At 36.5% G+C, this 139,495-nt stretch overlaps 19 protein-coding genes and 1 long non-coding RNA gene across 48 annotated transcripts in view; 10 read left to right on the top strand and 10 right to left on the bottom strand.

Moving 5' to 3' along the window:
• Positions 1 to 187, top strand: part of LOC109706614 (protein ALTERED XYLOGLUCAN 4-like) — a 2,211-nt gene extending 2,024 nt beyond the window's left edge. Inside the window, exon 3 of the mRNA XM_020227558.1 lies at positions 1 to 187. This exon is cut by the window's left edge and continues 749 nt beyond it. Within this exon, the coding sequence (XP_020083147.1) occupies positions 1 to 22 (22 nt within the window). The 3' untranslated portion in view covers positions 23 to 187.
• LOC109706952 lies at positions 2,171 to 4,458 on the bottom strand. The gene is made up of 2 exons (XM_020227979.1): positions 3,479 to 4,458; positions 2,171 to 2,636 (listed from the first exon to the last, which is right to left on the bottom strand). The coding sequence occupies exons 1-2, from the start codon at positions 4,105 to 4,107 to the stop codon at positions 2,366 to 2,368; spliced, it is 900 nt and encodes a 299-aa protein (XP_020083568.1). The 5' UTR covers positions 4,108 to 4,458; the 3' UTR covers positions 2,171 to 2,365.
• LOC109706951 (probable serine/threonine-protein kinase PBL28) lies at positions 5,273 to 8,085 on the bottom strand. Of its 3 annotated transcripts, none has more exons than XM_020227977.1 (9): positions 7,939 to 8,085; positions 7,719 to 7,793; positions 7,498 to 7,601; positions 7,230 to 7,414; positions 6,663 to 6,861; positions 6,368 to 6,531; positions 6,169 to 6,273; positions 5,747 to 5,869; positions 5,273 to 5,670 (listed from the first exon to the last, which is right to left on the bottom strand). In XM_020227977.1, the coding sequence occupies exons 3-9, from the start codon at positions 7,565 to 7,567 to the stop codon at positions 5,467 to 5,469; spliced, it is 1,050 nt and encodes a 349-aa protein (XP_020083566.1). In that variant the 5' UTR covers positions 7,568 to 7,601; positions 7,719 to 7,793; positions 7,939 to 8,085; the 3' UTR covers positions 5,273 to 5,466. The 3 variants fall into 3 exon arrangements, with proteins under 3 accessions (XP_020083566.1, XP_020083565.1, XP_020083567.1); XM_020227976.1 differs by having other exon boundaries at positions 7,874 to 8,085; XM_020227978.1 differs by lacking the exons at positions 7,498 to 7,601; positions 7,719 to 7,793; positions 7,939 to 8,085 and having other exon boundaries at positions 7,235 to 7,356.
• On the top strand, positions 10,043 to 10,808 carry LOC109706600 (MLP-like protein 423). Its single transcript, XM_020227541.1, has 2 exons — positions 10,043 to 10,260; positions 10,404 to 10,808. The coding sequence occupies exons 1-2, from the start codon at positions 10,080 to 10,082 to the stop codon at positions 10,673 to 10,675; spliced, it is 453 nt and encodes a 150-aa protein (XP_020083130.1). The 5' UTR covers positions 10,043 to 10,079; the 3' UTR covers positions 10,676 to 10,808.
• LOC109706522 (CST complex subunit CTC1) lies at positions 11,645 to 25,994 on the top strand. 13 transcript variants are annotated; one of them, XM_020227417.1, is made up of 21 exons: positions 11,645 to 12,839; positions 12,925 to 13,043; positions 13,148 to 13,222; positions 13,332 to 13,410; positions 13,568 to 13,630; positions 13,928 to 14,005; positions 14,097 to 14,297; positions 15,057 to 15,161; positions 16,117 to 16,383; positions 16,496 to 16,876; positions 17,012 to 17,593; positions 17,678 to 17,769; positions 20,208 to 20,424; positions 20,577 to 20,694; positions 21,781 to 22,109; positions 22,700 to 23,045; positions 23,177 to 23,359; positions 23,507 to 23,583; positions 24,667 to 24,734; positions 25,239 to 25,370; positions 25,471 to 25,994. In XM_020227417.1, exons 1-16 carry the CDS (start codon positions 11,727 to 11,729, stop codon positions 22,868 to 22,870), a joined length of 3,990 nt encoding a protein of 1,329 aa, XP_020083006.1. In that variant the 5' UTR covers positions 11,645 to 11,726; the 3' UTR covers positions 22,871 to 23,045; positions 23,177 to 23,359; positions 23,507 to 23,583; positions 24,667 to 24,734; positions 25,239 to 25,370; positions 25,471 to 25,994. The 13 variants fall into 13 exon arrangements, with proteins under 13 accessions (XP_020083006.1, XP_020083004.1, XP_020083005.1 ...); XM_020227415.1 differs by lacking the exon at positions 25,471 to 25,994 and having other exon boundaries at positions 25,239 to 25,424; XM_020227416.1 differs by lacking the exons at positions 24,667 to 24,734; positions 25,471 to 25,994 and having other exon boundaries at positions 25,239 to 25,424.
• Positions 28,403 to 32,657, bottom strand: LOC109706523 (the record flags this gene model as incomplete). The annotated part of the gene is given in 4 exon segments (XM_020227428.1): positions 28,403 to 29,080; positions 31,730 to 31,909; positions 32,023 to 32,076; positions 32,258 to 32,657. Coding segments are annotated over 4 exon segments (877 nt in total), but the record flags the coding sequence as incomplete, so codon positions are not given.
• Positions 38,862 to 43,637, bottom strand: LOC109706649. The gene is made up of 3 exons (XR_002215280.1): positions 43,069 to 43,637; positions 41,714 to 42,974; positions 38,862 to 39,310 (listed from the first exon to the last, which is right to left on the bottom strand). It is a non-coding gene; the product is annotated as an uncharacterized LOC109706649 (long non-coding RNA).
• On the bottom strand, positions 44,394 to 47,853 carry LOC109706735 (RING-H2 finger protein ATL48-like). Its single transcript, XM_020227708.1, has 2 exons — positions 47,693 to 47,853; positions 44,394 to 44,972 (listed from the first exon to the last, which is right to left on the bottom strand). The coding sequence occupies exons 1-2, from the start codon at positions 47,775 to 47,777 to the stop codon at positions 44,797 to 44,799; spliced, it is 261 nt and encodes an 86-aa protein (XP_020083297.1). The 5' UTR covers positions 47,778 to 47,853; the 3' UTR covers positions 44,394 to 44,796.
• Positions 50,002 to 53,565, top strand: LOC109706771. Its single transcript, XM_020227748.1, has 3 exons — positions 50,002 to 50,219; positions 50,715 to 51,182; positions 53,166 to 53,565. The coding sequence occupies exons 2-3, from the start codon at positions 50,741 to 50,743 to the stop codon at positions 53,213 to 53,215; spliced, it is 492 nt and encodes a 163-aa protein (XP_020083337.1). The 5' UTR covers positions 50,002 to 50,219; positions 50,715 to 50,740; the 3' UTR covers positions 53,216 to 53,565.
• Positions 61,044 to 61,838, bottom strand: LOC109725878. The gene has a single exon (XM_020255278.1). The coding sequence runs from the start codon at positions 61,762 to 61,764 to the stop codon at positions 61,450 to 61,452; it is 315 nt and encodes a 104-aa protein (XP_020110867.1). The 5' UTR covers positions 61,765 to 61,838; the 3' UTR covers positions 61,044 to 61,449.
• On the top strand, positions 69,899 to 72,273 carry LOC109728138 (probable inactive receptor kinase At2g26730). The gene is made up of 2 exons (XM_020258479.1): positions 69,899 to 71,270; positions 71,672 to 72,273. The coding sequence occupies exons 1-2, from the start codon at positions 69,899 to 69,901 to the stop codon at positions 72,271 to 72,273; spliced, it is 1,974 nt and encodes a 657-aa protein (XP_020114068.1).
• On the top strand, positions 75,125 to 76,873 carry LOC109705229 (RING-H2 finger protein ATL47-like). The gene is made up of 2 exons (XM_020225968.1): positions 75,125 to 75,262; positions 75,358 to 76,873. Exon 2 carries the CDS (start codon positions 75,638 to 75,640, stop codon positions 76,772 to 76,774), a length of 1,137 nt encoding a protein of 378 aa, XP_020081557.1. The 5' UTR covers positions 75,125 to 75,262; positions 75,358 to 75,637; the 3' UTR covers positions 76,775 to 76,873.
• On the bottom strand, positions 78,314 to 83,377 carry LOC109705243 (putative F-box/LRR-repeat protein At4g13960). Of its 4 annotated transcripts, XM_020225986.1 has the most exons (5): positions 82,933 to 83,375; positions 81,608 to 81,795; positions 80,739 to 80,759; positions 80,616 to 80,633; positions 79,045 to 79,531 (listed from the first exon to the last, which is right to left on the bottom strand). In XM_020225986.1, exons 1-5 carry the CDS (start codon positions 82,963 to 82,965, stop codon positions 79,462 to 79,464), a joined length of 330 nt encoding a protein of 109 aa, XP_020081575.1. In that variant the 5' UTR covers positions 82,966 to 83,375; the 3' UTR covers positions 79,045 to 79,461. The 4 variants fall into 4 exon arrangements, with proteins under 4 accessions (XP_020081582.1, XP_020081575.1, XP_020081571.1 ...); XM_020225993.1 differs by lacking the exons at positions 80,616 to 80,633; positions 80,739 to 80,759; positions 81,608 to 81,795 and adding an exon at positions 78,314 to 78,699 and having other exon boundaries at positions 79,253 to 79,531; positions 82,933 to 83,369; XM_020225982.1 differs by lacking the exons at positions 80,616 to 80,633; positions 80,739 to 80,759; positions 81,608 to 81,795 and having other exon boundaries at positions 82,933 to 83,362.
• LOC109725567 (AP-1 complex subunit gamma-2) lies at positions 91,871 to 107,256 on the top strand. Its single transcript, XM_020254811.1, has 19 exons — positions 91,871 to 92,098; positions 93,794 to 94,096; positions 94,241 to 94,382; positions 95,585 to 95,758; positions 97,243 to 97,422; positions 97,946 to 98,100; positions 98,658 to 98,748; positions 99,435 to 99,598; positions 101,104 to 101,158; positions 101,747 to 101,869; positions 101,957 to 102,052; positions 102,545 to 102,672; positions 103,171 to 103,275; positions 103,381 to 103,658; positions 104,650 to 104,754; positions 104,840 to 104,926; positions 105,017 to 105,192; positions 105,901 to 106,005; positions 106,758 to 107,256. The coding sequence occupies exons 1-19, from the start codon at positions 92,067 to 92,069 to the stop codon at positions 106,851 to 106,853; spliced, it is 2,595 nt and encodes an 864-aa protein (XP_020110400.1). The 5' UTR covers positions 91,871 to 92,066; the 3' UTR covers positions 106,854 to 107,256.
• LOC109725574 lies at positions 108,606 to 112,639 on the bottom strand. 2 transcript variants are annotated; one of them, XM_020254824.1, is made up of 7 exons: positions 112,345 to 112,639; positions 112,098 to 112,169; positions 111,846 to 112,022; positions 111,532 to 111,702; positions 110,841 to 111,050; positions 110,108 to 110,202; positions 108,606 to 109,585 (listed from the first exon to the last, which is right to left on the bottom strand). In XM_020254824.1, the coding sequence occupies exons 1-7, from the start codon at positions 112,430 to 112,432 to the stop codon at positions 108,905 to 108,907; spliced, it is 1,494 nt and encodes a 497-aa protein (XP_020110413.1). In that variant the 5' UTR covers positions 112,433 to 112,639; the 3' UTR covers positions 108,606 to 108,904. The 2 variants fall into 2 exon arrangements, with proteins under 2 accessions (XP_020110413.1, XP_020110406.1); XM_020254817.1 differs by having other exon boundaries at positions 112,098 to 112,178.
• LOC109706955 (probable alpha,alpha-trehalose-phosphate synthase [UDP-forming] 9) lies at positions 114,722 to 119,699 on the bottom strand. Of its 2 annotated transcripts, none has more exons than XM_020227982.1 (5): positions 119,544 to 119,699; positions 117,912 to 117,979; positions 115,838 to 117,827; positions 115,479 to 115,752; positions 114,722 to 115,401 (listed from the first exon to the last, which is right to left on the bottom strand). In XM_020227982.1, exons 3-5 carry the CDS (start codon positions 117,823 to 117,825, stop codon positions 115,069 to 115,071), a joined length of 2,595 nt encoding a protein of 864 aa, XP_020083571.1. In that variant the 5' UTR covers positions 117,826 to 117,827; positions 117,912 to 117,979; positions 119,544 to 119,699; the 3' UTR covers positions 114,722 to 115,068. The 2 variants fall into 2 exon arrangements, with proteins under 2 accessions (XP_020083571.1, XP_020083572.1); XM_020227983.1 differs by lacking the exon at positions 119,544 to 119,699 and adding an exon at positions 119,392 to 119,508.
• On the top strand, positions 125,316 to 130,390 carry LOC109705648 (serine/arginine-rich splicing factor RSZ21A-like). Of its 9 annotated transcripts, none has more exons than XM_020226417.1 (8): positions 125,316 to 125,484; positions 126,344 to 126,449; positions 127,600 to 127,685; positions 128,584 to 128,824; positions 129,343 to 129,459; positions 129,536 to 129,776; positions 129,989 to 130,081; positions 130,182 to 130,390. In XM_020226417.1, the coding sequence occupies exons 2-6, from the start codon at positions 126,361 to 126,363 to the stop codon at positions 129,567 to 129,569; spliced, it is 567 nt and encodes a 188-aa protein (XP_020082006.1). In that variant the 5' UTR covers positions 125,316 to 125,484; positions 126,344 to 126,360; the 3' UTR covers positions 129,570 to 129,776; positions 129,989 to 130,081; positions 130,182 to 130,390. The 9 variants fall into 9 exon arrangements, with proteins under 9 accessions (XP_020082006.1, XP_020082018.1, XP_020081997.1 ...); XM_020226429.1 differs by having other exon boundaries at positions 129,536 to 129,757; XM_020226408.1 differs by having other exon boundaries at positions 126,166 to 126,449; positions 129,989 to 130,390.
• LOC109705633 lies at positions 130,413 to 133,092 on the top strand. Of its 2 annotated transcripts, XM_020226384.1 has the most exons (4): positions 130,413 to 131,017; positions 131,114 to 131,194; positions 131,372 to 131,511; positions 132,537 to 133,092. In XM_020226384.1, the coding sequence occupies exons 1-4, from the start codon at positions 130,700 to 130,702 to the stop codon at positions 132,790 to 132,792; spliced, it is 795 nt and encodes a 264-aa protein (XP_020081973.1). In that variant the 5' UTR covers positions 130,413 to 130,699; the 3' UTR covers positions 132,793 to 133,092. The 2 variants fall into 2 exon arrangements, with proteins under 2 accessions (XP_020081973.1, XP_020081981.1); XM_020226392.1 differs by lacking the exon at positions 131,114 to 131,194.
• Positions 134,348 to 139,495, top strand: part of LOC109704916 (U-box domain-containing protein 18-like) — an 8,173-nt gene continuing 3,025 nt past the window's right edge. Inside the window, exon 1 of the mRNA XM_020225692.1 lies at positions 134,348 to 135,213. Coding sequence (XP_020081281.1) covers positions 134,500 to 135,213 — 714 coding nt within the window. The 5' untranslated portion in view covers positions 134,348 to 134,499. The remainder of the gene's footprint in view (positions 135,214 to 139,495) is intronic.
• On the bottom strand, positions 136,927 to 139,238 carry LOC109704936 (caffeoyl-CoA O-methyltransferase 5-like). Its single transcript, XM_020225704.1, has 5 exons — positions 138,840 to 139,238; positions 138,172 to 138,251; positions 137,721 to 137,865; positions 137,500 to 137,631; positions 136,927 to 137,407 (listed from the first exon to the last, which is right to left on the bottom strand). The coding sequence occupies exons 1-5, from the start codon at positions 138,948 to 138,950 to the stop codon at positions 137,111 to 137,113; spliced, it is 765 nt and encodes a 254-aa protein (XP_020081293.1). The 5' UTR covers positions 138,951 to 139,238; the 3' UTR covers positions 136,927 to 137,110.

The following is a 139,495-nucleotide window of genomic DNA, read 5'->3' on the forward strand; positions in this document are numbered from 1 at the left end:
AAAAAAGCATTCGCCACTCTAGTGGTACAATTTTAGTTATTTGTTTGGATTAAACATATAAGGTGCATTTGGTTCAGATTATCCCGACAGGTAATTCTGTTAGAATTATTGTATTTGGTTCATCCGGTATGTAATCTGCTCGGTATTACAGGATTACAAAAGGTATAAGATTATACTTAAAATATTACTGAGAGGATGGGTGTGTATCTTGGATTACTAAAGATGGCTAATCTTGCATGTTATATAAAATTATAAATTTACCCTTCCAATTTCTGAAAGCCATTTAATACGTCATTTTAAAAATTTTACTTTAAAATTTTGAATTGTCAAATCTTAAATTTTAAATTTTGAATTTGAATTTTAAGTTTTAAATTTTAAATTTTAAAATTTGAATTTAAATTTAAATTTTTAATTTTTAAATTTTGAATTTTAAAACTAAAATTAAAATTTTCATTTTTAAAATTTTAAATTTAAATATAAAATTTTTAATTTTACATTTTACATTTTAAATTTTAAAATTCAAATTTGTATTTTAAATTCTAAATTTTATATTTAGATTTTAAATTTAAATTTAAATTTAAATTTAGATTTTAGATTTTAAATTTATAAATTTAATATTTATATTTTAAATTAAAATATTAAAAGATATATTTTTGTTCCAATTTAAAGTTTAAAATTTAGAATTTAAAATTTAAAATAGTTATAATAAAATTTAGCCAAAAAATATTATTTGTAAATAATAAAAAAAATTGTCAAATATGGCTAATAAGGGCAGTTTTGAAATAGGCTATATTTTATTGTTAAAATTATTGAATTTTATAGACTAAACCAAATAGAGTAATGCTATAAACACTGTAATACAGCATTATATTACTGCATTAAACCAAACGCGCTAATACACCATTAGTAGTAATCTCATTTAGAAATTCAAGAAATCTAGATATATCGAACTACTCTGTAATATTACGCAACTTGAACCAAACACGCCCTAGAAATATTTGCACAAATGAATAGCTTTTGTACGTGATTTTCCTTTTCTTTTTTCCTTTTAAACTACCATAACATGGTAACATCCAAAAGCTCAATCATAAACTAAGAATAATTAAAAGAAAAAGCCTTTACAAAATATGTATATCCAGGACTTCGCCTGATCACTATTCACTAATGCACACAATCATTAGCAACCTGAAAAACAAACCTGAAACTGGTCTTTAAAATTAATTCCCAGTCCTAACCAGCAACCTGGAAAAACAACCTGAAAAAGAGCACCAAAACCCCGAATCCGAGAAGAAAGAGACACCCAATTCCCAAGACTGACAGGTAGTCTTCTATGTCGGCCAATCGGCGGCGACGGCGGGATTCGTTGGTACGGTTACTGCGAGGGACGTAAGGGACGAAAGGATCCTTCACGATGACGATCTCCAGGAGCTGCGGCTGTCGCTGTGGCTGCAGCTGTGGTGGCCGCGGCGGCTTCTCTGTCCTCCTCAGAGGCCTCACAGTCGACGGCACGCGGTCGGAGGAGACTAAAACCACCCTGTCCATCTTGCAGAGAGCTTCTTGATTGCAACGAGACAAAGTTTGAACGTTGATGGAAGAACCATGGGGCATGCATGCATATATATATATATACACACACACATAGAGAGAGCAATCTTTAGCTATTCAAGTTACTTAGCGACACGGATTAGGAAATAGGAAAAGCTTGTTTCCACTAGGAGTAGGAATAAGAAGAGAGGGAGAAAATCAAAAAAAAAAAAAAAAAAGTCGTTTATGCAAATCATATTTAAATGCCTAACTATAAATTAATATACCTTTATCTTTTTTAAATAAAAAAAAGAAAAAACAAAGATTTAAAATATTTAAGAGATATAGGATAAACAAAGCCGTTACCTACTTGGAGTATTATTCTATACAGACACGTAACTATTAATTCGAATAGTAGGGAAAAAAAATAAAAGAAAAATCGAGATTGAACAAATTAACAAGCGAGATCAGACCCATCAAACTAGTAAAATGATAAAATTAAATGCATGCAACACACTAGCATAAGGGATGAACACGTAAACTTCAATTTGAAGAGAGAAATAAAACCCTCTACTTTGTGTTGTTAATGAAACCAAGCACAATAGCATTCCTGAGTTAACTTGGACTGTAGCAAATAAACACCAAATTAGCTCAAACTATGGCAATTAAAATAGCACGAACATAGATTTGCACTGACCGGAATGTATTATTTTGATGTCAAATAAATCTATCTATTTTACAGTTACGACAGGATAATCTTGTCACCCTTTTGAATATCAGGAGATGAACATGACCCCCAGCAAACTAAGATGCGAGTATGATACAACGTGAAATATGAAAGTTATGCGACGGATTGATCGCTAAAATATGTTGCATTACATTGACTATCACAAGGTGATTCTGGTAGTTGTTTGCGCATTAAGTACTTGCGCCGCTGAACACTCAGCCAAACTAAGATACTGTCAGTTCGGACAACCTCGTAACCAGCTTTTTTATACATCTTAAATGGAACTTTGTCGACCATTCTGCAGTGGAGATATACAGTTCTTTTAGCTCCCATTCGGATTATCAGCTCCTCACACGCTTTCAGGAGTTGCTTTCCAATTCCCCTCCTAGAATACAAAAAGAATATCAGCATATAAACCATAATGCGGGAAATCCCTAGTTGAATGTCGGATGAGCTAATATGCAGCACGTGTGGCCTTTGGATCTGCGTCGAGTAATACATCTCTAATTTTACAACAATGATGAAGAGAACAGTTGTCTGTACAATGAACACAATACGAGTTTATAATCATCAGGGACATGTTTCAGAACTAAAGAGGGGAAGGGGGAGCAGGGGAAAGGAAAGGTCTTCCTCTGTGAACGAGTCGATACAAAAAATTTACGGCGAATTGCAAATGCCACAGTTCGGTTCAACACAAAGGATAATGTGGGTGTTAATACTGGGGGTCCTGTTTCTAATTTTCTATGCCTCTTTTGATTTGACTAATTTTGGCTAAAAGCTGCTACATTACCTGAATGGGTCTAATGGTTGCAACTATCTACCTATTAATCATCAGGGCAAATTTCAAATCTTATTTGATGCGCAAATTTTTTGGCCAAGCCCCCTTATTCATGTCATATTCAAGTTATCTTGCAACACAAAACAAATCTTAAGATACGACTTCACGGCCTCCGCCATTCCTGTAGAATATTATCATTTCAAGCTATTCCTTTCTTAGCTCGGCGTTGTCATGTTTCTATTTTCTGCAAGAATACAATCCCGGCAATAGTTTTCTAGTAGCTTGTGAATTGTGACCGGGAGATTCCAAGTGATGGAGAACAAATTCAAAATTCAATTAGCAACAATAATATCAGCGAATTCAAATGATCACTAAATTAACATCTTCCTCCTAAAGACACAATTTAAATAGCACGACAAGCATACATTGGGCGATTCCGATAAGGATACCTTCTAAGCGACTTTTTCACAGTCATGTTGCAGATGTAGGGGCAATCGGGCGGGGGCGGCGGCGTCGGGGGAGCCGCGATGGCGCCGACGGCGTCGAAGGAGACCTCGGCGGTGCACGCGAGCTCCGCCTCCTCCGCGCCCTTCTTGCTCGTGTACAGGCCCACGAGCACCACCGCGTGGGGGACGAGGCGGCGCCGCTCCACCACGTACTGCTTCACCAGGAAGGCGAGGAGCTGCGTGTAGCGCGGCGGCGCCCACATGGACTCGCTGAACGACTCGGCGAGGAGTTCGACGGCGGCGTCGAGCTCGGACTCGTTCATGGCCCGGATCAGCAGCGACCCGTGCTCGAACTCGTGCTCGTAGCGGAACTCTTCGAGCACGCGGAGCCGCTCCGGGGCGTCGAGGTCGAGGAAGCATCCCCCGCCGCCGCCGCCGCCGAGGGAGGAGTCGGCGGCGACGGGAGGGGCGGGGAGAGAGGAGCGGCGGCGGCGGAGGAGAGAGCGAGCGAAAGCGTAGGGTTTGGAGAGGGAGAAGGGGCGATGAGAATGGCGAGGGTTGTGATGGCGAGAGAGGATGGGGTGGAGGGTGGAGTCCAACGAGAGGGAGAGGGAGGTGGGGGAGGACGCCATGGAAGGGTTATAGAGGGAGGAGTGGGACGGGAGGAAGAGGAGGAGGAGTGGGGGTCCATTTTGAATGGGAGGAGGATAATGAAGGGTTGGGTTATTTACTATTTAGTTTTCTTTTTTAAAAAGAAAATTAGGTGAATTCAAATGTTCACTACGGCTGCTTTAAGTTATTCTCTTTCTGATGAGTTCTTCTTATGGTTCAAGGAAAGAGAGGAATCAGTTATTAGAGTAACCAAAGGGAGATGCTATTTTTCACTGGGTATCGATTCTCCGCAAACGTTGGTGCGTAAGAATTTTCTGTATATTTGGAGTTTCGAGTTTCTACCATCTATCACAAGAGGGCCGTGGTTGATCTCTATCATGCAAACCCCGCTTTTTGGCTACTATTATAGAGTGTAGTTTTTCATGGAGACCAAGTTTGTTTTTCAGATAGATCATTAGACTTCTAACTTGCAGAAAATTTTATTCATCAAAGTTGCTGAGAATTTATGGCCTTACTGTATCCATCTTATCTTTAATTTCGATTCCCAGCGGACGCATCGGCAGTTAGCCATTAATATCAATTTGTAGTGATGTATAATGTTCAGCCTCCATAGTAGTTATTATTCATTTGGACATTTGTTGATTACTGCAACCTCTTGCGGTAGAGATTTCATTTTGCTGGAACGAGAGAATCTTAATGAAAATACAAGAAAAACCAATGTTTACTTACGTATTTGTCATTTTGTATATGTAATTACATTCATCTTCCTACATAAACCATCTGGTTTATTAAATGCTTTACATAATTAATACCAACAGTAGTGACCAAATATCTATTATCTATTCAACTGGAATTAGCCATCTTCACAGTGCCGAGGCTTGATCTACATTGAGGCCCATGTCTATATAAGCATTTACATTACAGAACATATATGACCAGCTCTTTCTTTCTTTTATTGTGCTCCTTCCATACATTTCTTTTCTATTCTAATTTTGAACTGTAAGTCTGTAACTAATATTCACTTAACATGGACAAGCATTGGAGACATTACCACGTGCGGGTCATTGAATCTTGTTCAGTACAGCATGAGGAATCCTGATCTAAATAAAGTAATTATAATATTGTCTACTTCAATCTTCCTCTACATTGAAGTTTCAGTTTCCATGATCCTCTTCAATTGCAGAATTTTGATTTCAAAAAAATTGAACCACTCTTGAAATGCTGCAGTTTGAGACAGCGCGCATTGAGGTGTATAAATTGACTTTATAGTTTATTTACAGTACAGCTCAAGCAGCAAAATACAAAAGTTTGAAGCAAAAAATTATAATTGAACAACAGTTTCCAAAAACCAAAGATCGCATAACCTGAGCACTCTGCTTTTAAACTTTCATATTGGCATAGATAATGAGTTGAAGTTCCTTCACACATTCCGTCATCGATGGTCTCCCGCTACTCTCAAAACAGACACAGCGAGACGCGAGATTTGCAAACATTGTAATAGACTCCATGGTGTACGAGTTTTTAGACATCTCAGCGTCAACCACCTTACGCAGCTTTTTTCGGTCATTGAGTATTTGATGAACCTGAGATCGATGAAACAGTTTCCTTATTACTGTACAGAAACTGGCATCTACTCTCTAGAAAATTTCATTACCGTACCTTTAATATGAGATTTTGATCTGTAGGACCCTGGCTTAACTCTATCGCTCTACGGCCAGTTAACAATTCCAGCAAAACCACGCCAAATGCATAGACGTCACTTTGTAGTGTTAGTTTCCCTGTCTGTAACACAACAGTAAAGAATGTAAAGAAACCGATATTAGATAATTACAAGTAACAATGAGCTGTCGGAAACTTTAGAAATAAAGAAACTAAGAAAAGCTAGACATTAATTGTAGCTCCAGTTTGAAGGATTTTACGCAGGTAAAATCATGGCATTAAAATGCTTCGTCTATTGGCAGAATTTATAGAAAAATCAAGATTAGGTGGCTAATCAAAGAATATAACTGCTTTGATGGTGGTATGGAATTGTTTGGCACTAGCCAGGATAGTTTAGTATCGGAAAGGAATGAGAAGCGTACCAATGCATACTCAGGATCAAAGTAGCCGAAAGTACCTAAAACTCTCGTTGTTGAGTATAAGTCGGCACCCTCCGGCATTAACTTGGCGAGGCCAAAATCAGATATCTGAGGGGTTTTGATTCCATTACTAGTACACCAAGCAATTTATAGAATATATTTGATAATATTCGTTACCGGTAGAAACTCTACTCTACATTACCTTGGCCTCAAAGAACTCACTGAGGAGAATATTGCTGGATTTGAAATCCCTATGGACAATGGGGACACCAACAGCCGGACTCAAATGGAGATAAGCAAGACCCCTTGCGGCTCCAAGTGCTATTTTTAATCTCAATGGCCAATCCATCCTCACTTCACTGATTCCTGAAATGCCAATCAAGGTTGGGGGGGAAGAAGTTAAAAAAAAAAAGATAAAGAAAAAAGGGTATGAGACGAAGAAATGATGTTCATACACCTTGAATTAAATAGACAATAGGTTACCATGCGAAACTAACCATTTAGAAGATCTTGCAGGTTTCCCTTCGGCATAAACTCATATACTAAAAACCTATGCTTCCCATCGGCACAGTATCCAATTAGTGTGACCAGATTTGGATGGTCTAATCTGCTCAGAATGTCCACTTCAACTCGGAACTCGCGTTCGCCGTCAGCTTGTTTAGAAGGTGATAGATCCATTTTCTTGATTGCAACAACCTTAAAATCGCCAAAGAAAAATAATAATAAGTTTCTGAAAAAAAATGGAATAAAACTAGTTCAGAAGTCAACATATCTTTATGGTAGGCATATCTGAGATTACACCTAATTGCTGGCCACTTGATTAGTAATGTATTTGCTGAAAATATGACAGTAGAACCGAATTTCTTCGAAATTTAAAGCCAGGTTAGAGAATTTATGCACAGTTTATTGCCGTATTCATATTCCATCTAATTAACAATTCATTTTCAGATTGTTGTGCCATTTACTTACTGTCGATCAGATTCCAAATTCGGTAAATAACACAGTGCATCAAACACGACATAGTTACGGTTCGATACGACATCCATTATAATTTACTTACAGACCTCACCATTCCTTAAAACTCCCTTGTACACCCGACCGAACCCTCCTTTCCCGATCAGGTTCGCGTCGCTAAAAGCACTAGTCGCCTCCTCCATTTCCTTGAGAGTGAACACCGACGAGCAATTACGCTTCTTCGGAGCGGGGCACTGATCTTTCAGCTGCCAAAGCTCCGCCGGCTTATAGATCCCTGCCGCAATGGTTAACTAAAAGCCTCAAATTTGACCACTCCAACCAATAAATTCCCCACAAATTCAGTGTTATACCACTTACATGGATTGATATGATCGAGTGACTTGCTTCTCCTCCTCTTGTTCCATGATGTAACAATATTGAAAGGCATGTTGGGCCTTCAATTACGCCAGTGTGAAATGCAACTGCACATTTACAAACACATAATATAACCATAGAACACAACAGGGCATCAATAAACATGGGCAATTGAAGAACTAAAACATGGCCCAAGAATCATCTAAAAAAATTAAGAAACCGACCTGATATTAGAACGAAACAAACGGAGGAGTAATTGATTTTCAGCAGGTCATGGAACACACGGTTTCTTTTAAGAGCTGCAGCAGAGGAAGAGAACCCATTAGAACGAAAAGCAAATAATAGAAGTAGAGGGAGCATGAAAGAGACGGGGTAATACTAGGAAAGGGGGTCTCTTCGGAGCTACGAATGAAGCTATGGTGCAATTTTTTAGAGATTACCCACCAAACTCGTGTCCCAACCACCTACTATTTTGCAAAAGAGTAAAGGAGGGAGAAGGAGAGGAGGAAGGAAAGCATAATGTAAAAGGAAAGCAGAGTACTTGAAGACCAAGAAAAGCAGAGAGATTGAGAGAGAGGGAGAGGAGAAGGGGTTTGGGGTTGTAGAGAGAGAGAGAGAGAGAGAGAGAAGTTGAAGGCGATGGGCGCGAGAGAACCGTTGTGAGGAAGCTTTCGTTCCCTTCTTTTTCGCAAATCGCAACCTCCGCATTTGTATTTTCTTTTTCTTTATTTTAATTAATAAAAAAATTATAACGTGTTTGATGTTGTTACTTTAAAAATCCCTCTAAAGCACAACCTTTTGTTTGTTGGCCTCTCTGATTTTTTCAAATTAAATAAGGTCTTTAGAATCTTTGGCTGAATAAAGCAGTACATTGAATCAAGTTTGCTAAAGATCGGTAGATCATATGGCGGGACATTTATAACGGTTTGCTTGAAAGTCTCTTTTGGGCCATCTTGTGATCCTGTTTTTAAGTTCTTGTTAACAGTGATCAGGGAGCAGATATTAGCAGATCTGTGGATGACTGAGATAAAGCAAAGCACACCGATTCTCTTATGTCATGGCACTTTTGTCACCCATAAACCAATATAAATTTCAGTTTCAGGAAGAGAAATAATTTTGAATCTTATGCCATATGGCATCAGTTAGGAATCTAAGCTAGCCAATTTAAAAATATTTTAGACATCTTTAGTAGATGTCTAATACTATATTGGAATTCTGGGTAGTTCTCCCACTGCTGAATTTCGTATTCCACATATTAGTTGAGACGTTAAACAATATTGTTACATTAACTCTTTACCGAACACCGAAGAAAAAAATATATCAAATGAGAAGCTTTCAAAGAGAAGTTAACTAGTCTATTTTCGATGTGTGTTCTGTTTCAAACCACCTAGTTTTTTAAGCCTGAGGTTCAATTCTCAGCTTATCCACTTACAGCTAGGACCTAGCTCACTTGTTTGTAATTGCACAAAACTTAGGCACTAACCGTGATTAATATATTTGAAAACACGCTCTCCTCTATTTCCTATTTATTTCAAGCGTCGATTAGTTCATGCATAGAATCCAAAATATTGTAAATTTGTCACCACATCAATAACATGTAAGGAACCCGGCCTACGCTCCAATTTATTTTATTTTATTATCGAAAATATAGGAGACTTTTCAATCGGGGAACCAGAGCATTTAAACTTGAGTTAGGAAATATAAAAGTTAAAATTCCCTTTAATAGAAAATCAGCAACCTCCATTCATTTTTCCTGATCTCTGTTCGAATGTGCATATCTTCTCTAATCTCAAATGTCGGTGTTCTATAGGTACTCGTTGCAAATAATGTTAATCTAAGTCAATTACAATGTTAATACTTATGATCCAAATCACATTCAACTCAGTCTGCATGTAACATACATAAGCAATCATACTAGTACATCAGTAACTTTTTCATAAAATTTTTAGTAATCTCTATAGACGTACAAAAAGATAGAAGTTTAAATGTGCATCCATGAAGAGGACATGTTCATTCAACGATCTGGGAAATTTAACATATTCTACTGGAGCTATTTCAAAAACTTTCAGTTCATTTTTCAAAGTTCCCTTCTCCCATACACTTTAAAGAGAAAAAAAGTCTCTCTCTCAAAAACAAATCGAGTCCCCTACTCTGGTGCAGTAGTACCAACTACCAATTCGACTCCATAAATATCCATCTTAATTTTCCTGCAATGGATGTTGATTAAAAGAATGAGACGAAAAAGATAGATGAGCAGTGCACTGTAACTACGCCAATAATTAGCTTAATCAAGGTCGACATCTCATGTGCGTTTAGAAGCATATTATAGCAATTCATTTGCTACCATATACATTTCTCAAAAGCATCTACTCAAATGTTCATGCTGTGGACCCAGTGGTGTACTCTTACATGCAAATATTTTAGATTACCGTTGCACCGACGTGATAATAATGGTGAGAGGTCGCAGTAGGTGGTAGTAGATGAAACTTTTAATGAGAAATGCAGAGGATTGAAGCCCACATCTCTGAACAAGCACTATATATTCTGAGCTCTCCTTTGCTGATTCATATCACATTGTATAAAAGATGGCTTCTAAGGTTGATGTGCAAGTTGAGGTGAAATCCCCTGCAGATAAGTTCTGGGGAGCCATAAGGGACTCCACTGATCTCTTCCCCAAGGTATTCCCCAGTCAATACAAGAGCATCGAGATTGCCGAGGGCGACGGAAAGAGTCCCGGCACGATCCGGATCGTCAAGTATGCCGAAGGTAAAATGCTTCGATAACATTAATCTTTTTTATTCGAAGTATATAACTTCTTCTGTAGTAAGTACTGTCCGAATAGAACTGCTTGAAATTAGACTTTCTACTTTTCGAGTAGTAATGTAAATAAACTGTGCTTCATAATGCAGGAGTTCCGTTAGTTACATTCTCGAAGGAAAAGGTCGAGGTGGCCGACGACGCGAATAAGCTGGTTTCGTACAGTGTGATAGACGGAGAGATGGTGAACCTGTACAAGACCTTCAAGCCCACTCTCCAGGTTATTCCGAACGGGGACGGCAGCTTGGTGAATTGGTCCCTCGAGTTCGAGAAGGTGAATGCGGAGGTCCCCGAGCCCGATCTCATCCTTGAGACTGCGGCGGAGACCTTCAAGGATCTGGACGAGTACCTTCTTAAGAATTAGGGCTATCAGAAGAAGAACCACCAGTACGGGAGAATAACGCCGGTTGTCGCAATGATTGCTTTATGAATGTTATTGTACTTCATGCATGGATCATGTCCTTATGTTATTAATGATCATCCTTCTTTACTAGCTATGTGCATGGCTAAGGTATAAATAAATCACTGATAAAGTAACTGATGATATTAGTAAAAGGACTTAGATTCAATAGATAAAACCATATTGACTAATTAAAATTTACAACATTATATATAACTTTTTTTTTAAAAAAATAGCATACTGTCCACTTCATTTATTGAAAAGAATCAACTTAGACACAAAACTGAGACGGCTGAGACCTCTATAAGAGCAACCAAAAGATGTTTATAAAAAAACATAAAGAAAATTAAAGAAAAAAAAAATCAAACACAAAAACAATCCACAACAGAAGAGTCCTTAATGACGGCAAAATTACTTCTGTATCGGACTAAACTAGAGACTTCTCAAAGAATAGTCTCTAGCTCAGAATAGCGATTTTTAAATATCACATTATTTCTTTCCAATCAAAACTCCAACCAAGCAAATGCAGTTTTGTTTTAGCCAAAAAGATAAAAAGTTGATAATAAAATAAAAACACCGAGAGCTTTGAAAACTCTTAATTATATTATCCAAATAATTGATCCATTAGAAAACAGTTTTGAAAATATAGTTAATAATCTCCATTCATTTTTTTTTGGGTGGACAACTCCATCCATTTATTACAAATTTTAAGTCAAACCAGCCAACTGTTTTCCTTCAACGGGCAATAAATTTGGCTTTATAAAAAGCTTCAAAATGTAAGAAGTAAATTGACTGGTCAACGGATGACGTGACGAACCATGATGACGTGGCGGACCAGGTTTAGGCAGTAACTTCCACGCTGGGTCCAAAATTCGGATTCTTGAAACCGACCACCTCCGTAATACCCTGCACTCTTCTCCCGCCTTTTGGTTTCTCAGCATAATCCCATTCCAAACTCTCTCTCTCTCTCTCTCTCTCTCTCTCTGTTTCTCTCTCTTCCCGAATACCTCCATTAATGGAGGGCGCTCATGTCCTCTCGCTCTCCGACCTCCTCCGCGCCTCTCGTCCTCTCACCGGCGCCTCCTCCCTCGTCTCTGTTCCCACCTCGCCACGCCCACCCCCTACGAAAAGATCCAGAGTCGAAACCCTAAACCTCGATCACACTACAAACCCTCTCCTGTTCTCCGATCTAAGCCCTAATCCTAACCCTAACCCTAACGCCTTCTTACCGATCAAGCGCCCCGTGCTACTCATCGGCACCGTGGATTTGCTTCCTCCCGACTCCGATAGGTGCAGAGGGTGCGAGAACCATTGTCTCTCGTTCTCCGGTGGGTCCTCTAGGGTTTGCTGCTACGTTCTTGACTTTGATCCCGAGATCCTCCGCAGGGAGATCGCCGTACTCGCTTGGAATTTTCTCCCTTTCGATCGAGAAACGGGCGTAGGCGGTGGCGGCGGAGTATTGGAAGTGATTAGGTGGCGCTTTACGGGGCCGGCAACGGCCTTTGATGGAGGCTTCTTGCTCTCGGCTCTGTCGATCGGTTCGCATCAAGAAACCAACTCGGTTGTTCGGTCTCGTAAGATTGGTGTTGTAAGATCGATCAGCCTTGTCTTTAAGGTCCCTTATGCGACACAACATGACGGAGGGGACTCTGTTGGATTTCTTGCTGAGATTTTATCATGTGAATGTGATTCTTGTAGCAGTGCTTTAATGAGACAAGGTACTGATAACTGTTTTGTAGGAGGAAACGATGTACATAAATTTACCAAGCCAGTATTTGTATATTTCCTCAATCCGTTGTATACCTGGCGCCCTGTTCTTTCTAAGATGATTGGGAAATTAGTAGTGCTCTCAGGATTGAAAAAAAAGTTGGTTTTTGTTGGAGAGGAATCGTACACAATGTTTGTCTCAACAGGGAGAACCACATTGTCTTTGCGTGGGTTGTCTACAGGAACTCTACCTTCAGGTGGAATGACGGCAAAAGACGGAGAGTGTAATAACAGTGTGTATAGCGGGACCATTACTGGGATTTACATGCAGGGTATGGTGGTGGAGTTGGATCAGAAGGTGTTTCTTTTAATTAATGATCCGCAGCTTGCACCGCATCATTCTTTTAGATCTGGTGCTATTGTATGTGATCTCTTCTTCTTAAACTCAATGAATAGTTCTTTTAACTTTTTGTACATTTACCTACCTTCGGATTGTTTCTTTGCAGGTTTCTGTCAGGAATTTTCATTTAGTTCGACCAAATTTTGCTTCGATCAAGATGGTTTTACTTTGTACATGTGTTAAAACCAATATTGATGTCGAGTCCTTTTCACTTATTGAGACCAAGTAAAAAACTATTATTTTAAATTCTTGTTATTTCAAAATTTGTTGGGACCTGCTTGTATTAGGATTTTTTTTTTTTTTTGATATGGCTTCTATCACTGTTGCAGATGCCATTTAAAGATTCAGAGTAAGAGCCTACTGGGGAAGTTTATTAATTCGTTGACATTTTCTGCTAGATTTTGGTACGGACAATTTGCACAGATTTTGTCAAGTAATTTCTTTATTATTACATGAAACTAAATGTTTTATTAGTATATGGTGATTGAATTACTATTAATTATTGAATGCCAGGGTATTACTTCTGGTCTCTTCCTTTAAGCAGAAATTTCAAAGTGTTTGCTCAGAAATGGAAATCCTGGGCTCAAATAATGTAAGTTGCTATTTTACATAGGGGCATGGAATATTCTTTTCCTGTTACCAAGCAGCTGCTATTTTATTATGTTATCCTGGAGTATTAGCTTATTGAGTTAACTTGCCCTCTATCAAGCTTTTATAGCTGACAATCTATGTTTGCAAGGTGCCAACAGAAGGAAGGACTGGTTCAAACCTATGCTAGTAGATGGTTGTCTCCAAATGACTACCAACCTAAGGTGAATTATTTACTTTTAATAAGGATATGGCTTTTCTTTGATTCCTTTTGATATATACATATACTAGCCACAGTGGAGGTGAGATCTAGTTTATACAACATGACATGAAGGCCTGAATCAGGGATTTCATCTCTATTAATTGCTTTTCCTGTGGTACTGCGATTTTCGAAGTAATTTTGTTAGTTAACTAGCCTCTTGTGTTGCTTGCGTTTTTTAATATTCTTCTGATCTCCTAAAATGTTTCTTGTAATTGTGTGCTTGCTCCTGGGGTTCTCATTCTGAATTTTTTGGTAACAGCATGGGATTTTTATGGAATTCTGCAAACATGATTCATGTATGTATAATTCAGAATCGGATTTGAAGTCGCTTAAATTGGTAAGATCTCATCTTGAGAACGGCCTTTAAGTGAATTAAGGAATCTTGAACTTCTTTTTTTAAAGTCAGAATCTTTTTTTTTTTTGATCAGGTAATACCCCTCTCTAATCTTATCAGCAAATGTGAAGAAATATGGGTGTCATTTATATTAAAGAGACAGAAAGATGCTGAAAAGGGTGGGCTGAGGCACAATTTGAGCCATTTCATTCATGAAGGAACATCATGTCGTCGGTTTATTAGAAGAATAATACCAAGTGAAGACCTGGGCTTTATTTTACTGGGAAGTATCAAGGTTAGCTTGATGCATGAGTTAGCTATTATAAGCTTTTACTTTCTAGATTTGTGGATTTTTCTTGTTTAGTACTGTGTCTGGTCGTCATGCATATGTAACTTCCACATTCTTCTGCACAAGTTAGGTGGACCTGAAAAGTGCTTTTACTTTTGATTAGTTTTTTAGCAGTTATTTCATCTGTCACATGCTTATTGATAGCAGATATAATAAAACTAGAATCTTGACAGATATTAGGTGTTTTCTTTCTCTTTCTTATAAATTTCTTTGCTACCCTATTGGGTTTGTGTTATACATATAGCTAATTAAGTTAGAGATTGTAGTTCTATGAGCCACACAGGTACATAGAAGATCGTAAATGGTGGAGAATATGTTATACCTATTGAATGAGCTCATTCTGGTGGGGCATGTACTCCATTTTTGTTAGAAATGTGCTATCAAAGTTGATAACCGAAATAGTTCCAGCATAAACACGCATAGGCTTTTGTTTTTGGTTACAAGTAACATTGCTCTTGCAAAATGGAGCCACCATAGTTCTTTTACACCATTTCAAAAGCTTCTTTCTGATAAATTAGTTTGTAGTGTCATTTTGCACAAATATGTTATAATCTTATTGGTTCCTTTTATAATTTCAAATTTAAGATCATTGCTCCAGCATATGTAAGGTTCACCTGAGTACAGTTTCTGGCTTGACTTTTTACACTTAATATGCCTATATGCGCTAAACTATGAAATTTGATAATTTCAATTTTGTGCATTCAGACTTCTTCACCTTCAGGAAGGTTACAATTGGTTGATGCTACGGGAAATATAGACGTTGTTATACCAGACCTGGTATCAAATGTCAATTGCCATAACATTTATGAGGTGATGTATGGTTGCTGATATTGCATGTTTCCTTTCCATATTTGAAGATTTTGCTGTTTGGCCAACTGCCACTTTATATAGTTAAATTAGTCCATCAAGTTACTGCCTTTTTCATGTCCATAGTCATCCTCCTTGTCATACATAGGTTTTTTTTGAAGTTTTGATCGTAGATATATTGTAGTTTAACTATTTTGTGATATATTATATGCATTAATCAAGAGTGAAGGGCACTTTAGCATAAACTTATCCAATATCCATTCACTTTACGGTAGCCGAATACCTTTTTTGGAAGGTTCCACAGCTGCACAGAAACTCTCCAAAGTGTTATTTGCCTGCTTGCTAGGTGTTCCTTTCAGCTAGTTGTTGCTTATCCACATTTCTGCCTGCTCTTGCTTTAAGTGACTAATTTCCTGGCATACTTAATTATATGCACTATAAAATTTATCACACCCTATTGACTTTCTTATGAGGCAACTGGCGATAGGACATTGTATGTTTGAGATGTTGAATTTGATTAACTGGTTAGCTAATTACCCAGTCTGTATGAGTTTCTACAATTTTTTTTTGAATCAAACAAGTGAGAAACTTCATTTTTGCAGTGCTAAAAATAATCAAGTATTGTAGTGTAGAAAAAAAACTGGTCTTGTTGCGTTAGTCACTAGTCTCTACTATTGGATATTAGAATGTTAAAGAACAAAAACAACCTATTGATATTGCTGATTCATATGCTCGCCGTGTAGATTTCAAAAGATGCATAACAATTTCAATAAGATTATATGCAGCAACAGTGTCCATATTTTGAAATGAATATCTCTTTTCGTTTAGATGAGGAATTGTCTCCCTACTTCCAGATATAGGTGCCTTTTGTGAAATTTTTTTAATTAAAGAATTATCAAGTTCTTAGTTCTTACCATACTTGCTTGTGTTGATTGGCAAATTTTTTTTTTCTGTTCAGATTAGAGAATACAAGCTTGTTCTTGAAGGTTCACCAACTCAACTAGATAATCAGCAATATGATTTTGGCCCGCTGCTTACCTGCAGGGCTATATTCCAACAGTTCTCTTGCAGAAAAAGATTAAATAACATTACGATGTACGTCCACTTCAATCTCAGGGACTCAAATTGTCTCCATGTTTCCTCCTGTGCCCCTTCTCATGAGGTTGCTTGTGTTGGATTGTTTCATCTGCTGCTCGTAAAACATAAATTTCCTTCAACCGATAATGTATGGTTCCTAAAATTTTCTTAATCTTCACATTGCCTTGACATTTTATACGTTTCTTTGTTTTTCTTTTCCTTCTTTTTTGCTTTGATTGTTTACCTTTCATGTTGTGTAGTTTCCAGATGATCCAAAAATGTGGAACTGCTCTAGTTTGTTTGCTGAGGCTTTGGTCTTGCCTTATAATCTCAATTTTCCAGAGAAAAGTGGAAATATCCAACCAACAGAGATTGTTCAAGATATGCTAGATGCACAGAAATTTGTCCATGTATTGAGTAGAATTACAACTACTGGCTCAGCCAGTAACCTTAGGGCATCTGAAAGGAAATTTTGTCATAATCCTTGTTCTTTTTCCTTCAGAAGTGCCAGTCTTCATGGGACACTGATGCCTGCCCGTGTACATAGATCAGATGGCAATTGTTTTAAGGATTCAGTTGATGGCCAACATAATATGAGGATTCTGCTAGAATTTAAGGCTGATAGCTTTATCTACTACCAGGTGGGCTTAGGTGCACTATATTGTCAACTTTATTGCTATTACGTAGTGATGTAACCTTTCTTTACATTGCCCAAATTCTTTGATGTTTCTATGTTTCTCTTAGTTTGTCTTTATTTATCTTGTTCTCCTTGCCAGTTGCTGCGGATAGGTGGATATTATCTTCTAAAATGTTCGAGCGATGGCCTTACATGTAATCTGAAAGGCTGTGAATGTTTTGCGTGTGGTAAAACTTGTATTGACTCTCAAAATACTCTTCGGAGTGTTTCAATCATATTTAATGGTTGTAACAATCATAAAGGGTCTCGTGAAGAACACACTTCTGAAGTTTCTTCAGGGAGAGCTGGTGAACCAAGGAGCCACTATGCAACTGAGCTACTACTATCGAGCCCTTTGGAACATTTTCATGAAACTTCAGATTTTCATCTGGATTTATTGAATGAAGAGCATCTGTTAGGGATTCTTCCTCGTCCAAGTGAGGTGTTAAGTGTATCGTCATGCATTCGTATGATGACCGCTGAGTTTAGGACTACTGGGATTAGTGATTTGCAAGGCCACTGGTTGCCCCAAGGAGATCTAGTCTCTTTAAATGGAAATATAGAAGATGTTCATTTAAATGATTGCAAATCTACATCTTTTGTGAGCTTTAGATTTCTGACTGGTAGTGACCAAAGAAGAATCTCTAGTGTCTGCATTCATGTGGCAGATGATACTTGCGTGGTAACTCTTTTTTAGTGTTTATTTCTTGTGGTCTATCGTTACTATTGAGAAACTATTCCTCACTACATAATATTTGTCTTACAGGTGCAAATTTCTGGTCATTTGAGCATGCGTGCCTGTCCTGTTGGATTTAGACCAGGAGTAAAAGCAACATTCCACCGGGTATTGATGATGTGGTATGGCTCATTTCTTTTCTATGATGTATATCAACTTAGCTTCTTTATAACTTATACTGTACTCAAAAACTGAAAATTTTCAATTGTGTTGCATCCAAAAATATGTATGGTTATCATGTCGGTAGAATAGGACCTTGGTTCATAGTATAGGATCTTTTTTCTGTTGTTATTTTGTTTCATACTTTCATATCATAATATTGTTTTCATGTGCTTCACTGGTTTGCTTGACATGTTGCTAATATATAGGGCATAAAGATTTGCGAGTACATTGTTATGGTTAAACTTCTGAGCACAATTAACTGTTGACTTCTTACACTATTAGTATTGTCGTCATTGTCATTTGCACCATTAGTTTGTAATTCTTGTTTCATTATGAGGTTTGGATTTTCCATTTGATGAAGTTCTTGTTTCAGTTGGAGGTTGGATTTTGCATTTGATGAAGTTTTCTCTTTCCCAACTGGCAATCCGCTTGCATTAGAGGTTGGGTTTTTGATACCTTACTTAGTTAATTCGCGATTAACATGCGAATTATTCGCGAATTTTTGAAGATACGAATTAAACGGCCGTTTCCGTATTTTTTTGAAAAATTCAAAAAAAAAACACCTTTTTTTCGTCAAAAATAATTATTCGCGAATTATTCGCAATTTGCGAATGATTCGCCCGAAAAAAACGGCGCTCGCGGTTGCAGACTCGCGGCTGAGGGTCGCATCGTCGCCGAACTCGTTCGTGTCGTCGTCGTCGTCCTTCTCCGCCGCCTTGGCTGGCGCTGGGAGCAAGAAGGCTGTAGCAGCGGATCCCGTCTCGCCCGAGGCCGTCCGCGGAAACCATGTGGAAGTGGAACAGTGAAAAAGGCGCAGCTTTGGGAGGCATGGATCGCGCGCGGTCGACGAGGCCACTTCAGCCTTGTGGACCGCTTGAGAGGGAGGTCCACGGTGGACCTCCCTCTCATTATATATATATATATATTCGTATATTAGTAGAGAGAGAGAAGATAGAGAGAGGAGAGAGAGGAGAAGGACGAGGATGAGGAGACGAGGAGAGAGAGTAGGCTACTATACTCTTATAAGTATGGCCTTTTACTCGTAGTTTTTCGATGATGGCTTCTGTCGAACGATCCACTCCGTTAAATATGATCTACAGTATTTGAAACTTCTAGAAAATAAAATTCGGAATTTCAAAATCAATAATAATTCATCAAGCGGGTAATAAAATGAACGGTCAAATCGAACGACGTCCTAAAAATGGATGATCAGATCCTTCAATTTATAGATCGAGTTATTGATCTTATCCTAGGTAAGTGAATAATAATTTTCTATCAAAAAGTTCAACCTATTCGATTCTTTTACAACCGTAACTACAGCGTACTCATATCGGCCGTTAAAAAGTTTCATTTGTGAGCTTTTGATCGTTAGTAAATATATCGAAAAATTATAAATTTTGATTTCTCTAGAATTTTAATGCTCAATAATATGTTTAACGTATGGATCGTCGATTCGGAAGCTCTATCATCGAAAAATAACTTTATGATACGAAGGCGATCGTACTCATAAGAGTATAGTAGCCGGACTCTATATATATAATATATATATATATATAAATAATTATATATATATAAAATTTTATTTATAAATATATATTCATTTATTATATATAGTATTTTATTTTTATATAGAAATATTATTATATAGCCGAATTTTTTATTCCGAATTTTTAATTGGTGAACGTATAATATCTGTATAAATCACGTGTCCGAATAATTACCGAATCCGTTTTTTAGCCGTATTTTTCAATGAATTTTAAAATTAAAAGACGAATTTTATCCGAATTATATCCGTACCGAATTTTTGCTGAATCCGAATTAACTAACTATGTTTGACGCTGGCACATTGGCTTATTGAAGCAGGACAATCTAAGTGATATTTCTTTTCTTAGATTTTTGTTAATCCAAAGTAATTGACCTCTGCAATATACAATCTAGATGGTTGTCTGCAAGCAGAAATTCGCTGTATGATGGTGTGCTTTAATAAAATAAAATGAATTATTGCAAGCTTCAAGTTTTTCGTGAGAATATACATCTTAATGAGCTGTTGTATTAAAGTGCTGTTTATCTCAATTTGCCGAAAGCAAGAGAAGACTTTACAGATAATTTACCGCAAACTATCAAACAATTATAATGTCAGTTAACAGATAATCAAGTGCTGATTATTCTTGGCATCCTAAATTTGTGGAAAATTTTCGGTGAGTTGTTAAATGGCGCTATAAGCTTTGGTGTTGGTATACTTGTAGCATCTGTCCTCATGTCTTTGAATATTTCTCTGTTGTTTTGCTGTGGACGTTAAGCTTTTTCAACTCTCACAACATGCCTTCTTTTCCATTTTACTAATGTTTCCTGATTTAAATAACATGATTTGCAATGCTCTAATTTAACTTAATTGCAGCTCTTCTAGTGGAAGACATGCATTGTTATTTACCCCGGTAACTTTTATTGAAATTAACTCCATCAGAGAAGTTGTTGACGAGCAGAGTGAAGAACGGATGGTACTGCCTACCAGGTTAACTTTTCCAACTGAGCATTTATCTGACACAATTCCGTTAGGTCTCTTCTTGCAGCTAGTGAGATCAATGGACAGCAAGCTTACTAAGGTCCGCTGCAGGGTAAGAAGTTCTCTAATGTTGCCTTTTTTAAGTTAATTTATTTGAATTACCTTCTACTGTTGTGATTCTTGCTCATGTGCATCAAGTCATGGTTTCTTGGAAAATAACTTCATCTACTTTTCGTTCTTATTCTTTTTGAACCTCTGCTACAGGTTGTGACTACCCAATTTTTGGTGCTTGAACATTGTGGTCATGATTCCATGAATTCAGAACAATGCAGATTGTGTAGTATTCCAAAAGTTAATATTCCAATAGCTGGATTTGTTATGGGTAAGATACAAATTTAATTTCTGAAGTTTACATTTGACTGGAAAGGGTAGGCATGTAGGCGTGCTTATACATTGGGTAGTTTGTGGGTCATAGAATTGTTGCAGTTACTTGCTTCTTGGATGGTACACGTTTTATATGATTAAAGTTCTTAGAGAAGGCTTTTCAATTTTCTCATTCTCCTTTTTTTCTTTCTTCTCTGCTTAATTATGCCGTACACCACTGTATACCGCTTTTGTCCAATCACTACACTATTCTATTTTGGTCTCCAGTTACTGTAGTTATTAAGATGCGACAAAGGACTGCTATGTTTACATCCGTTAACTTGCCATGGATGGAAGGCAAAACACCTCTTGTGACCATTTCATTGAGCATTTTACAGGAATCTCGGCTTTGTCTTCCCCCAGCCAGCTCCATTTGGTCTGTCTACCTTCCTCTCCTCTATTGCCAGATTGTTGCTGTTGGTGGTGCTCCCAGCCCTTTGACCCAATTACTTTCGGAATGTTTCAAGATTTTTGTAGTTGATGGTTCTTGTATTTTGTTTGAGTTGGGTCAAGTTTATGTTATCACAATCAATTTGTTCATGTTGAATCCTCCCTCTATGTGAACAACTTGCATCAACCTAAGTTTTAGAAGACAATCTCTCTAGACCTGAGCCATTCCTGTTATCATTTTGTTTTTATTTTGTCAACAAATTGGTATTCTTACGGCTTTTGTGGTAGCTGAACTTAGCTATAGAATTCTGAAATCAACTTACGAAAGTCTAGAGTGGCACAATTATTTAATATTTTTTTGTTTCGTTTGCAGAATTTAATAAGTTAGCAGCATTTCAACATCCAACGCATAAACATGTCTATGCTTAGTTTCCTTTTGGAAGGCTGTGTCAAAACATAGAAAGTTGAACTGTTGTAATTTGTTATTTTATTTGCCTCATAAAACTGATGGTCTATAAAGGTTTCACAAGATTTGATTTGAAAGCTTAAATGGTAATTGTCTAAGAAGGTTGAATGTCGACTGTTAGTTATCAATCCCTGGTGCTATTGGTTAGAAGATGTACTACAATTGATTTTTCTTTTTTCAATTGCATAGATGATGGATTGTCGTTGTGTTGTTGCTGGGCTGATAGAGATCGTGCTGGAATGCTACTTAGGCTGCAGGAAAATGCAAAGTATGTGTTTAGTGATGCCAAGGTCTTCAAAGGAGGAGGCAATACTGGAAACTTACAACATACAGTCGGTTATCACTTGCAAAAGATGCTAAAAAAGCATGGCAGGGTCATCGTCAAAAACCATGGAATAGCAGCCGAGTTATCATGTCAAGATTTGACATTTTCTTGTGATTCAGATAAACATTTCAGTAGCTCAGAAGAAAGGCTCCTTAAGTTTATTATTCTTAATGCCTGTCAAGGATCTGTTTTGGTTAGTTTTCCCCTTCAATATCTATCCCTTTTATTATGCAGATAAAAACTTGAATTTTGTCTCTACTGCTTGATATTTGTTTTGGATCAGCTTGCTTTATGTGTCTAGTGCTAGTTTACTATCTTGAGGACTTTTGGCTGATTTTGGCCATTTTTTCTCAGTGATTGTACTATTAGTTTATAGTCCTATTTTGAGTAAAACTGGATTGCTGGTTGAATATTACTTAGAATATAAATATATATGAGATTGAGATTGCTATTAAGCCACTGGGTTCTTTGAGAAGATGTGGTTGTCTTTGAGAGAAAGAGAGACTACAACAAGGAACCAGGTATTTGGCCTACAATGTTGATGCTCATGGAAATTTGCTAACCATGAAAAAAAATTTCTTACATCTTGGGGCCTTTTTTTTTCCTTCAAAGTTTGTCATCTATCATCCCTTCCTCTACTGTATTGTTCCTCATCTTTCTCTGATTCAATGTTTGTCTGTTTTTTTTTTTGTGTGTAATTTTTGTAGTCAGATATAGAGATCTTGCTGCTATATTTTCTTATATATCAATTTTCTATTTACTCTTCTTATGCTTCAAGTGCAGAACATTGTTGGTTCGGCACTGGATGCTAATACCTTAAGGTGGTTAGACAAAGAGCTTCTGGAGCTCAGTACTGGCGTGCAGTCTATGCATAATGCATGGGTTAGTGAAGTTGAATATGTGGATCCTTTGAAAGAAGCTTGGACCATGCTTCATAATCTTGGAATCAAGTAGCATCATCTTTTCCATATTTGAGCTGAAATTCATCACGGCGATAATTAAATTGAGCATGTGGTGTACTAATACATAGAAGCAGCACACAAAAAAGAAGTTTCAAGAGGTGGCGACAGCTACAACTCTTCATTTGAACACACTATCAACTCTTGGCTGGGCCTTATTTAAATATGGGGTAAAAAAAGATAATTAGTGTTTTTGGTTGTTTTTCTGAATCAGCAGTTTTTTTTATGTTAGTTTACTAAGCAAATATGTGAATTTAGTTTGTATGTTAATTAGTTCATTATTCTCATTTTGATATGGTAGCATAAAGTCAAATCTGAGTACGACCAAAAACATGCCAAGCTCACCATATTCATGCCGAAGCTCACCATATTCAGCAAGGGAAAAATCTTGATGTCCACAGTGACGACTCTGATGTTTGCTTTGCTGATCAATGAGCTTTTCTTTTCTTCATGATGAAGACTTCGTGAATAGCAGGTAAATCAGGTATGCTTGCGTATTCTCTTCTTCTTTTTCACTCTCTTTTATGAAATATACCCATTATACCATCGTTTTTCAAAATGTTGTTTTGAATCTGCAGTATGTAGCATAGAATAACATACTCAGGTAACTGGGAATCTATTAATTTTATAGGAAAATACGCTGGACCTCCCTGAACTTGTCTAGTTACACTTAGCCGCTCGATCTTTGGCCTGACAACTGTTGCATAGGTAAAAAGCATCAAAAACCCATGAATGGTGGTTTCTACTAACTTTTTTTTTTTTGAAAGGAATGTATAGGGTATTGCCTATACATTTCATTGAATGTAATAGGAGTTAAATGTAAAACAAGCATAAATTATAGTTGCTGGGGTTGAGTAGGCCCACAACAATAATTGATCTCCCAAATTGAACCCCCCAGTTACAAAAATTTGAACCACATTAATGCATCATTGTGAGATTCTCGAGCTAGTTCTTCAGATAATCTACACAACCCATTGAAAATTCTATTGATTATAAATACTATTGATTTTTTCTGACGGCAAGGGTCATGGATTCAAGTACTTTAGAATCAATTTTGAGAAAGGGCCCAAATCCAGTGTAGCCTAGCCTTACTCGGAAAAAAGGGTATAGAATATACCACATTGAGCTGACATTTTCTGTATCCATATTTTGCTTTCTGAGATGGGGTAAAAAAAATTTCTTACATGGAAACAATATGAATGTACTCTAATTATTCGACTCATTAATGCTGAAGATTCTGGAATCAGCTTCTTAAATGTTTCTTTCTTACATTGCAACAGCAACTTTATTATAATGATTTGGAACCTTCAGTTCATTATAAGAGATAAGTGTTCATAAGCCATCTTATTTGAGAATTGAGCAGTTGAGTTGATTGCAGTAACTTTCATAACTTTTCGCATGCCAGTACCCTCTGGTACATTTCTTGAACAGAATTTGCTTGGCAAGGACAAAATTCTTTGCAATTGCTCTAAAAAAAGTTTCTTAGGTAAATATATTCTGATGTTAATTTTTTATTAAATTGACATCACCTTCAGCCAACTGCTTAATCGGTCTTTGACTGGTGGGAATATGTTAAGATTTGCACTTGCGTAGCTGGCTTCATCCATGTGGCGTGAATAGAAAGTTGCAGTTGAATTTGTACATTCATGTCGTGCATATTAAGATTGTATCCTTTTTAGAAACTCTCTCTACACTGATGACTATTGTACTGATTCTCATCATAAAAGCTATCATAAATTATAATTTACATCGCAGCATTTAAGAAAATGGAAATGCTTTATTTGTTGGCAGATAGTGAGAAGCGGACAACTAATATGGCTTCCATATTTTGTCTGGAAAGCTTAAAGTTTGTGATCAGAGTAAGCAACACACATATTGTGATTGTTTTGTTTTTAGAGATAGGTATCATGCTACTCGCTTTGTTATTTTATTTAGAAATAAACTTAGCTGGAAATGTGAATCAACTAGGATTCGACCTTGAATTTCGGGTACCAACCACCGACTTTTTTGCCACTTGCTCTAGAAACGGTCGGTCACATATTGTGATTGTTAGTTACATATTTTACTATCTCTGATGAATATGTAGAATTGTTGTTTTCTCACTACTGGCCAATTATAGTATCTTGGTTGTACCAAAAAGTCAAATCTATATGCATCTGCATAACAATCAGTACTTCATTTAATAAACCCAACCATTCTAAAATTAGCGGTCCTACGAAATTGTCATGTGTTTAACTGCAGGCCCGTATATGAGCTCCTTTTGTTTGAAAATCTCATAAACTTTTATTGAGGGAAAGTTGATTGCATTATGGGACACGTGAAAAAGTACGTAACAAATAAAGTTTCTTGCATTTTGCACGCAGCTATCGACGCTGTTCGTACTGAGCATCGAGGTCTTTCAAATCTTGTGCAGTATCACAGAGGTGGTTGGTCATATACTTGATTTGTAAAGGCACAATCATAGCTTTTGTCTTATGTACATAAAGAGGAGTCAGGTACAATTTTCCTTCCTGTGATAAAACTATGCAATAAGATAGGCATTTGGTCAACTTTCTCAGCCTTGCACAGGGATATCTTTTACTGTATAAATTGTAGGAATTTGAGGGGAACCACATAACCACTGATGCTCTCGCGTAGTTCCTGTACCATCTCAACTTAATGCTCTTAGTTACTCTTGCTGGTAGTTCTCTTGTTGGTTTTCACAGAAAAACTCAGGATTTGAGTGCATAGAAAGATCGGCATCAGAAAATCTTTTACTAATGGAACTTGCTATTTATAGTGAGCGGACTTGAAATTGCAGTCCATGTGTTGCCATTTTTTTTTTGTGATGAAGTTGTGTCCAAAACTGTCACAGAAAAAACAGACAAAAAAAAAATAAAATATCGAGAGGTGGAGGGCTGAACTGAACAATGAGATGTAGGTTGTACTTCAGAAGTACGTGATGAAGCCTTGATGGTTTCTGATTGTGCAAGGTTTTGGTAATAAATGAGCAACATACAGCCTATATTTTATGGTACTACAAAAGTGAGGATCTGGTCATGAAGGGACCATTCACATTAAGAAAGATAATAACGGCCGTCATCGTCTTAGTTAATTTAATTGACAGTTTTGCTTTTGTTTTTTTTGTTTTGAGGGGAAAAAAGACTATTAGAGATAGAGTTTGATTGCAACAGGATTGGATGCGGAGGAGATTTCCAGCACAATTGTTTGTAACAGTTACAAAGGGCTTCAGTGAAACTCCAGACCTAGTAGTGAAAAAAAAAAAAGAAAAAAAGGTCTTTACACCTAAACAATTGGGTAGAAGGGAAAGATATAAGAAAGCTACGCATTTATAGTAACAAAATAATCAAGCTCATAAACATTAAGCTTAAAAGAAGAAAAACATGTAAAAAAAATATTTATAGAGAAAAAAAAAATATATATATATATATATAGAGTCCGGCTACTATGCTATCGGTAGCACGGAGCGCTCTGTACTACCAAGTTGTTTTCGATGATGCGGTTTCCAAATCGACGATCGGCTCCGTTAGACTTGATCTATACTATTGAAAGTATTTAGAAATTAAATTTCAAATTTTTTCGACATCATTTGACTAGTGATCAAAAGATCTCAAAATTGACAATTTTAATGGCCGATGTAAGTGTGTTTGTGAGTTTAACGGTGTAAAACAATCCAAATGCGATGAAAATTTTATAGAAAATTCTTTTCACTATTTAGAGTAAGATCAGTATATCTGATCTTAAATTNCGAAAAATTATGAAATTTAGTTTCTAAATACTTTCAATAGTGTAGATTAACTCTAACGGAGCCGATCATCGATTTGGAAGCCACATCATCGAAAACAACTTGGAAGCACGGAGCGCTCCGTGCTACCGATAGTATAGTAGCCTAGCTCTCTCTCTCTCTCTCTCTCTCTCTCTCTCTCTCTCTCTCTCTCTATATATATATATATATATATATATATATATAGTCCAGTTATGGTACTTGTAAAAGCACCAAACACTTGGTGCTTGTAAGTTTTTTACCGTTATATATTTCTAGGATCATTTTCAACCATTAGATTATACTATTCAACCAACCACCCACTCAACCCTAGGGGGCCGACATTATCCTAACCGCATATCTCTTAATCCAATGGCTAAAAATCTACAAGCACCAATAACTTGGTACTTTTAAAAGCATAGGAGCTTAATTATATATATATATATAGTGGGCTGGTATGCTTCTAGAAGCACGGAGCCATCATGATTTCAAGTTGTTTTCGATGTTCGGACTTTCGAATTGACGATTGGCTCCGTTAGAGTTGATCTAGAGTGTTTGAATTATCTAGAAAATAAATTTTGTGATTTTTTAATATCATTTGCCTAGTGATCGAAGTGGCTCAAAATCAATAATTTTAATGGCTGTGGTGAGCCATTTGCAAGATTAACGGTGTAGAAATATCCAAATCACATAAAATTTTGATAGAAAATTTTTTATACCGTATAAAATTAGATCAATAACTTGTTCTAAAATTTTAATGTCATATCATTATATTTTGTATGATTTTTATTTTTAGCCGTTGATTTGAGCCACTTCGATCACTAGACAAATAATATCGAAAAATTACAAAATTTATTTTCTAAATACTTCAAATATTCTAAATCATTCTAACGGAGCCGATCGTCGATTCGAAAGTCCGAACATCGAAAATAACTTGGAAGCACGGAGTGCTCCGTGCTTCCAGAAACATACCAGACGCACTCTATATATATATAATATATATATATCATGCAGTGGAGATTTTTATTTTGGCAGTCTATTTTTTATGCTAGTATTATGAGATCAATTAGTATTTCGGAAGGTGTGGTGAACACTTCGACACTAGAAAAGATTTTGAGACATCATTGCTTGTTTATTTGCTTTAAATATTTTTTCCAGCTTGCATGCTCAGCGAGCCTTGGAAGGGAGCATGGGTCAGCGTAAATCGGTTTGAAAAGCCTGATGCTCACTAGAGGTCAGCTTCTGCAAGCGCTCCTAACTATTTTTAATAATATTTCTAAATTTTAATTTTAAATCGACATGTTGCTACTTCTGTGTTTGATCCTTGAGGGCCCAGTTTGACCGATGGACTCAACTTCACCAGTTCGTTCAAAAAGGCCCAATCTCACCGGGCTCGAACCAAATGTACGGCACACCTCTTGGGCCCGAACCTTGTCCTCCCATGCTTCGTGCCCCATGGAAGCAATCACCTAGCCCAGGTGACAAAGAACTTAACGGAACCTTAAATTGAAATGCTAATTATTTCTATATTTCTAGCAAAGTAGATATCATATTATATTTCTCTTTTTCCGGAACAAACAAAAGATACGGTGATTAATTATATATATATATAATATATATATATTTATGCCTATGGTAAACATAGAAGAATGGGGCATGCGACACAGATACGTACGTCCTATCCCGATCTCCCGTGCTTGCTCAGAATCTAATTTTACTATTTGATTGGAATCTCACCATTGCGGAAACACACGAGAGAGGGGATTGATGAGGGGGACTCAAATTAACAGAGGGAAAATTGATATCAGTACAAGGACCATATATAAATCCTCCTTCCCAGATTGGAGAATGGAGAAACGAACTACGATGAGCTAGCTCTATTCACGACTCTTCACTTAGATCACTCCCCCCGAAAATGTGAAAAACCTGCCACGAACTAAAACCCAGACTCACTGGGTCGACTGTTACCAACATTGACATAGTAGTGCATGGAGCCGCTGCTCTCGCCGCCCAACTCCATGCTCCTCTCGTGCCCGTACCCCTCCTCCTCATCCTCCTCCTCCTCCTCGATCTCCTCCTCCTTAGCCGCCACCACCCTCTCCATCCCCATCATCAACCCCGGCGCCGCCACGCCCGGCGCGGCGAGCTCGGGCATCTCGTAGCAAGACGGGGACGCCGGCCCCGACGGCCCGGGGCTGACGGAGGGGAGCTTCGAGAGGAGCGCCTCGAGGCTGCTCATCGAGGGCAGGATCCGGACCTGCTGGTTGAGGTGGCCGTCGTAGAACTGGTCCATCGGCGGCGGCGGGGCCGACCAATTGTCCGGCGCGGCGCTCACCGGGAAGGCGGAGGACGACGGGTGCGGTAGGAGCACGCCGGGGATGCTCTCCAGGTAGCTGAACTTCTTGCGGAGGAGGACTACGTAGCTCAGATCCTCCAACACCTTCAATATTGTAATTTAGATTCCCATCGGAACAACCCAACAAAAACGAAAATAGCCAAGTCATGAATGAGGATTGAGAGTACGTAGCTCTTAGTAATAAGAATTAATTAAAAGCAACTAATTAAGTAATACGTATTGCTTAAAAGATATCTAATTAATGTTACTAGAAATATTAGTTCATGAATAATCTTACAAGAATTGAGGAACAGGTCTNTAATATAAATTTATATTTGAGAGTAAAATTAGTATTATAGTATCTTATAATTTTTTTAGTTTATACGAACCAAATAATGAAATGTGAATAACTATTCCAATTCCCAATCCACAAATAAACCAAACGTCTTGGGGGAGTGGGCCATTCCAATTACCATTCCAATTCATTCCCATTCCATTATTCATTCCAATTCCACCCTTGAACCAAACAAGCCCTAAATGTTAGCTGTTCCATTCTTCTTTTATTAAAATTTTAATTTTTAGCAGAGTTCTGAATTTTTTTGGTGATATATTTTTATCTGTGAATGAAAGTTATTAGCTTCAACGTCGTATAGTTACCCTGAGCTTGCGTACTCATGTATACCATGCCTTTTCTAATCATTCATGTTTTATAGTATTTTGAATCTGCAATATTCTCTTGCAGCTTATGTGCTTGGCAGACCTAGAGTTTGACTATATCAACCCGTATGATTCAGCTTCGCGAATAAATAAAGTGGTTCTTCCAGAATTCGCTTTGCAAGGAGTCTTATGCTTGCTCTTTCTTTTGTCCGGGCATTGGTTGATGTTCTTGCTTTCTACCCCGCTTGTCTACTACAATGTGAAACTGTAAGTGCTTCTTCTGTAACTTGCATCAGCATCAATGTTTCAAAAGGCAGTCTATATAGCGGTATATGCAGTTCGGACCATAAATCACATCGCATATTTAGTACATGGTACAATATGTAGTCGAACCGCATATGCGGCCCATATGTGGTTGCATATGTGGCATGCGACTGCATATACATTAAAAGTTGTTTTTTTTAAGGTGGGATTGGAATGTAATGTTGAATGGGATTAGCACACACATACATACATGTGCATATGTATGTGTATATGTATATACATATACATGTGTATATAGAGTGTACGACTTGTGTGCAAATTAAGTCAAATAAAGTCGAAAAATTATAAAATTTAGTTTCTAGATAGTTCTAATATAGTAGATCATTTCTAGTGGATCCGATGGCTGCATCGGATGTCCTATTATTGAAAACAACTTGAAAGCACGGAGGCCTCTGTGCTTTCAAAAGCATCGTGAACTAACTCTCTCTCTCTCTCTCTCTCTCTCTCTTTATATATATATATATATATATATATATATATAAGAATAAATAGAATTTTTCTTAAAGCTTAACTAAAGCAGTTTACCCTGTGGCGGATGTCAGCGGTTCGAGTCCGCTTATCTCCGGCCCGTGAACTTAGCTGATACTATGATAGCACCGAATTTTTCCAATTCGGCAGAATAATAATACTAGTATAGTATGGTTCGAGAGGAAGTAGTCGGATACACTCGAACACATCTTGCACGGCTCCTAAGTGATAAAAGAAAGAAGAACTCATCTTCTTTCTTTTTTGATTACCTTCCTCGCGTATGTATAAGACCGAATCCATTAAATTTCTCAAAAGGATTACTAATCCTTAACTTTTATATATATATACATATATATATATATATATGTATATATATATATATATATATACATATATATATATATATATATATATATATATATATATATATAAGCCAAGTGGAAAATATTAAATATCCCTACCTAGTACGTAGTAGCTAGCTAGCTAGGTTATGTTTGCCAACCATTTAGATGTTCTTCACCTACCATGCATGAAATGCTGGTTCTCCTCACCAAAATTTTGCTGCTAAGTTGTTAGGGTTAATGGAAAGGGACCTACCACAATTGCAGTTTAGAATTTGTTAGATATTTCGTATGCGAAGAAATTGGAATCTAGCCATTCTTCCACTGATGACCGTCGACTATTTTAATTGATCGGCTACCGCCACTGCCAGTCAGCTATATATGAAACAAAATTCATTAGTAGGATACGTCCCATATGACAATATATATAGATACGAAGCATTAGATATTTTGAATTAAAATTAGAATTGAGTGTGTTATGTGACTGTTCATCCAATTGCCCTATATATATATAACGCATGCCCTAATACGACATGTACCCGCTATGGTAGTCCTCGTCGATTGATAACATTAATTTCTCTAAAACTCCTTAACAAATTGACTATACTTGGCATAGCATTGTATTTATTTTTTTAAGATACTAATTATTATTAATTATTGGTGAATTATTATGGAAAATCTCTACCCTAGGGAAAAAGCTTATCATAAAACCGACACTTTCCACTACAAAATGTTATATGAGTGCTAGGACTTAAAACCCTAACCATGACCTAGCCTCTTAGAAGCTATATATATTTATGTTTGCCATGCATCTCGCATGCCGAGCTCTCCAAAAATATTATTCTTATAAGCTGCTAATATATATATATATATATATATATATATTAATTACTCTCCTATTTTACTGTAAGAAGATAATTAGATGAGTACACAAGTGATCTTCTTGTATATGTAGATATCACTAACCCTTCTCCGTAGTTGTAGATCTCATGAGACATCTTGAAGAAGAGCTCAGGTTGAAGGCCTCTCGTTTGCTGCGGTTGTTTGTAGTCGCCGTAGGCCGACGAGCCCGCCGCGCAGCCGAGCATCGCTTGTTCGCACGTTGAAGCTGCGAAATTGCAGAACCCATCTTCCCACACCAGAATCCTACGAAAATTAAAGAAGAGACAAATTAAGAGTAATATGAGAGAACGAGGTAGGTAGGTAAAATTTTGATGTACATAAGGCTCTATCTAATCAATTAAGTTCAAAAGTCCTACCAGTTCCTCCTGTTTCCTCTAGTCCTATCAAAAGCCCCTCCTTGAAGATCCCATCTATCATCAAAAGATACCCAAAAAAAAAAGGGGGAGAAAAAAAGGAAAAAAAAAAAAAGAAGAAGAAACTTGTAGGATTAGAACGCTAGCTAGCTAGATGATCCAAGAGTTGGGTTTGTAGTTTCAGGAAGAAATTAAGTTGCACTCTTCCTCTCCTTTTCTTTTCTAATCTTAGACTCACTTGGGTGGTGGGTAGTTTCTGGGTAAGATCCTCCAAAACACTGCATACACCCACTGGGAATTCTCATGGATGCATAAGCTTCTAAGGGTGTGTTGGAGGAGATGGGTAACAGCTAATGGGTTGAGCTGTTCCTCCATAAATATGGCTTCCTCTTCTTCTTCTTCTTCTTCCTCCTCCTCCTCTTCTTCTTCTTCTTCTTCTTCTTCAAATGGGTATTCTTATTTTCCTACACACTCCAATAAAACCCCTTCCTCTCTATTTCTCCTTGTAAGGAGAAGTATCACACACCATTTGCTCTATTCACCTATTTGTAAGGCTACCACCAAGGAAACCATACTTTCCCAAATATATACCCCTCTACATACTCTCTCTCTCTCTCTCTCTCTCTCTCTCTCTTCAGTGGGTTCTGCCAAAGTGTTTTAATCATGAGGGAAATTTTACCAATGTAATCTCCCACTGGCCCCCACTTTCTTTTCTGGGTTCCCAAAGGTTTACTTTTCTCTCCCCACCAAACCCCATATCAAAATCATCCACCATTGTTACCATGGTAAAGGCTAAGAACTCCTCAATAAGTGATATTCAAACCTTTCAAATTTAAAATTTAATCATCTTATATTTTTAACTAAATTTATTTTTTTTAAAATAAACAAAATGGATAGTATAGTATGTTACTCTTCTCTCCTCTTTAAAAAATAAAAATCATGTTGATCATTAGAAAATCTTTTATTGATTTTTTATGGATTGTACCTTGTCACCAACTTATATGATATGATTGTAGCTGAGCAGGATCAACCTATCACTAGTACACTACGGTGGGCGCCGTTGGTCTATGCATCCAATGCTGCACTTTGAAGGATGCAATTTCTCTGTAGTTTCATCACATGCAGGGAGCATATTGTATCTGAACTGCATGCCTGATACGTACATGAATGGTCTACATGTATTTTGCCGCATGTATATAAGTAAAACTTGAATTGCTTATACAAAGGTCTTTTAAATAAGCACAGATTGTCGTTGTCTAAATGAAAATAATGTATTTATATTTCATATGATATTAAATAATTGATTATTATACAACTTTAAGCTGCTAAAAATAATATATGAATATTGTATATACAATAGTAGCTTACTTATTTCCACTGAAAAATATTTTATGCGCGAATTAATGTTCATGAATATAATATGTTTATGTGCATAAAAATGAACCATTGCAGTAAACCACAAGTCATGCGAATATATACAAAGTAATGAGTAGGGACCAAAAACCCAAATTTTCCTCCTTATGAACATTTTTTTTTTTAAGAAGAAAATAGCCTGCTATCCGTATTATTTATTTTTTAAAAAAGTAAATTTAGTTGAAAATATGAATCGACTAAAATTTAAACTTATAATTTTAACTATCAACTATTAAATTTTTTACCATTTGCGTTAGGGGCGGTTGGTTCTTACCAACTTTTTTGCTAGGCAGGTTAGCAGGAGAAAGGGTGAAAGAAAGATACCCCTGAGCCATCGGAAATGGAGCAGTGTACCCTGTGCCCTGAGATTGTATGATGACCAAGGGACTGATTCACAGAGATATCATTCATATCCTAAACTTTTATCTCTCCCTCTCTCCTACATTTCCTCTCTCTCTCTCTCTCTCTCTCTCTCTCCTTCTCTTAAAGCAAGAACCTATAGCCAGGTTCTTCTTGACCTGTTTGACCCACATCATCATCACTCATAATCCCCCTCCAAGTCTAATCCACATCATGCTATGGCCTTGACTCTTCATGAAACTTGGTAAGGAATACATGGTACAGTCCCAAAGAACTAATGAATGAGTGCCCATCTACCCAAAATTACCATCCACCCAAAAGCAAACCCAGCTTTGGCCATTGACAGGGACATGCACATACACCCATCCCAATAATTTTCCTCTCTCCTCTCTTGTGGAACAACACACAGAGAGAGAGAGAGAGAGAGAGAGAGAGAGAGAGAGAGAGAGAGAGGGGAGGGTGTTTCAAAGGGGTAAATGTGCATACCTTCTTTCCATATATGCAATTGCATGTATGTGCATGGCTAAGGCCTCTGTGAGAGTGACATAAGCAGAAGCAGGCATGTTGGGGAGCATGGGGTAGGAATTTAATGTTGGTTCTTTTTGGGGTTGGGAGGTTGTGGTGGGATCACATGGATTTTAATTTTTGTTTCTTGCTACCCATGTCCATTTATTATTGTTTTTTTCTTTTTTTGTGTATGTATGAATGCGGGAAAAATAATTAAAGAATTAATGTTTGGTGCATTAATTCTTATACTAGCAAGATTTTTAAATGTGGGGGTTTGAAACTCGGACGTGTATATTTATGAGATTTTGATCCTCGCACCTTGCATCTTTTTTTTATTTCAATAACACACATGGAAACTGTGAATCATCCCACACCCCCCCTCCAAGCTCAATAAATGATAGAGCTGTTTAGAAACATTTTATTTTATATAATAATTATCAATAAGATCATGCAATGTGGCTTCACACATTAGATAGCTTTGTATAGAAAATTGTGGAGACAAAGGGAACACATCAAGCTATGGATTACACCCCCAAAGCAGGCAAAACCCCTTCCCTCTTACATTCCTGCTTAAATATATTTATGTTCAATTTAGCTACGTACATTCCTATGAATTTGCTAGATATGCAAGATGCATGAGCCCAAGGGACATTTAGCTCAGGTAGATGAGCTCGTCCCAAGAGGGAAGTGGAAGATTGGTTTCGTTGATGGCCAAAAGCCCTTAATTTCAGTGCCGCCTATGTTAAAAACTTAAATATGTCTCTCTTTTTGAGAAAAAGATAGTACACTACCCACTTCATTTATTGAAAGTATGAACTATGCTACATGGGTGGGCAACCTGGACCTCGAGAGAGCGAAAAAAAGAAAAAGAAAAGATCGTCAAGGGGTCTGCTATGCTGGACTTAGATAATCCCACTCTGACTGTAGTTGTTTAAGCTTGTGTACTACTAACATAGGATTCGGCGGAATATTTCTAAAGATCGTATCATTTCTTGTTTTCCAAATAGACCACCAGCATCCTACCAATTCGATATAAGCTGCTTCTCGTCTTATGGCATCCCTTTCTATCCATCCACGAGACCCAAACTAGGATTACATTGTTTCCCAGGTCCCTCGCCTGTACGCCGGTCACTCCCGTCGCGATGATAAACTTGCTGAACACACACCGTGTGAATAGATGGTCCACTGATTCCTCTTCCGCTCTGTGAAACACGCAATCTATGTTTTCCACCCACCCACGCTTCACGAGTAAATAGTATATCTCTTATTGGAAATTAAATAGTATATCTCATCTCCTCTGTTTTTTTTTGACATCACCCCTTAACTTTTACTGTCTCAGTGTACTATAAATTAAAAACATTTCAGGTCTCTACATTTCCCAACAAGGATTGATTTCCTTGTTTCCACTTTCCTCCCCCTAAAAACATGCATTTGTGTTATGTAATGCTTCAGCAAGAATGAAGTACAAAATGAAGTGGGTTGCTGCGACTCTTCTGACTTGCATCGCATGCATTGTAATCTATATTTCTAGTCTTACAAATACAATACAGCATACTATTTCAGTATACATTTATGGTCATCGAAGATCGAAATATATTTTTTGATGGAAAGATAGTAAGCTATCTGCTTTGTCCATGTTTTTAGAAACGAACTCAGTTTTAGAAATGTGAAGCGACTAAATATCGAATTTGGGATTTCAAACACCAACTATCAAGTTCTTAGCCAATTGCGCTAATTAACTACGGTTGGTAACTAACATTGAAATGTGGCAATTGATGCACCTAGAAGAAGACTTAGAGAAACCATCAAAAGTCATGTGATGGGGCTTTATAGATCATTTCCCAAAGAGAGATGGGTCCTTTGTATTTTAGCTCCATGTGGGTCTTATCTTATATGTATATATACACCACACTTCATCTCTCTAGTTCCTAGTCGAGCTTTATGAGTGGTCGCATTGCCACGAATCCCCCCACTTGCTGATGTTGGCTAAGGATGATGAAGAGAAATAAATAGGTTTCAGGGGGGGAGGGATCGGAATTATTTGAACCTGGTGTGTCACAATCGTCCACGTGCCCAAAAAAGGCTCATAGATTATTAACATGACCGATGTGAAATAAAGGCAGAGAATGGGGTGGATAAAGATGAATTAAGGAAAGGGAAAATTAAAATTGCGGAGAGTTTGGTTTGGTCAATGATGCTTCAAAGCGTTGCTGCAAAATCCAACTTCTCCACTGAGAAAAATTCCAAACTGATCACGTGAAGGCTTTTGGTAGTCACAATCTTGGCCTCTAAAAGCCTTTTTATGTACTCCCTCCATTGAAAAGATGGTGGCAACCTTTCCCTGTCTTGCTGCAGTAAAACAGGGCTCCCTTTTAGGAGCTCCATGGCAACACCTCCTCTCTCTCTCTCTCTCTCTCTCTCTCTCTCTCTCTCTCTCTCCCCCTCCCAACACCTTTTCGAAACTGTATAAATACTCCTACAAAGTTGGTAACGCAATAATTGGAACACATTTTACGTGTTAGCAAATCCTTCTAAAGCTCAAGGTAATAATCCAAAGTAGGTTTTCTCGCAAAGGGACTGTAATGAGGCTCGCTCAGTGATCATAAAATTAGAAACACATTGCAAAAGAGTGAGAGAAATGGTTCTTAATTGTAAAGCAGGCCAAAGAGTAATGCAGTGGTGTCACAGGTTAGAGCAGTGGAAGGGGCATCAGAAGAGAGAATAATTGGCCTAGGTAGTTTGGTCTGGCCTATTTGGCCTGCTTATCAGCTCATGTACTTGGCTTGTGGGCCTTCATAACTCTCTTATGGACCCCCTTTTGTTGTATTCAGAGAGAATTAAAAGTAAAAAAATATATATATATATATACAGATACTCCCAAATAAATACCAGTGCCTCACTGTAAATATATTATAGCCAGTGTAGTAGAAGAAAACCAATCTCATATATCAAAGAACACAATATGAAAAAGTATAGGCATACATTCTACTGCTGAATTACTGAGGTAAAAATTTTCATTCCAAAATTGGTGCAATTCACAATTTAGTGAAAGAGTACGTACGGTAGGTTAATGCATCATTAAGAATACTCCAGGCACCTTGTGGAATGTTATAGGAATATTCCGAGTGGGTAAATACATTCATTCTCTGTTTGTATTGAAGATCTTCTCCATTACTTGATGATGCATTGCGATTGTTCCTGCATGCTAGGGTCTACAGAAAATACAGAACCATAGATCGTCTGATGGGTCTAAAGAAACTGAAGAATTCAAATCGATTTACACATCAGCAATATTCTGGATAGATTCGAAGGCGAAGATAAGACTCTCTAATTCTCACACCAAAGTCCAAGATGCATGCAATCAAAATGAACAAGGTAAAAGCAGAATACAACCAAGGAAAAAACACAAAGGTTTCCTGTAGATGACCAAAATGTAGGCTGCAAAAAACGGTGCTGTAGGGATAGGTCTATAACAGTAGATCATATACAGGCCCCCTCCAAAGTCCTATGCGTGATCCATTGGCAGATCTGGAATCTAATAGTACTGGGGGTGCTAATGACCTGATATATTAATAGCATCATGGAGACAGCTTCTCCTTTGTCATCTAATTGCCCAGGACTTTTTTATAAAACAACGCTCTAAAATTTTAAAATTTGCGAAACAATCCTCTCAAAATTTTATTTGTAAAACTAATCCTCTTTTCGCCAAGTCAGCAGCACGTTAGAATTTCTTTTAAAGGCGGTAAATCATTTACCGCGTTCTCCAATTTTTTTTAAAGACGGTAAATCGTTCACCGCTTTCTCCGATTTCTTTTAAAAATGGTAAATCATTCACCGCCTTTCACTTATTTACTGTTACTTTCTATATCTCATATATAATCCTAACAACAATATAAAAATTCTAACAAATCACATATAATCTTAACAACCTTTAAATCCCAATAATTTATCCATGTAATTTGCTTTTATATGAAATTATATGGATAAATTATTAGAATTTAAAAGTTGTTAAGATTATATGGAATATAGAAAGAAACAGTAAATAAGTGAAAGGCGGTGAATGATTTACCGTCTTTAAAAGAAATAGGAGAAAGCGGTGAACGATTCACCGCCTTTAAAAAAAATAGGTAAAAGCGGAAAACGATGCACCGCCTTTAAAAGAAATAAGAGAAAACGGCGAACGATTCACCGTCTTTATAAGAAAACCCTGACGTGGCGCCCACGTGGCGAAAGGAGGGTTAGTTTTACAAATAAAATTTTTACATGATCATTTTGCCGATTATAATTTTTTAGAGGGTCATTTTATAAAAAAAAACCCAATTGCCCACTCTCTGAAGCGTGATGTGGACATTTTTTTTTGGTTTTGTGTTGTTTTATTAGAGTGATAAAGATAACATGCTATTTGTTTTGTTCATTCGATGAATATTTATTCTATTATTTTATTCCATCTATTTAATGCGATGAGATAAAAAGAAGTGCGACATAGGTGATATGCTAGAAGTGAATTGAATTGAATTAACCTTTCGAGGAGAAATTGGCCAAGGAATGAACAGCAATTCGGGTGTCACAAATTCCATCCAATAGTTATGTCATGATTAAAATTTGAAACTACAGCCAATCAATCACTCAGCTACTGTGTCGACAGAACTAATCCATTAACAACAGCAACAGGACTATTGATAAATATCTTATTTTTCCATCAACTAACATAAGATCGGTTCTCTCAAAAGCATCACTCTTTCTTCTTCTTCTTCTTCTTCTTCTCTTTCTTTTAAGAGTACCAAGTGTTTTGGGTGGATAAAATTGATTGTGTAGTTAGGCAGCAGTAAGGGCATAAACTCTTTCTGTCACAATGCCTTCTTTTTCCTGGACATTGAAAGGGACTTCCATCATTAGGAGAATTGAATAGGCATCCCAAGCATCGGCGGTGGGACATGTGATCATCACCATTGTACCAAATTTCAGCTAAGTCTACGTGACAACAGTCTCTTCTTCATCGCCACCCCTGAATCTGATTGGTTTATCAAAGTGTCATGAGACACGATTGCCGAAGTTTAATAAACCTCAAGATTGGACAAAATAGGAATGATTATATTGAAAAGGACTCGATTAGGATAGGATTAGGCACATTTCAACTGCGTTCAATATTCCGTATCATCATTAAATCGCATCGCATCGCATCGCTACTGCCAACTAGTCAAATAGTTTTGATTGAGTCACAGTCACAGTTCTATGAGAACTAATGCCACATCTAGTTTTATTGGGAAAAACAATTCCAAATCTAGCATTCTTTTTAAAAAAATTTCTAATCTAGCCTTCTTTTGATAGATTAGAAAATAAAAATGACTTAAGCATTTATATGTTAATTAGGAGAGAGAAAATTTTTCTCTCTCTTTCCTCTCAATTAATTCTTATAATAATAACAATAATTAAAAATTAATATTTAATAATAATGATATTATTATTATTGAATGATAATTTTATTATTATTATTATTATTATTATTATTATTATTACTAGCATTTAGTACAAGTGGTAAATCACTTGGTGGTTGGTACTTGAAGTTCTGAGTTTGAATTATTATTATTCTAGCTAAGTTTATTTGTAAAAAAAATAAATGAAGAGGATAGCACCATGCTATCTTTCTGAAAAAAAAATTTCAATAATAATAATATTTATTATTATTATTAAATATTAATTTTTAATAAATATTATTATAACAAAAATTAATTATTTTTAAATATTAGCAGGGTGGGAGGAGAGAGAGAAAAAAAATTTCTCTCTCCAAGTTAGCATATAAATACTATTAAAATTATCTTTTATTTTCTAATTATCAAAAGAAGGCTAGTTTAGAAATTTTTTTTAAAAGGAGGCTACGTTGGGAATTTTTTTTTCTAATAAGGCTATACATGGCATTAGTTCGTTCTATGAACCACATGAATTTGCTACAACACATCAGCACAAGAAATACGGCAATTTGCTGTCTCAATTATAAGTTTGATGCTGCAGGAGATTAAACCCAAGTTATGGAATTACAGTCAAACAGAGTGAAGCCTAGAACCAACACCAGCTGTCAAAATAGGAAAAGACAACCAACAAGAGAAAGAAAACGAAAACAACCAATTTATATTCTATCAATGTATATGTAGTTTCCAATGTTACAGCTTCCATTATTATTACAATTATTACAATTACATAGATATTTAGCACAAAACAATCACCTTATGCAGATATGTTTAACACACCGTAGCGGTCAATAAACAGGGAAGGTATGCACATAAGCATGCGGATGCAGTTAGGACACTTGGGCCCCGTTTAGTTCGAAAATAATGATAATTTTTTTTATTCTCGAAAATAGTTTATTATTTCAGAATAGTTAAGAATAAAAGTAAAATCTTATTTGATTTGTAATACTGCTATTCTAAGAAATAATTGAAATTGTGTTGGTTAATTTTATGGAATAGTATAGAATAATAGAAAAAAAATAATGATTGAATTTGATATAAATTATAATTTAATAAATATAACTTGTTATAAAAATAATTTATAAAAATAAATTATTTATTATAAAAATATATATATTTTTTTAAAAAATCTACTTAAACTTAAATTAATAAAAATAATTTATTATAATATTTAAGTATATAAATAATATATCTTAATTTAGAACAATTAATAATTTTATAATAAAAATAATTTATTATTATATATAACGTATTATGATTTATGACTACATAATTTAGTTTTAATTCAATTTATAATCTTAATAAAGTTTGGAGTTAAATATTTAAATCGTACTATTCTACCAAAAGATGAAATTATTTATCTAAGCTATTCCGGAATAACTAATTAAGAATAGAAAGGTTTCACCGAGATAAATTATTCCAGCCAGGAAAAAATCTATTTGGCGAAATAACGGGAATAACTTTCGTTATCTCCGGCTTTATTCCCAAACCAAATGGAACTTTTTAGGGGTTATTTGGTTACATTAATATTGTATTTCGAATATATTTTAATTTACTTAAGAAATTATAGTTTTGGTAGATGCGAAATATGGTCAGACATTTAAAATTAAATAATGTATTTTTATTTTTGTAATTAATTTTTTAAAATAAAATAAATCACTTTATAGATAAAATATGTTAATCCACGACGAAATCATGAATGGCAAGACCTTTTCAAGAGCAGAAATTAACTTTTTACATCTAATCGAAAAGAGAAAATTCATGCTGAATAAATTATTTAAAGATAACTTATCCAATATCCAAACAAAACCTTAATAAGAGATAGAGAGAATTAAATCGAAACAAATCAGAGGTTCCGCAAGGAAATCAAAATTACGTCCAAAAACCTACATGGATCATGCAAGTGGGACTGAAAATCCACAAAAGCAAAAGATGAGATATGAAGGTACCCTCCCAGTCAATCACATCGTCGTGCCTCATTAAGTTGTGAGGATCTAACTAGTGGCAATATTAAAACTTCCAACTTGGAAAGATGCCACTTTAGAAATTTATTCTTGTGCTTAAAAGGCAAGCTGATAGTGTATGATTAGATGTTATTATTACTCGATAGAATAGAATGAGTGTGATAGAACAAATACATGGTGTCCCGGCTTAGTGCAGTGGTTGAACTATGATTGGAGACAATCCACAGACCAGCTAACTTGTGATCTAAGATGATTAGGAAATATACACCCACCAATCAAAAGCAGAGTAGCAAATCAATCAAAGTGGTGGCCCATAACACGGTCTCTTCACCCAACTACTGCAATTGCAGCGGACATCATCCATCTAGTCACCTCCCATATTTTCTCCCCTACTAATTTTTATGCTTAGGCCACAAATGTCAACTCATGCCACCATAGTCCACAGATGCTATTAGGTTTCCAGCCTCTTTACAGAAGGGATGGCACATGGAGAGGAGGAGATTATCATGGCATCAGGGATGGACTTGGGTGGGCTACAAAGCTCCTTTTCTTAGGGGGACAGTTTTGATTGATGGATTCCACACCAAGGAACAAAGGGGTGGAGTACATCAGTACACGGTTTGGTATATATGCATGAGAGTGGGGAATGTAAAAAAAAATGATAGAATCATACTTTTGGCTACTCGGAATTGGTGATCACTTAATAAAGTACTGATTCGATTCCTACGCTGAGAATCGAATGCAAAAGGCTAAATCAATCACTAATCAGCGAAACTAATGCATTAATTACTCAAAGGGGTGTTCATACGTGCAACCCCAATATCCATCGCGATACTAGTTTTAGCAATCACCTGCGGAACGGAACGCCTACTAATTGGTTCGGTTCACAGTTCACACCCGCACACACTAAAAGATAGTAAGATCACTGTTGGTACACTACTAGCGCCGCTTTGAGCTGCATAAGGGATATCTCCAAAGCATTACTCTGCTCGAGAATGAAACCCAAAGATGTGAACAACGGCCATCAAATCAGCAAGTTGGAGGGGGAAGATGGATCAATCAACCTGCGCAGCTTGTCGGTCGAAAATATGCAGCCTGCAGAGGGTGGTGGAATCTGAGGAGTTAGCAGTGACGACTTCCCAATTATTGGGCACACTAACAACTCCAAATGCTTGTCAGATGGACCACCCAACCGAGGAGGATAAACCTCCCACCTAATTCACCAGGATGATTCCAGTGAAGCTGACTAGTCAAATAGGAAAAGTAAAAAATAATTGAGCTTTTGTTTTTCTTCATTTATTTCCTCTTTGCTTACTCGAAAGGTGTAATTTATAACTCACCACGTCCTGCCTAATGTCGAAACAGAGAAGCTACAGCAACTCCTGGAAAAGATGACCTGAGATATATAGGATGAAGGGTCATGGAATGGTACAAACTATAGCTCATTGGATTCTCAGAAGATCAACAAGACAATTTTTTTCCACTATTTCCGGATCAGATCACAGCGACGAAAGAGGAGTCACTGTAGGATTCCAGTGGGTGGTCACACACCCACATACTAATTAAGGTCCCCATGTATGAAAACGAAAACAGATTCCTTCATGTGAACAACGTTTTCTTCTTTTACAAAAGAATCCACAGCTGGGCATGCCAAGAACATTAATATTGAAGCCCCCAAACATGATAAACCTAACCATGACCATGTGCGTGAACCGAAATAGAAGAAAAGGACTGCCTAGTAAGAGAAGCGGCTGCTAACAAGTTTGAACAAGAAGAGGCAAACAAAGCCAATTGCAAATAGTCTATGAGAGCGAGAGAAAAAGGACACTGATGCAGTCACCTATCACTATAATTCACAGCTCATACGGGTGTGGGTTTGCTACCCTAGAAGAATGTTGGCCTACGGCAACCCTACCGCCGCTTGTTGCCATTCACACCGCATTGTCCTCGGCTCATACTTTCTCAGCTTTATGAAGGTATTTTTTTATTACCGTGAAAAAAATCCAAAATTGGGAGGACATCGTGGAAGGTTAGAGTTGGCATGGAAATGCTATCTGAAAGTGTTCAGCAAACATCTGTGAACGTTTGGCCCAGCATGTGCTTCTGCTTTCAACTACAGTCATATATAGTATAATATTTGGCAACTGTAAACGCCGCTATAAAAATTAAATTTAGATTCTAAGTTCTAGATGCAGAAGACTCAGTTTTTAGCTCCTAATTTTGCCACAGAGAAGCTGTCGAAAACATCTTAATAGAGTACTCCATATAATAGCTTTACTCAAAATTACTTCGTCAAACAACAGAGCACTCTATGGCAGGCCCAAACAGGAATGGTCTGTTTGGTATGCTTGGCACTTTACCAACCCCATTTTAGAGAGAGTTAGAGCTGTTTGCGATCAATTTGATATCAATTACAGAAAATAGAGGTTTCAGTAAAGCCCATCAAGTTTACTTGAGGAACAGAAGAGATAGGGTAGAGCAGAGCACACAGTAGAGGACAAGCCGGTTGGAAAAGCAGAAGCACATGGAGGTAGAACAGGAAATATGATAAAAATGAAAAGAGAAAATTTTCTGCAGTTACTAGGGAAACGTTTTTTAATTGTATAATTTACTGCTTTCCGAAAAAGAAAGCAGTTCGAGAAGCAACGCATAAAAAGCACATGCAAGTCGAAACCTTCAAACATTTTAGCCCAATGAGTATATCTGGTTACAAGTATTCAGTCCCTGAAAGTGAATGCTCGAATAGAACAGAAACCTGCATATTCCCTACATCAAACCACTCAACAATTACAGACTAATACGATCTTAAAAGGTGTTAAAATATAAGTCGAAAATAAAAGAAAATTAGTACCACACAGAGTAAATTTAGAACCTTATTCTCTCAGATTGTGGTCAAATATTTGCAGCTGAACTTTCAACCAGCAGATTACTTGCAGGGGGGAAAGAAATCACCTAGAGGCACAACAGTACCGACACCAAAAAAATCTTTCAAAAAGACATCACGTACATATGACAAAGCATGATAAGCATGATGAAGAATATGATTAGACAACATTATTTAGGAATTTTTATTTCTTTGATCCCCTAAAGTGTTCCCCGTAGTAGTAAGCACTCCCAACCATTAAAGCAACTGTTGCACCCTGAACTACGACACGAGCCCTCATCAGCTTCTGACCTAAGTGAGAATTCCCTTGCCTAAAGCTGATTAGACCGGCTGTGAGGACACCAGCAGTTAAAAGTGCACCTGAGAAACTTTAATGTTAGATACGAGAACAAGAAAAAGTTCACCACACTATTCATGATCAGTTTCCTAATGTAAAATTCATCAAAGAGAAAATTGTTTTGTCAACTGGGGATATCATCTAGAGAAAGGAAACCTAATTAGAAATGTTATCTATTTCAATTAGCTTCAAACATTATACTGTTACTGGTACAAGTGGTGCTCAAGTGTAACCTATAAAAACAACTGAAATTCATTAGATTGTTAATCTTACAATGTTCCAGAGATCTTTAGTTTCATAAATCATGTCTTAGAAGTCAATTAATTCAAATCATCAAAATGTCCGCTCAATCATAACATCTACTCATGACTTATACTCATTCCTCACAGAGGTTCTGATATTCAAAAGCATAGGATAGTTGTGCTTGAAAATTAGGTATGCCTCTAGTTATTTCAATGTTAAAATTTGCAACTCTGAATATAACAAAAGATGTCAACCTGAAAAAAGTTGAATCTGAATATAACAAGCAATATACAGACCGGGAAAGGACAACAAAACCATAATCAGTTAATCACACATAAATTATACTTTTCGACCAAGCTAAATTTGACAACTCAAAAGGACATAATCTCCGCATCAAAACAACTCATATCGCTTTAGAATATAGTCATTTGTTGACATGAGATCCGATAAACCCATACCAAAGAAACAACATTAAGCACATCCAAGAAACCAAGAGTATCATGATATTTCTAAACATAATCATGTCCTCTCTTACTGGAAAAAGGTGACTAATTGCATTACATTGAGCTAATGATTTCCCAAAACAAATAATCATAACAAATATGAACAAGGTCTAAACTCCATGTGTTTAATATAGAGCAAATGAAAGTGTAGCCAATTGTTCTTAACATAGTCAAGTGCACACGAAATCTGAGATATCAGATGTCTTTTTTCTTGCCTCAAGTTTGTATTACAAATGCCACAAGAGATATGAAGATATCAAACAGATATTTTGTTGCCTCAAGGAGTCATGAAGCTTCATCCTCTTACACACACACACACACACACACACACACACACAGAGAGAGAGAGAGAGAGAGAGAGAGAGAGAGAGAGAGAGGGTGAAGGAAAGGAGGAAAGGTGAAGCAGTCACTGTGCGAAACAAAGTGCAAGTAGTCAAGAAATTTAAAGTTGTTGCACAATAAATTCTGGCTGTAGGAAATAGGCAGAGATTAGCTTAAGCCTTTAAGCTACTTCAGGAGGTGAACATAGGAACACTCCTCAAAGAGATAAGTTTTTCAAGCATCATAAATACATGGTGAGTTCATGGGTTGTCACTTGGGATTTCTTTTATTTGACTAGCCACCAAATAATTTCAAACTTTCAACTTTTAACATTACCTTAGAGCCCTCTAAGAACCTTTAGAAAAAAAAAAACCTAGTAATTCTCTTCTTTAATGACATGTAAATAAGAAATACACTAGGAGATGAGGAAGCAGCTCAGGCAATTATTTGATCACTACCAAGGGAACTAGTTAAATGCAAAGGTCAGTTTTTGTCTTGCTCCCATGATCATTCCTTAAGATTCCACTCATGCAGGATTCAGAATAAGAAAGTGGCAGTCCTCTAAGGTACACAGCCGACGTAGCAGATTAAGTTATTATAGAAAGTAATACTAGCAAGTTACTTCAAAAAGGGTTGTTGAAGGAGTCCTAGAACTTTTGCAAGTGCGGGAAGATCACACGAATATAAAGAACAAGTATCACCAAATCTATAGGGCTCTTTTGAACATTCAGCTGCTAAGGTAATCCTGACAAGCTACTAGAACAAGTTAAAGATATATGAAACCATTAAATGTCTCCCTAATATGTTTCCATCATTATTGTTTTGACAAGGCCTGTTGAACGACCTTCTAAGGTAGCTTCATTTCCACGACATTTTCATTTAAAGAGCACATTACAGCGAAATTCTAGATTGCATCACCAACTTTACTCGTATAAAAAGTAAATATATGAACCCATTAAGAACCAAAGATTTGAAAAGTGCAAAAATTTAATTTAATATGACATGGTGATGGAAGAGACTAATCCTAATCAATTTTGTTCGTAAATAAAATACTACTAGCAGACAACGTTCTCGAGCGAAATGGTGAATAAACGGAAGTAATACCTTAAATCTTTGCAGTGTTTAGAGTCTTTAGACCCTAAGCAACTGACAAAATTTCCCAAATATAACAGAATCAATTTTACGGCACCGCTCTGGTAGAGCCAATAATATAGGTTCTCTGTGACATAAGAATTATCACAAGCTGTTACTAGTTTTTCAAGAATCATAACCGCGACGCATCAGAATAACCTTCACTAGAATTCCTGCATATTCTCCATAAACTAACTGACACAAGCGACCCCTCCTTATTACAAGTAGCTCAAATAACAGGTTTCTATTATGTGCACAGCAATGGGAGAAAAGTAGCTAAGAGTAAATCATACTTAAATCATATCATATCAATATACTTATTTGCCAAAAAACTAATGATGCAATTACCAAAAACACAACGAAATCGTAATCAAAATTAAGGGAAAAAACTTCTAAACTTTAGATTTTACCAATTAGGGCAAAGTAACAACAACCGGGACAAGCCCTAACACCCGATTATACGATCGTATGAATCAAAAATCTACGAAAACGAGATGAGAAAAATAGGTTTGGATCAAGGAATTTGAGGAGAGGGGGGGAGATACCGATGGGGACGAGAGGGTTCTTGACGCGCTTCTTCTGAGCGAGGAGATCTTCGATTTGGGAGTCGGCGGCCCCCATCTTCTCCATTCGCTTCGATCCGAGTCGATCTCGCAGGGGGAGGAAAAATTGGGCGAATCGGAGTTGGACCACTTTGGCTCTCGTGGCTCCGCGGCCGTAGACGTGCACCTCGGAGGAAGTGGACCAGTGTCGCCGCTCTAGCGGTACCTTTCACCTGGACCCGGCCCACCACGTCACTTTGGCTCTCGTGGCTCCGCGGCCGTAGACGTGCACCTCGGAGGAAGTGGACCGGTGTCGCCGCTCTAGCGGGACTTATCGCCTGGACCCGGTCCACCACGTCACCCCAAAACCCTTCCATATTTTGAAGGTAAATATGCACGGAGGACCCCTCCGCTGTATCCCTTTTGAAATCGACCCTCGGCTTTTTGAAGGATTTTAGCATAAAATTAAGAACTTTTTTAAATCATTGGTGATTTTATGGATAATTTAAATTATTTTTCGGTAAAATAAAAATTAAATCTATTAATCATCAATAATGCTAAAATGTTATGAAAATTTTAAGTTAGTGAGTGTAAAATGCAAATAAAAGATAAAAAAATATGGAGATTTTAATCAAAATAATTAAGAAATCTATGGCCTACAGATGAATCCTAGACAAAATAAACGTTAACCGGTGCTCATTTTATTTAACAACATACTGCATGTAAATTTTATACCATCGCTTACCCTGTAATTTATAAACATCTTATAGATTTTTAGTATTTTAAAAATAAATATATATATATGAATGAATATCCTTATGAAAAGTTATAGTTTCATCGGCACTCCTCCAAAATTTAAAACATTGTTAACCTCTTAATAACTATCAAAAACATTTTTGAATGTCTTCATTCAAATTTGATGGTTTATATCTGAAGTTTCGTTTTTACCCTCCAGTAAACTAATGACCTAGCAAGCTTGCCACCAAAAGAGTAATTTTCATGATTTTAAAAGAAAGTTTAAAATAAATAATTTAATAAAATGAAAGTGATAGATTTACACACATTACGTAATAATTTAAAAAATTCATACTATAAGCTACAAAATTGAAAATTATATTCTAAATAAAAATTTTAAAAAATAATATGTATGAACATATCGCCCTGCCAACTACCAAGGATATTTAAGGGTAAAATAGTTAATTCATTAATGTGATTAGTATAAGTAAAGGGTATTTGTGATAAATTTATATATTAATGTTCTAAATTTTGAAAGAATATTTATAAAATTTTAAAACTTAAAAGGACATGTTTGAAATTTCTTCTTTAAATTTTTTTTAAAAAATTATTTATACGCCTCAAAATGAGTATAGATTTTACACCTCCCAACCTAAGATCCACGAAAATCTAAAAAAAAAATTAGTAAAATAAATGATATGACAAATAAAAAGAAAATGTAATAACTCTACACATAATAAAATGGATAAAAGGTTAAGTCTTTATAAATGAATATAGCTATGAATAAAAGGGCAAAAATTGTACGGACATAGCGTCCAAATTAGTATTTTTGGGGACATTCTAGATGGACGCCGTGTGCTCGCAGGCGTCCATCCCAACGTCCTTTTTTCTACTTTTATTTTTTGTCTCTCTCTAAAAAAATTATATTTTTTAAAACAAAAATAGAACAGTGGGATAGATGCATACGAGCCATGTGGCACCTATCCGGATCGACCCAAAAATATTAATGTGGACACTGTGTCCACACTATTTTTGCCCTGAATAAGATTGATACTTTATGAATAAATGCTCTTTTAAAAAACAACGGGCCTGATTTAGACGACTTTAGAAAAATAATATCAACAACAACGTGTTAAATTTAATCAAAATAATTTAACTTGGATATGATGTCATTAACAAGGGTTTTATATTTTTTTTTAGAAATAGTTAGTACGCTATCCGTTTCGTTTATTTCATTTAGAAATAAATTTAGCTAAAAATATGAATCAACTAAAATTTAAATTTAAGTCTCGAGTACCAATCAATAAATGTTTTGTCACTTGCTCTAGAAGCGGTCCATAACAAGAGTTTTATGTTAAGATTGTTAAGTTAGATAGTTTCATTATTTTCGGTGATAACTCAGATTCAATGAATCTGATTTTAGCTTCTAATTTCTCGTGTTTTGTACCGATCCGGCCTGATGATTGGACGGCACGGCGGCGCGCAATCGGACGGACTAGATCTTCGGGAAAAGCACATCTACGCTAATCACAGCCCTTCAATTATAATATATTAAAAATTCGAGGAAATCAAAATAAGACGACGCACTCTCCTCGCTCGCTGTGCTTTGCGTCAACTGCTACACAAATTCTCTTCCCCCGATTCTCTTTATTTCCCTTCTTAAAAAAAAAAAAAAAAAAAACTCTTACTCGAAGAACTAGGGATTGGGGAAGCGTTCCATCGCCCCTGGGGCCGTTGATGCCCTAAGGGACGTATTATTTCGGATCGGGGATTGGAATTTGAGGAAGTGTTCTTGGTAAGATCCTTTTATTAGAATGGGAATTTCAGAGATTGTTGAATTCTAGGATTTTTCTTTATTTTGTCCTTAATCCCTTTCCATGGAGAACTGTTCTTGGTTTTAACTAGGGTTTTGGAGCCTTTTATTATGGCTACTCCTTTTTCTATCTAAAGAGCATAGGAAGAAGATTTTTTGTTGGTTTTTTGGGCGGAAGAGTTGAAATTTTGGTTAGAATATTCCCGGGGATCTTGAGAAGGAAGTTTAGTCTAAAAGGGAGAATTTTGCCCTTTTTTTTGTGAAAAAAGGTGGTTTTGTTTGGAAAAATGGTCGGTTATTGTATTTTTTGGGGGGGGGGGGAATTGATTGTTTAATTCCGCAATTTGTCGAAGAGGAACTTTTCTGATCAATTTGTTTCTGACAAAGATAGGATTTATCGTTTAAAAAGCTTTTTTTTTTTTTTGGAGAAAACTAGGTTTGATTAAATTTGATCTTTTCTGTGGCAAAAATATCTAGGATTAAAGCGGGTTTCTCGATTTAAAATGTCAGTAGCTTTCACCCGCCTCTCTCATTTCCTATGGGGAAAAAAAGATCATGAGAAAACCACCAATACCTCTCTTCCCGATTTCCCATCCGGATACAGGGAGCCGGATTCCGTCAAATTCTCATCAGTTAATGGCCCGAGGGCGCAGTCGTCTTCTAGAAGGATCAAGAAAAACTGGCAGAGGCAGGAGGAGCAGATCGATAGGGAATTTGATGTAGTTATTGTACCCTCGGACGGTGGATGCATGTCGGGGTGGGAATCGGATGATTCAGATGGTTCTGATTGGTCGGTCGGGTGGTTGGAGCCTCATGCACACGAATTCCAGTGCGAGACAGAATCCGATAGCAGCTTTGCTGTCTTGGTCCCTTGCTATCGGCGCGGGATCGGCAAGCCGGAGAAGAGTGTAAAAATTCGTTCTTTGGGCGCGAGTAATCTCTCTGGTTAGTGAACTTTAACCGGTATCGACTTTATATCTGCTGATAATTTGCTTTGCATTGTTTATATTTCCAGCATTCTAGTACTTGTTGGAATATCAAATTCCTGCAGTAATTCTCCACATATGTGCTTAATAACCTGACCATGTACTATAGGAGAAATTATTGGATACACCTTGGCATTTAGACGACAAGAATATTTATGAGCAAACAGTTCTTGCTAATACCATTTTGGCCGGGACTAAAATTCCCTGGCGCATGACCTGGCAGATGTGGAATTTCAGTACTGATTGACATCCATCACATATTTTCCTATTAAAGGTTAAAATTTTGAAATGCTCAATACATTTAGGCTCCATTTGGATGTTGGAACAATTTATTTGGTGATAACGCTAGCAGTGTGAGGTTTTCGTTTTGCGATTGCAACATAGGGGTTTGATTTATGTTCACTGTAAAGCCCTCATAGTCATGATTTTTGAGAGTAGTCTGTTCGACCTACAAGGTGATTTATCATAATGATGGGAAGAAATAAGCAATTTAGAGATTTTATGTGTTTATTGACATCTTTTCTCATACTCCCATTGACCAATAACTATCACAAGCCTCTTTAAGTCTGCAAAAGATATATGTGAAACAACATATGCATGCATCCAAAGAGGTCCTTTAAGCAATGTGGTCAAACTGTTGGGATATTTTAAGATTACCGATCACTCGCACGGTGCAACTCTTTTATCTCCGTTGCTGGTGTATCAGATATTATGAGCTGATCCTTGAAGTTGGCCTAACACAGAGGAAATAAGGTTTTCCGATTTGTAAAGATTAATTGTTGACGTAAGCACCTAAATAGTGACTTCAGGTATTCTCTGTTGCTGTTTGGATACATGGATTCACAATTTTCTCCTATCACAGTAAATATAATAGCCTTTTAAACTTGGTGCTGGTTTTGGAGGATAGTCAAACAATTTACTCTACAAACTTGTAAGTTGATACTTCATTTTTCACCTTAACTGGTCCAAGCTAGCACATTTTGTTCTTTGCCTTTTGCTGATCTTATCGGAAATATGTTTGTCCCTCTTAACCACATGAGCTAACATGTTAACATATGTTCGTAAAAAAGATGAGAGTTTGGCATAAATAGGTGATGTTTTTAAGATTGAAGCTTATGAGCTTCTGATAGTCTACCTTCTCTACCTTCTTAGATTATTTCATGGATTTAAAATAGCAAGCTATTGAGAAATTCTCAAATCCTTGAAATGGCATGAGCTAGTTTATTAGGCATGGAATACATTCTAAGATAGGCACTTTATTGGTTTTGTGAATGGTTCTTGCTTATTTTATAGTTGATTTCGTGGTAATTGAATCTTTTTTATTTTGAAGAAGAAATAAATCCTTTTTTTTTTTTGTTTTACATGAACTGAACTCATGGACGTGTATGCCGTCTTCATTGCCTATATCTATTGGGTTCTGGATATAACTGTTTGATGGATTGAACAATATTCTGGCAAGCACCTTTATACAGGGGCATGTTGCCTTAGGAGACAGAAAAGTTTATTTACATTCATTTAGCACTTGATGCAGTTTGTGCTAAGTAACTTGGAAGCTCCTCCAGTTTCCCTTTTTAGGTGTTTGTGTTGCTTGCTTAAATTCTGCAGCTTTTGTACCTCCTTTTTGTTTTCTTTTTTCTTTTTTACTTTTTGCCTGTGTTCTGAGATTGTTCTAGCAAAGATTGTGCGCTGGTTCACTGTGGCATCTCCAATATGAGGATATTTGTTGGTGACTCCTCTTCTTGGGAGATGCTTGCACTTGTTTTTATTGCTTCTTTGTTGCACTGACACGTTGTAGCTAGGCATAATTACAATCTGCTGATACCTGCATTTGAAACTTACTGCATTTTATTGCTTCAAATTCCTTCCGAACTTGTGATAATGCTTAATCTAATTATATTAAACAGCTACACTTCTCACAATCTTGTATATTCTTTTTATGCAGAGGGCAAGAGTTTCATAGAACAGTGGCTTTCTTCTCTTCAGAACTCCTAATGCCGCGAAATACTGCCCATCTGGTCTAGTCCATTCATTCTTTTCCATTACCAATTATACCAGGTCGCGGAAAGATTACGACAAAAGCAAAGGGAGCAGCAGGGGTAATTTTAGGATCTTTAGATGGATATGCATCTCTCCCGGCAAGGCTTAAGCAAAGCTCCAAGAGGCTTGCTTTCTCATCATAGGTCGAGATTCTTTTAGAGGATTATTAAAGTGGTGATTGTTTTACATAGTGCATTTGCTTTTTGCCTCCATTCGGGGATTTACTCTGCTATTGGTACTGTAATATGATTGTAAATACATTCTTAGTAAATATCACCATAGTTATGGAGCTCATATTTTCGCAATTTCTCATTGTTTGATTTGGTTATAGCTGAAAGTGAAACACCTGGTAGCCTGGTTGGTGAACCCCTGTACTTGGTGAATCTATTTTTGCTCTTCTGCCATTACTTCTCCAATGATTTTAGTTTATATATATATATATATATATATAGAACTAGGCTACTATGCTATTAATAGCACCAAGTCATTGGTGCTATCAAGTTTTGCCAGTTATGATTACCTTCTTTTAAATTTCAATCCCGTCGAATTATACGATTCACCAGCCACCCACATCAAAGCCCTAGGCCCAAGTCATTTCTAACCAACACCACACATTTTTTTATCCAAGGATATAAATTTAATCAGCACCAATTATGTGCTATTAAATATATCGCAGCCTAGTTCTATAATATATATATTAATATATATATATATATATATAATAGAGGAGAGAGAGAGAGAGAAAGAGATGAGAGAGCAGAGAGAAGTAGAGAGAGAAGGAGGAGAGAGAAGGAGAGAGATGGACTGTGGCTCTCCAGGAGGCACAGAGCCTCGTGCCCTGAGCCATTTCGATGATGGAGTCCGATCGACGATTCGGTTCCGTTAAAACTGATCTACTATTGAAAAGTTGCTAGAAAAATAATTTTCGTGCTGATTTTCGCATACTCATTTACCGAAAAAAAAAAAAAAAACTAGCAATCGAAAAGGATCAAAATCAATAAATTTTTAACTGGTTGTAAAATAAATCCTATAAAGTGATATATCACTGAACTAAAATTTTGAATCAGAAATATTGATCTTCTTTGTAGATAGATAAAAAATTTGATATCAAAAATTTTAATCTGATTTGAATACTTCTACACTGTTAAACTTGAAAAACTGGCAGATAATCAACAATTAAAATTATGAGATTTGAATCTTTCTCGATCACTAGGTAAATTATACAAAAATCGCAAAATTATTTAATTAAAACTCTAAATGCGCTAGACAAGTTCTAACGAAGCCGATCGTTTCGATTTGAAAGCTTGCTATCATCGAAAAAACCGGCTCAGGAGCACGGAGCCTCTGGGTCTCCTGAGACAGCAGGTCAGGCTCCTTGCTTTATATATATATATATAATATATATATAATAGATTATGAGTGAGGCTAGAATGCTAATCGGAACACTAAGCGAGGCCTCCGTGCTCCAGCTCGTTTTCGGATGTTCGACTTCGAATCGTCGATCAAGCTCCGTTTAAAATCTGATCTAGAGTATTGAAAGATACCTAGAAATAAAATTTTTTATGATTTAGCATATCATTGCCTAGTGAAGCAGAAGGGGCTCAAATCAACAGCTGAAATAAAAATCTTACAAAATGAATAATATGACATTAAAATTTAAATCAAAATATTGATCTGTTATATAGATAAAGAATTTCTATCAAAATTTCACGTATTGATATTTCCTACACACCACGTTAAACTTCAAACGGCTCACTATCGTGCCCATGAAATTTGTTGATTTTGAGCCCATTCGATCACTAGCAAATGATACGTAAAACTCATAATAAAATTTATTTTCTAAGTACGTCAAATAACTCTAGATCAAGTTTAACGAGCATCGATCGACGATTACGAAAGTCGCAACATCGAAAACGAGCTGGCAAGCACGGAAGATCCGGCTTCCAGATAGCATAAGTACTCACGTCTATATATAATAATATATATAGTAGATATAGTAATATATATATATATATAATATTATTTAAGAATTCATCAAATCGCCAAAATCAAGTCTAACAGCCGATCGTCGCTTTTGAAAATTCTACTCATCGAAAACGCTCAAGGTGCCCTGAGAGCATAGCGCATACATTTTAAAAAAATATATACGTATTTTTAATTTGCTTTTTTTATGCATATCTATACTACTTATAAAAGAGGAAGTTTTAAAATTTTTTTCTTTCCTAAAATGTCGGTCCCTATTAATATAATTCCAATCACATACTAGCAATATCATTCATTCAACTTTAATGGAATAAATCACAGCCGTACAATTTTTATTTTATTTTTAAATTATCATAAAATATATTAATTCTTAGTCATTAGATCTAATCCAATGGCTGACAAATTAAGTATCTGTCACTTTTTTTACCTAAATTGCCCTCAAATAGTGCGTATCAAATTTCACTTTTTATATGCGTACCATATCTCCTAATAACCATCACCTACATAATACCATATTTTATCACAAATAATATTCGCAATCTACGCGTTTTTTAAATATTTCCTTTCTTACACGTAATATCTACCACCTACATAATATCCAATCACGTAATACCTTCCGCATATATAATATTTAATCATATATTTTTAAAAGTGAATTTACAATTTAAAAATTTAAATTTGTAGATAAATGTGATTCACAAATTTATATTGATTTGAAATAATTATTAAATAAAATAGTTGTTGACTAGGAAAAAATATTGCATTCCATTTGCAATAATAAAAAAAAATCATACTTATCCAAATTTTTGTCATCCGAAGAATATCTACTACAGAATATTTTTCACAAGTACCTCATAAAAGAATATCCATATTCAAAAAAAAAACGAAAATCTCTACGCAAACATTGAAAATATTTAGTATCCACTATCTCTCAATTAACAAACTAAAAAAAAAATTTAGGTTTAAAAAATAGAATGATTTAAATAAGCTTATCAAATCAACTTTAAATTTTAAATTGGTTCATAATTTCAAATGTGAATTAATATTTTAATTCAAAATTTGAAATTAATTAAAATTTCAATATTTGGGTGTGTAAACAATATTTCAAATTGAAAATAATTAATTAACTTGAAAATATATCAAATTTGAAAAATAGATGGAATGATAAATAAATCAATGTCTCTAATAATTATTTACATTCAAATTACGGATTCAAAATTAACTTCAAATTTTGAGTTTTGTTCATAAATTTAAATCTGAATTCTTAAATTTAAAATTTAGAATTACTTCAAATTTTTAAAATTTGGATACACATTAAAAAAAATTAAAGTTAAAAAAATTAATTGATAAAAAGATTTATACCACCAATAATTATTTAAATTTAAAATATAAATATAAATTTAATTTAATTAAATATGACGTGCATCGCACGTGCACTATAACTAGTATATATATATATATATATTATATATATACTATATAGACTTGAGCTCCCGAAACCTGTTTTTTTTTTTTTTTTTTTTTTTTTTTAAACACATTCAATTAGTGCAACCACCCACCTCTGGCAAAATTTACGTATGCTTCCCCTGTATCTGGTTCGGCCATGACTCCTAATTCACTTTGTTACTAAATTCAGAACACATCGTAATAAATTTTCTGCGAAAAGGGTTTTGGGATTATAACCATTATTTGTAAAATTCTGTGAGAAATTTGAGTATTCCAATCCTACTTGGATATATGAACACCGGAGGTATGTTAATTTTTTTAGCATTTGACAACCCAAAATGTAGTTAAATTGAAGACAAGCAAGGTATTAATCCTTTTATATTAATTCTTCCATAAAAAAATATTTAAAAAGATCAGGCTGGGATCCATGTCCTTGAGAACTCGATATTTCCCTTTCTTGTTGATTCGATGAACAACATACTTTTCGGAAGTACCGCAGTAAGCAAAGCAAACATATCCCAGCGAAGAGCATTTGAAATATATATTTTTTAAGTAGCTAAAACGACAGCACATGTTTCCTGTACTTTGATAAACGTTCTCACCCTTAACTACAGTGGAAGCTCTTTGACCGCTTTTCAAACAAAATTCAATATATGCGAGAAAAAGTCTTTAATTTACCATCAAATATGGAAATAACAGAATGGTACTTTCCAAGTTTGAATCTAAGTACTTCATTTAAGTTCCTAAGGCCTGATGGGAATTACTTTTTTCAAAAAAGGCAAGGCAAATAGTTTAACATCTCTCTTAATCAAAAAAAGGAACGACACTTCCCATTTTATCAACAAAATACATATATATAAAATATATGTTGAGTATCGTTTTTTTAAGGCCAGTTCAAAATTAATCAACATGAAAGTGATAACCTAACCAGGATATCAATCCTGAAGAGTGAGCTGATAGTACTCATATCTTGCCAACTAAAATATTATCGACATATTCTGAGGGCACCAATGCCTTTGGGGAACTGTTCATCTCGAAAACCAATCAAGGATCAATCAAACCAATCAAACCTAACACCTAACAACAAACAATAAATAAAATAACAATCACCGTAAAACCCACCCTATTAGGCTATTCAAACCTAACACTAAACAAAAACAATCACCAAAACAAATCCAATCTACTACAAATATCGTACTATATGTATATACGACAACCTCCGATAATTAATGCATCGATCGCTTTATCACGAAAGCTGCTACGTACGAACATACGAACCGCAGGTGTATATATAGGTATATATATACCTAGTACTATATTTTTATACCCTCTAAATCAACCCAAATAATAAGTATAATCAATGGTCATGGCAATGCACAAATTGGCGAGCGCTTTGAGCTAAGCGCACGCGCAACCCTGAGCGGAGTGTATTCGGCGGTCGAACGTGCAGAGCCCGCTCCGTCCGGCATGTCGCGGCCCGCCGGGACGAGCCTCCGAAGCTCCCAGTCCCTTGCCTCTGCAGGCGCGACGACCGAAACGACGCGACGACAAACATCGACTGGCTCACCCGCCGAAATGGCTGGCGGCAATATTTTTCTGTGCAGTCTCCCCGCCGCACGCCGACCGCGGTGCGCGTGGGAACGGCGCGGCGCTCTCCGGCTGCTGAACGTGAATGGGCATCTGCGCCATTCGAGAGGGTTTGTGTAATGGTTTTTGATGGAGAGAGAACGTGAGATGGCATCGAGGGGAAGGGTGGATGTTCATAGGAGAGGGGGGTGTAGTGAAGAATTAAGGGACTGGGGATGGGGCGTGGTAGGTTTGTCGTCGTTGGCGCGATCGGATGGCGTGGGTGGCGAAGGGGACACACGCGTGGAAGCCACGTCTTGTCCGGCGCACCGTGTCCTGACAGCCTTTCGCACGTGTATTACAGCAGCGGGTTACGCTCCCGCTCCCAGATTTCTGGATTGCTGCTGCCTGGTGCCGTAAATTCAGCCTTCTGTTTTGTAAAGACAGCTTGTATTTGGCTTTAAGTCCTAACGTCCTTTGTTTAATAAAAGGCGATTACCAAAAGCTGTAATCAATTCATTTGTATTCCAGCCTTGATATAAACTTTTATATATATATAAATATAGGTATATACGCCTGATACCTATATATATAGTATACTATAACTAGATACTATATTATATATACTATAACTACTATACTAATACCGTCAGGTTTATTGTGCCATTAAAAATACAATAGTTCTTATGCTCCTAACTTTTTAAATATTGATCATTCATCAATATTGATAGATGATTATAGTGATAAAGAGAAGAAAAATTATGAAGAAATTAAGTGTCTCAATTTTTTTTTTCTCTTTAAAGTTTTTCTCAATTTATCTTTTCTTTCATCCGAACTATCCATCAAAATTAATGAATGATTAAGAAGCTAGGAGTATAAGAATTATTGTACTCTTAATAACACAGTAGTTTTACTCTCTCTCTCTATATATAATTATGTTACTATATTATCGATAGCATCAAGCGTTTGGTGCTATCGAGTTTAAAGGATGTGTGGTTAGAACAATAGTGGTGTTCGGTTAAAATAATAGTGATCTCCTATGATTGAGTAGATGGTTGATTGAATAGTATAATCTAATTGATAGAAATGATCACAGTGTAGATCTAACGATCGAAAACTCGATAGTATCAGGAACTTAATATTATCGATAGTATAATAGCCAGATTCTATATATATAAAGAAAGAGAGAGAGAGAGTCCGGCTGAGATACTATCGATGGCACCAAGGACTTTGTACTATCGAGTTTTTTACTGTTAGATTTAACTATTTGATTATTTGTATCCGTTAAACTATTCAACCAACCACCCATTCAACCCTAGGGGACCCACATCATCCAAACTGTATATTTTTCAATTCAAGGGCTAAATAACTAATAGCACCAATAATTTAGTGTTATTGATAGTATTCCAGCCTAGTTTTATATATATATATATATATATAGAGTTGAGCTATGATACTTTTACAAGTATCACCATCATGGTGCTATTAGGTTTTAAGCCATTGGATCTACTTTTTGATTATTAATAGCCCTTGGATTAAACACTATTCCACCTACCACCACCTATCACCACCTACTACCATCATCTCAACCTCACATCTCTCTATCCAAGGGCTAAAAACACACAAGTATCACCCCCATGATACTTTTACAAGTATTCTAGCCCTACTCTCTCTCTCTCTCTCTCTCTCTATATATATATATATATAATTTTTAACTATCAACAAAATATCAATGATGTACCATCTTTATATCGCTGCGGACCGGAAGCCTTTTTGTTAAAAAACAACAAAAGAAGGTGATATAGATTTTCGGAATGTTATTTTTATAGTTAGTTGATACGTCGGCAGCTATGACGTGGATAATCTTGTCGATTAATTAATATAAATATTCTAAAATGGTGCAAGGATTTATCAACACGTTAGCTATTCAAAGATGTCTTATTTGTAGGGGAAATAATATTTTATTAATTTTGTGAGACGCATCAAAAGATCCTTGCTGAGGGNTAGTGCAACCACCACCTCTGCAAATTTACTATGCTTTCCCCTGTAATCTGGTTCGGCCATATCTCCTAATTTCACTTTGTTACCATTCAGAACAATCGTAATAAATTTCCTGGCGAAAGGGTTTTAGGGATTAATACCATTATTTGGTAAAAATTCTGTGAGAATTTGAGTATTCAATCTATTGGATATATGAACACGGGTATGTTAATTTTTTTTAGCATTTGACAACTCAAAATGTAGTTAAATTGAAGACAAGCAAGTATTAATTCTTTTATATTAATTCTTCATAAAATATTTAAAAGATCAGGCTGGGTCATGTCCTTGAGACCTCGATTATTTCCTTTCTTGTTGATTCGCATGACAACATACTTTCGGGAAGTACCAGTAAGCAAAGCAAACATATCCAGCGAAGAGGCATGAAATATATATTTTTTTAAGTAGCTAAAACGAACAGCACATGTTATCCTGTTACTTTGATAAAGTTCTCACTTACTACAGGGAACTCTTTGACCCTTTTCAAACAAATTCAATATATGGAGAAAAATCTTTAATACATCAAATGAAATAACAAGAATGGTACTTCCAAGTTTGAAGTACTAAGTACTTCATATTAATTCCTAGCTGATGGGATTACTTTTTTTCAAAAAAGGCAAAGCAAATAGTTAACTATCTTTCTCTTAATTAAAAAGGAACGACACTCCCATTTATATCAAAATACATATATATAAAAATATGTTGATTAATCGTTTTTTTATAGCCAGTTCAAATTATCAAACATGAAATGTGATACCTAACAGGATATCAATCCTGAAGAGTGAGCTATAGTATCATATCTTCCAAACTAAAATATTATCGACAATATTCTGAGCACAATGCCTTTGGGACTGTTCATCTCAAACCAATCAAATCAATCAAACCAATCAAACCTAACACTAACAAAAACAAATAATATAAAAACAATCACCAAAACCCACCCTATTAGGTATCAAACCTAACACTAACAAAAACAATCACCAAAACAAATCAATCTACTACAATATTGTATATATGTATATAGAAACTCCGATAATTAATGCATCGATCGCTTTATCACGAAACTGCTACGTACGAACATACGACCCAGGTGTATATATATATATATATATATATATATATACCCTCTAAACAACAAATATAAGTATAATCAATGGTCATGGCATGCACAAATTGGCGAGCGCTTTGAGCAAGCGCACGCGCAACCTGAGCTGGAAGATGTAGTCGGCGGTGCACGTGAAGAGCCGCTCCGCCGGCATGTCGCGGCCGCCGGGGACGAGCCGCCGAAGCTCCAGCACCTTCCTCTGCAGCGGCGACGACGACGACGACGACGACAACATCGACGGCTCACCGCCGAATGCTGGCCGGCAATATTTTCTGTGCAGTCTCCCCGCCGCACGCCGACGGCGGTGCGCGTGGGAACGGCGCCGGCGCTTCTCGGCTGCTGAACGTGATGGGCATCTGGCGTCCATTCGAGAGGGTTTGTGTAATGGTTTTGATGGAGAAGAGAACGTGAGATGGGGATCGAGGGGGAGGGTGGTGTTTATAGGAGAGGGGGTGTAGTGAAGGAATTAAGGGAGCTGGGGATGGGGGCGTGGGTAGGGTTTGTCGCGTTGCGCGATCGGGATGGGGTGGGTGGCGAGGGGGACCCACGCGTGGAAGCCACGTCTTGTCCGGCGCACGTGTCTGACAGCTTTCACACGTGTATTACAGCGGGTTCGCCCGCTCCAGATTTCTGGATTGCTGCTGCCGGTGACGGCAGTAGATCGCATCTGCGTCGCCAGCTGCAAATTACCGCCGGTATATTATTCATATAGGACCGGTAATTCAGCCTTCTGTTTGTAAGACACTTTGTATTTGGCTTTAATCTACCCTTTGTTTAATAAATGAGCTGATTACAAGCTGTAATCAGCTCACTCGTGTTCAGCTTGATATAACTTTTATATATATATATATATATATATATATATATATATATATATATATATAAGATTTATTGTGTCATTAAAAGTACAATAATTCTTATACTTCTAACTTTTTAAATATTGATCATTCATCTATTTTGATAGACGGTTATAGTGATAGAGAGAAGAAAAATTATGAAGAAATTAGGTGTCTCAATTTTTTTTTTCTCTTTAAAGTTTTTCTCAATTTATCTTTTCTTTCATTCTAACTATCCATCAAAATTAATGAAGATTAAAAGCTAGGTAGTATAAGAATTATTGTAGCTCTTTAAGTAGACACAGTAGTTTACTCATTCTCTCTAAATAATATAAATTATGTTCAACTATAATATCGAAGCATCAAAAGCGTTTGGTGGCTATCGAGGTTTAAAGGATGTGTGGTTAGAACAATAGTTGTGTTCGGTGTTAGAATATAAGTGATCTCCTATGATTGAGGTAGATGGTTGGACTTGAATAGCTATACATCTAATGATAGAAATGATCAAGCAGTGTAGAATCTAACGATCGACGAAACTCAGATAGTATCAGGGACTTAATATCCTATCTGATAGTATAATCAAGCCAGATTCTATACTATATACGAAAGAGAGAGAGATGATGTTCCGGCTGATGATACTAATCGATTGCACCAAGAGGACTTTTGTACTATCGACCTTTTTCTACTGTCTAGATTTATACTATTTGATTAATTTGTATCCTTAAAGACTATCAACCACAACCACCCATTCAAACCCCCCCTAGGGGAACCCACATCATCCACAAACGTAATTTTTTCAAAATTCAACGGGCTAAACCTTAACTAATAGCACCCAATAAATTAGTGTTATGTGATAGTATTCCAGCCTAGTTTAATATCAATTTCACCCCCTATAACCTATATATAAGGAAGTTGAGCTATGATACTTTTACAAGTATCACCATTATGGTGCCATTAGGTTTTAAGCCATTGGATCTACTTTTTGATTATTAATAGCCCTTGGATTAAACACTATTCCACCTACCACCACCTATCACCACCTACTACCATCATCTCAACCTCACATCTCTCTATCCAAGGGCTAAAAACACACAAGTATCACCCCCATGATACTTTTACAAGTATTCTAGCCCTACTCTCTCTCTCTCTCTCTCTCTCTATATATATATATATATAATTTTTAACTATCAACAAAATATCAATGATGTACCATCTTTATATCGCTGCGGACCGGAAGCCTTTTTGTTAAAAAACAACAAAAGAAGGTGATATAGATTTTCGGAATGTTATTTTTATAGTTAGTTGATACGTCGGCAGCTATGACGTGGATAATCTTGTCGATTAATTAATATAAATATTCTAAAATGGTGCAAGGATTTATCAACACGTTAGCTATTCAAAGATGTCTTATTTGTAGGGGAAATAATATTTTATTAATTTTGTGAGACGCATCAAAAGATCCTTGCTGAGGGATGGACTTTTCTATATTTTGATCACCACCTACGTACCAAGTAATTAATTTAATTAACACTGATTTATTATTTAGGAAAATCTTTTAAAACTAGTTATCATTTGGAAAATACTTTAACTAGGTACCTAAACTACTTTACTGCTTGCATAAGTTAATTTGTATATAAATTACCCATACATAATGTGAGCATATCGGCAATTCTACCATGTACATATCACAAGCCACTTACATATTAATTATTAGATTAATACAAATATTAAGCTTAGTATTTTCAGAAATCAATTAATACTATATATAAATATTTGATAACTTCTTGTGTTACATGATAGTATTCTATCGATTTGTGAAAATTAACCTCCAGTTTAATAGAGTCGATACTTTTGAGTAAAAATATGGAACTGTTGAAAGAGAGACCTAGTCAAAAGATGCGTTTGTTAATTATATCCATATTCATAAATATAATATATAGCTAGGCAAAATGAACTAGTACTAAATAACATATGTGCTACAACTTCATCATATAATATATTATAGTATATAATAAATATAATAGAGAGAGAGAGAGAGAGAGATGAGTAGGGGCACTTATGAGTATCAGACCCTTCCATACTTATTAAGGTGTTTCGTTGTTGAGCTTTTTCGAATCAACGACCCCACACCGTAAACTAATATGCTGAAGTATTTTAAATTTGCATAGAAAATAAATTTCCGTAATTTTTCAAATCATTATAAAGTCCATAAAGGGCGAGTGTATAAATGAATGGTTAAACATCAAATAACATCATAAAAATGGATGATCAGGATCTTTCAATTTCAAAATTGAGTTATTAATTTTTTTTATTAGTGAATAAGAATTTTCTAAAGTCAACAAGATTCAACCGTATTCCAATTCTTTTTTCAATCCGTGTAAAGCACTAGCAAATATCTCATACCACGTTAAAAATTGTCATTCTTGTAAACTTTTGATCGTAAAGTAATGATATCGAAAACATTATATAAAATTTGATTCTAGAAGTTTTAAATCTCTAGATAATATTTAATGATATTGAATCTTGCATTCGGAAGCGTCAATCAATCGAAACAACTTATAAATACGAAAACGCATAATAGTATAGTAGCCGCACTCTATATATATATATATATATATATATATATATATATATATATATATATATATATATATATATATATTCAGTTCAAAATTTCATATGTAGAGCTAATCATTGCCTGGAATTACTCCACTTAATTATTAAATCATCTTCAGCTGAGTAAAAGCTAATTAAGATGCATGAAACGAATCCAAAGATACTCGTATAATATTCTCTTTTTGTTAAATAATCTCTTTGGGGGGGAGCAATACTAAACATTATCATATGAAGAAGAGAAGACAACAATCTCATGAAGGAAGGAATTCGAATATTTAGTAAAGTTAACGACGACCTCTACGTACTGTGTTGGTCCCAGGTTTGGCATTTTTATAATTAATTACTTGTTTTGTATTTATCTTTCTTATATCACAAGTACTTATTTTAAAAAGCATTTCTAAAGTTATACATACTAATTATTGCTCCCAGAAGTTCCAAACAATTAATCGATAACCTATTTTCTTTGGTACTAGATTTTGACTTTTAACTAAGACCTTAATGATTATTTGGTGATCATGTCAATTTCCAGTTACAACTAATTAGATTATGGTGTCGTAGTGTTAGGTATTGCTTTTACTCCATCTTATAGACCTTGATCCACATGACGACAAAGTGCACTCTCGCACTCTTGACCTTTATAGACCTCGCTGTTCCAATCTGTACGTGCTCTCTAATAAGCCAAGAAGGTTGCGTCATGTTAAGACTATTCATATAGATGTTTTCTATTAAGTCGATCTAAGCTGTTTTAGTTTTATCCAATTTGACGGTGATTTTGTTAAACATATCGACTTTACCCTCATTTTGATCGATGAAACTACAAACGTACGCCTGTGAATAGTTAATTAATAGTCGAGGTAATAAGTTCTAAAACTTAATAAATGTGTACACAATTTAGGGACCTATATATATATATATGCCAATATTCGAGGGGATCTCACGCACTAAGCTAGCTAGCTATTAGGGTTTGTGTGGTGGTGGTGGTGGGGGGGGGGACCAATGTATACGTTTATAGCATGGCTAACTATAGCCTTAGTATATATGAGCTAGCGATTTTAAAGCGAAAGGAATGGGAGAGGAGGTGTGGTGCATGAAAACACCCACGAGGGAGGATGATGGTGTTGGCCCGTTTGCTTAGCTGTTATGGTTGGAACGGGACGGCGCACATGCATGCACATGACATTAGTACTCTTTCTCTATCTCTCCTCTCTTCCTATAAACATCTCTCTCTATCTCTCTCTATATATCTCCTAGCTAGCTACTATATATCTACCCCCCAATATATTGATGTGCACTATATATACCATCACAATATCCCAATAATGTTTTAGTGAGAGAAAGCAAAGAATGTATCTATAGGACCCACGTACGACTCTTTATTTTCCAATTACAGCAAGCCATGCATGCATGCATGATTCTCCTTTCCCTTGCTTCTATATATTTATCCTTTAACTTATATATAAAGAGAGAAAGGGAGGGAGGCCTAGATGCTACAAAAGCTAGCCCAGCTCATGCCATCAATGACTTTGGTGATACAACACGTTCTCTATCGTGGTCTGGGCTAATTAAGCACAGTTACATATAACATTGTTGAAGTCTGTATCTAAACCTTTTATGGGTGCCAGCACATCGATAATATAATAAGTAAAAAGTTATATAATATGCCTGAGTGATTGCAAGTGTTTCATACAGCTGTGCGTGACACTCGCTGATATATAGAAAGATTGCCACGTGGCAAAATTGTCGTGGGGTCGAAGCACTGTGGTGGATGCCACGACGCTCTCATGGGGTGAGTCGGGGACATGCGTCATAATGGAGGAAGAAGAAGAAGATGGTAGGCGCGCTTAAAAAGTTAGTTAGCTTGGCCACTTGTGAAGGGCATGGCCGTGCATGCATGAGCTGTATGTATTGTTTTTGTAGGATGTTTAATATGTTGGTAAATTTATATATATATTTTTAGAGTGCCTATATATACAAGCTAATGATTTTTCTCTTTTTTTTTACATTACAAATGTCAGCATGGGAGCTAAATGACGAATTGTCACCAGCTGAATAAGCTATAAAAGGTACAGCTAAAAGGTTTGCCACACCTTTATATAGTATTGAAGGGAGAAAAACGTCAAAACATTATTTTTTTCACAAAAAAAAAAAGAAGAAGTATAAGAACAGTGTCTTGGCAACGTAATCCCAGTTTCAGCCTTACCGTTTAGGCCCATGTGTAGTGTTATTTGGGGCCTAAACTTTAACCAAACTTGGCCCATCACTGTAATTTACACAATCATGGGCCCTCATCTTGAGGCTAAGCTGGGCCTTCGTGGACCTTGTTCTGTCGGCCGGAATTGCTCCATCACCAGTGTGATATTGGGTCAGATTGGATTGCAAAAGATGTCAAATTTCAGAGTGGATGTTGTCCGGCTCTCCGATTACCTGCTTAGTCTAACTAGAGCTTCTGTAAAAGCATTATTATTATTATCTCAATAAAACTGTAAGTGAAGAAGTGTATATAACCTTTCATTCAGTCACTTAAAATCATTCATTTTCTTTGTGGCTCAAAAGCTCATATCCCTTTACTATTGTAGTGCAAAAAAAAAAAAAAAAAAAACTAGTCTTTTTTGTTCTCTGAATATTTAATACTATTTAAATTAGAGGATCAATTTTAAAAGCTAGGTGTAACGGGCACTAAAGGTTTAACGACAGGACTTATTGGACCATCAAAGAGTCAATCATTAATAAGAGTACTTTTCCCCTTTTGGCGGTGAAAAGTAACCTATAATGGAGTTAAATTCATGGAAATGATGACTTTTTTTTTTTTTGAGAAATAGATAGCACGCTATCTGGTTCATTTATTTCATTTAAAAATAAACTTAACTGAAAATATGAATCAATTAAGATTCAAATTTGGGTCTCGAATACTAACTATCGAATTCTTTACCATTTGCTCTAGTGACGGTTGGTAGCATCAATCTCTTACTACAAAACAATTTATGGCACTCTTGATAATCATCTGTGTCTCCTGACTTTACGGTCATTTATTTTTGCAGTGGACGTTGTACACAGCAGTCATTTAGTAGATTCATAAATTCACAGAGGACGGCCGTATAAATGTGGAAATAGATATAGATAACACGTGTGCTTTTCTGTGTTATCGAGGATTCAGGGGCTATTAATTACGGGAATATTTCTTCGTCGCCGATCGATTAAACTTATTGAAAAGTTTGAATAAGAAATTAAGCTAGCGGCTACGAACTTAAACATCGACTTTTTTATTACGAGCCAATTGGGAAGCGCAATGACTTACGCCTAACACACATACACAAAAGTAATAAAAATAGGTGTTTAATACTAATAATAATCATATCCAGATGTAACATTTATTAGTTAGAAAATATGCGAGTGAAAAGTTCTCCCTCCATTAGAATCAAACTACACAACAAGATGAAGGCGACCAACGACCGAGATAACTATTTTTAACTTGTTTCCTACTAAATCGATTCTTTAGGTAAAAGAACATCAGAACTGATCACATTCGATTCTCACATTCGACATTTAGTGATATTTCTATTATCTTTTAAGGCGGCATACATTTTACTGTTTACTTGATCTTCATTATATATATGAGCAAAAATATTAAAACTATTTATAATTTTATTTTGGGAGTTAATAATCATTATAATTGCTGCTTCATGCGATCAAGTTGAAGCCTAATGTGATAAGATGGTGGTTAAAAATATTATTTTTATAAATCTAAAAGTGTTCAATAATAAGCCGGAGTCCAGCTCAAAACCAAACCCGATTCGACAGTTGTTCCTATCTAATATTAATGACTCTTATTATTATTATTATTATTATTATTATTATTATTATTATTTTGAAAGAAACATCCTCTTCCACCTAAAAAATATAATAATCCACATTACGTCCTGCATGACGGTTTCATAATTACCGCCGGCGTTCGAATCTTTGGAATCTGACATTCCCGAGCTTCATTTCCTTGTCTCGTGGCCTCCCCCTCACAGCTAGCACCCAAACCCTTCCCCTTGGAACCTCCGCCACGTGGCTTCTCGACACCCCTCTCTCTCTGAACTTTTCTATTTGTCTCTCTCTCTCTCTCCTACGTGGCCAAGTCAACTCAGAAAGATTCATATGGTAATTTAATAAACTTATGGTAGGTTAGAAACTGGAAATATAAATAATTTCAACTAATAGTGCTGGGAACAAACTAAACGATTAATCAAATAATATTGGGATATATGGTATAGGGAGTAGCCATGTATGGCCTTTAGGGTGCGTTTGGTTCGCGCTATTTTTTAAAAATTTTTAATAATCCAATGAGAATAAAAAAATATGACGGTGTTTGGCTAAACGCACTAAGTAATTCAGTTGGTAATATTGAATTCACTTGGAAATAAGATTCACCTCAAAGTACTAATCTCATTCTCTTAAGGGAGGGTGGATATCCTCATATTAATGAATTTAAGTAATCATAATATATCTAATCTCTTTCTTTCTTCCTACCCGCCGGCTAGTTGATATTATTTTTCTTTACATTCTAACCTTATATCTCTCTCTAAACTTTTTTTTTTTTTAAAAATTCAACTTTTTTTTCTCTCTCTAAACTAAGCTTTCTCTCTCTCTCTTTCTAAAATTTCAACTCTCTCACTCCCTCTAATTTCGACTATATTTTTCTTTCTATATTTTTAATTATGCTCTTTTTTTCTAACTTATACTCTCTTTCCTTTTTTTCTAAAAAGATGTTGAAATTTTTGATAACATTATCTAAAATTAAATAAATAAATAAATTAATTAATTATTATTTCTAAAAAAAATTAATTAATTAATTATATATTTTTTTGTAATATTAGATAACATGGCTAATTAATATTACCGTGCGAATCAAATATAGGAGTGCCATATTCTTAGTAATAGAATGAATAGGAATAAGATTCTCAAATATCTTTTATTTCTAATAATATTTTATAGTGCAAACCAAACGCACCCTTATATATATCCTCCACCCTCCTAACCTAGACCATTTCGTTATTCTACCTATCCATGCACCCTCCTCCCATGGAGAAGCTCTCAACATGGGTGACCACAATATGGCTTCTCCTTCTGCTTTTCCATGCAGCAGAAGCTGAGCAAGATGACGTGAAGCGCTCCCTCGTCAACTTCCTCAAGAAGCTCTCGGGCAACGACACCCACATCGACCGGAAGCTGGGCTGGAACGCGACCTTCGATCCGTGCGTGCACCAAAATTGGACCGGAGTTAATTGCAGCGCGACGACGAACTCGATAAAAAGTATCGTGCTCGAAGGTTTGGGACTTACTGGTTCGATCGATGCTGGTCTCCTTTGCAAGGCACGATCTCTCTCCGTCCTCAGCCTCCGCGACAATGCCCTAAGCGGCGAACTCCCTGCCGACATATCAAACTGCAGCCAACTGACCCATCTGTACGTCGGAGGAAATCGCTTCTCAGGTTCTCTTCCTTCCTCGCTCGAGCTTCTAAATAACCTGAAGAGGCTTAACATATCCTACAACAGCTTCTCCGGCGAGTTACCGGACTTTTCTAAGATCTCGGGGCTACTAACCTTTCTAGCACAAAACAACAGCCTTACTGGGACTATTCCTGCATTTCATTTCACCAACCTTGTTAGCTTCAATGTCTCCTACAATTCTTTGCGTGGTCCAGTCCCTGAAAATGGTGGCCTTTTTGGTGTAGAAAGCTTCACTGGTAACCCAGGTTTGTGTGGGAAACCACTTCCTATTGCATGTCCACCGTCGCCATCTCCTTCGCCGTCTCTGTCAACGGAAGAAAAAGGAGATTCCAAGAAGTCCATAGGCGATAAAACTATCATGCTCTCCGGGTATATAGCTCTTGCCGTGGTCTTCTTACTGTTCCTTTCATACAAGGTGATCTTCTTTCTATACAAAAAGCAGCAGCAGAAGAAGAAGAGTGAAGAAATGAAGGGGAGTACTGGGGGTGATGAGAAGGTGGGGAGTGATGAGAAGGTGGGGAGTGATGACAACTCCAAGCCTCCGAGCAAGTCGCGGTCGGAGTACTCGCTTCCTCCCTCTGGAGAGCAGAGTGCGCATACCGCGTCGACTTCGCTGGTAGTTCTTAAGGATTCCGCGTCGAAGAAGGAGCTGAGGTTCGAGGACTTGTTGAAGGCTCCTGCAGAGTTGATGGGGAGGGGCAGGTTTGGGAGTTTATATAAGGTGATGCTGCAGGATGGGAGCGCCTTGGCTGTGAAGAGGATTAAGGATTTATCCATCTCTGTTGAGGATTTTAAGAGGAGGATGGAGAGGATAAGCAGAGTGAACCACCTCAATGTTCTTCCTGCTGTGGCTTTCTATTGCTCCATGCAGGAGAAGCTGGTGGTCTACGATTACCAAAAGAATGGAAGCCTCTTTAAGCTCCTACAAGGTAAGTGAGGCACGAATCCATCATATTTACATATGTATTCCTCCAAAATAACCTAATTACATGTACAATTTTGCAAAAAGTATAAACCTCTTATAATCATGTCCCTCTTTAAAAAACTTGCTTAGTTTTTCTAATTAAACCAACTTTTTCCTCCAAGTATTGGATGAGAATTTTGCATGTATTTTTATTTATTAATATGAATTATATAAATTAATTTATACGCAACACATCAGCATGTCAGCAGATTAGCGATCTATATACACACACACAAGGATAATATAATAGTACTCTTTACGTGGAATCAACAATGTACATTTAACTCAGACAACTTTGAATGTACATTTACATAAAACCCCTCGGAAATCTCAATGATGATTAAACAACCCTTTTTTAATATTCAGGAGGTGGTGGGGAACAAAACCACAATTTCGGCTGGAGCAGTAGGCTAAACATGGCCACAGCCATCGCCGAGGGCCTCTCCTTCATGCACGAAGAGCTCCACGAAGAAGGGATCGCCCACGGCAACTTCAAATCCTCGAACATCCTATTCACGGCCAACATGGACCCCTGCATCAGCGAATACGGCCTCACATCCCCGCCCTCCGTCGTCGCCGCAGCAGCCGACCACCTCCTCTTCTCGTCGTCGTCGTCTCGAAGCGCCGGCAACTCCACCTCGGCTGCCGCGCCGTTCAAGTCCGACGTCCGCAGCTTCGGGCTGGTCCTCCTGGAGCTGCTGACGGGGAAGGCGGCGCACAGCGACGGGTCCGACCTGGCGCGGTGGGTGCAGTCGGTGGTTCGGGAGGAGTGGACCGTCGAGGTGTTCGACAAGCGCCTCCTCGCCGACGGCGCGAGCGAGGAGGGCGTGGTGCGCCTCCTGCAGGTTGCGCTCAAGTGCGTCAACTCCGCCGCCGATGCCTGCCCCACCATGCGCGAAGTCGCGGGGATGGTCAACTCCGTTAAGGAGGAGGAAGAGGAGAGGTCCATAGTCTCCGAGGAGGGATGATGCATGCATGCATGCATGGCCAGTTCTTTGGTAAGGAGTTTTATTAGCGTTAGACGAGCATTAGTATTCTTGTTTGTTGTCGGAGAAATTATTATTGCTGTGGACTTCGTCCACCGCGTCAGCCGTGGACCTCCCAAACTATTCTTCCTCGTCACTCTACCTTTCAAAATCACAACCCTTAGATAAATATATTAAATATATTACCCTTTTCAATTTAAAAGGAATTAAAAATGGAGGGTGGATTGTAATTGGATGGTTCGCGGCTAACATGGTGGACTAGATTCAGACGGTAATTTTACCTGTTGTTGAGGCCTTTTTGTTTTGTTCATCTATAATTTAGAACTAAGATATTATCATCTTTTTTTTTAATTGCCAACAGAATATAGTCGAACTGATGAGCTTACCGTCAATGGTGGCATTTATTGTTTTATTTGTTACTATTTTGAAGTAATCCTAATTAATTGTTTGATTGTTTGATTCTTTCTAGTTATGTTTGCATCATCATTTGAATACTCAACAAATAATTCCTCAAATAGAGATTTCGTACCTAACCTGTATTCGTTTATAATATCACATTTATTAAATTTTATAGAACTACCATTATCTACGATAGCTTAAACTATTGAGATTTTTAACATTAATATTCAATATCTTTTCACACATTTGGACTTGAGATTTTTTGATGGGTTCCAAGATGTAGGTTTGAGTTAAATAAAAAAAAAATTAATTAAACTAGAAACTAGCTAGACTGGAGCTCGAAATCTCTTGCTCTGATATTATATTGGATTATATATAAAATACTTATTTCTAGTAGCTTAAATTAGCATATAATAAAATATTAATATTTGTATTCAACTATATATATTGATGAGAATTGAGAAACAAGCAGCTTAAAACATGATTACAAGTAAAGCATCTTCCAATTGAAGTGTATAAGCAAGGAAAGCAAGAGCTTCAATTTCGACACTAGATGATTTCGACACTAGATGCTCGTATCGTTTGCTTACTTATATGTTATATCCATATCAGAATATATATATATATATATATATATAGAGTGAGGCTACTATGCTATCGGAAGCACGGAGCCTTCCGTGCTTCCAGCTCGTTTTCGATGTTGCGACTTTCGAATCGTCGATCGGCTCCGTTAAACTTGATCGAGAGTATTTGGAGTACCTAGAAAATAAATTTTATTATTTTTCGATATCATTTGCCTANATTCAAAATCCATAATTTTTAATGATTGATATCTGTCGTTTTCAAGTTTAACGGTGTAGAAGTATTTAAATCAGATAAAATTTTGATACAAAATTCTTTATACTATCTATAACAAGATCAATATTTCTGATCGAAAATTTTAGTGCTATATCACAATTTTTTATAGAATTTTTATTTTCAACCGTTAAAAATTATTGATTTTAAATCCTTTCGATTGCTAGGTAAATGATATCGAAAAATCACAAAAATTATTTTCTAGAAACTTCAAATACGCTAGATCAAGTTTAACGGAACCGATCGTTGATTCGGAAACTCCATCATCGAAAACGGCCCAGGAGCACGAAGGCCTCCGTGTTCCTGAGAGCACAGCAGCCCTGCTCTCTCTCTCTCTCTCTATATATATATATAAAAGAGATAGATAAAATGCTACTCACTTCGTTTATTTTATTTAGAAATAAATTTAGCTAGAAATATAAATCAATTAGAATTCGAACTTGAGACCTCGGGTATCAACGACTATGACCTTTACCACTTGCTTTAAGGACAATTGATTATTATAATAATATTATTAATGAGTCAGTTTTATATTCTTGTTCCTGAATCACAATTTGGAGCTAAAAATTAGCTTGGACCGGATCACACCATGCCGAGGCTATAACTCGATCCCACCAGACCCTGAACGGGCCCACACCTGAAGATATGCTGACGTCATTGCAGATCATGATTTCGTCAGCTCCTCGGGCAAGAACTTGAGTGATCGTCCAAATAAAGATGGAAAACAAAAAGAAAGAGTCAAAATGTACGAAGACCCAAAAGGCTATTTTGAAGTAGATTCTTAAACTGCATTCTCTTAAATTATTTTTTTTAAAAAAATTTCAATTAATTTAATTTAAGTTATAAAGTTATTTGAATTACGAAAATTCCAGAATTAATGACTTTGGAAGTTACCAGGTGTTAAAATGAATGTTCTGGGACAATCTCGTAGATTTTTATTAGATAAAAATCTAAATTAAATAGAATTATCAGAAAAACTTTAAATGTCCTCTTATGGTTTCATTCTTTCTCACTTTAGTATTATGTGGTTTAAAATATATCAAGTTAGTACCCTGTGATTTCGCACTTTCTCTCTTTAATATCCTGTGGTTTAAAGTGTGTCGAGTTAGTACCATGTGGTTTCACACTTTCTTATTTTAGTACCCTGTAGTTTAATATTTCATTAAGAAAAAAATAAAACCACAGAATACTAACTTGATAGAAAAATAAAATCATAAAGTACTAACTTGATACACTTTAAACCACAGGGTACTAAAGTGAGAAAGTGCAAAATCATAGGGTACTAACTTGATGCACTTTAAATCATAGGATACTAAAATAAAAAAATACGAAACCACCTGAGGTTTTTTAAAATTTTTTCCTAAAATTTAATAAAAATTTTAATATATTTAATGTAGTCATTTAATTCAAAAGAATTGAAACTCAATGTGCAAAAAAAATAAAGAAAAAAATGTTCAGGGGCCAATTGCGGGAACAGTTACATTTGAGGGGTTTCGTACCAATTTTTTTTTTTTACCTAAAATCACTTTTTTAGTAGTTAAAAAATAGAGATTTGGGTCCCTGTAGGGTTTTTGGGCCATTTGGCTTCTTTTTTGCTTCAACCAAAACCAAAAACCAAAGAGAGAGAAAACACAACCCACCACCTCAAAGAAGCTTGAGAAGAAGATCCCACTTCTTCTCCAACGGAGGAGGGGCTTGGGCTTCCTAAACTGAAGAGGTAGGCTATATTTTTCTTTTTTATTTCTTTTTATTTTATTTTTTAATCTCCCCTTCCCATTCTACATTCTCGTTGTAATCTAACAAACGTTACAGGGTAAAAACAAGACGTGGCTTTTCCCTCGCCATGTTCCTGCTTTTGTGATCTGCGCTTCAACTAAAAGCTGGGAACCATTTTTGTTCTTGTTCAGTACACAAAGCGCTTTTGTTTTCTTTCACATTTGTTTCCCAAGTTGCGAAAAAAGAAACAAAAAGAAGAAAAAAAAAAAAAAAAGGTTTTGATTTTTTTTGATTTTTTTTTTTGAATTTTTGGGTCCATCCTAGCTATTTTGTCAAATCAAATGACTTGGGTTTTGCCCCCAAATCAAGGAAGGAGATGGTTGCTCTTCTAGCCCACTCATCATCATCATCATCATCATCCACTGCAAATTCAAATTCCTGGGTTTTGTCCCACACCAAGAGGAGAGATCATGTTACAAATTCCCAAATAAGAGACTCACTGCCCTATTCATCAGCCCAACCCCCACCACCAACACCCCAACAATCTCCCAGCAATAGAATAAGCCCTGCAATCCTCTTCATCATAGTGATCCTCGCCGTCGTCTTCTTCGTCTCCGGCCTCCTCCACCTCCTTGTGAGGTTCTTCGCGAAGAAAACCCCACCACCCGGTAGCACTTCACCCCATTCCGGTAGTAGGCAGCAGCCGGCAGAGGCCTCGGGCTCCGACGCCCTCCAGCGGCAGCTCCAGCAGCTCTTCCACCTCCACGATTCGGGCCTTGATCAAGCGTTCATTGATTCGCTGCCGGTCTTCCTTTACAAGGAGATCGTCGGCCCGAAGGAGCCGTTCGACTGCGCGGTCTGTCTGTGCGAATTCGCCCTCGAGGACAAGCTCCGGCTTTTGCCCGTCTGCGGCCATGCTTTCCACCTCAGCTGCATTGACACATGGCTGCTCTCCAATTCCACGTGCCCGCTTTGTCGGCAGCCGCTGTTTGTCCAAGGCCTTGCGATCGAGAACCCCATCTTTGAATTCGACGATTCGATCGAGGAAGATAGTTTTGCCGAGGACCGGGAAGCGGAGTCGGGGAATGAGAAGAGAGTTTTTCCTGTTAGGCTCGGCAAATTCAGGAGCTTGAGCAGAAGAGACGGAGGTGTCGAAAATGATAACGGCGGTGCCGTTATAAGTGCGGGAGAAGAGGTAGGGGAGGCCAGTAGTAGTAATTTGGACGCGAGGAGGTGCTATTCCATGGGCACGTATCGGTATGTGCTCGGTGATGTAAATCTTCGAGTTTCTCTGAGAAGTTCTCATAAAAGAAACGGAGTCCGTAGGAATTTCGCTGATAATGAGGTTCTGGAAGGAAAGAGGATATGCGCGGGGAGCAAAGGCGAGAGCTTTTCTGTGTCGAAGATCTGGCAATGGCCGAATAAGAAGGGGAAGTTCCCTATCAGCTATTCAGATGCAGGCTCCGTCGATGGGAGTATGCCATGGATGGAAAGAAGTGTTCAGGATACATAAAAACAAATGTGTGATGTGATCAATCCATCTTTTTCTTGATGATTATATTAATATATCATTCATGTGTTGATTTTATAATGTTCTCCTTTTGTTACTTAACTTCTTTTGTGCTCAATTATAAATGTCTGTGGGTGCGTGTGCTAACATTGTTTTAGTTCTGTCTGATCTTGGTTTTTCATGCTGTTGTCTCGGATATCATACTACCGAGTCATAATTCCACCTTTCTAACTAGGTTCCCAAAGTTCATACAAAATTACAAATGTAGAGTGCTAAAACACGTAAGGTATTTGTTAGAATGAGCTGCTATCCCTTTTTTGTGAAAATTTATATATATTGCTAGAATGTCTAGTTTGAAATCCCAAAGTTCTCTTCGATCTTTTACCAGTTGAAAACCTTTTTTTTTTTTTTTTCTTCTATTGGTTCTATTTTCTCCTGAGGAGGTGATGGAGACTATAATTGTCCCTTCCTACTAACTATATTTGACATGGAGATTAGAGGTTTTCTTAATATTGTGGTGATGGATCCAGCTGGGTGGTCGAAAAGAGTTTTTCTTGAGAGTGAAGGGGGAAGAATATTTCTTCGTTTTATTTTCTCCTTCTCGTCCTGTTTTTCCCCTTTTTTTTCTTTGCTTTGATTCGTTTCATTTTGATGCTTTGTTCTTCTCTTACTTCATCTTAAGTAAAATAAGAACCACTAGTTCTCGTATTGCTTCGCTAGGAAGTTTTGAAACCAGCAAATTGGAGAGAGATGTCTTAGCTCGCAAAGCAAGTAACTAAATTTGCTTTCATATCTTTATCAGAGGTTAGTAGATCTGTACATTATGTTACATTGTATGAGTAGGTAGAGGTGATACATCGTATTATACTAATCATAGTTGGAGCTTTGTTAACTTCATTGATGCAATGCTGATATTGATACTCTGAGAATAAGTAAACGAAAGCCAACCTATTACTTGGACTCAGTATTATGTTATAAATGGCACAAGTAGGATAATATGCTGTTTGACAGAGAAATCCTATCCGCAAGGCTTCAAATATAGTGTATTGACTATTGGCATGTGGAACAGCATATGACAATGGGGTTCCATGGGTACATGGTTAAAGATTAGATTCATGGATGTTGCCAAGCCAAAATGGAAAATATTACATATGTGAGTATCTTTTTTTAAGTTTAGTGCACCTAACAAGATGTAAAATGTTTTCTTGTTATCATGTTTCTTCTCAAGAAGCAGTTTAAAGTGCCAATGGGAGATGGCGAGTTTTACTGAACATGCGTCCGGTGAATCGTTGTTTTCACACAAATTAGTGTTTCGGAAGGAAAACAGGAAGTGTAAAGGGCAGCAGTAAAATGTTTCTGATCAAAAGAATAGTTGGTTATGGTGTATCAGAAAGTTGTGGTGTTTATCCAAGTATTTTATACTCTCTACCTTTGTGGACAATCTTTCTGCAAGTATTTTTATACTCTGTACCTTTGTGGACAATCTTTCTGCTAAAAGGTGAAGAATGGGGCTTTGCTTGTTCCCAAACGCAACAATATTCCTCGAATCAACTTGAAAATTTTCTTTTGTAGTTTGTTTAACTTGAATAACAACGAGCTTAAACTGAAGCAACTTTCATTTCTAATGATGGCCATGGTAATTATTGACCTGTACAGTAGAAATTATTACTGCTACTACGTCAATATGGTATGAGCTCTCTACCTGATCTGGTAACTTGTAGCAAGTCTTTGTGACTTTTCAATATACTCCTGTGCAGAGCAATCTTTTGCAGTCATCAAGTGATTGGATCGCTACTATTTTTTCTAAAAACCTATCTGCTTTGTAACATTACTTTAAGCCACTTCCACTCTTACTGCTGGTATGTTAATTTCCTTCTCTTTTCATCCCCCTTTGCTCTGAAGAATCTCCCAGGTTACTTTTTCCATAACTGAAGAAAAAAGCGAGTGGACAAGAGTTACTTGGGTGTCGAACTTTACAAGAAGGGCTTTTGTTGTATATGTAGTTTTACTCCTTACTTACACAGGATGTGAAATTACAAGAATAAAGCGTTTGAGCATGTTGTGTCAAAATCTTAAAATGACATCTTTGTTAGCTCCGTTATACAAGAAAATATAGGCCCCTGTTTAGTGTTACTATACATTGTGTTTTTTCAGATGTACAATTTACTGGGTTGCTCAGGGTCACAAATTTACTAACAATAACCATTCACAGCCTATCGCAAAATGATGATGATGAGTCGATGACCACCAACAATAACTACAACATACCAACAACAGCAGCAACAACAACACCAATGACAATAAATAATACTCGAATAACAATAGATTAAATCCGTCTAGTGAGTCAATCTTTCTCTGAATGAGCAGTAAAAGAAAAAAAAAGGGCATGATAAATAACAGACACCTTAATGCAAAATTACATAGAGATATTCCATGGATAAGCACATATCAAAGAAATATTAATTCTACTCTGGGATTGACCTTTTGTTGCAGGATAATATCTTGGGCTTGCTTCCAGCTAGGATAGTCTGATAAATGGATCGATTTGTATGACCACTTGCCTCCTCCCAGATACATTCTCCCTTTTGAGTTGATAATTAACCGCTCACGAGCAATGGCATTGTTAAGCAAATAAATAGCAAGTTCCACTTCATTGCATTCATTAGTGAATCCACTGATTTCGGCTTCCTTCAGCTGACAATGGTGTTTATAAGTAGGCTTTTTCTTCTGAGTTTCAGCACTGTAAGATCCATCGCAGAGCTGTTACCAAAACCAATAAACATCAGGTTCAAAGATGAAGAGCACACAATCTTGTATGTTAGTGAACAAAATATATCAAGGAGCGGATATAATCCAAAAGAGCGATTTCGTCGTAAGTCCACATATCTTGTATGGCATTGCTCAAGAGCATTTTATGATCCTCTTGTAAAAATTAGTACTTTGAGGCTGCATTTGATTTGGGTATAAATAAGAACTTTTTATTCCAAAAATAGGTATAAGTTCAGGTATAAGCAGGAACTAGACCAATTTTGCGTTTGGATGAAAATTAGTTTATTCCTAGGAATAAGATAAATAGTGTTTGAATGGTTAGATGGGAACAAAGGGAATAAGGCTTATAATTTTAAATTAAAAATATTCTATCTAATTAATTAACATCAAAATATTACTTAAAAATAATTTAATAAATTAATAAATTTATTAGCTATGAATATTATATGAGATAATGAAAATATATTAATTAATTAATTAAATATAAAAAATAATTTAATTTTTTAATTATTTAGTAAATTATTTTAGCTAGATAACTAGTAAAAAAATTAATTAGATTAATAGAAATATTAATTGTTGATAAATATAAATATTAGTTTATAGATAAATACATTAAATAATAATTTAAATATATTAATTAGATTAATTAACGATTTAATACCATAATTAAAATTAAATTTAGATTTTAATTAACCTTGTTTCCACCTGGGAACAAACTTGTTCCAAGGAAAAAGGTGGATTAGCAATTCCAGCCTTATACCAGCTTATTTCAGAAATCCAAAAACTACTATTCTTTGGTACCAAACGCACCGTTTAGGAACAAAGGGGGGAACAAGGGCTTATTCCCCCCTTGTTCCCGAACCAAACACTGCCTGGGAGAACAATAAAGGTATGATAGACATGAATCCTATTTTTACGACCAACAATAATTAAGATATGAATCTTCAACTTTGCACATTAATCGCGAGAGCTCATCATATAGAAAAGATCAAAGAAGAGTTGCAAAATAGATAGTTACACAATGAAAAGCCAGATTAGATAGTACCGAAAGTTGCAAAAAACTGTATCAACTCACCGAAATATGGAACTTCTCCTGAAGAGGACAAGCATCAAGAAAATACGTAGCAGAAAGAGGGTCAAAATCGCTTGGGGCAAGAAAAAACAACTCCAATTGTTTGAGAAAGCTGAATTTACTCACATTTGCAGGTATTGGCTATGTCTGTAGACACAAGAAATTGCTAATTAACACATCTTTATAGATAGGGTGTGCAAAAGAAAAACCAATTATCACAGGAAAATTTCTAAACTATGTCGTAAATATAGACACCCTCACAAACCTCAAAAAAGACTAGTGACAGAGACTTCAGGCAAGGAAGATCTCTTGCTATGCCATGGTACATATATTCTGACCCCTCGGCAAATGGATGCAGAAAAGCCATGTACAATTTCTCTAGACAGGGAACTCTAACAAATATGAAATTTTTAACTCTACCCCTGTAATCAAATGTCTTGAGACTAGTGGAACTAATAAAGATATTAGATAACAAACCATAACAATCACGCAAAGTTAATATCTTCAGATGACGTAATTGATAGCATATCGTGAGTCTTTGGCAGGTCACATGTTTCCAGTCTCCAGGACTCAAGGTTAAGACAACATGAATGTATACTTTGAATATCACTTGCATCCAGAGGGACTCTATTCAAATCGAGCGTCTTCAAAGAACTGAACTGGTCTATGAAATTTGAAGGTTTCAGCAAGCATGTTTCGAGGCACAAACGCTTTAAGTAAGATGATTTACTGCAGGGAAGGAGATGACATGGGAAATTATAAAGGCCATAATTAGGTGATATATTAGAAAGGGCGCGAGATCAATCTTCCTTGCTCTCATCCTCAGTGCCCAACTGATCCAGCTATCGATATGACAAGCAGACTCATCTCCAAGTCGAAAACCGACCGTGAAGCAATATATATCTCGTGATAGAGCTTCATAAACATGCAAAATCTGGTTAACCTCTCTTATAAGTTTATCCTTAAACTCATTATTGACAAGAAGACAAGAGCATCGTCCAATTTGAATTCCAAACATAGTAAGAGGGTCGAGGCATAGGTTAGATACGAATGTAGGATGACGCCTCCATCTACGCGATAGTAACTTTGCCTTGGCAGCATCTCGCAAGGTAAGAAGCGAGAAGATGCGATTAAGAATGTCGTCCGGCAATTCACTGATATGGTCTCTGGTGTGAGCGTTTTGCTACAAAAAATGTGTAAATTAGCAAGATCTCACTTTCCTAACTTTAGGAAGATAATAAAGAATAATGCGATAAGTAATAAATAGATGACTTGAGCTAGGGTGCTATTTATAGCACCAAGCCTTTCATGTTATAGGCCATTAAAAATATCACTTTTGAGACCACTTGATAATTAAGAAATAGATTCATGAAATTTGATTCCAAGGAAGTTCAAATATCCTAAATCAGATTCACTGATGATGATTGTCGAAATGAATGCCCAAACATTGAAAATGATCGATAGCACAAAAGGCTCGATCCTACTATTAGCACCCCGGTCTAGCTCATAAGTAGATCATCAACTTTATTTTGCAACCAAAACACAGGAACAACAAGCAAACATAACAGTTCCTGGCAAGCCATAGATAAGATAGGCATGGGACACTAGAAATGCAGTGCTCGAACCAACACACCTGCTGCCTAAGCAGTCAAGACTCAAGAGCACCACATGTTACCTAATCAACAATAACATATTTACCAAGAAATTGGAAAATAACATGAAAGTTAAAAATGTGCGGGACCTGTGTGAACTACAACAAATTTTGAAAGCATCGGCTGATTTTGAAATTTGATTTTACAACCTAAGTTTAGTATTTATTAGATTTGTCGAGTCACTTGATGGCGCTTCCCAAACGGAATCTTGATAAGCCATATGTTTTTATGGGACTTAATTAGAGTATCTTATATGATTCACACGACTACATCCTGTTAAAAGTTTTATAAGCACGGTCAATTAAAACGAAATCGTGAAATAAAATATGGTCTGTTAAAGCGGAGAGAAATTTATTCTTTTTGCCTAATTATTAAAACACGAGAAATTGATTGATAACACCTGGAAATGAGTCTCAAGTAAAGCTGCTAGATTTAAATAGAACAACTCCAGTCACAATCCACCAATGGAATTGCACCAAAAGAAAAAAAAAAAAAAAAAAAAAAAAAAAAGGTAAATAAGACGGAGCAGAAAAACAGAACCAGATTTGCTCATATGTGAAGTGATAATCCGAACGAGCTCCAGATCATAGGGTTTTAGGCGCACAGAAAAATCATATTTAGAGAAGATAGCCTCATACATGTAGAATAGGTGCACAAAAAAGTTGTACCTGAAATTGGCTAACCGTTTTGGAGTGCTCCATCTCAGAGTATAAGGAAGGCGGCTAGGCGAGCGAGAAGAGTTCCAGACTGCCTTCGGCTGAGATCGGGGTAGACTAATTAGTACTCGAGAAAATATGCCGACGCCGACGGCTAGGGTTCATTCAGGAGGAATTAATTCTAATTTGATATATTCTGCACTCCGACCGGGCGAATTAGAGCTAATCCAAAACGAAAAGGAATAATTTATACAACTCCCTAATAAAGATATATTAAATTATGAATATATCTCCTCCTGCCTTTTTCGGCCAGAACTAATACCAGAAAAGCCAAACAGATCACCACGGAACACCATGATTTTAATGGGGACAAAGTCAATGATCTTCAACCTAGCCAAAGGCTTAAGCTACTTTGCATGTATGAATTAAGACTATGAAGGCTAAAACTATGAAAACTACAAGGACTAAGGCCCCCGTTTGGATACCGTTAAAAACGTAGCATAATGCTACACTAGTAAAAAATTTATACAATTATCGTAATTTTTGGATCATAGGTAAACTATACTAAAAAAAATAGAGTAAAATTATAATTCACTCTAACCAAAGAAAAAGAATTCCACTATTTTTGGACAAAGATGCATAAGTTCTAACTTTTAAATTTCAACATTAAATTTTAAATTTCAACATAGATTTCAAATTTTAAATTTTACAATTTAATTTAAATTCAAATTTTTAATTTCAAATTTTAAATTTGAATTTTAAATTTGAAATATCAAAAATTAAATTTTATAATTTCAAAATTTAAATGTCAAATTTTAATTTTATAAATTCAAATTTTAATTTTCGAATATCAAATTTTAGATTTTAGTTTACAAATAATAAATTTCAAATTTTAATTTTTTAAATTTATAATTTTAATTTTTAATTCTAAATTTTTTATTTTCAAATTTAATTTTAAATTTCAAATTTCAAATTTCAAATTTAGAATTTCAAATTTCAAATTTAGAATTTCAAATTTTATTTTAAATTTTAGTTTTCAAAATTTAAAATTTAAATTTTAAATTTCAAATATCAAATTTTAAACTTCAAATTTTAAATTTTAAATTTTAAATTTCACATTTTAATTTTCAAATTTCAAATTTCAAATTTAGAATTTCAAATTTCAAATTTAGAATTTCAAATTTTATTTTAAATTTTAGTTTTCAAAATTTAAAATTTAAATTTTAAATTTCAAATATCAAATTTTAAACTTCAAATTTTAAATTTTAAATTTTAAATTTGAAGTTTAAAATTTGATATTTAAAATTTAAAATTTAAATTTTATTGAAATTTGAAATTTGAAATTTGAAATTTTAACTTTTAATTTTAAAATTTAGAGAAATTCCATGAAATTGCACAATGCGCATCCAAACAGTTTAAAAATTGAATCCGTGAAATTTTTTTAGAGTTACAGGATTTCCTATTTCATTTGGACCCAAACCACAGTTTATAAATTCCGTGGAGATTTTTTACTGTGAATCCAAACAGGCCCTAAAGAGAAAAACAGTATGTTGGAAAGTCCCTGGTGATTCTTTTCTTTAGCCTACCCTTATATTGTAGAAAGAGTGGTTTAGTTTTCCAATATTTCCTTACCGAGAGAAGATCAAAAGCAGCCGGCTCCAGTGCTGAGAAAATGGCAGTCAATCCCTGCACAAAGTTTGCATCATAAAAATATATGACAAACAAAGAATTGTTGTGCCAATAACACAGTCCGCTACGACCAGCATGTCCTATCTATGCCGCGTATGTCGATAAGATCGTACCGCTCGTGCTGACGTGTTTAAAATACGATGTGTGTCGAGGCATGTTAGCGTACCTCGCATGCCAATAGCATACCAACACCCCGAATACCAGTGGCACAATGCCAATAGCATACCAACACCCCGAATACCAGTGGCATAACATCCGTTAAAATAAATAAACATAAAAGTTTAAAGTAACCTAAGAAGGAACCCTGCTCCAGTTAGAAAATCCCGGTAATGCTGACACACCAGGCCAATTGTCTTATGTTGGAGTGCCCAAAATACTATAATTTTGCATACATTAATACAAGTTAGAATTAAACTTTCATGACAACAAATAAATAATGAATAAATGCACGTACCGAAACATGCGGTCAAGAACGGCAACCTTAGTGTCCCCCTTGAATAAAATTCTCTTTTGGTCATCTACCATCAGAGCAAAAATACAACCAAATGACCACATATCAACAGTTGTACTATATGTGTCAAATCCAAGCAACATCTCAGGTGCCATATACGCGAGTGTGGTGACCTAGTAATCAAAATTACAATAGAAAGTAAGCAAAGCACACTAGAGACAAATAAAGAAAAGATAAAATGCATCGAGGCCTCTCAATGATAGATCAGATTGAAATCATCTGCTCAACTTCAACTTTTGGATTCAAACATCATTAACATATTTGATTATTGAAAATTAAGTTATGTTAATTTTTTAAAAATAGAGATTTTATCAAATTGCTTATCATTTCATCAAATTTAATTATTCTAATATTTTTTAGTAAATAAACCTAAACTAATTAACTGTTAATAACTAATAGAGTCAATAAAGTTGATAAGAAAACCAACTATAAAAGTTCAAATTAAAAATAAAAATAAAAATTAAGGGAGTCAAATCCAAAAAAAATGTTGGAGGGTCTATTTTAGAAAGGCTTATAGTTGAGGGAGCCTCCATATATTTTATATGTATATTAAAAAAAATGTTGCCTGCATAAACATTTCATCCAACAAAATCACAGTTCCACTACTTACAAAACAAGTGTAAATTGGTTGATTGAGAGTTGAAAATATTGTTTGTAACTGCGTTAATAATTTGACCTCCAAATAGTATTTCTCATAAAACGATAAATTGCCACTCGATGGAATCAAAATCCTAAAACATAAATGAGCTTATCATGTCTGTACTAAAATCAAATATCTATTAAAATCACAAAAAAAGTTTCTTACACTACACAATTGGGTACACAATTGGGAGCACCTACAGGCTTAATTTTTTCTTTTTTTCTTTTTTAAAGAATTATATCTTCTTTTTATTTAATAAAAAAAGATAAACAAGACTCAAACCCTTACTCTCAACAAACGGCCTTCGTATGTGAATTCCTTTCTCTTTGCAAAATCACAAGCCATTTATAGGAAACCAATCAAGAATATATTCTCCACCATTTTTCTACAAGACAAAAATTACCTTTGTTAACTTGATCCTCAAAGAGATTCATCATTTCTTTTTGGGTGTTTGGTTCAAGCTACGCAAAATTTCCGATTATTTCAATGTAACCAAACACGCCCTTTATGACATTTTCCCATTCATCGCATCAATAACACATCTATCCCATAGCTTACGGCATTCCAATCTTATTTCTTCAATCAACTGTGAGTAAACATTGATCATATTCGATATATCTAAATCTATTGTGATAGGTCTTCTCATACAACAAAACTTTTCTACATCTTTTGCTTAAATGGCCAAATTCTCCACATGTGAAACAATGTTCTTGCCCTTCCGCTGAAATGGCCAAGTCTTATTCACTTTAAATCATGACATAGATAGAGCCCCGATTCCTTAACTCATCTCTGCAATCCTCTATATGGAAAGTGCTGGGACGATGACAACCCCAACATATCCTTTGCTTGATTATAGCCAATTCCTGAGATAAGGATTTAAAAAGTTCAAATCGAACCCTAACCCTAAGCTATGTAGATGAAAACCTCTTCAGTGGACTAATGACACTGTTTTCCTACGGCTACTCTAAGTTCCCACAAGAACAAAACCCTAATTGAGAATGGTCTAGCTTGAACAATTCATTTTTTTAGGACATTCCTAATCACCAACATTATCTAACGATACCATAAGTTAATGTAATATGCAAATGAAAAATGTTTCTTATGCTGTAGCATAATTAAGAAATGTTGGTTCATAGTTCACTAACAAAATAGGAGAGTAAATTGCATTTTATTTGTGGCATCAGTATCATATCTTGGCAATACAGTCCCCGAGCACATCTAAAGTCGGTTACTACGATGCGGTCATCTTGATCCCAATAAAGAATGTTCTTTGACTTGAGATCACGATGTATTACAACGTGGGAATGGCAGTGGTGAATTGCTGAAAAAATCTGCTTCGAGTAATCCTACATTAAAAAAAAAACAAAAGAAATAAGACCAAAAAGACATAACAATGTATTAATACAGCTAATTTAGATAATTTACCTTCGTCATTATAGGGCAACGATCTTCATGCCACCGAAAGTGTGAAATTAAATTCATCTTATATTCTTGCAATACTAAGAATACATGATTATCTTGGCCATAAGTGCGTTCTAACCTATAATTTAAAAAATAAAACAAAAATGTTAATTCATAGTGATTAAAAAAAATAGAAAGCCGATGTTTTTTCATACATTTCTGGACAGTAGGGAAAATTTTGGTCTAGACTGAAAGGGGAATAAAAAATTTTAAAAATATCAAAGTAAATGCAAAATTATAACAAAAATCCTTAATAGGTTAAGATAATGGATTTACAACATTTTTCTGGGATATTTTATCAAAAATTTCTTTTAAGATATAGTCTCCGAAATTTATTATCACAATCAACTATAAGAAGGACCTGAATTTAGTAATAATTATACTTAATATGTAAGAAATATACCTAACATTATTATCATATTTAAGTTCGGTGAGTATGTAAGATTCCCTGATTCCCTGATGGCATTGATTGAAAGATCATCAGTAAATGGTATCCTTTTCAAAACAACTTGTTTGTTGCTTTGTTTGTCCTTCGCTAGGAAAATTTCACCGTAACCTCCTGAATCAAGTTTCTTAATAGTCTCATACCGATCCATCTACAGATTGGACAAGTGACTGTTTAAAAATAATAAACACTTTAATAGAGTAATACTAATCACGGTAAAATTCACAAATATAATTATTACGATAATCACATTAGTATGAATAAAAACAATAATAAATTATTAAACAATAATGACGGTTTAAGAACAGTGAAAGCAGTTTTAGAGTTTGTGACAAATACGACACGTTTGGCCCAGATTCTGGAAAAGTAATTTCTGCAGAATTGATTTTGGTTAAAAGCTGTAAAGCGTTTGACTGAGTTTTGATAAAAGTGATTTTTCTAAAGCAATTTTGTAAATATGTTCGGCAATTTTTTTTTTTATGTTTACATAAATTAATATTTTTATTATATTTTATTTTAAAATAATTTTAAATTTAAATTTAAATTTGAATTAAAATAAAATTTTTAAAATTTTAAAATTGTACAAAATTTAAAATTTGATATTTTAATTTAAAAAATAAATTTTTGATTATTAGAGTTGCCGATCACTAGATTGTGAGTAAAATTACATTACAAATATAAAAAATTAAGATAAGATTTATAAGAACTCCTAAAATGATAGAATCTTTTCTTTGATTAGTGAAAAGGAATCAAACAATGCAATAAACAGTGAGAAACCAAAACTATTGCGAAGTACATTACAAACATAAAAAATTAAATTACAAATATAAAAAATTAAGATAAGATTTATAAAAACTCCTAAAATGATACTTTAGAACTTAAATAACAAACAAAACCAAACGATTTTGACTAATTTGAGAATAATAAAATAAAACGAGACATAATAGCCTCTTTGATTGGTGAAAAAGAATTAAACAACACAATAAGCAGCGAGAAACCAAAACTACTATCGCAGAGTACATTACAAGAAAAAACATAAAATTTTTCATCATCCGAGTTGCCGATCACCAGATTGTGAGTAAAATTATATTACAAACATAAAAAATTAAGATAAGATTCATAAGAACTCCTAAAATGATGCTTTAGAACTTAAATAACAAACAAAACTAAGTGATTCTGACTAGTTTGAGAATAATAAACTAAAACGAAACAGAATGGTCTCTTTGGTTGGTGACAAAGAATCGAACAATGCAAGAAGCAACGAGAAACCAAAACTACTGCGGAGTACATTGCAAGTAAACATAAATTTCTTGATCATCAGAGTTGCCGATCACCAGATTGTGATAAAATTACATTACAAACATAAAAAATTAAGATAAGATTTATAAGAACTCCTAAAATGATACTTTAGAACTTAAATAACAAACAAAACCAAACAATTCTGACTAATTTGAGAATAATAAAATAAAACAAGACATAATAGTCTCTTTGGTTGGTGAAAGAGAATCGAACAACGCAAGAAACAGCGAGAAACCAAAACTACTATCGCGGAGTACATTACAAGAAAATATAAAATTTTTCATCATCCGAGTTGCCGATCACCAGATTGTGAGTAAAATTACATTACAAATATAAAAAATTAAGATAAGATTCATAAGAACTCATAACATGATACTTTAGAACTTAAATAACAAATAAAACCAAGTGATTCTGACTAGTTTGAGAATAATAAACTAAAACAAAACAGAATGGTCTCTTTGGTTGGTGACAAAGAATCGAACAACGCAAGAAGCAGTGAGAAACCAAAACTACTGCGGAGTACATTACAAGAAAACATAAATTTCTTGATCATCAGAGTTGCCAATCACCAGATTGTGAGTAAAATTACATTACAAACATAAAAAATAAGATAAAATTCATAAGAACTCCTAAAATGATACTTTAGAACTTAAATAACAAACAAAACCACTTGATTCTGACTAGTTTGTGAATTATAAACTAAAACGAGACAGAATAGCCTCTTTGGCGCGTAGAAAATCCGCTGCAGTGGAGGTGGAGGGAGAAGGCGGAGGAAGATGACGCGTTATCATCCTCGTTATCATCGCGGAGGGCCATGGAGGCAGTGGAGGATGGTCGGAGAGAAAAAAAAAAAAGAGGATCGCAGCGCGGCCTCGGCGGAGTCGGAGGCGAGTAGGGCAAGGGGTGCGCGAGCGAGGGTGAGGGCGTGAGCGGCAGAGACAATAGGGGTCGTTTCCGCCTTCGCCTTCGTCGCCTTCTTTGGCGAGAAAAAAAAAACACAAAAAAACATAAGGAGAGAGAAAAAGATATATGGGTATTTTGGTCAGTTTACTAAAAATTCTGACCGAATTTGCAAAATCGAAAAAGACTGTCCAGTTTTGCAAAAACTTAAAACTTATGGATTTTTATGCAAATTAGCCATAACTTTTCTATTTTCTTACTATTTCTAATAATTGTTCTGCTCCACTACCCCTAAATAGTTTTTCGTGAAAAATGGAAAAAATTCTTCTATTTCCTTCTTTATCTCTAAACAATTTTCTGTACTAAAGGGTAAAAAATTCTTTTATTTACTTCACTATCCCTAAACAATTCTCCGTGAAGAAGGGTAAAATATTCTTCTATTTCCTTCACTATTCCTAATAGTTCTCTGTAAGGAATGGTAAGAAGTTCTTCTATTTACTTCACTATCTCTAAACAGTCCTCCGTGAAAAAAGATAGAGAATTCTTCTATTTCTTTCACTATTCCTAAACAGTAATCCGTCAATTAGAGCGTTTGGCTGAGGGTCCGTTTGTTATGTTAAACCTTCACTTCACCTACTCTCGACTTTCTACTCTAAAATGTTGAAGTCGATTTCCGCCACACTCAATCTCCTCTAAAAAATTTATTAAATAGTAAAACCTAAACTCTACTTCCTTTATAATGAGTTAGAATTACTTTATTTATAATAAATTAGGATTACCTTAAAATAATAATAAAAAATTTAATTATATAATAGGTTAAATTTTATAACGGTAAATTTATTACCATATTTAGGAGATAACGAGATCCACTTACTTACATCAAAATAAACAGAAAAAATAATTGAATTTAACTTTCAGACTGTACGAGTTACGTCAAAACAAAGAACAAAAAAATAATCACACTTCAAGAAAACTCAAATACCATTGCATTTGACCTACGTTGGATCTACATATTCGTCAATCCAAACGCCCCTTGAGTTTAGGTAAAAGTAATTTTTCTGAAGTGATTTTGTAAATCTGTTTGGTAAAAAAATTTAGATGCTTGCATATATTAATATTTTTACTAAATTTTATTTTAATATAATTTAAAATTTAAATTTAAATTTAAATTTTAAAATTGAATTTAAATTTAAAAGTTAAATTAAAAATTTAAATTTGAATTAAAAGTATAATTTTTAAATTTCAAATTTGTACAAAAAATAAATTTGAAATTTCAAAATTTTAAATTTTGAATTTAAAATTTAAAATCTAAATTTAAATTTTTAAATTTAAAATTTAAAATTTAAAATTTGAATTTTGAAATTTAAAAGTAAAATTAAATCTTAATTTTGAATTCAAAAATTAAAGTTAAAAATTTTGGATTTTGAAATTTAAAATTAAAATTTAAAATTTAAATTTTATAATTTGAAAATTAAAACTTGTAAATTTAAATTTTAAATTTTAAATTTTAAATTTTAAATTTTAAAATTTTAATATTTTAAATTTAAGTTTTAAAATCTGAAATATCAAAATTTAAATTTTATCTTAAATTTAAAATTAAAATTTAAAATTTAAAACTTTAAAATTTGATGTTTGAAACTTATATTTAAAATTTAAAATCTAAATTTTAAGTTTGAAATGTTGAGATTTAAAAATCAAAATATGAATTTAAAATTTTAAAATTTAAATTTAATGTTAAATTTATATTTTAAATTTAAAATAAAAATAAAAATTTAAAGTTTTGGAAGAGCAGCTTTTTTCTATTTTTGATTCTGCAGGCTTCAAAATTAATTTTATGATTCTAAAAAAGAATTCCAAATTTTTTATCGATCTTTCTCATTTACTGAGTACTGAGTTTAAAAGTAATTTTGGATTCAAAATTATTTCTAAGAAACTAGGCCAAACACCCCAATATGGGCAAAGAAATGTAGTTTTTCCTTTTATATCCCTAGCTAATCGCTCAGATCAGATCAAGCCTCGCTCCGACCTTCGTTGTCTTTCTCCTGTCTCTTCTTCTTTTTCCTCCTATTGTCTCAGATCCCTCGATTCCCTTACTCCGATCTCTTCCTTCGCTCCGGCGAGGGGTCTCCTACGCCGATCCCTCCCCGTTCTCAATCGCAAGCGCACGAGATCCGGCGCGAGATCCCACGCTGGATTTAGCCATGAATCCCTTCTCCTCGGGAACTCGGTTAAGGTAAGCTCTCCATCATTTCCTACCTCTTCGATCGATTCGCGCGCTTCTCGATCTCGATCGTGCGAATTCGTGCTCTCCTTGGAAATCGTTCGATTCAGCTTAATTAGATCTGTTTGAGATCACAGCTTAAGGATTCGATGTGTCGCGTTCGAGCTAGTTGATTCTTGGGAGTTAGAACCTTAGCAGATCTCTGTTCTCATTGTGTCGTGATGAGTTCGTTTTCAGGTTTTCTTGAATATAAGTCAGAACATAAAGTTATGCTGTTTTCTTTGATTGGGGAGTCCGTTCAAGAATGTCTGCGATCCACGATTGGGAGGGAAATTTAGGAAATTTTTTGAGCCGGTTCAATTGAATCGAATGCAAACATGTTCTTTTATTCACATTTGTTCTATCAAAAGTAAGGTTGCCCCCCTCTCTTTTTCCTTGGTTCTAGATTTTAAGTGTGTCTTATTGAATTCTTTTATTTCTTGATGCATATGCAAGAATTATAAAATTTGTTGTTGTGGTACGCTAGATGCAGGTCCAGCAAAACTGCAATTGCCTTGGTTCTGAATTTGAAGCATTTCTATAGATTGTTCCCTGACCCATAACTGTTATTTACTTTAATCCTTGAGTTTCTTGAGGATAAACACTGAAGGAACCAAAAATGTTCGTAACATTAGAATAGTCAACACAGTCTACAGTGAATTATATAGCTGTTTGTTAGAGAAGGCAAGCATAGTAGAAAATGAAGGAGAGAAAATATGAGAAGGAAAGTGATTTTCTTTGTCTTGGTTGGATATTTATAGAAGAAAAGAAGAAGAGAATAGCCGTCCTCTATGTTGTTTAAAAGGACATGGCAGAAAGTAAATCAAATACTACTGTACCCTTATTTGGATGTTCTTGCTTTCGAAACTGTTGCATTCACATTCCTTTGTTATATTTGGTGTCCTAACATCAAAAATGACCGCTGCTTAGTTGGTTCTTATTTAAATGGAGTCTAATTGTTGTTCAAATGGAAATTGTTGTTATATAAATATTGGGAACCATTGGTATAATGACCTCCTAGGATGTTTAACTAGCCTGATATCAATATCAAGACTTGTTAAATGTGAATCCCACGTTTTGAGACATGTCCCTTTTGTTGACTATCTTACTATTGATTTGCATCCTTCCAGAAGATTTCTTTCATGTTCTTCTTGGTTGATTTGGCACGAGCTTTGTATTTGAACTCTCTGATCTTTCTTCTTGTTGGAATTTTTATGCTTTATAGAATACATTTCAACCATTTCCACCTTTTTAAAACTGAAGCAACTGACACACATCTTCTAATATTCTAGTGTGCTTACTTCCTACCGTATACATGTTTATGTGAGCACACGTCCATTCTCTTAATGTGATCACCATTATGCAAGCATGTTTCTGTATACGTATCTGTGTATATCAGAAGTTTGTGAACAATATGAAGTATTTCTTTTCATTATTGGATTGTAATGGTTTCAATCTTTCAGTAGAAATACTTTCCTTGTTATTTTTCCAGTTGTATGTTGAGTCATTTATAGTTGTATTTAGCTTGAGAATATAACTGCATGATACTTTGATCAATTTTTCTTCTTTGTCCAGTTCCTGTGTAGAGCCAGATGAGCAAACTTGAATTCTTAAACTTAAATTGTCAATATCTTCAGTTTTTTAAGAGTCTAACCCTTAAAACTGCAGGGATATGATTCGAGCTATACGTGCATGCAAAACTGCTGCAGAAGAGCGTGCGGTTGTAAGAAAAGAATGTGCTGCTATACGTGCCGCAATTAGTGAAAATGATCAAGATTATAGGCATCGTAATCTTGCAAAACTCATGTTTATTCACATGCTTGGCTATCCCACTCATTTTGGTCAAATGGAATGCCTTAAGTTAATAGCTTCTGCTGGGTTTCCTGAAAAAAGAATTGGCTATCTGGGCCTCATGCTGCTTCTTGATGAAAGACAAGAAGTTCTTATGCTGGTTACAAATTCCCTGAAACAGTATCCACTACATTTGTAGTTTACTGCCTAGCTTTACATCTACTTCACTAGAACTGTAGGATATTTTACACTGATTCCTATTAATTGATTTTGTACATTGCAAAAGTCATCTTTCTATCTATTTAGAATCCTTGACATGTGCAGAGATCTAAATCACTCAAACCAGTATATTGTGGGTCTTGCTCTTTGTGCTCTTGGAAATATATGTTCTGCTGAGATGGCACGGGATCTCGCTCCGGAAGTAGAGAGACTACTGCATGGGAGAGACCCAAATATTAAGAAAAAGGTACTTACTTTCCCTCTCTATATCTATTTGTGGATCATATTTAGATGATTTATGTCTTTTAATCAGAGCATTCAAGTTTAAATTCAGTAAGTACTAAATTCATTACAGTCCCTATACTGTAGGAGAGTAATTCCCTCAGTTTATAAATAGTACTTCATACAGAGAACAATATTAACTTCTCTTTAATTTGTCCTAGATTCTTAGTTTTGGTTAAATGTCTCTTTACTATCGAGTACATTATTATTATTATTTTAATTTGTATTTAAAACTACAAAGATCATCAGCTCAGCGTCATGCTGATTAATTGAATATTTATTCATGCATTTTCCTTGTTGCTTGGATGCACCTCTTTGATGAGTTTTTCTTTTGTGTTGTTCCTCAGAGTCAGGTACTTTTTAAATTTGATCACCAGCTATTTCATTTGAATTCAGTAAAATTTTGGGCCTCTTTTGTACTTTCTAGGATACAACCTTATGTGGTTAGAATCTTTTGAGTTATGGGATAAGCATAAAGAATAAGGAATCTAACAAATGGCATAAAAAAAATTGGACCTTGGTTTTGTACCTGGGCTGTAAGATCTGACCATGTAAGCACAGATTTCCGAAATTAACTAGGGAAATAAGACTGGGTTTACTCATTTCTATCTAAATGTTATAATAGTTGTTTTATTGTCTGGAAAAGAAATAGTATTGCTTTACTATTTCCTGAGAGATCATTCTATAAGTTGTGACTCTCTAATATGTCCTAGCATATTTTAACTATTGTATATTCCTTTTCAATAAATGTGTTAAGTTTCTATGAAATATGTAGCTAATGTTGGAACTGTTGGAAGCTGGTTAAAGACGGGGCGGGACGTGGTGGTAAATATGCTTTTGGAGCTTCACAAAGTCATTGCCAACATATTATGATGATGGGTGAAAATTTACCATGAACTCATCATGCCAATCTTATAATGTATGAGTGCGAAGCAATTGCTTCCTTTTGATTGCGGTGATTAATCATAGGGCGGTGTTAATCTCTGCAAGTTGCACTCCCTATCTTGATATAGTACTTTAAAAAGTAATTTTCGTGGATGGGGGATGTAGTTAGTTTCTCTCTCGATGAATTCCTATTTGTGAGAATAGTTTGCATTTTCCTTGATGAGTAGCTAATCTAAATGGCTTTTATTATCCATTGATTAAAAGTTGCTTCTTGCTTCCTAGGCTGCTTTGTGCTCTATAAGGATCATAAGAAAAGTTCCTGACTTGGCAGAGAACTTTATGGGACCTGCTGCTTCGCTGCTGAAGGAAAAGCATCATGGAGTTCTCATAGCTGGAGTTCAGCTCTGTACAGATCTATGTAAAGCCAACACAGATGCCTTGGAATATTTGAGAAAGGTATCATGCACATTATGAGCAGTATTTGGGTTTTGTGTTAAGGTCTTTTGGATAATGCAAATGCTTAACAAAAATTTCTTCCCATGATACACTTTTACGGATATTTCTATTTTGCAGCATATTCTTCCCATGGTTGACATTTACTGATATTTCTATTTGGCCAGCATACATTGTTTAAACACTAATTTTTTTTTTCTAAAGAAAATAAAATCAGTTTCAATGAGGGCTGACCTTGATGCATGGATACCACTTTTCGATTGCAACCTAGTTGTCATGATTCTGAATCCTGGAAACAGCCTCACCACATAGTGGCGCAGGCCTGCACAAAAGTTGTCCCTCTGGCTTCATAGAAGCTAGAGCCTTGTGCATTGCATTGTGCCCTTTTTTCAACCAAAATCAGAAATATATTTGAGCTCACTGCTTTATTACAACGAAACCGCATTTGTGAGCCTATCCATATTGGCTTGTTTTTTATTTTGGAGAATCCATAGAAGAAAAGGATCAACATGGTTTGTTTGGCTTATCTAATTTTATGCCTAAGCTTCTTTTCAAATTGTTCAAGGGAGCTTGCTGTTTCTCTTGTTCAAGTAATTGTTTGTCCATTTGGAACAATCTTGAGTATGGATTGTCCCTTTGAAAATGTGAACTGCCAACATTTTCTCAAGTTCATTTCTTTTTCTATTCTAATATCCATAACTAAAGTGATCATGTAACTAGTGTCAAGTGTAATACTTAAAGCCGTTTTCTTTGGCTCGGTGTAGAGTTGAGTATACAGCAAACTTAGACATTTTAAAATATGGTATTCCTGGAATCTTATGGAAGTGGCTGGATTGGACCCATCAAACCTGATATTGTTGTGCATAATAAACTTGTGGAAAACCTTTAAAGAAGATTAATAGAAACAATTATTGAATGCATGAAGCTAGCTTGCTTTGAGTAACTTTGAAATCTGGAATGGCGTGGCTAAGAAAAACATTAAGAAGAACACAATGAGCATTTTGTGCTATAGCTAGTAATGCCAAAGGTATCGTGATAGCAGATGTTCTTTTGGGGAGTATATGTAGAAGAGCAGTTTGTATATGCTATTGTTTTTTTTTTATCTTTGTGTCGGAGTACCAGTTTGCTTGCCTCTTTCTTTTGAGATGGAAATATCATGCTTCATGAAGACAGATATTTCATCAAAACAGATTATATACGTTATAACAAGTTATTATCTGTCGCTGTCCTGTTGTCTATATCTCTTCATCAAATCCATTATCCTGTAGAATATTTCTGCCAACTTTCTAAGTGTTTACTGTTTGTGGTTCTGGCCTCTTCTGATGTAAGCCATGTATATCTTTGTTGGAAACTAGAGATCGTAGTAGGTACTTTTCTTAACTTTGTTTTAGATTTCGGTGGATACATTTTCTTACGTAAACTGTATTTGTTGCTTAATGTTTTTTTTTTTCAGTTGGTTTTCTTGACACACTCCTTTTTGATTGTAGAACTGCACAGAAGGATTGGTTCGTATCTTGAAAGATGTTTCAAATAGTCCGTATGCTCCTGAGTATGACATTGCTGGTATCACAGACCCTTTCTTGCACATCCGAGTGCTTAGGCTGATGCGCATGTTGGGCCAAGAGGATGCAGACTCTAGTGAATATATGAATGACATTCTTGCACAGGTGAGGAATCAGGATCCTCTTTCTATTTCCTCCAAGTATATAATGTTATGTGTACTTACGTAAATACTGATCCTCCAAATGTTTTAGTTAATGTCCTGGTTCAAGGTTCTAACATAGATTTCCCTTTTCTTTTTCTTATTGAAGTTTAGATGGTGATTTAGTGATTTTCTGTTGAATCCTTATGTACTTGAAAAAGTTTTACTGTGCCTTTTGTCTTCTAAATTGTCCGTATCAAAGCTATCTATCTTGTTTTCTGCCATGTAGTTTCTATAGCTAGTTGGATTACTAAACTTGCATCATTTAGAAGTTGATACATACATGTTGGTTGTAAAATTTGCAAATTTTACTGTTTTGTTTTTGGCTTTTCCACTTTGTTTGCTTGCCATTTTTAGGTTATTCATATGGCCCGAGTCATAGCTTCAGTAAGATGTGTCTAGAAGTTTTAGCTTGGTTTTAAATATCTTCCAATTGATATGTCCTATATCTGCAGTTATATTTTGTAACTATTTATTTCCTTTCCTAGGTTGCGACGAAAACTGAGTCAAACAAAAATGTTGGGAATGCTATTCTTTATGAGTGTGTTGAGACTATAATGGGGATAGAAGCTACCAGTGGCCTACGTGTTCTAGCTATCAATATTTTGGGAAGATTCCTGTCAAATCGTGATAACAATATCAGGTAAATACTCTTTTTATATTTGTGGTTTATTTATGCATTTGTGAAATTTGTACTTTGGGAAGCGTGGGCCCATGTTCTACATCTTCTGCATTTATGAATTTGTTGAAAGTGATATATGTAATCGACCCCAATTAGTGAACTAACATTTGACAATTGCTATTTGACTAATTTACATAATTACTGAATGCTGTTGATAATTAAAATGCTAATACATAGTGTGGATTTGGTCCATGCTTCTGTGTGAGGGGTTGGGAAAAACAAAGCTTCAAACTAATTAGCTTATGAAGTATTAGGGTATTCTCCTTTGGACGTAATTGATTGGGATAAATGAAATACACTTGTTAGACCTACCAATTGGTTGGATTGGTTGCTTTCGTCCATTTGAGTATTCGCATAATTTGATTAAGTGAAGATTACACGTCTAGTTTGTACACGTTAAAAGTTTTATCTAGTTGATAACAGATTCTTTGTTGGGAAAGTTCCAGTTTCTTTTTCTCTTGAATGTTAGTTCACTTATTTGTTTAATAATCTATTCTTCTTTTGTTTTCCCCTTCCAGATATGTTGCACTGAACATGCTCATGAAGGCCATTACAGTAGATGCTCAAGCGGTGCAGAGGCACAGGACAACGATATTAGAATGTGTCAAGGTAATACAGCTTCACCCTTTAGATTTTAAGAAAGAAAGGACTAATTCTTTTCTTTATTGAGAAGAGCAACAGTACTTTCGTTCTCTTATTGCAGAATGATATGGTGTAGAACTGAAAATTCATGTTGTGGCTTGCTTTGTACATAATTATTACTATTTTGATTAAATAGAAACTATCTTTTTTTTCCCCTCCCTTTCGGTCTTCTATGACAATCTGAAGTCTGTTTCTTTTATCTTTTACAATGTGCAGGAAATTGTGTTGAAATATGAATCACTTCCAAGATCTATTGAAACATCTTTGTTTTATTGTTAAATTCTTTATTTAGTTTTCCGATGTTACACTTGCTGGACATAAAAAATAAAGTTGTTCTGCTGGATAGTTCGATCACTTAATAGAAGTTAAACTAAAGTAGTATTCGTCTTAGTGAGATCATATATATTAGTTACTTTATTCTAATGGTACAAATGGAACACAGACTTTGCAGTCAGTTCTGTGTCATGCTTGTGCAAACTCTCTATTATTCATGTGATTGATTGTGTGCTTCAAGTTGCCTCGAATTCTATTTTCCATCTTTAACTAGATTTTGGTATAGTTCACTAAAGGGTTCATAGTTAGCTGTCTAAAGGTGTCTATTATCTCTGCTACTTGTAGTCAAAAGGATGTAAAATTTGACTTGCAACTTTCAGGATTCTGATGCCTCAATACGGAAAAGGGCTCTGGAGCTTGTTTTCCTGTTAGTCAATGACGGCAACGTGAAGCCTTTGGCTAAAGAACTTATTGACTATCTAGAAGTAAGTGATCAAGAATTCAAGGGGGATTTAACTGCCAAAATTTGTTCAATTGTTGAAAAGTAAGTTCTTTCAACTTTTTGTTAAGTTTCATAAGATATAATTTTCAACATTTTAATGCTTATAATATCCACATTTCCTGCCTTTTAAAACTTTATTCAATTAGTTCTGCTAGTCGACTTGTTAATATAGTAGCATCTTTCTTACACCCACCAGAAACCCACCAGAAATAGAATTCACTGAATGCTGACAAATCCTTTGCCACTCAAGTTTATGGCATCTGCCTCATTTAGGCCCCTTCTTCCCTTCAATAATCCAAAATTGAATCTGCCTGCCTGGCACTGTATGGTATAGGTATGGTGTGTAGACCAGCAACCCTTGGATTTTAGGTGGTTAGCTATTGAAGTGAAAAAAAGGCTGGATGTGAAAATTGTTATGCATTAAATTATAAAAAAACTTCTTAGCTCAAAAATGAATCTTTGTGAACAGTGTGGATATCATTTGAGCATGTTTCCCATCTCTTCTTGAGAAACAGGTGGGGGTATTTCCTTGCAAAATTTTATTTCACTTTTTCTAGCTTATCTCCTGGTTTGAAATTGAATTTAATTTCTTTCCATACTTAACAAACAACAGCTAGTTCAGGGCTCCATTTGCTAGCTTCAACGATAATTTCAGCGCCTTCACGAGCAAAGAATGGCTTTCTTATTCCCACCTGGGACTTGTTTGGCTAATGAATGCTTCTACCCTTAGTTTGACCCTATGGAAGATTTACATTGTAGTGATTGGGGTCTTCCTTCTTGATTTTTGTATGGTATAACTATATGTGGCATAATATAGTAACCTCCTCATGAGAAGTGTATGAAATTTGGGTTATTAAATGCCCTTTCAAGACCAAACCGCGAAGTTAAGCAGCAGCAAATGCATGTTTGATGCACGGTGTGTCTTTGTGTACGTATCTCGCTTCAAACCTTAATTTAACCAACAAGACTGGAATTGCATACGCTAGCTTAGACAGGGGTTAGCAAGGACTGATATGCTGGTTGGCATAGCGAGCACGTGCTAACTGGGCTTACTGTCTGGGCCGCTTGCTGATGAGTGCTGGCACTTAAATGGGCTCTGTACATGGTCTGTACTGACCGTGCTCAGAGTTAGTACTGTGCATATAGTGGCATGTATTGTGAGGCATGCTGCAGTAAGTGAAACATGATTGCTAGGGCTTGGGGGAAAAAATAGTTCTTCGGTTGCTGTAGTGTCATTTTTTCTCCTGTTTGTTTAAGAAGTGATTGATAGCAAGTTATGAAAGAAATGAGACTGCAGCTAAATGTTCTTTTGAGACGATAATCTACTGCAGGGTTATTTTTGCTCTTCAACTTATAGTTGATAAAAAATAAAGGTGGTCTTGTTTAGTTATATTTTTACTCTCAAATTGGAGGGAAATCATTATCTTTGACTAAGTAGTTATTCTTATTATATATGAGTATGAAAGTTGAGACCTGAATGATTACTATCTAAATCCTCTCTTTAACACACTTATGTAGCTAATGATTTTGCTACTTCCGTTATGTAGGTTTTCTCAGGAGAAGCTGTGGTACATTGATCAAATGTTCAAGGTCTTATCTCTGGTAGGTGAGGAAGTAGTTTCATGATTATTCTGAAATTCACGAAACAAAAATATAAACTTTTTTGTTTTTGGTATCTTGCTGAATTACACATTCCTATCTAATTTTAAAATTTCTTATGGTTCTACCTGCATTATATGTTTCAACTGCAATCACTTGCATCTTTTTTTCCAGTAAGTGTCTGGTATTAACATTCCATCTATTTTGTGGTCGTAGTTTAGGATGACATATGGCGACTGGTCCTCAGCTATTCATTGTATTCTCTGCAAGTTGCATAATCCTTGTAACAACTGCGACACATTACTCCTTACCTTCAGTGATTTAGTAACTTATTACTGGTGCAAATCACATGCTAAATTTCTTAGAACACCATTGATAAAGACATAAATAATGTTACTATTTTTTCAAGTATGCATATTTTTGGCAATTATCATCTTATTTTATATTGGTTATTTGTCTAAAGAATGTTTATTTACTGTGAAAAAGTGAGATCAGGCTAATATAAGGAAAACGTGAGATCATGCTAATATAGTTCTTCCTTTTTTTATGGGGACAATATCAGCATCATCTTTTTATAATTATTTTTTACAGGCTGGGAATTACGTAAAAGATGATGTGTGGCATGCCCTTATAGTTGTGATAAGCAATGCACCCGATCTTCAAGGTTACTCTGTTAGGTCCTTGTATAGGGCATTGCAAACATCATACGAGCAGGTATCTTGAATTATGCATTGCTATTCTTAAAGGTGTGCATTCTTGGTATTCACTTTGCTTCATGCTTTCCCAATTTTTGTTGCTTAGGAAAGTTTAGTACGAGTTGCTGTGTGGTGCATCGGGGAGTATGGCGAGATGCTGGTCAATAATGTTGGAGTTCTTGAAGTGGAGGAACCTATGACAGTGAGTCAATTGTTATTCTACTCCTAATAATTCTAGCATTATCTAGCATACTCTAAATGAATGGACTTATTCTGATGATAGACCCTGATTTCTTAATTTAGCAATGTCATAGAAAAATATTCTGGAAGTAGAATTTATGTTTTCCTTTGATAATCAGACTCTAAATTCATGTATCCCATACATAAGATGGTTCCTTAAATTAATTTTCAATGTGTCATAAAGGAAGGCACTCTCTGTAATTCCCATATAGGTTGTGCTACTTTGTGCCTATGGCACATGGGCTAGTCTTATCCAACTGCTCATCTCATATCCCCTTTAAAGTCTATTAACTATCAAGGAATATGCAGTGCTAACATGCAGAGTTCATTGTTTGGTGTTAACTGAATGAAGCTTATCAACTTTGGAAATATGCTTAGAGGACGCACTCTTTTAGGGTAAATTATTCAGGATATTCTTGTTAAAGGGCGTGAACAACACAGTTTTCTTATCCAGGTAACAGAATCTGATGCTGTGGATGCCGTAGAGGTTGCCTTAAAACGTCATTCTTCAGACATGACTACTCGAGCTATGTCTCTGATTGCTCTTTTGAAGCTCTCTTCACGATTTACACCCACCTCAGAGTAAGTTTTTTTGACAACCGGATATACCAATTGCTTTCTTCTCATCCTTTATATGTTTGCAACTTTGCATGATGTCATTTGCCTGATTTCCTTCTTGTTTTGCACACTTTCTGAAGTTTTGATGTCTGTTGCCTTTGTATTCTAGGTCCATTGACTTACTTTGTATAGCTGTAGTATGACTAGTTTAACATGATATACTTTGTGTTTGTTATGTAAATATGCATTTTTTGTATGGTTAACCTTTTGAACCTTTGACTTTTGTCACATTCTCTGAACTTGAAACCTGAAAGACTATTAGCCTTTTTCTTGCCAATTGGGTTTAATCCTTTGCCTGCTGATAGCGGCGTCGTCTTTTATTACTCTAGATTTCATCTCCGGTACTCAAAAGGAGATTTTACCTTTTTCTTCCACTAGCTTAATTTCTGGACTTTGATACTTCTGCATTTGTTTCTGCAATGTCATAAGATTGCAATTCTTTTACATTGTTTGATTTGTCAGGAGGATAAAAGAAATAGTTACACAGCATAAAGGGAGTGTCGCACTAGAATTGCAGCAAAGATCAATTGAATTCAACTCTATTATCCAGAGGCACCAAAATATCAAGTGGGTAACTGATCTTTTGGTCGTCAACAATATAGCGAGACATCCATTAAAAATTCTTGTGGTTGAATCCATGCATTTATTGTTAGGCTGCTGGTGCATGTGCAGATCTTCTTTGGTGGAACGAATGCCTGTCTTGGATGAGGCAGCTTATTTAGGAAAGAGAGCAGGTTCTTCTCAACCAACGCTTTCAGCTGAAAAATCTAGCAAACCGACCACTTCTGCTGCATCACTTAAGCTTCCAAATGGCGTAGCTAAGCCACCAGCTGCTCCTCTTGTGGATTTGCTTGATTTAAGTTCTGATGATGCACCAGTTCTGCCTTCAGCCCCTAATGATTTTCTAAATGATCTATTGGGAATTGGCCTACCAAATTCATCATCATCAGGTTTTATTCTGCCTTATTCAGTATTTTTTTTTCCTTTTATTTGTGGACATTCTTATGCATGTATAAGAATGAGATAATGACAATTAGGATGCTTGATGCCAATTATTCCAAGATACTTCTTGTATGAGTTAGAGCGTAATCTCCGTTTTAACTACACTTAGTGATTAACTAACAGTTATATGATGACTCTAGTAGTCTACTTTTTGCCTAAGTTTGAGCATAATTTTTGGTGAGTTTTTCAGTTTAATCTGTTTCATCAGACTTAACAATGCAATGACTTAAACTCCATTCTTGTTAAGTTGAAGAATGCCATCCTTTTCTTGTAAAGTAACATTGTCGTGTTTGAATGGTAGTTTAAGTATTAATTTCGTTATAATGTTCTGTTTCTAGTTTTTAAATCTTCACATGCCCTATGAAATTTACTGCAGTTTTAATGTCCTTAGTAATATGTTATTGTGTTTTATGGTCTAGTCACTTTAGCTGATAAAGACAACATTTTGCTGCCTTTTCTCAATGGATTTAATGCAACATTTCTTATGTGACATAATCATTACGTGAAATTGTATTCTTTCAGCAGATGCTTTACAACACTTCTTCTCTATTACATTTTCCAGCTTCTATGTTTTTTTCTTCAATTTACTTCTTACCACTACTATCTCAGAGTGAATGTGATCGCCACCAGACATACCTTATGCTTTAGGTGGTACAATAACTGCATACCATAGTTCTTTCATTTGTTGAAAGACTAATCTATAATCCAATAGAAACTGAAACCTCAAATGCCTTTTTTTCTATTATTTTTGCGAGTTCACCCTTGCCTCTGTGTGATTCTTTCTGGAGCTTTTTTTAAAAATTTTTTTACAAGCAAATCTCTCCATCCTAGCATTGACAGTGCTAATCTCATGCATTTCGAGAGGGGTTCTTCTGGTAAATCGTAAATGAATCTTTAGTCGGAATTTAACTAATTGGTTTCTTTGTTGTACATTTTCAGGTGCAGCGCCATCAACAACTACAGATTTACTCATGGATCTTCTATCGATTGGAACATCTCCTGCACAAAACGGTCCATCAGATTCTAATGTTGTTCCTTCAAGCGGTAATATTTCTTTAAATCATTCTGGCGATAACAATCTTTATTTATCTCCATATTCCCGTCTGACGAATGCTATATTTGGTTGTAGCGAAAGCAGCAGAAAGTAAACCTGCTCCTGTTACTGCTCCAGTGATGGACTTATTAGATGGCTTGCCATCAAATGCATCTCCTCCCAGTAAGCTCTTTTGGTGCTAATATTCTTACTTGGGTGCTATGCTAATATTCTTTTGGTGCTAATATTCTTATCAATCTCTTGTTTTAACAGGAGATGAGAATTTGGTTTATCCAACTATTACGGCTTTCGAGAGCAGCACCTTGAAGATAGCATTCAGCTTCGAGAAACAACCTGAGAAACCACAAGTGACATTGATCAGTGCTACATTTACAAATCTGTCATCAAGTACTTTGACAAATTTCATTTTTCAGGCTGCTGTGCCCAAGGTATTGGAGCTGTACTTGCATTTTAGTTTTGACATCTTTTGCAAATTGAACATTCCTAAACTAAATTCATATAATTTAATTTTAGATTACTTAGTCAGGTTTGGGATGGTTCTTTTACTTGATTTCAGTTTATTTGTTCTGTTTTGCGTATTGAACTGCGTTGTTTGGGTCTATTGTGGTTAGTTGGGTGAGTCAGTTGGTATAGTCTTCTATGCAGCATTACCTGGCTGATACAAATGCCATATGCCCTCTGTATTTGCCTATATAATCGTTTATTTGTTATTCCTAATGTATAAATCGAATTTTAGTGTGAGCAACAAGGGCTATTTTAAGCTCGGTGTTAGTTGGCATTTCTTACTTCCACTTGACTTGCGTGGGACTAAAAAGGCCACGCCATCTTGTTTAACATAGCTGGTCATCACCGTGTGGTACTGACAATCCCAACTATACGTTGTAGGTAGAAATATTTTCCAGTTGTCATAGGTAACCGTTGCTACGAGTACTCATGCATGTTTTGTGATTCTGTCCATTCACCTTTGATGTAAGTGCTTTAAGAAATGGATAGATAATTATTTTGTGCAGATGGAGGATCTTATAGGTTGATTCACTTAATGATATTGCATCTTCTTTCCTCATACATGCAAGAGTTTCTTTTCCTTCCCTAGAGGTATTCCTCAAAATTATGACCACCAAATCTGTATCTTTCAGTTTGTCCAGTTGCATCTGGATCCAGCTAGCAGCAGCACACTCCCAGCCAACGGAAATGGGACAATTACACAAAGCCTTCGTGTTACTAATACCCAACATGGGCAGGTATTAATATTTGAATTCTCTACATCTTCTCATGATTCCTCTGAAATGTCATTATGCGAATAACTTTTCGCTTTCCTTTCTTTATCATGATGGTTTAGAATTTATAGCTCTCGAACGTACAACTATTATGTTACTATCTAGCAAAAGCTCAGCTGTGAACGCAACATTCAGCTGTAAAATGCATCATTGTAAGGAGCATGGAACAGTTAATTAGGGAGGAAAGGGTAAGATTTATAAAAAAGAAATAATTGCCTATGTACCCTTGAAAAGTTATTGAGTTTTGTATTCATCCTTTGGTTCAAATGGACCCCTCTAAGGTTCTTTGTTTTTCTTATACCCTTACTTTGAGGGTTTATTTGTAAGAATTTGGAATTTCAGAAGGATAGATTTGAGCATAGCAATTTTTGAGGGGTAAATATAGAAGTCGGAAACTCTTAAAGGGTATATAGTCAATTGCCCTTTGAAAACATGTAACACACAACCAGGCGACAAATTAAAGTCCAAACTTTTCATTAAACATGATTTAGGGCTGAATTGCAGTTATGTGTATCTTCAGAGAACATTGAAAAAAATGAATTCTAATAATCATAAATCATACCGAGTGAGCTTAAGCTTTACATCAGAGTGTGACATGGAATATATTTAGAGGAAGATACTAGAAATTTCAATGATCACACAACTAAAGCACACATCGGTATTTCTTTTGTTTAACCATACCATGAACCAAATTTTCTAACAACTTTACTTTCCAGAAACCCCTTGCTATGAGAGTAAGGATGGCTTACAAATTTAATGATGAGGACAAGTTGGAGCAAGGACAGATCAGCAACTTCCCTCCCGGATTATAGTGTTATTTGCAGCTTGTGAGACTTACTTAGTGCGAGTTTATGGCTGGAGAGCGGCACAGTTGTTCTCTCTTCAATTTTCACCCACTTTTTGGTGTCACTTCGACACCCTGGGTATTTTTCGTCGTTCATTATCCCTCTATATGTATACTAGTCAGCATTGTTGCGGAATCTACTTTTACAGAATGAATATCTGGGTTTATGTACACCGCGCGTGACCTTTTTCAGGGATATGCAATCAGAAAAGGACGTTTGTCAGTGTGGAACTAGTCTAGATGATAATCGTCTGGAAATGTTTTGATATTCTATTTATTCATAATTTGTATTGTGTTTTCCTCGTGTATTTTTCAGAATTTCCAAAACAGAGTAAATAGCTGGTTGGTTAGTAAATTGAATTTTACAGCAACGAGCTTGACCCTTCGCTCTAGTACTTGATTGGTATATGCTTACTGTTATTCCCAGCTTTTCTGATTTTAGCGGATATGAAGACTAAACTAATGCACATTTGAATCTGGGTGTGAAGTTCCTCAAATGCTTCTTTTATCTTTTGTCTGAAGGTGTGCCATTTGTGATCTGAGATATGGCGGAGTTGTAGTTCTATCGTCTCGCTAGTTTGTAATGAGTTCAGTAGTTTTATTGCTTTTGCGTCTGAGCTGCTTTTTCCTTGGGTAAAATTGTGTTGGCAGCCGCCATTTTGAAGTGGTCTCCTCAACTTTAAATATATTTCTTGAAACCACGCAGCTTATATTTTTTTTAAAAAAATAATTGTGACATTAGTCTGAATAATTAGAGATTTATCAAGTTTATTGATGATTTTATTGAATTTAATAATTTTAATTATGTTTTTGTAAACAAAATTATATTAATTGACTGTTAATAACTAATATATAGTCATTAAAGTTATAAAATCTCTCTTCTCCACAATCGCTAGATGCATAGCCCTCTTTCTTACTTCCTCTCCGTTCAAACTCGTTCGTCATCTTCTCGCCTCCGTTGGACACCAATTTACGCTTTACGAGATCTTTTGTTGCGGCGTGCAGGATCCCGAGGTGATGGTGATGCTGGTAGGGGAATAGGATTGGGAGTTTCTTGCGAGAGTTCGCTCTTGGTGATTACTTTGATCTGCTTTTCTCTTGTACTTGCTCTTTTATTTGTTTTGGGCTTTAATCTAATAAGACCGATTAATTTGGTCTTTAAATATTTATTTATACGTCTGAGGACCGATCTATATATCTTCCCTTTTTCTTGTTTGGAGAGATTTGGGACCATCCACCAATATCTAAGGCAGACTTTATAGTCGTGGGCTCGTGGCTATTATGACACTCCATAGTTTCCGACACAAGATATGCTCAGGCTAACATTCAGAAGAGGCCAGAACTAAAAACAGTAAACTTTCAGGCAGTTGGCAGACAGATTCTACAAGATAATTCTAGCCAATAATCTCAGATGAATTGAGCATTGCTTTGTGATGAAAAATGTGGATTTCCAACTGATGCAGCCAACAATTACTTCAGACTAGAAGAAAATTCAGAAGAGCATCAAATACATGGTAAAACGTATCCCTGTACGATCCTGATAATTCTACTTGGCACCTCTTCTTCTCAATCGAACCACCAATAACCTTCCACATAATATAGTCCTAGCGTCACAAAATTCTTATAAAATGACCAATTTAAGCTACTCGCTTCAAATTACTTCAAATAGGGTTCAAAAGGTTATTCTTGAGGAAAACTTTTGATTGTTTTGAGGGCGAGGTAAGGGACTAAAATGCACTCTATTTAAAGCTCGCGGTCAAATTAGAAGTAAAAGGACTAAGTTGCAATATCAGGATGGTACAGTGATTATCAACACACTTGATCCTCAAAGAATTGACTCTGTTGAGTCGGAGCAGCAATTTTCTAACAAAACACCTCAAGGATCTTTTACCACCTTCCAGTTGTCAAGCAGCCAGTCCAGAAACCAGTACTTTCCCCTCCTTTTTGAGGGTGCAAAATACCATTTTAAAAGGAAGAACCAAACACCAAAAAAGCATTTAAAAAAAAAACAAGAACCGTTTAATTGTTGTTGCTGTAACCCATATAACTGTTCCGATACCGAATACCGTACTGCTCATATAAGTGGTCCTCATAATTCATAGCCCTGATGTCCGCTCCACGCCGCTTGCTATCCATCTCCTGAACAGCTCCGAATACGATCTCATTATTTGATTCATAGCTCTGCTCATAATAAGTCTGTGGGCCCGAAGAGTAATGCCGGTGATACTGCACCTGCTGCTGCTGCCGCTGCTGCTGCTGTTGCTGATGATGATGATCTCCATCCCACCCATTAAAATAATTCGGTTGGGCGTGCCGGAGGTGGTGGATCTTTTGTGGCTCTTTGGACATGAAAGCATAGGTCCTTTTAGGATTAGGGGTTCTTCCTTCTAGTGGTGGCGGCGGCTCATCATCAGGGACGACAAAGCTTTCTTGAGACGGCCAAGGGTTATCCCTAGGATTGTAGGGCTGAGATTGATTAGTTGGTGGTTTCTTTTTTGAAAACAGGGATACAGCACCAAGAATTTGTAATGTAGATGATTTGATTCCACCAAGGAGCTTTCCTATTGACGAAACGTAGCCACCTTCTTCATCCTCATGGTTTGTGGTTTCATCCTCCGGTGGGATTAGTGGAGGCCGGAGAGATCGTTTCATTGGCTTTTGGTAGGGAGGCATGCTTGGTTTTGTAGGAGTTTGAGGTTCCTGTTAGAAAACTTCATTGTTAGAATTGGCATTCATTTAAGCAACAGGACTTTTTGGCTTCACATCTAGCTTTGCTCCAGGGGACCTAACCATACTGTCTTCTCTTCGTGTTCTATTTGACTAAAACAGAGTTAGCATTGTATCCCTAAATCAAATAATAGATAATATAATGAAGAAACATAAAGCAAAATTCTTTGCAGGAAACATTCTCAGACAATAAGATGCAGTTACTTTCAGAAAGTTCGAGATCCAACTGAATAAAATGTACAACAAAAGATGGAAAGAAAAGAGAGAATTTGTGAAAAGGGACAGATTTAATCTTATTTTCTTGTTTTTCAACGACCAGTCGGAATTACTGATGGTTTATAAAACTCAAGCAATGCAATTCAGCCAAATGGAAGGGCTATTTGGTAGTAATGACGAGATAGTTTTCAGGTGAAGCATTACTGCTACGAGACACAACAACTTGTAATTTTGTCCACTCATCATTAGAGTGAAAGGAGAGAAATGTGAAGTACTCACATTCGTGGATGCCGATGAGAACATCAATCCTACTTGCTTTTGGAGCAAAGCAAGCATGTAACCAAAGAAGCCAGCAGCAAGGAGCACAGCAATTCCTGCATTACATTTGGCCATTGGATTAGGAAGTACCATTAAAGTGAAGGCCTAAAGCCTAGAATTCTGGCCATGAAAACCTCCAAAAAAATGGCTCTTTTATAACTTCCGGAAGTTTGTGCTCAGCAGATGATAGAACGAAAGAAGACGCTCTTAGCTAAGTTTCAGTTTCATCCTGAATATCTAAGTCTAGAGTAAACTCCTCTCTGGTACAGTGCATTTACACATCAGTGCTCCCGTGGTTTCGTTTGTTTAGTGTAGAGTTCCTGAGGTTCCTCTTCTGTTTTGCAGCAAGGACCTTCCTGTCAACCCATTGTATTGATTTTTGATCATGTTATGACTATGTTTGTGTCAGGATTTGATATAAACTCAACTTGCCACTCAAATCCAAACTCAAATTCTGATGGGTTTCAAGTCGAGTTTAGATCAAAACCCACTACATATTATCCCCACCCTCTGGCATAGATCAAAATTGAGAGATTCCTATTAGACCTGTAAAAAGGTTTGACGGGAAGGTCTACAACAAAAACAAAAATTCACAGAGTATATGATTGAATTTAGTCGAGAACTAAAGTGAGCTTAGCAAAGATATAGGAATATTGGTGTATTCTACCTAATTTTACTACGAAGATGTACGTACCTAAAGGAAAACCGGTTTCATAATGGTAAGCACAGTCATCGAAATGAAGTTGGATCTCCCGGATCGCCTGGTTTCCTCTATCTATGACCAGAAGGGAACAGCTACTACCAATGTAAACAACTTCAAAGTCGGTAGAAAATTTTGCATCCTCACTTGCCCCATCGATGTGCCCTCCTCTATTCCATTTTCCTCCAGCAATGGTTGTAATCCCTTGACAAATATGCAAACAAAATAGTAAGACCAAAATCTCTTAGGTTCTTGTATTGTTTCTTATTATATTGTTTTTCATAGCACGACATGGTTAATATGCATACAGGGTTGAAAATTTCACGTCATAAAGGTTGAAACAGTAAATTTGCTCCCCTACGATCCAATTAAGTTCTTCATGTTCTCCACAACTTCATACTATTTTATCTTTACTCGGACAAGAATTTGAGCTGAAGTTTTAATCCCCTCTTCCGAATTCTAAAGAACTGATCTAATCAGCCAATCTCTTCGCTAACATTGTGATCTTCCACTTATCCACATTTTGATCATTCCATCTAATTTTCATGAACCTACCGATTATTATTATTATGCAGCAACCCCAACTCCCGTTACCTGAACTCTTCTCCCAAAGTTTGAATTGCAGGAACCTTGAATTCACAAGAAACCACTTTTACATCATATAAGAACAAATGCTTCTTACTACCTGAAGCACTGATCTTCCTAACTGCCATGTTCATTGCGTCGGCGACGTAAATGTTTCCCTTATCATCTACTGTAAATCCTTTTGGATGGTTCATCCTGGCTTCCCGCGGCTTCCCGTCGACGTGACCAGAATACCCTTCTGCCGAACCGGCAACAAGCTTAGGTCTACTGTCTGCACTTCCAAAAACTTAGTTTCAGATACAGGAATACTTCAGACAGCCATAAAAGAATCTGAAGTAGATGATTTTTTACAGCAAAAACTGTAATTTACAAAAAATCGTCAATTTGGCAAGCAAAAATTTGTAACAAACTCACATTTTGATAATGGCAACGAAACCCTATGGATGTTGCTATTCGCGGAATCCAAAATAAGGAGATCCCCGCTCGGACTCATCTCCACGGCGTGAGGTTCGATCCCGAGCTTGCTCCCGTCGAACACCGTTTCCACGGTGTACCCGCTCTCGAACTTCATCATCGAACGCCCAGAGATCGCTGGTAATTATCTACCCACTTTAGCACCCTAAACCCTAAACCCCCCCTATCAGCTACAATGGATCAAAATCGTACCTGTTTTGGGGGACGATTTCAGAGACCATAGCTGCTTCCAGAGGATCGAAATCGCGTTGGAGAAGAGCCCACCTGCGATTTCTACATGTCAAAAAAAAGAAAAATAAAAAAACCATGGATTCAGTACAAACTAGATCATGAATCGAATAATATATATATATATATATATATATATATATATATATATATATATATATATATATATATAGAATTTAAAAAGAAAAATGGTAAGAGGAGTAGAACCAACGTGCTGGAGAAGCAGCAGAGACGGAGCAAAAGCCATTGAGCAAAATCGCGGTCACAAAAAGCAAAACTAAGCACTTCGTCGTCTCCATTTCCCCTTCCGATTAGTAAGAGTTCTCATCTAAGCCTCTAACAAACCCATTTTTAAATCACTGAGGAGCAAGAGCAACTACAATGCACGACGCCTCGGGGAAAAAACAAAAAAAACAAAAAGAAAAAGAAAAAGAAAAAGAAAAAGAAAAGCAAAAGAGGAATAAGACAAGGAGAGATTTGTGCTGTTCTCGCTCTTCTTTTCCCCCCCTTATTACTCTCCGCTTGTTTTAGAGGGGAAGAGAACGCAGAGCACCGCCCGAGAAATAATTTGAACGCACCGGGTGCATCATGCACCTCACTTTCTAAGCGTAAACTACCGGTGATTATATTTGATGAATTAAACTTTTTTAATTGGTTTACTGGTTATAATGGTACACCGGGTGCAGGGAGTGCGGAAAGAGAAAAGGGTAGCATCACGTGCCGCGGAGCCGATGGTCGTTTAAAGAGTTTTTATTTTGTATAGCATTAAATCTCTCAAGTATCCAAAATAGCAACCATTCTTTTTGCACGGGGACCAGAGATGTCAATCGGCACAGATACTTAAAATTTTATCCGAATTCAAATGCAAACGAAACAGATTTACCTGATGATGCTGCACAGATATGATTTCAAATATAAATATTAAAATTAAAAATTCGATGAATATGAATTTTGATTTTATCCGATCCGAACCTGAACCTGACCCAAATTTATTTTATATTATATATAATATGTATATAAAAATTTAATATTATCTTTGAATTTATATTTTAAAATTTAATATAATATATTTTGAAATATTGAAAAAAAAAATTATTTTGGGTTCGAATTTTCGAGTTTAGATTTTAAATTTTTAGTCAAATTTAGATTTAAATATAAATTTTTAAAATTCGTCAGATTCAAATTCGAATTTTAGTTTAGAATCGAATTCTGATACGAATTTTTAAATATTTGCCCAGAATCTGATCCCTACCTGGGGTTAGTGGCTCGGTGGGAAAAAGATGGAAGGGGGGAGGGGGTTTGGGACTACTACATCCCTTTTTCTATTTTTAATATTTGGATCACAGTTTGTCACAGATTTCGAGGTGGGTTACAGGTTTTGGTTTTTTGACTTTTTAAGTTTCAAGGTAAATGCAAGATATTATATTATTCTTCGTGTAACTTTTGGACTTTAGTGGTCAATCAATTATATATGAAATTATCGTCGCTATCTAGTAAAATTTGTTGGTTTCTCATATAAGAACTGATTAAGAAGTCGACAATTCAATCTTTTCAATAATCTTGATAAAATTCAAAGCATAAAACTATGCCCGTTCCAGAAAAGTGGAATGAGCATTTTCATTTTAAAGCAAGAATTTAAATTTAAACTATTCTACTTTTATTATAAAAAATAAAATATATCTTTATGAGATCATTATTAATTTTTTTTGAAGTATCTCTATTCAAATTTGTGCTTCCGCTAAGACTTTACTACAAAAATAAGCAATTAGATATCAACATAAAAACCAACTGCCTCTAGCGTAAGTGATAAAGGGTTTAATGGTTAGTACCCGAAGTTTCAAGTTCGAATTTTAGTTGATTTATATTTTCAACTAAATTTATCTCTAAATGAAATAAACGAAACGGGTAGATGCCTGCTTTGAGTAGTATTAGATAGCATTCATTCGAATCTCAAAATATGGCTCCGCACATTAGGTGGGGACTTAGAACTGCCTCTGATAGCATATTATCCTGCGGGGGATGTGCGATAAAAACATACATGAATAGATGCCTGCTTTGAGTAGGCATGATCTTCTGGATCCAACGGTTGATCGTATAAATGAACCGCTTAGATTAGCTTGCCTCGACACTTCAAAATACTAACCACCTTTATTCCAGGAGCCTCAATGTGCCCACCATAATATTTATAATAATTCCTGGTGAATATATTCCTCTCTTTGCGCCACTCCTTTTCCTTCAATTTTTTTTTTTTTTCCCTTCTTAGTACTAATAATAATTGCATGTATTCTTTGTTTGTGAGTGGTCTTCAGTGGATCCAGGCTCCAGCTGCTTTTTCTGTGTCTCTGATAGATATAGATCTTCTCATGCACCAAAGTCAAAAGAATTGTTTGTTTGAATAGTCGATTCCTAAGGTGGTTATTTGCAGTTTATATAAAAATCATATTGGACTTAACTTTTGTCTTGATTCCATATTGTTAAGATGTATTGCTCTTGGTAGTGTTATTCCTCTGGGTTCATATTGGTTCTTTTTTGTTAAAACTATGTAGAATTAGTTGGCAATATGATCAGTCTTAGAGAATCTGAGGAGCTAAAATAAAAAGGTCCACAAAGAAGACAAGTTTTCATACTGGGCAGAAGGTAAGTCTTTATATACATTCACATTCCAACAAGTTAAAATAACTAAGTATCAAATTGATCATTACACGGATAAAACTGTTAAATAAGAGATCCAGTCTATCTACAGGACAACCAAAAACCTGTACAGAACAACAGCAGGTCGACGCCTCACCCAGAATTCTTCGACAACTTGCTCCTTTTGTATCAAAATCGCTTATAATTTCATCATCTTTAATACACAGTTAGAGTCGTCAATCTCGAACCAAAGTTTGAGCTGAGAAAGCCGGAATGCCATCGCTTAGATAAAGCGAGACGAAGCTTAATCAGCCAACTCAAGCGGCACGTCAAAGTTAACTCGACTGACGGCAATATTGTCATTTTGAGTTGAAATGGCGGCGATTCTTTTCAACAACTTTAACACTTCACTGGTATCATCTACAAAGTACTTTGCCTTGCTCGGCTTTTGGCCGACCGTGCATGCAAAAACTTCCGGGACAATGGGAAAAAGGCTACTTGAGGCAGTACTATTAATGGTTTCAAACATGTCCTCGTCAGATCGATCATCACCGATACACATCAAAAGATCAGGAGGCTTCCCGTCACAGAGCATTGTTCTGATGAGCTTCTCCACAACCAACCCCTTACTAACTCCCTACAAGTCATCATATTCTTATATTTAAGTTCTTATCCACATTTACGAAGGTTCAAAGAGATGTTACAAATACGTACCTGAGGTTTAACTTCGACAATATGTTGACCCCTCTTCACAACCACTGGCTCATTTGCAAGCACACTCTCAAGATGGTCCAGTAGCTCCTTAGCTTGGCATGAACCAAAGTCATGGTCCGCGTACTGGTAATGCCACACAAGTGCACTCTCCTTGGTTTCTATAAAGGAGCCATCAGTTGTTTCAGAATAGAGCTTCATTACAGGTTCGGCAATCTTTTTCCACTCAGAGCCAAGAGCAGATGAACTAGTTTCCCAGTCAGCTTCTTTACTCCACCTTTGGGGAAACAAAGCAAATTTCATCAAACTGTCAAAATTAGAAGCTAAAATGGTAACCAACTGCGTTTCAATTCATTACATACCTGATAAAATAGCCGTGTTCAGCAGCTATACCAAGGCCCTCGCACGAAGCAAACCACTCACCAAGAGAAGTCCATCCTCTCCCACTAACAATAAATACAGTGTTCTTTGGGTCACCGCACAGATTGTTCAGCATAGAAATGATGTCCGTACTCGGAATTTTACTAATAGACGATTCAGGCATTATAGTGCCATCATAGTCGAGAAATATCGCCCTTCTATTAGCCTTCTTATAAGAGGGAACAATGTGATCCAGAGACAACTTCCTAAAACCATGAGAAAGGGAAACAACTCTAAATCCTAAACCAAACCCGATAGCCCAACACCTTTGATTATAGTGGTCCTTGCACGCCCTCTCGAGATCTTGCAAAAAGCTTCTGGCCCAGTAAGCAATATTGTGAGAACTGACATAGCGATAATGCTTTTCATGACGTAACTGCTTCTCAGGTTCTCCTAAATCAGTTGCTTGATAGAAAGCATCAGCCACATCTTCGACACACCAAGGATTCACCCGAAAAGCCCCACTAAGAGAAGGAGAGCAACCGACAAATTCAGACACTATAAGGGTGCTTTTGTGACGGAAGTTAGCATCAATACCTCTGCACTTATCCATCTCCTCAGTTCCCTGTCTACAAACTATGTACTCATATGGAACTAAGTTCATGCCATCCCTAACAGCATTCACAATGCAACATTCGGCTGCCACATAGAAAGCGATTTTCTCGTAGAAAGGTATTGGGTAGTCAATAAGGACCACAGGCTTGTAGTTTGCGGTACCAAAACATTGATTGACCCTTTCGGCTATAGAAATTGCTTCCTCTCTTGCTTCCTTAACATCTTTTCCTGCGCTTCTTGCAGGGTTAACAATTTGTACAAGGACTACTCCTCCTCTAAGCTTAGGGTTCCTTTCTAATAGAAGCTCAAGCGCCAGCAATTTGAGACTGATACCTTTAAAGATATCCATGTCATCTACACCTAAAAGTAACGTTTTACCCTTGTATCTCTCTTCAATTTCTCGGACCTTATTTACTGTGGCAGGTAGTTGTAGAACTGATTCGAGACGGCCTATATGAACACCGACAGGGAGAATCTTAATGCTCACTGTTCGACCAAAGTACTCGAGCCCAATATAACCGCGTTTTGACTCATAATTTATCCCTAACATTCTACTACAACAAGAGAGAAAGTGACGGGCATAATCAAATGTTTGGAAACCTATTACGTCGGAATTAAGCAAAGATTTCAGGATTTCATCCCTAACCGGCAGCGTCCTGTATATCTCTGCAGAGGGAAACGGGCTGTGAAGGAAGAAACCAAGCTTGACCTGGTTCAGTCGTTTCCTTAGAAAAGTTGGGAGAAGCATAAGATGGTAGTCATGAACCCAAACATAGTCATCATCGGAATTTATCGCCTCCATTACTTTATCAGCGAAGGTTTTATTGGCTGAAACATAGGCTTGGAACAGAGAACGATCGAAGAGTTCACCTTTGTCGAGGCAAATCGGTATCATGTAATGGAAAAGAGGCCACAGTTGCTGCTTGCAGAAGCCATGGTAGAATTTATTTTGAAGTTCAGGAGAAAGGAAGGTGGGTATGCACCTTAGCTCCTTTAGAAGTTTTTGGGCAACATTCTCTTGTTCATCAGGATCTATATCAACCTTAAGACTACCTACGTAAATTACTTCAAAATCAGCAGAAAAGCCATCTTTCAGTTGCAGCAAGAGTGAGTCTTCATCCCATGTGAAGCACCATTCTCCTGTACTTTGATCCTTTACAGAGTTCAACGGAAGGAAGTTAGCAACTATTACTTTGCGGTTTCGAGACACTGATCTCGAACTACTTAAATCCTCATCATTCTTAGTATCCTCATCAACATCAGTTATAATTCCAGGAGCTGTTATTACACGCGGAAGCGATTTCACAGCTTGACGGAAGTCGAACACATCATCAGAACACCCATCAAGAAGATTTGCAGAGGACTTCGAGGCCATCACTGTAGCAGTTCCTAAATTTGTGAGCAACACATAAAACTGAAATATCTTTTGGATGTATGAACTATGAACTCAGAAATTGATACCTGAATCTTTCTAAATATTTATACAAGTCTCAACAAAAAACTTGATCCAACTTCCTGTAATTGAAGACCTGCGGACACAAAAGACAATAACGACAAATAAACAAGGGTGCAAAGTATTATTCCCACGTGTCAAAAGTGACTTTCACGACAAAACAAAAGGCAGTTGCGTTCATAAAGGCAGGCGCAACCAACGCTGCCAAAAATGAAAGTGGTCATTCCGCTCTTATACTTCAGATGGCTAGCGTAGAAAAAGTAAATTTGACAAACATATATCATTTATGACAAAGTATGGTTGCCAAAAGAACTGGACTTCCTTTAACGCGGACAAGCCAATAATAATTTTACGCACGTGAAACAAGCCAACATACGTACAGACAGCATGCACATGCACGTATCCACGCACAACATGGGGGGCTTCACGCCAGGAAGAGAGATGGAGGCGTTTGCATGGACTTAGACTTGATGCCAAATCTGACTTGTTGAAATGCAAAACCAACGTCTGCTAACCAAACATGTAATCCTAGAAACACATAAATCTATATACACACTACTGACATTATAAGGGAATACATCCAAATTACTTATGTTCGTCTAATGAGACCAGTGTTGTTCAGTCTCTAGTACATTAAGGAAACGTTTTACTCACTCGTGCATGATCGCAGCCATCTAACACTAATGAAACACATCAACATCTATTTCCGATGATATCCCTCGCTCCGTTAAACCTATTTTCAGTTAGGTTGATAGATCATCATATCCCTTTCTCCTTTCCTACCAGAACAGCGACAAATCTCGGCTAACAATTAATAGGAACAAATGACTAAAACCTTCCTCAGATGATACTACAAGCACAAAAAAGATCCATCCAACTTATATGTCAAAAGAGCAGAATGAAACTCAACCAGGAACAACATAAATCTTTGCTGAAATAACTGCAAAAATCTAAACAACTTCATGAAATTTTTAAACAAACCCAATCTTCAATCTAACACAAAAGACTACCACAAAGAAATTGCTAGAATCTGAATCAAGGGATATGAACTACTAACCACCTTTATCTGATAAAAATAACTCGCATTGGAGTTATCACCCAGAAATAGAATTACATGGATTCTTAAATTCCAATAATTGCATGCGTATATTGATACACATTTTCTACAAATAGAAAACCTGGAAAAACCACATTTGCTACAAAAGGAATCCAACGATCTTGAACTTATCCAAAACGCTACTGCAAAATCGACCAGGAAAACGAAATAAACGAGAACAAAAAAAATGGCACAAAAACATCAGAAAGGACTAAATTTGGTACGAGATAGATACCGAATTTGATGAAAAGAAAATTGATCACCTTCAAAAAGCTTTTTTTATGTATCCAAACACCCAAAGAACGCAAATTTAACAATACCCAGAACGAAAAAAAGGCAGAAACATCTAAATTAACAAATGTAGGTAAAAAAAGATGGCATAAGAACCATACCAAACTTGATGAAACTAATATTAATCACCACAAAGAAAGCGTTTTTACGGATCAAAACATCCAAAGATCACAAATTTAGGGAGACCCAAAAAGGATTAGAAGCAATGCGATCTAAATTGGCATGTATAGGACAAAATGGTAGAGATAATCACCTCGGAACTGATTCCGTAGATCGAAAATGACAACTACTATGCGGAAAATTCGCTTCTTTTGGATTTGGGTTTCTCTTTTCGTTTGGTTTCTTCTTGAATACGAGCGAGAAAGAGAGATAAAAGAGCGAAACAGAGAGAGAGACGTCGAAGTGGAGGACGAGATATATTGGAAAGTTACTTGAGTTGTTATGATCAACTCGGGTTAAGTTTTTTTTTTTTTTTTTTTTTTTTTTTTTTTTAACCTTTGCCCTTGGTTAAGGTTAGAATTTACTATTCCCGCAACTAAGGAATGCCTCTTCACTACAACTTTTTTACAAAATTGCCATTATTGGTTGGGTTGGGATTCTGTATTTTGATATTACTTGTGTTTATAAATATAAATCTAATTTAAAAGGTTTATAAATATATTTTAGAGTATGTTTGTGGGTTTGTGGGTTTGTGGGTTTGTGGAAGCCAAATAGATGTAGAAAATATCAAATCTCCATGTTGATCTTTTTGAAGAATTTTTTTTTATGATGTAAATCTACAGTTTGGTATTTAGTTCAAAATAAGATTTTGATTAGTGGTGCTTTAATTTCTAGAATAACTCATTCTCTATTGTGAGTAATTTAATTTCTTTTATAAAAGCTTGTCTTATAAGTCTCATATATAATTATTTTTATAAACGTATTATCATACCTTTTATTAAAAAGTGTGAAATAAGATGTTCATACATGTATTAAAAATGACCATAACAAAATATACAGTAATATTTGGACAGATCACCGGTCGTTCCTAACGCAAGTGGCAAAGGTCTTAATGGTTGGTATCCAAAATACTAAATTCGAATTCTAGTTGATTCACATTTTTCAGCTAAGTTTATTTTTAAATGAAATAAACGAAGTAGGTAGTATACAATCTATTTCTCAAAAAAAACTATAAAAATTATAGACTCAATTATTCAATAGATAACAAATATGAAACTACAACAAACTCTTCATTTAGTATATTTAATTAAATTATATTATTAAATTGAATAAATAATTTAACTAAATTTGTTAGCAATTTTGTTAAAATTTTATTAATCTTAACAATTTTTCAATTTCACTAACTGTCCCTATCGCAAGAGGCAAAGGACTTATTTGTTAGTACTCAATATCTTAGATTCGAAATCTAATTATTTCATATTTAAAATTAAGTTTATTTAAAAAAAAAAACATTCTTCAAATTCAAGTCGCGACAAATAACTAATATATAACCATTAATAGTAATAAATGAAGATGACTCAAAATTTAAAAATATCAAATCACAAAATAAAAATTTATACTTTCAAAATGAACCTTCATTTTGAAGTGCTCTCCACAAGTAAGGGTTGAATAGTCTTTAAGTATTGTGGATAAGATAGGCTAAAAGGGTGTGGGACCATACATTACACAGTAAAAGTTATTTACAATTTCTTTTCATTTCATATCTCCTGGTTATGGGGGGGTTCGCCCACGACACCTGGAACACGCTTCCAAAACGCTCACTCTTTTTACAGAAAACGGTACTACGCCACGTAGAACCTATTAATGCGTAAGATAAATATCTAAACAAAAAACCAATGTAGTAACATTAATGTAATAAAAATTCAGTCAATTTGCATGAAAATTTTACCAATTTTGGGATTTTGTAAAAGATGGTTCACTGTTTTGAATTTTATAGATTCAGTTTGAATTTTTAGTAAACTGATCAAAATATTATTATTTTTTCTCTCTCTCTGTTTTTTATTGGTTTGTTTTTCTTTTTCGGTCCAGTTCGTCTCTGTCGTCATTTCTTTTCTCCTTCTCCTTCTCTTTCACCGTCTCATATTGACGCTGCTCTCTTTCCTTTTTTTTTTTCGCTCGTTCTTTTTTCTTCTTCCGCTCTGGTTCATCTCCCTTTGCGTTGTTTCTTTTTCTTATTCTTCTTCTTCTTCTTTTCACGCTTTCTCTTCTTACTTTTCCTCCTTCACCATCCGCACATCAACACCACACTCCGCTCTTTATCTCGCCCACACCTCTGTCGACGTTGATTTGAATAGATCTTGAAGGTGAGCATGCGGCAGAGCGCATGATCAGGGATGGCAACAACGACAAGAATACCGAAGGATTTAAAAACTTGCCTCAATTATAAACTATGTTGTTTCAACATTCGACCTTTCAAACTTTCATTTTAGCTCCTCATATTTTAATTTATTATATTTAAATTGTTTAGAGACTCTTTCATTAAAAAATTTAGTTTAATTATTTATTTTAATAATTAAGTAATATATATCAACTAAATAATGCAAAAAAAGCCTTTGAGATAAATTCTAGGCAAAGCTGTAAAAAGCACCCATGCACTTTAACACAAGTCTCAAATTACTTCTTTATAAAAATTTGCATCTCAAATAAATATAATTTTTTAAAAAAATTAATAGATTATGCTGTAAAATTCAACGAAGATAAATTGACATATCACATTATTTCACATCTCAGGATATATCCAATTTGAAACTCAAAAATATATAAAAATTCAAATAAAGGATATTTTCTATTTTGCTAGTACTATCAAAATTGAAAATTTATTGAATAATTTATTTAACTTATATAATTTTATTGTATTTCTAATAAATAAATTTTTTCGCAAATTTATTTTTTCTAAATTTTTATAACTGAATTCAATAATTATCCCGCACAACTAAATCTATTTAATAATAATTAAACATAAAATTATAATTTTATTAAAAAAAAAGATAATTTACTTGCGTGTTAAAGTGGAAAAATATTATTTTATAATTTACTCTAAATTGTTTATATATATATATTTTAGTAATCACTGCAGAGCGCTCGGCAAGCGTGACGGCGACTGCACGCCGCTACTGGAGCCGTGCGAGAAATCCTCGCTGGCAGCCGACCGGATAAGGTTCGCTCCGCACTCAGCGCTCTCTGTTCCACTTATTTACGGATATACCCCTCCTCTTCATTTCTCGTAACCGACAACTCGGCTGGTCGGAAATAAATGTCGCCCCTCTCTGCAGCCCGGTTCCTAAATATTAACAGCTTGCACGCATTTTGAAACTTTTGTATTTCTTTTCACATATTAAAATGTTCATAAAGTAAAACAAAACAAAATATAGTATATTAATTTTCCCATATTTTATGTATTTTTATTTTAGACTAAATTACAGATTTTGTTTTTTTTTTTTTATAAATGTGCGTCTGTTTATTTTTACTTCTTAACTTTCAAAAATTCATATTTTACTTTCTCAGTATTTCAAGTTATTGCATTTAATTTTTCTCTGCTAGAGTTTCATCACTATTATGTCTATTTTTTATAATTTATACCGAAGATGTCCTTCAAACTGACAAAAAAAATTTTAAAAATTATTTTTTTTCTTATAGAAAAAATAAGGATAATTAAGGAGCAAAATATAGATTTTTAAAAATTAAAAATAAATTAAAAGTAAAACTAACGAGTATTTATAAGGAGTTGCCCAATATGAGCAATTTCAGAAAAAAAGTGAGGACGATCGGCTACAATAGAGCCGATAAAAAAAATCAATAAAGGTAAGGAAAAATTCTTGTTAGAAGAACAGTCGGTTCAAAGAGAGCCGAGCCAATCAAGTAAAAGTGAAGAATCGGCTGATGAAGCCGAGGTATGTACGGCCGGTAACGAACAACTTTCTTAAAGGAAAAATTCTTGATAGAATAACGTTTGGTTCAAGAAGAGCTGAACCTATCGAGTAAAAGTAAAGAATCGGTTGATAAAGCCGAGATATATGCGACTGAGATGATAAAAAGCCGTTTTCTTTAAGCCGAGCAAGACTAGCGAAACTAAAGTTTGGGTCTCGGCTGTATTATTGAGCAGTCAATTTGGCACCAATAGTCATCCGAATGTTCATTTGAATGACTATTGGGGGTGTGGGGGGGGGAGGGGGGGGGGTTGTTGAGGCCAAAATTGAGACATGCCGACCTAAACCACGTATGAGGCAAAAAAATAAGGACACGTGGTACACCAGGAGTCGGCAATAAGGCGCCTGAATGTCAAGAGCGTTTAGGCGGGAACGGTTGAGAAGTGGGGCGTAACTTTCATGAGGAGTTAGCGTAACTTCCATAAGGAGTTAGTGTAACTTCTACGATCATGGTTACAACCACTCCCCCCACTACTTTCAACCGACCAATAAAGTGGGCTTGAAGACGTTATAAATAGTAACTTTAAAGGCTGCAATAGAGGTCTTTCTGCATTCTGAACGAGAAGACAACCCTTATTTCCTCTACATTTTATCGCTTTTCTAGGAGTAGTCTAAATGTAATCTTTTTCTTTTCCGCATTTACTGCTTTCCTAGGAGTAGTTCGCTAAGTAGAACCCTGGAGTCTGTCTGCCCCACGGGTATCACTCCGTTGTAGACTATATTTGCAGAGTCTGTCTGCCCCACGGGCATCACTCTGTTGTAAACTATATTTCTGAGTCTGTATGCCCTTCGGGCACACTCTTTTTTATTATTATATAAAGGCATTCGGCTCTTTCAGCCCACCAGTCATTGTGTACTTCTTCCATTCGACTCTTTCAGCCGACCAGTTGCTGTGTACTTCTTCCATTCGGCACTTCTACCGACATTGATCCCTGCACAGTTTATACATTCGGCTCCTCCAGCCGAACCGATTATACAGTAAAGGTTTTCGAACTTGGCTGATCCGATCCCTCGTCAGTCGAATCGCTTGATCTGTCGAATGACACAAACTTCGAGGATCACTATTCGCAGCCGTTTCCATCCCGAGGGTCACTATCTGCAACCGTTTCAACCCCGACGCGCTTTCCTAGGAAGATCTTTGACTGGGTCAAGGGTCGGGAATATTCGACTTCCAACAGATAGATTGATATATCATTGCATATTCAATTTGATCTAATCTTAATAAAAGTTTAGAATATCATTCTGAACCGAATAATGTTTACTCGAAATTAAAACGATTTAAGCTTCGTTTGGAATTGCCAGGAAGATTGCGTTACGTGCGGTAAAAAACGATAATGAAAAAATACACTGTTTGTTTTTGTACGTAATATTGCGTTCTACATATTGTGATTAGTCGGTTATAATATATTTTCCGCGGTCCCATCGGAGAACGCGAAACATATCTCTATACATTTTTTCTCAACTCCATTTTATCTAATAGTGTTAAATCTATCTTAATACCAAACTAAGCCTTAATAGATATAATTGAAAGAAAATAAAGCTGTAATAATCTATTAAAGGCAATAAAGCTATATAATGGTGATATTAATACGGAAACGGTCCAAAGAAAGGGTCTTTATCACTTAAAAGGTGATGAGGATGAAGGACTACTACCATTTCGTGCCATCCCTTTCACACAGCACATGCGGATTCAGTGCTCGTAATGGGGCTAAAAGAATGTAGAAAGGCAGGGGCAAAACAGAAATTAAACGGAACCACGAGGTTCTTTTTCTTGTGAAACCGGACCCGTTCCTCTTACCAACACGTAAGCCGCTAGCCCACGTCACCGCCAATTTACTCGCTGGCGATGCCCTCCACGTGGATTTAACGGTCAAGATCGACTCCCGAGATAAGAAGGTTGTTGAGGTGGGTCCCGCTTTATCCTACTCGCCGCCGACTTTTGGTCAGCGCTTCTAGAATCTCGAGCCAATATGTGGGGCCCACTGGCGATCGTCCATATCCACAGAACTAGAAGGGGTGGGCCCCACGAATACAAGGCCCGGCCCATAATATGCATAGCTAATAAATGGGCCTATGTTGAACGTGATTCAGAAACTGGACCAAGTGCTTACTGCAATTCGAGCGCTTCGAGAAGAAGCGCTTCGCTTCCGCAGCACTTCTCGCTGAAGCTGATTCCTAGCCCTCGCCCTCCAATCTCCATCATCGTCCTCCCCCAAAGCCCCCGACCTTTCCCCATTCGTCGCTCTCGTTACGACGATCTCAATCGTGGTAAAATCAAAGCACAACCCTTCTCTCTCTCTCTCTCTCTCTCTCTCTCTTGGTGTATTGATGAGGATGAGTTCCTATCAGTAGATTCTTGATTACTTCTATGGCCTATGTCCTTGATTTTTTTTTCTTTTTTTTTGATCCTTAATTTCTCGTGCCGAGTCGTGATCTAGGGTTTTGAACTCGTTTTGGCGGAGTTTAAAGAAATTATATTACTTGTGAGATTAGAGTGCCTTTTTGAGACATTACTAAGGCGTACGATTTTAAAGATTCACAATGCTACGTAATTTTCGCAATTACTTTACTTTCTTGGTGTGTTTTTATGATATTGTGGTTTTTAGGTCTTTGACGTCTTCATATATATATGTTTGCTAGCCTTGCCAGGGCTCAATTGTTTAGTAGAATATATGTTTATATTTTATCTGTTTGTTCGCAAACTTCGCTGTGAAACTGACTCAAAATGTGCATCAGAGGGCTTTTCTTTTGTAAATGCTATTGCTTCTGTTGAGGGTATGTCGAATTCTTAATCTATATTATGCTTCAAATGTGTAATTAGCAACTTCTTGCATTAGTAAATTTCTCTGAAAAGTTGATCTCATCCATTACGCAAGCAATGGAATGTTAATAGAAGTAATCTTTGATTGGTAGCTTACGTTGAATCCCATTGCGTTAATAATGTAATAGGTTGTTGAACATAAACCTGCAGTGGTTTCTCAAATCAATATCTCAAGTTTTTCAGGCTCGCCGCGCATTGGAATTGTTCTGCAGACCAACTCCTTAAGGACATGATTTTTTTCCTTGACGGTTAGTACTTAAATATGGTATTGCAGCTAATTCTGTTGTTTTGTTGCACATTTACTAGGTCAATCAGGGATCACGATGTCTCAAGTGTTTGTTGGCAACTTGGATTCACAAGTCTCAGAAAAAGATCTTAAGGATGAATTTCGATTTTATGGTTCCATCCGCCGGTGAGCATGATGAACTCTGTGGTACTCTAGTAAAGATAGTCTTGCCAATGAGTTTGAAGCGGAATAGAATGTGGATTAGCTTTGGCACATAAAAAAGGTGGGTTTAGAAAAGCTTTATGGTAACTAGATCTTGCTGGGCTGGGCACCAGTAGGGTTCTTGCAAACGTTGTTCATTTGTTTCATCAAAGTTGATCCAATCTTCTATCTTTTGGTTATAATCTGTATTTACTAGCGGCATTTCTTCTCTTGAGATGATAGAATTCATAGAGTGAGATTAAGCCATTCGACAAGCACTATGTTGACTGGTATTAGCCTATGAGCTAGCTAGTTGGCATTTTAATGTCCGCTCTTCATTGTGTCTAGCTACCCTAGTAAAATCACGTTTATCTCAAGATATCTGTTTAATTGCAGAGTTGTATTACAGTACTTTGACATAAATTATGCTAAAAATATTTTGCAAATGCCATCTTAATAGAACTGCCCATGGTTTAGATCCCCATTTTGTATGGAATTTGAACCAATGTAACTGTTCACTGCAAAGGTTGCCTGCTTCTCATGCCATTGCATATTGACCCAAATATCTGCATGAACTCCAATTTTGTGCTTTTGGAATGCTGCAATTAAACTACTCTGCTGGGCACAAACTCCACTTTCTTCAATGCGATTCCTGTGATAAGCATTGGTTTTATAGGAGAAGTGCATGTTGTGGTGGGTAACACCTTGCCCTAGGACGGCTGCAATGGCTTCCATGACCTGTTATCTAGCTCAAATGTAGCCTTTTTCTCAATTAGCATTTGACTGCAATATGTTTTAAGTTGATTTATTTGTTGGCGCGATGCTTCAAAGGTACCTTTGTTGGTCCTATCCAAATTTCCTATCATGAACCCTAGGAAATGTTCCAGTAAAAAAAAAAATACTAGCGAATATCTTTTTTGTTTTCCTTTATGTATTATTATTATTTTTTTCCCAGTTAAACAATTATGCAATGAAGTGGAAAATGTTAACTGATGTTAAACTGTAATTTTATTAGTGCCTACTTTGGTTGCAATATGAATGTAGCCATTGGACCTTTTTTAGATAGTTTTCTCATGGCAATTTTAGTTGACTCACTATATTGTTAACTCCTATGCATGCTTGGAAATTCATGTAGCTTATGGATTGCTCGAGGTACTGGCTTTGGATTTGTTGAATTTGATGACCTAAAGAATGCGCTAGATGCCATTCGTGGATTGGATGGTATGTGATGTACACTCCATATATCTATTTAAATACTTTATTTCCCTGTTTGTTCTTTTGAGATATCTTCTAGAGAGTTTTCTCATGTTGATTCCTTTATGCAATGGAACACGGTTTGGACCATATCAACTGCTTGCAGCAAGTTGAGTTATGCCATTGTTCTCTTCCTTCATGTAACAATTTATGGATTTGCATAACCTCATAGGGGGGATTTAGGTTATATGGTTGTCATCACGGTATGAAAGGTATGTATTTTGGTTAGATTGGATAGTTTTTCTTACTGGTTTACCTTACTCTCTAGCTTCTTTTCTATCATGAAAATCATCACAACTGCTGCAGGGCGAAGAACTTGTTGTAAATTGGTTTGTTCTGGCAATAAACTTTTCTCAACATTCAAGTTTTTTGCCGCTGGCTTCACTAAAGTTTAAGCTGAAAACAGTTTTCTTCATGTTTCAAATTGATCTGCTTTACAGAATTGTGAAGCTTTGATAATATGTTCTTTCACATAAAATTCTATTTGCCTGCCCTTGTTAGAACTGTTTTTCTTGACATAAATTTTCTGTGTAGTGTTAAGAATATATGGCCCTTTAAGTGGTTTTTGCTATTATTTTACATGTAGTGCTGATTCATATGATTAGTTGATCATGATAATCAACGTTAAACTGTGTATAATCAGCTGCCTTTGCAGTATTAATAATTGGGCACTATTATAAAGAAATGAGAGCTAAAAGAACGTGATTCAGAACTTGATAAGCTGATCACCTCCAAACCTTAAGGATATGATGTAGGCTTTCTCTGGTCTACATCAAGGGTGACGGTTCATGATCCTTCATCAGTCCTCTTGCATGTTCTATCTCGAGAGATGAAGCTGTTTCTCAATTGACCTTTGTTTTGACAGGCAAAAATGGGTGGCATGTGGATCTCGCTCGTAGTTCCTGGGGTGGTCGTGGTCGTGGTGGCTGTGGTCGAGGTGGGCATTCCCGAGGCGGCAGCAGTGGTGACGGCAAGTGTTATGAATGTGGGGAGCCTGGCCACTTTGCCTGGGAGTGTCGGTTGCTCAGAGGTCATGGAGGTTCGGGAAGCAGAAGGTGTCGAAGTCCCAGTCCTCAATATAGAGGAAGCCCAAGTAATGGACGCAGGTAAGGATTTTCTATCTTTCTGCATAGTTAATCAGATCCTCCTGCATGTTACATACCCCTATGTTTCTTTCGTCCCTATATTTCTTTCTTAGACAAGTAGGCTTAATAGGGCCTGCTTGGATACATGAAGATCCTATTCAGCATAATTCTTGTTTACTAAAGGGGTGCATAGCACATTGTTGACGAGTGTGAAAATACGTTCTCAAACTCATCACGTATCCGTCCTCTTAATCATTAGTTCCTGAACATGGTACACCAGTTTCTAGGTGGCATCTATTATTACCAAAAATAATGATTACGAGGACCTTGCAATGGACAAAATCAAATTCCTAGGGTAAGATTAAGAAAAAAAAAAAAATCCTTATTTTTGTTATTACTCAAGAGCTTGTTAGGACATCCAAACTGAGTCCTTAGGAAACTGGATATCTATTGAGTTCTTCTTTGTAATATTTCAACTATGGCTTCCCCATGCTTTCTTTAGGTAACATTGATGTGAGAATTCGTTATCTTGTCGATAGGAGCTATAGTCCCCAAGACAGAAGGTCACATCGACATAGCAGCAATTCATCTCGCCGTGGCTGTAGCATACGCAGGTCATCGCCATCTCAACGCCGAGCCTCTCCTTATGCTAATGGGTATGTATCTTGATCGTTATCTTTTATTGTCTATACTCAGCAAGAACTAGAACTAATTATTTAGTCCTGCTTTCAGTGATCATCGGAGCCGGAGCCGGAGCCGGAGCTAGACCGCATTACGCCCAATCATAAGCTAGTGAAGCTTCCAATTTGTTCTGCAGGAACTTTGGGCTGTTTGGCCCATTGGAGCAATGATGTGTTTACTTTACAGTGGCTTCGACAAAATGGGAAAAAGGTGTTATAGTGGTGCCCTGGACTCGGCGGGAGGCTCTCCTCAGCTTCTTTATCTCTTGGATAGGTTATTTTTTACTTCTATAGTACGTACATATTCTGTCCTACAGTAGTACTGCATAGTTCGGTTTTGCAAGCTTGAAACATATTAGGCTCTGCATTACATTGTACCTGGTTTTGCAAAGCTTGAAACATATTAGGCTTTGCATTGCATATACCTGGTATTTTGATCATCTTACAAAGAGGTTTTTCTTTGTGCTTGTTTTTGAGATGTGGTGGTTCTGCTACTCTCTGAAAGGACACCCTTCTTGGATCTTCTGCTCCTTTAGTGACACGGGTTTCACTGAATGCACTTCCGTCATCATCGGCCTTTCTTTCGGTCTCTTATGTGGTACATCTGCTTGATCTCTCCAACCGACCACTGGGAAAGACTGCATAATAACACATTGTGCATCCCTCAGTTCTTATGATTCTTTAAAATACTGCACCAGGAAGCAGAAGCTGCTTTTGGAGGAACAATCCGTAACCTTGTTAACAAGTTTGCAAGCCAAAAGAGTTGCTGTTGATTTCACTTGCACATTTCACCTTTTTAGTACTGGGCTATGCGGCACCGATAATTTTCCGATAATTTTATTGGAATCTCTACATAAATAATTAACTCAAATCAGAATTATATATATAGAGAGAGAGAGACAGAGAGAGAGAGAGAGAGAGAGAGAGAGAGAGAGAGAGAGAGAGAGAGAGAGAGATGGGAAAATGCAACTAGAAAAAAAGGTTTGGGGACCGTTTTCAGGTTGAATTAAAGGTGAGGGGGTTCTACCTAATTTTTCAGACTTGTGACTTCGATGATATCCGGTCCACCGAGTCGACGGCTCGTCAGATCCACCGAGTGGTCAGCTCGCGAGTCGCGAGTCCCCTCTCTGAATCCCCTCTCTCTCTCTCTATAGCTCTCTCTCTATCTCTCTGGCGCACACAAACACGCACAAACACAACCAGATCGGGGAGAGAGATGCCGGGGCCGGGGGCGCACATGATGTACGCGCTGGGGGCGGGGGCGGGGCTGATGCGGGTCAGTCGAGGGCGCTTTGGGCCCCACCACTGCCTCGTCTACGCCGCCAACGCCTTCCTCGGCCCCGACCTCGGCTCCTTCGCCGAGTGGCTCTCCTCGTCGTCGTCCTCCTTCGCCCGCTCCGTCGGGTCCCTGGCCATGTCGGCGATCCACCACCCCTTGTACTACCCGCTCCTCCTCGGCCTCCCCCTCTCCCTCCTCTACTCCTCCCTCTCCCTCCGCCTCCTCCGCTCCGGACTCCTCCACTCCCCCTCCGGGGTATGCTTCTTGCTTGCTTGCTTGCTTGCTTGCTTCTCAATTTGACGACGGCGACGATGATGATGATGCAATTCTCGTTCCCTTCTATTTTTTTAGGCTCCTCTGAGCAAGCTGCAGTGCTTCTTGCTGCTCTCTGCCGGCTCCCTCTCGCATTTCTTTCTGGACCACTTGTTCGAGGTCAGATTGCACTAGTCTGATACATTAGAAGAAACTCAGAGAAAGAATAATGTTAGTTCTGTATATGTTTCTGCAATTGCCTAGGAACTTGCCCGTTCTCGATTCTTCTGCGGCCTTTACCGAACTCACTCATGTATTCCGAGTCCACTGTGTTATTGTTGTTGTTTGGCATTGCAGGAAAATGGTCACTCTTCAACGTATACCTGGGTATTGAGTACAGGTTGGTGGAAAGGCCCAGCTCCTATCAACCCTGATGCAGTTGTGGTTGTCGGATTGCTATGCACTTTCTTAATCGGGGGATTTATATACATCAACAGGTGAGACTTTACTGTTGTTTCCATTGTAAACCAAACGAATTGAAGAGATTGACCCATAATGTAGTCATCCACAGTTACCACTTTTTATGCGCCTATTATGTGTATCTGCAGAACCATTTTTTTTGGGGGTGATAATTAATCCATTATGTCCGGCAATCGTACTTCTGATAACTGGCGGATCCTTTATTATTAAATAAGAACTTATGTGTGAAAGATTATCGGACGTGCTTTTCTTTTTCGCGTAGGGGATCCAGCTAACCAACTCATATATTATAGGAACAGGTAGCTCAACTTGCTAGTCAGGAAACATGTTGAAATGAATTTGCATGATGAATATGAAATTGCTCTGTACCTTCTCCATTATTCAGGCATATGAATATGCTCCGCAACATGATAATGCAAGCCTACTATCCACAAGTATGTACAGACGCGAGTATAAGAAATTAAGGCTTACAGGTAGCTCAACTTGCTAGTCAGGAAACATGTTGAAATGAATTTGCATGATGAATATGAAATTGCTCTCTACCTTCTCCATTATTCAGGCATATGAATATGCTCCGCAACATGATAATGCAAGCCTACTATCCACAAGTATGTACAGACGCGAGTATAAGAAATTAAGGCTTACATGCAGTTTCGCCAAATGCGCATACATGTAATCAGCATGTTCTCTATTTTGCATGAGCTGAACTGTCGGCATGAAAGAAAACCTTCTGCTTTCTGCATTTTTGTCACTGACGATGCTTCTTGGAATGAGATCAAGTTGCACGGTTACCAAAATGTCGGCCCTTTTTTTGTTTTAAAAATTAATTCTCCCCATGATCTCGAGATAACCTTGGTTCCGGCCAATGTTGGAGTACAACAAATTTGTTTGAGCTTAGTTTTCTTGTCTCACCGAAATAGAGACCATCATGTGATATAGTCTTCCTTTGAAAAAACATTAGCACAATATTACTCAGCAGCGGATTGCTCAATCATTTTTTCCCGTTACATATAAATATTTTACTAATATTGCTGTCATGCAGGGTGAAGCATGAGAAATCTATAATCTCAAAATCGAATCAATCGTTGAGACTTGTCCTGGGGATAGCAATACTGTACTGCATGTGGTGTGCCAGCCAAATATACTTGCGAAATCCTCCGCAGCCCGCAATAGGTGAAGAGGCTGATCTTGGAGTTATAATTTTCCTCGGCATCTACTTTTTCCTACCGCATAGCTTCTTAATCCTTTCGATGAACCAAAGAGATTACGCCGATGGATCTGATCAACTTCCGCAATAGATATGTTGGTGTGCTTCATCTGATGAATATCACAAGGCGGCGTGAAGGAAAAATGAAGTTAATGTTTGGAGACTCAAAAAAGTTTGTTATTGGAACAATCTATTGCTAATTACATGCTTACACAACTGCCATGGAGTAAACAAGAACTTGTATGCTTGCAGATCTCAACAAAAACAGTTGTCATTGGATGCTGTTTGTTCCTATTTGGATATTATTTTCTTTAGTTGATGGTTTGCTTATCAGTGTACACAATTATACGATATCGATATTAATCTTTCTTTTGGGAAAGCTGAATCATTAGTGTCTGAGAATCCTGGAATTTTTGAATAGTGCATTATAGTTTTTATGTCAAATTTGTTTGTTGCCTGATTTGCTAGTTCAAGTAAATCAGATTTTTTTTTGTTTTTATTAAGTTGAATAACCAAATCAAAATATCTCATGGGGGAGGTGTGGTGCACCAGGTGCACCCAATGAAGTCTCGGGCAGTAAATATCCTCTTTTGGTGGGTGAGACGCAGTGCATGCACTCGGAGGGCAGACTTTTCAACGTGCCCGGCGTATCAAAATCAAGTTGTCGGTCAGCAAACTAGTTTGAGTTTGCTAAACTTGGCCACAATATATAGTAAAAAACTATCTAAAAAAGAAGCAAAATCTAGATTCAAGAAGTTAATAGAAAATCTGCAGAAGAAGCAAAATTTAGATTGGAATAAAATTTTAACATTTGATTGTGGGATGAATTATATAATTTATCAAACTGTCTCAATAAAATGTCGTTGATGAGTTCGCCGATGAAGCCGTCCTTTGGTCAAGCCGACCCAACGTCCTCATTTGGTACTCAATAGTAGAGGAAAAAGACGTGAGCTGCAATCATGTTTACGCGTCTCACACCCATATGTCTTCCACGTCGCTTTTAATGAGCAATTATATTTCTTTATCACACTTTAATTGTTTTGTTTACACAGAGTGATTTAAATTGATAATTTTCGAAATTATTGGCAGACGCTTCAATGAATGCTTTTTTATATAAAATTGGGTTGAAATATTATCAATAGTATAAAAATAATACTATCAGCTTTTCGATACTTAAATATCTAAAATTTAGTAAAAATTAGTAAAATAATAGTAATGCAAAAATTAATAATAAATATTATTTATATACCATCAATCGAAGTTAATGTTCGAACAACTGTGATCTGAAAATTAAAGCGAACGTGTCGTTCGGTGAATCGTTTCAAGTAAATGTTTGCTGTTCCGACCCGGCGCAGCTTGTGGACTACGGTGTCGGCCGAGCGGGCCCCACCGTTGAAGAAGCAAATCATCAAACACGATCCTCTTCGGGGCACACACACACAAATCGCCACGTGTCCAAACGGCCGCTGGGGCCCACCACTCCTCGTCCGTTACCCGCCGACCCTGGCGATCGTACGGTACCCGCCTCCATTTTAAATAAAAGCCCCGCATCCGCATGCGACCCGCGCCCGCCATCCTCGAAGCTGCGCCCTCCCACCTCTCATCTCCTTCCACGTGTCCCCAACTCAAACGTGTCATCTCCTCTATCGCTGCACGTCTCACCATTTTTACACCCCCTATCTCATCCTCTATATATACACGCACTCAAACCACCGCACCATCAACAAAACGGCGAAATTTTAGATTCTCCTCTCCAATCCCTCAAAAAGCTATTTTTATATACGCTCCATCTTCTCCCATGCCTCATCCGTCCAAACGCCGGATACTTACACTCCCCGCGGTTCATCCGTGCGAAGCTGTATCCCCGGCGACTCTCCTCAATTCCCTTATTCCTCTCGCACGCGAGATCGTCGCACGGCGATCCCACTCCTTCCCAATCCACCGTCGGAGCATTCGAGAGGCGATCCGCCAAACCGGCCTGCTCCTCGAACTCTTAGATGATGTTCGAGACCGCGGATCGGCCCTTCCAGATTCTGCGGTCCTCAGCTTGTCTGAGCTCCACGTCGCGCTCCAGAAGATCCGGCACCTGATCAACGATTGCTCGCGGCGGGGCGCCCGGCTTTTGGTCTTGATGCGGTCCGAATTCGTCTCATCGGATCTCCGCGTCCTCGTCCGGTCGATTGCAACCGCGATCGACGTGCTCCCGCTGGACAACGTCAATGCGGCGGTGGAGGTGAAGGATTTGGTGCGGCTCCTATCGAAGCAAGCATGGAATGTGGTGATCGCGACCGATCCGGAGGACGATCGGGCGGCGAAGAGAATCCGCTCGGTGATGGATCAGCTTAAGAACGGCGTCGCACCCGCGGCGAGCGTTCTCGAGCGCGTGTTGAACCATTTGCAGGTGAGAAGCTGGTCCGACTGCGACGAAGAAATCGCTTTCTTGGAAGAAGAGATTTTTACATACTTCGAAAACGAAGAAGACGGCGAAGTTGCGCTTCTCGGCAGCCTGATGGCATTCATGATCTATTGCCGGGCGGTTCTTTTCGATACCATCAACAGCAAAAAGAGACACAAAAAGGAGCGCGCGTTGCACGCGAGCAGTATCTCTGACTGGCTGAAGCAAGAAGCTCTGCAATGCCCGATCTCTCTCGATCTCATGACCGATCCCGTGACGATCGCCACGGGACAGACCTACGATCGGTCATCGATCAAGCGGTGGATAAAATCTGGCCGCCTCACTTGCCCTGTAACACGCGAGAAGCTAACAAACACTGATTTGGTGCCCAATTTCGCAATTCAAAAGCTCGTGGATGAGTTTTGTCGCGATAATAGAATCCCGATAGCAAAGCCGAACACCAAGCACCGTCGGAGTGTGGAAAAGACGGCCTCGCCCTTCAGCCCAGCTGCGGCCGGAGCAATCAAAATGGCCGTCGCTTTCCTAATCGACAAGCTCGCGAAAGGAACCGTAGAAGAGAAGAAGAAGGCCACTTTCGAGATCCGAAGGATCTCGAAATTTTACATCTTCAATAGAGCTTGCTTGGTGGAAGCCGATGCTGTGCCGTGGCTGCTCTACCTCCTCTCGTCACCGGATCCTTCCACGCAAGACAATGCGGTCGCCGCTCTCTTGAATCTCTCGAAGCACCCGAACGGTCGTAGGGCGATCTTCGAATCTGGAGGCCTCTGCTCAATCACAGATGTGATCAAGACGGGGCTCACAATCGAAGCTCAGCAGAACGCAGCGGCGATCCTCTTCTACCTCTCTTCGGTCGAAGAGTACCGAATAGAGATCGGAGTGATCCCCAAAGCGATCCCGACTTTAGTAGAGCTCCTAACTCGTAAGAGAAGGCAGTTGTTACAGGGGAAAGAAGAACGCAATCGCCGGCCTCTTCGGGCTTGTCCAATACCCGGGAAACCACTCAAAGCTCATCGCGGCAGGGGCTATTCCGGTTTTCACTAGCCTTCTTTCAAGTGATAGAGAGGATCTCGTCGACGATTCAATTGCAGCCCTTGAAAAGATAGCAGAGAGCCACGAAGGGGCAGCCGCGATCTTGATGCGTTCGTCTGTTCCTTTTCTCGTGGAGGTTCTCAACTCATTGACCTCTCGGTCGGGAAAGGAGCACTGCGTGTCCCTTTTACTCGCTCTGTGTGTTAACGGCGGCAATAAGGTTGTTAGCCTGCTAGAGAAGATGCCTGCGCTCATGTCTTCGTTGTATTCGCTCGTAACGGAGGGCTCTCCTCAGGCCGGAAAGAAGGCGCGGTCGCTCCTGAATCACATTCATCGGCATCAAGAGCAGAGTAACCCTCCTCTACTGAGACCGCCGATCGGCGATCACGTCATTCATGCACAGTAAGCTAAATAACAGCCTCCGCAGTATTGCTAAAGCCTTTTTTTTTTTTTTTGGTTATAAAGTGTTTCTGATCTCTGCTCGCTTTTTACAAGAGCTGAGATCAGGATTAGAGTTTATATATATACATACATATGTAAATAGGATAATATGAGTTGTAGATGCAATTGTTATGTTGATATATGTTGGTGTACGTAGTTGAGTGTACACCCATCCTTGTGGCATTTGTTGGTCTCAATCAATAAAAGGTTTTGTTGAAGTGTGAGAATGTTGGTTGTAAAATATACCCTCAGTATAATATACTGGCCTTATAAATTATTGGATATAAATGGCTAGCAGATGCAAGTAAAATGTCATTGATCTTATAATCATCTTAAGCATAGATAAGAGACATAATGTCATTGATCTTATAATCAACTTAAAGCATAGATAAGAGACATTATTGACAAGCACAGATACCATCATCATCACTAAAACAGAGTTCAATCACAAAACTAAGCGTCTAAAGATAAGAGAGACGAAATTTAAACCAACCATCTAAAGAAAAAAAAAAGAGAACCATCATCAATAGAGACGGCGGCAGAGAGTAAGCCCATCCGCGATCGAAAGCTGGGATAGTTCAATGCGGGGGTCAGCGGCTAGCGCCCTGTTAAGATTTATCATGGTCTCCGTATACACCAGAGCTTCTGGAGGCAGAGGCTCGTCCTCTGGCGAAGGTGCCACCGATCCGCACCACAGGGTATTGTCGTACGCGACGACTCCTCCCACCCTCACCAGCTGCAGAATCCTCTCGTGGTAATGAATGTAGTTATCTTTATCGGCGTCCACAAACACAAAATCAAATGTCCCCTTGTTCTCCTCCTGCGCGACAAACATTAAACTTATCATATAAGTCGAAAAATAGAGAAAGAAAGAAAGGCTTGATAAGTACAGGCTCTTGTCTTCTCCATTACCTTCGACACCAGTTGGTCAAGAATAGGCATGGCGGGGCCTTCGCGGAAGTCGATTTTGTGGGCCACTCCAGCCTTCTGAATCACCGGAAGGCCCAGCGAGTAGTTCTGCCGGTTGATATCCAATGCCAGTATCTAAGCACAACCGAATTAACCCATAACTAAGCAAGTTCAAATAATTTTTCTCAGAGTAGAACCAACAAAAGGGTGTAGATTATACAAACCTGCCCATCATCAGGGAGGGCGAGGGCGGTGGCGAGGAGGGAGTAGCCGGTGAAGACACCGATCTCCATCGCCTTCTTCGCATTCATCAGCTTCAGCAACATGCTGATGAGCTGGACCTCATCGGGCGTCGAGGCCATGCCACCCCTGTAAGATGCAAAATATAAAAAGTTAAGCTTCTGGTTATAACAAAGCAAGAGAGCTTCAATTTTGATTCTTTAATGGTTCAATTTTAACATCTAGATCTTCAATTTTAAAGTTTTATCTGAAGCAGTATAGCAAGAGGACATATAAGATCTAATTGTAAAAACTGACTCATAAGATTTAATTGGAACTAAAAGGATATGCTATAGAACACTATATTAACGCTTCTTTTTTTTTCCCCTTTTGTTCTTTATGCAAATTGAGATAAAATATAAAATCAAAAAGCCGTTCCATAAGAGATTAATGTACCAGGGGTGCTTCGCTGTGATGCGGCGGAGCTCTTTCATCCACGGTGCCTCGCGGGGGTACACACTTGTGTTCAATATGTACTGCAAAATTTTTTTTTTTTTTTTAGTTGTATGCAAATAACAAGGTTACATCAAGTGCAGTCACTTTTCTGATTGATTATTAGAAACTTTTAATGATCATTCTTAAACACTTCACATGAATAAAAAAATAACTTAATACCTAGACTCACTAAATGAGTTATAAGAATACTTCACTTTCTATTATTTAATTAGTCAAACTCTTTATTGAACTCGAAATTTCAAACAATAGTCGACATCAATTTAAATCTCCATTTAATCGGCAAATTCCTCCTCCCTTAAACGGCCAATATTTTCCATTCTTTTGAAAAAAAGAAAAATTTCGCACCATTTTTTAAATTTCTAAGATTACTTCCTATTAACACTTGTACAAAAACACCTTTTTTTTTTTCTAGATTTTATTTCCTATTAACCCAACGTAGGAATTAACATTAAATTTTTCTTTAAAAATATATGAAATTTAATGAAATATTCGATTAGTGCTAAAAATACGAAAAAGTTGTTGAATCCAGCGACATAACTTTACTAAAAAAAACAAAAAAAAAAAAATCAAAACAAAAAAGAAAAGAGATGATGATGAATCTCACCGACCTGAAAGAGAGCGTGGCTTTTGAGGAGGGTTTTGTGGTCGGTCGGCGACTCTTCGTCCCTCGTCGTCTCCGTCGCGGCGGCGGCGGCGGCGGCGTCGTCATCGTTCGCCATTTCCCTCTTCTTCTCCTTCTTCGCCCTTTTTTTTGATCTCTCCTCCTCCTCCTCCTTCCTCCTCCTCCTCTCTCTCTCTAATTTTCTTTTTTTTTTTTTCTATATTTCTCTTGCTCTTATATAATATATATAAAAATTATTATTCTTAGCGTTCATACAAAGCGTATGAACATCGTAAACGAGGTAGAACGGGTACAAAGAGAACCGGTTTTCCGAGGCCTACTGTGTCAGAGTTCTAGAATAGCACTTTCGTTGCCGAATGCCTACAAAAGCATAGAAGAAAATCAAAAGAAAATTTTCAAGAATCACATTTTGAAACGGCATTTGTTCTGCTCTTTTACCCGACCTCTTTCTGAAAAAAAGAATAATTACCATTCCAATATGTTATTTTTATTATATATAATTAAAAACTATAAAATTTATTGGAAGTATATATTATTTTAATTTAATTACTTATAATTTGTTTGACTTAAATGATTTGAGGGCACTTTGAATATAAAGTTTAAGCTATTTGCTTATTTTTATAAATTTATAATTATTTAAAT

The sequence above is a fragment of the Ananas comosus genome, linkage group 2 (genome assembly GCF_001540865.1).
Source record: "Ananas comosus cultivar F153 linkage group 2, ASM154086v1, whole genome shotgun sequence".
Classification (NCBI taxonomy): domain Eukaryota; kingdom Viridiplantae; phylum Streptophyta; class Magnoliopsida; order Poales; family Bromeliaceae; genus Ananas; species Ananas comosus.

Excerpts from the sequence above, each read along its gene's own strand:
- LOC109706952 (XM_020227979.1), bottom strand. The coding sequence starts at position 4,107 with ATGGCGTCCTCCCCCACCTCCCTCTCCCTCTCGTTGGACTCCACCCTC. Across the intron at positions 2,637-3,478 it reads GTGAAAAAGTCGCTTAGAAG|GAGGGGAATTGGAAAGCAAC; the intron begins GTATCCTTATCG and ends TTTGTATTCTAG.
- LOC109706951 (XM_020227977.1), bottom strand. The coding sequence starts at position 7,567 with ATGCCTTTCAATATTGTTACATCATGGAACAAGAGGAGGAGAAGCAAG. Across the intron at positions 7,415-7,497 it reads ACTCGATCATATCAATCCAT|GGATCTATAAGCCGGCGGAG; the intron begins GTAAGTGGTATA and ends CCATTGCGGCAG. Across the intron at positions 6,274-6,367 it reads GTGAGTTCTTTGAGGCCAAG|ATATCTGATTTTGGCCTCGC; the intron begins GTAATGTAGAGT and ends AAAACCCCTCAG.
- LOC109706600 (XM_020227541.1), top strand. The coding sequence starts at position 10,080 with ATGGCTTCTAAGGTTGATGTGCAAGTTGAGGTGAAATCCCCTGCAGAT. Across the intron at positions 10,261-10,403 it reads GATCGTCAAGTATGCCGAAG|GAGTTCCGTTAGTTACATTC; the intron begins GTAAAATGCTTC and ends TTCATAATGCAG.
- LOC109706522 (XM_020227417.1), top strand. The coding sequence starts at position 11,727 with ATGGAGGGCGCTCATGTCCTCTCGCTCTCCGACCTCCTCCGCGCCTCT. Across the intron at positions 20,425-20,576 it reads TTACTAAGGTCCGCTGCAGG|GTTGTGACTACCCAATTTTT; the intron begins GTAAGAAGTTCT and ends CCTCTGCTACAG. Across the intron at positions 22,110-22,699 it reads CCTGTCAAGGATCTGTTTTG|AACATTGTTGGTTCGGCACT; the intron begins GTTAGTTTTCCC and ends CTTCAAGTGCAG.
- LOC109706735 (XM_020227708.1), bottom strand. The coding sequence starts at position 47,777 with ATGGAGAAGATGGGGGCCGCCGACTCCCAAATCGAAGATCTCCTCGCT. Across the intron at positions 44,973-47,692 it reads GAACCCTCTCGTCCCCATCG|GTGCACTTTTAACTGCTGGT; the intron begins GTATCTCCCCCC and ends AAAGTTTCTCAG.
- LOC109706771 (XM_020227748.1), top strand. The coding sequence starts at position 50,741 with ATGTCAGTAGCTTTCACCCGCCTCTCTCATTTCCTATGGGGAAAAAAA. Across the intron at positions 51,183-53,165 it reads GGGCGCGAGTAATCTCTCTG|AGGGCAAGAGTTTCATAGAA; the intron begins GTTAGTGAACTT and ends CTTTTTATGCAG.
- LOC109725878 (XM_020255278.1), bottom strand. The coding sequence starts at position 61,764 with ATGGACGCCAGATGCCCATCACGTTCAGCAGCCGAGAAGCGCCGGCGC.
- LOC109728138 (XM_020258479.1), top strand. The coding sequence starts at position 69,899 with ATGCACCCTCCTCCCATGGAGAAGCTCTCAACATGGGTGACCACAATA. Across the intron at positions 71,271-71,671 it reads CCTCTTTAAGCTCCTACAAG|GAGGTGGTGGGGAACAAAAC; the intron begins GTAAGTGAGGCA and ends TTTAATATTCAG.
- LOC109705229 (XM_020225968.1), top strand. The coding sequence starts at position 75,638 with ATGGTTGCTCTTCTAGCCCACTCATCATCATCATCATCATCATCCACT.
- LOC109705243 (XM_020225976.1), bottom strand. The coding sequence starts at position 82,965 with ATGGAGCACTCCAAAACGGTTAGCCAATTTCAG. Across the intron at positions 81,796-82,932 it reads AAACGGTTAGCCAATTTCAG|CAAAACGCTCACACCAGAGA; the intron begins GTACAACTTTTT and ends CATTTTTTGTAG.
- LOC109725567 (XM_020254811.1), top strand. The coding sequence starts at position 92,067 with ATGAATCCCTTCTCCTCGGGAACTCGGTTAAG. Across the intron at positions 98,101-98,657 it reads AATCGTGATAACAATATCAG|ATATGTTGCACTGAACATGC; the intron begins GTAAATACTCTT and ends TTCCCCTTCCAG. Across the intron at positions 103,276-103,380 it reads CAGAGGCACCAAAATATCAA|ATCTTCTTTGGTGGAACGAA; the intron begins GTGGGTAACTGA and ends GTGCATGTGCAG.
- LOC109725574 (XM_020254817.1), bottom strand. The coding sequence starts at position 112,432 with ATGGAGACGACGAAGTGCTTAGTTTTGCTTTTTGTGACCGCGATTTTG. Across the intron at positions 110,203-110,840 it reads TGAAACCGGTTTTCCTTTAG|GAATTGCTGTGCTCCTTGCT; the intron begins GTACGTACATCT and ends AATGTAATGCAG. Across the intron at positions 109,586-110,107 it reads TCTCATCGGCATCCACGAAT|GAACCTCAAACTCCTACAAA; the intron begins GTGAGTACTTCA and ends GTTTTCTAACAG.
- LOC109706955 (XM_020227982.1), bottom strand. The coding sequence starts at position 117,825 with ATGGCCTCGAAGTCCTCTGCAAATCTTCTTGATGGGTGTTCTGATGAT. Across the intron at positions 115,753-115,837 it reads GAACACGGCTATTTTATCAG|GTGGAGTAAAGAAGCTGACT; the intron begins GTATGTAATGAA and ends GTTTCCCCAAAG. Across the intron at positions 115,402-115,478 it reads TTGTCGAAGTTAAACCTCAG|GGAGTTAGTAAGGGGTTGGT; the intron begins GTACGTATTTGT and ends GATGACTTGTAG.
- LOC109705648 (XM_020226408.1), top strand. The coding sequence starts at position 126,361 with ATGTCTCAAGTGTTTGTTGGCAACTTGGATTCACAAGTCTCAGAAAAA. Across the intron at positions 126,450-127,599 it reads TTTTATGGTTCCATCCGCCG|CTTATGGATTGCTCGAGGTA; the intron begins GTGAGCATGATG and ends AAATTCATGTAG. Across the intron at positions 127,686-128,583 it reads TGCCATTCGTGGATTGGATG|GCAAAAATGGGTGGCATGTG; the intron begins GTATGTGATGTA and ends TTGTTTTGACAG.
- LOC109705633 (XM_020226384.1), top strand. The coding sequence starts at position 130,700 with ATGCCGGGGCCGGGGGCGCACATGATGTACGCGCTGGGGGCGGGGGCG. Across the intron at positions 131,018-131,113 it reads TCCTCCACTCCCCCTCCGGG|GCTCCTCTGAGCAAGCTGCA; the intron begins GTATGCTTCTTG and ends CTATTTTTTTAG. Across the intron at positions 131,512-132,536 it reads GGATTTATATACATCAACAG|GGTGAAGCATGAGAAATCTA; the intron begins GTGAGACTTTAC and ends GCTGTCATGCAG.
- LOC109704936 (XM_020225704.1), bottom strand. The coding sequence starts at position 138,950 with ATGGCGAACGATGACGACGCCGCCGCCGCCGCCGCCGCGACGGAGACG. Across the intron at positions 138,252-138,839 it reads AAAGCCACGCTCTCTTTCAG|TACATATTGAACACAAGTGT; the intron begins GTCGGTGAGATT and ends AAAATTTTGCAG. Across the intron at positions 137,408-137,499 it reads TTGACCAACTGGTGTCGAAG|GAGGAGAACAAGGGGACATT; the intron begins GTAATGGAGAAG and ends TTTGTCGCGCAG.